Source organism: Salmo salar, chromosome 25 (assembly GCF_965601325.2).
Source record: "Salmo salar chromosome 25, fSalSal1, whole genome shotgun sequence".
Lineage (NCBI taxonomy): Eukaryota > Metazoa > Chordata > Actinopteri > Salmoniformes > Salmonidae > Salmo > Salmo salar.
Window position 1 is genome coordinate 50,122,501 of NC_138315.1, and position 122,500 is coordinate 50,245,000.

General features: G+C 42.7%; 4 protein-coding genes and 2 long non-coding RNA genes across 6 annotated transcripts; all 6 read right to left on the reverse strand.

The window, feature by feature from the left end:
• Positions 1–1,145: 1,145 nt before the first annotated feature.
• LOC123730504 (E3 ubiquitin-protein ligase TRIM69-like) lies at positions 1,146–4,467 on the reverse strand. Its single transcript, XM_082969201.1, has 8 exons — positions 4,366–4,467; positions 4,144–4,233; positions 3,183–3,320; positions 2,923–3,060; positions 2,752–2,785; positions 2,615–2,641; positions 2,474–2,500; positions 1,146–2,233 (listed from the first exon to the last, which is right to left on the reverse strand). Exons 1-8 carry the CDS (start codon positions 4,450–4,452, stop codon positions 1,701–1,703), a joined length of 1,074 nt encoding a protein of 357 aa, XP_082825327.1. The 5' UTR covers positions 4,453–4,467; the 3' UTR covers positions 1,146–1,700.
• Positions 4,468–15,114: 10,647 nt separating this feature from the next.
• On the reverse strand, positions 15,115–17,128 carry LOC145864085 (uncharacterized). The gene is made up of 3 exons (XR_014382666.1): positions 16,989–17,128; positions 16,785–16,910; positions 15,115–15,954 (listed from the first exon to the last, which is right to left on the reverse strand). It is a non-coding gene; the product is annotated as an uncharacterized LOC145864085 (long non-coding RNA).
• An 18,531-nt stretch (positions 17,129–35,659) lies between these two features.
• Positions 35,660–46,996, reverse strand: LOC106595639 (uncharacterized). The gene is made up of 9 exons (XM_045707718.2): positions 46,845–46,996; positions 46,415–46,530; positions 45,942–46,043; positions 45,680–45,841; positions 45,426–45,563; positions 41,486–41,537; positions 41,225–41,251; positions 41,098–41,124; positions 35,660–40,583 (listed from the first exon to the last, which is right to left on the reverse strand). The coding sequence occupies exons 1-9, from the start codon at positions 46,861–46,863 to the stop codon at positions 40,048–40,050; spliced, it is 1,179 nt and encodes a 392-aa protein (XP_045563674.2). The 5' UTR covers positions 46,864–46,996; the 3' UTR covers positions 35,660–40,047.
• Positions 46,997–50,411: 3,415 nt separating this feature from the next.
• LOC106598520 (uncharacterized) lies at positions 50,412–54,750 on the reverse strand. The gene is made up of 11 exons (XM_045707719.2): positions 54,509–54,750; positions 54,211–54,326; positions 53,465–53,524; positions 53,247–53,336; positions 53,039–53,155; positions 52,448–52,585; positions 52,189–52,326; positions 52,018–52,051; positions 51,881–51,907; positions 51,740–51,766; positions 50,412–51,499 (listed from the first exon to the last, which is right to left on the reverse strand). Exons 1-11 carry the CDS (start codon positions 54,525–54,527, stop codon positions 50,967–50,969), a joined length of 1,299 nt encoding a protein of 432 aa, XP_045563675.2. The 5' UTR covers positions 54,528–54,750; the 3' UTR covers positions 50,412–50,966.
• Positions 54,751–59,887: 5,137 nt separating this feature from the next.
• LOC123730536 (uncharacterized) lies at positions 59,888–61,877 on the reverse strand. The gene is made up of 3 exons (XR_006762001.2): positions 61,687–61,877; positions 61,483–61,608; positions 59,888–60,727 (listed from the first exon to the last, which is right to left on the reverse strand). It is a non-coding gene; the product is annotated as an uncharacterized LOC123730536 (long non-coding RNA).
• Positions 61,878–71,711: 9,834 nt separating this feature from the next.
• On the reverse strand, positions 71,712–100,460 carry LOC106586902 (glycerol kinase). Its single transcript, XM_045707369.2, has 19 exons — positions 100,161–100,460; positions 92,504–92,577; positions 88,053–88,159; positions 86,254–86,331; positions 85,612–85,691; positions 84,915–85,052; positions 84,521–84,630; positions 84,313–84,379; positions 81,555–81,590; positions 81,325–81,392; positions 80,149–80,191; positions 79,968–80,048; positions 77,251–77,329; positions 77,076–77,172; positions 76,783–76,867; positions 76,506–76,626; positions 76,070–76,213; positions 75,031–75,243; positions 71,712–74,633 (listed from the first exon to the last, which is right to left on the reverse strand). Exons 1-19 carry the CDS (start codon positions 100,245–100,247, stop codon positions 74,623–74,625), a joined length of 1,719 nt encoding a protein of 572 aa, XP_045563325.1. The 5' UTR covers positions 100,248–100,460; the 3' UTR covers positions 71,712–74,622.
• Between the last annotated feature and the right edge of the window lie 22,040 nt (positions 100,461–122,500).

Sequence of the window (122,500 nt, forward strand, 5' to 3'; positions counted from 1 at the left end):
TTGCTGTTGGAATGACCCAAACAAACCAGAGGTTTTCACACCAGTGGAGGCTCCTCAGAGGAGGAAGGGAAGGACATTCACACTCAATGAATTTCATCAAAATTGAAATAGTGAAAAAGTTGTCATTTTTAGATATAAGTATACTAAAATAATTATTCACATGTCACCTAATAACTGACTAGAACACACTGTTTTACAATGAAGGTCTACAGTAGCCTCAACAGCACTCTGTAGGGTAGCACCATGGTGTAGCCAGAGGAAAGCTATTTCCTGTCCTCCTCTGAGTACATTGACTTCAATACAAAACCTAGGATGCGTTAGTTGTAGTTGCTATGTTGACTATAATGTTAGCTAATGTGGTGACAACGATGTGGGCTGTGTGTTGCGGTTATGGTATGAAGGTTTGGCATTGAGCATGTTAGGGATGTTCTGGATTGACATGTATGACAGCATTTTCCAGTTCCCGCCAATATCCAGCAACTTCGCACAGCCATTGAAGAGGAGAGGGACAACATTCCACAGGCCACAATCAACAGCCTGATCAACTCTGTGTGAAGGAGATGTGTTGCGCTGCATGAGGCTACTTCTTCACAGGAGAACAGTTTGAACGTAAACATTTAATGCGGCTTTAAAAAAAAAAAAAAGTATATTTGTCACGCCCTGACCTTAGAGATCCCTTTTATTCTCTATTTAGTTAGGTCAGGGTGTGACTAGGGTGGGCAATCTATGTTTTCTATTTCTTTGTTGGCTGGGTATGGTTCCCAATCAGAGGCAGCTGTCTATCGTTGTCTCTGATTGGGGATCATACTTAGGAAGCCTTTTTTTCACCGTCAGTTTGTGGGATCTTGTTTTTGGTACTGTGCTGTGTAGACCTACTGAATGTTACATTTCGGTGTACTTTGTAGCTCGGAGTCTCTACTTTTATCCAATATAAAAAATACAATTTCAAATTTTGCTACATACTGTAAGACCGATTTGAGCCAGTCGGTTACAAATGCTCAGATGTTGACACTGGCTTCTGTATTTTGACTGAAAAGTGAAACTGAAAGCAAGCAGAAATACATTGTTTACTTCATGATCAGTTGAGCAACAGTGCAGACAGTTTAACCACTTCCTTCTGATGGTAAGCAGCAATATGATAAAGATCTTGTTCAAATCAAATCAAATTTTATTTGTAACATGCGCCGAATACAACAGGTGTAGTAGACCTTACAGTGAAATGCTTACCCATGAGCCCCTAACCAAACAATGCAGTTTAATTTAAAAAATAAAATAAATACGAATAAGAAATAAAAGTAACAAGTAATTAAAGAGCAGTAGTAAAATAACAATAGCGAGACCATATACGTGGTGGAGATCTGAAGATCCAGTTTGACTCTTTTTCCAGGCAAAGTACGACTTCTTTTTTACTACAGTAACTAATATAACATTCAGTGTCGCTAGAAAGTATTATGAGTAGATGCAATAAAACAATCTCACTGTTAAATAATTTTTATTCAATGCGAGCTGAAAATAAAAGAATTTCAGTTGCTAGAAAGACATGTACAATAAAGTGGGTGGTGGTGAGCTCTATGTAACCCTTTAACCAACTGTATGTGCATATTTACTATATATATACATAACCTTCTAGAAGGTTCTCTCTTCTCCACAGAGGAACTCTGGAACTCTGGCAGAGTGACCATAACTCTAGGAAGATGAAACTACAGAATAACCAGCTCTCTGTCTGTCTCAATGGTGTGAAAAAGGGGGTAAATCTTTTCAGATTGATCAAAGTCGACATCAAAAGTGTAAATATGCCGCCTTTTCGCTGCATCATAGAAGGAGACCTGTCCCTCCTCTATATCCAGAGAGACCCCAACCTTTGAAGGTACAGCCTGGTTCAGTTTAGTGATTGGTGCAGTTACAGCCATGAGTTGTCCAAGCTGCAGACGCAGAGTCCAGTAACCTCTCTGTGGACTCAGGTCAAAAAAGCCTTGTCGTGGTGCTGACTCTCTAACCACCCCTATCCTCCACTCTGCCTTGCCCCTGACCCCCACCTCCCAGTAATGCCTTCCTGAGTTAAAACCTTTTGTCCCCAGTACACACCACCAACCATTGTACATTTTGGGAGTCATTTCGTAGTAATCCCAGGGATTGTAGACACTCTCAATGATGGTGGCCATTTTCACTCTTTTCCTGTCAGGGGACAGTAGGAGACTTGGGTTGGCTGTTTTTTCATCCATTGTGATCTTATCTGTAAGGAGATAAATCAAATGAAGTTAGAAATTAGAAAGATAGTGGCAGGAGAAACCTTACTGTTTGTGACAAGATTGTTATTATGGTAATTAAAAAAAAAAAAGTATTTTGCATTGATAATCATCCTAGTTATACAGCCAACCAATGAAGTTTTTTGTTCATACCAGGACACTGAAACTAGTTTTTGCATGTTATCTCATTTGAATAAATATTTACGTTGGCAATGAACCATACCAACCTGATGCTTTCGAAATCCATTTCCAAACTGTAATGAAACAGACAAGACATTTAGAATCATGTTAGCAATGAAGAAATGTTTATTTATGTTTATTTATATGTTTACAAAACAACCAGACGTTAACTGTGGAATTTGACGTACCCGAGTCAGGAATGTGATTCAGAGTCACTAAGGGAAAAATATGAAGAAAAAACAAAACATGTTCGATAAATGAACTGATTAATACAATGTATATGTTGACTTCTATAATAACACACACAGTGGTAGCAGATACTAACCTCTGCTTCTGAACCACTGCTTTGCAATGGAGCCCTGTAAAATCAACAGCCTGGTTATTCTATAGTTCAACAATGGAGCCCTGTAAAATCAACAGCCATGTTAATCAAAAGTTCAACTTCATATAAATGTCACTCATAGAGACATGAAACATGTCTCTGTTTATATCTGACCTCCTGGCGCTGTTCCTGTAGCATGCTACAGATGATAAAGTCCATAACAGGGAGCATGCTGGATAGTTTCCCTCTCTTCCACTGTGTCTCCAGATCCTCCAGGACTGAACACACATCCTCTCCTGGACACACTGAGTTCTACAGAGACACAGAGACATAGAGACATGGGATGATACTGCAGGATGCTCTCCTGGTAATATGTATCATTGTAATGTTACAGATGACTTTTTGTGTTTTTTTTCTTCTTTTCTATCAATCACCTGTTCCATGCCCTTAAGTGTCCAGGCCCAGTTAGACAGTGCTTTTCTGGCTTCCTTCAGTTTCTCTTCCTTGTCTGGTCCCTGTTGATCTAGAGGTTCCTCATTTCTCCTGTCTCTTGTGAATTTCCCAGATGGTATCTAGTGAACAACAGGTCAGGTGGTTTATCACACGCTACTTCATCAAGAGCAGCTGGCAGTCAACACTGTTTGCACATGATGTGTGCTGTGTACAGTATGACTGTTGTATTTAAACCGGTGCCAGGTTTACCTTTAACATACAGTATGTGGGCGGTTTCCCCGGATACAGATAAATCTAAATCCTGGATGTCCATGGAAAATTATTTTTAGTCTAGGACTAAGTTTATTCTGTGTTCGTTTTAATCGCCCCATGGTGTATTTACCTGTCCAGTCTGTGGTAACTGCCCCATGGTGTAATTACCTGTCCAGTCTGTGGTAACTGCCCCATGGTGTATTTACCTGTCCAGTCTGTGGTGACTGCCCCATGGTGTAATTACCTGTCCAGTCTGTGGTGACTGCCCCATGGTGTATTTACCTGTCCAGTCTGTGGTGACTGCCCCATGGTGTATTTACCTGTCCAGTCTGTGGTGACTGCCCCATGGTGTATTTACCTGTCCAGTCTGTGGTGACTGCCCCATGGTGTAATTACCTGTCCAGTCTGTGGTGACTGCCCCATGGTGTAATTACCTGTCCAGTCTGTGGTGACTGCCCCATTGTGTATTTACCTGTCCAGTCTGTGGTGACTGCCCCATGGTGCATGTACCTGTCTAGTCTGTGGTGACTGCCCCGTGGTGTATTTACCTGTCCAGTCTGTGGTTAGTGATTCAGTTCCTCAGCCCACTGCAGTATGAAGTCTTGACACTGGTACAGGACAACTGATTATGACTCATGACCATGTAAGATAAGGTCACATACTTTCTTTTCACTACACAGAGGGACTTACCGGTACTACCCTGCTCAGTTCAGCAGCAAGTTCTCTGATGATTAATTTAGACTCATCAAAGGTGAAATCATCTTTCTCTTTGTCAGTCGCCTGGGGAAAGAGGGACAATGATTGTGTGTGCTGAAAGGATTCTGTGGCGGTCTACTCCCCGTCATTGTGATACTGCTGTGGTAGGTCTACTTTGTCTAAGTGTAGACATACCATGTATTTAATTCACCTTACCTTTACTTGTGCCAACAACACAACCACTTTACGCCTGAGGCGTTCCTTCACCTTTGCAAACTGTTGAATAGAACCAAGTACGGACATTACAACGACTATTTCTGGTTTGAGAATAAAAGTTAATTCATAAGAGTTTCAAAGAACATTTCGTACTGTAGATTACTGGCATTGAAAAGACTGGTTTGATCACAATCCATTCCTGTCACTGCCTGTCACAGATGTTATGGTTGCTTATCTGTATCTTGCACGTAGCCTGATTTCCTTCTTAGATTGCTTCAGAACTGTGTCTGAACTGTGGAATGATGTCCCGATACTTGAAGGAATAATCTAAGTTTTGACTAATAGAAGGAAAAGAACATTCTGCATGGTGGAGCTCCTTCACAATATATTAATGGTCATTTAAACCCAAGTTTCAGTGACCTTTAGTGGGGTTCCTGTTTTGTCAGATGAGACCATCATGACCGAAACGTTGGTTTAAGTGACCCCGTGTCAAGAAAGGTGCAGCACATATTTGTCCGTTTTAATCAAGCGTGAAATTGAAACCTCCATACTTGTTTCTGATAAGAGTTGTTTACCAAAAACTACACAGCACATAATGACAGAGTGAGGGCCTGTCTGAGCATCTAAAGCACATCAAATCTTATCTATGACACAGACTAACTTTACTCCCTCAGCTGAGAAGGAATGCACGTTCTACTGAGATGCACAGTGCATTCATAGGCAGTTACAGCTAAAATGCAACCCACTATAAGGGAATTTCTACCACAAAATTTGACTACTATATTCAGGTCCAAGATGGCGACCGGCAAGTTTGGCATGGTGGCAGCACTTTTACTTTATGTGTTTGTTTTAAATGTCACTGGAAATAATTGCATCTGCAATCTAGATGAAAGAATAGTAAATTCTCAGCAACTTCTCAGTCATGCAAACACTTTTGATGGCATCCAGTACTTCTTATTTGAAAGGAATGTTATGTACCAAACTTTCATAGCACCTTGGCACAAACCAAAACAATCATCGAAGGCCAGTCTGAAATCACAAATGAATGGTGGAGATCTTATAATAACTCTATGCCTTTTTTTTATCAGGTGGTATCCATCAATGCCCTGGACCTCACTTTACCACAAACCCCATCAAACGGCCTATGCACCCATGTTCCTCTTGCGAACGTTGGATAAAGAGTAAAAGCAAAGCTTTGGTATGTTAGGAAATGTGCGCAGTGGATTCATCTGAAATTTTGCGATTCTAGCTTTTGACATGGGGTCAATGAAGGTTACCGTTGCTGTCTGTGTGCTGTACCCACGGGGTGTGTCAGCATTGAAGGTGGAGTTGGACCAGAAGCCTTACCGAGGGTGGAGAGTGCACCGGAGGAAGGGGACCCCACAGCGGAGTGGAGGCCACCAGAGGCGAGTGACGGGGGACACGGTGGTGAGGACGATGGAGTAGCACCTGGGGAGGGGTGCTCCATGGCGGTAGAGAGGCCACCTGAGGCAGTGCAGTGGGAAGATGGCAGCGCAGTGAGAGGCGAGTTACAAGTGGATCGGGAATTCAATGAGACCTTTGGGAAGAAGGACTTATATTTTGTGCACTTAAACGTCCGAAGCCTACTACCGAAGATCGATGAGATACGCCTTTTGGTTTGCAAATCAGAGGTGGGTGGCTTATGTTTTACTGAGACATGGTTGGATTCATCTGTTTGTGACTCTGAAATTGAGATGGGTAATTACTCTGTTGTCAGGAAGGATCGGAATCGGAAAGGTGGGAAGATATGTGCGTTTGTAAGATCAGACATTACTTATAACGTCAGATCAGATTTAAGCGCTGATCTGGAGATTGTCTGGCTGGATATCTGCCTTCCCAAAACCAAGCCGAAGGCCTTTGATTCAGTTAACCACTGTTTCCTAATCTCCAAACTGGAGGCACTGGGGTTGAGCAGTATCCCTCTAGGCTGGGTAAAGTCCTATTTGTCAGGAAGGGAGCAAGTAGTAGAGGTTAATGGTTCACTGTCTCAGGCAAAACCAATGAGTTGTGGCGTTCCGCAGGGGAGCGTGCTTGGGCCTCTGTTGTTTTCATTGTATATTAACGATATGAAAGATGCTTGTTCTTGCCGTCTTTTCCTTTATGCAGATGACTCTACACTTCTGGTGTCTCACAAAGTAAAACTATGTTTAGCACAGAGCTTACTAACATTAGCAAATGCCTTGGAGATAATAAGCTATCTCTGCACTTAGGGAAAACTGAACCAATTATTTTTGGATCCAGACATAAATTGTGTAGGTTGTCTGAAATCAGAGTGGAGTTAGGGGGTGAGGTGCTGACTACTAAGACCTCTGTTAGCTACTTGGGATGTATCCTTGATGGAAGCTTAGGAGGTGTGAGCATTGCCAATAAGGTGCTAGGGAAGGTTAATGCCAGGACTAGGTTTTTGGCTAGAAAGTCCAAGCTGCTTGATAAGGACTCCATGAAAGTGCTAGCTACTGCCCTCATTCAATGCCATTTTGACTATGCTAGTACTTCCTGGTTTGGGGGCTTATCTAAACATATGAAGGGGAAGCTCCAGACAGCCCAGAATAAGCTGATCAGGGTAGTATCGAAGGTGAGTCCACGTACTCACATAGGCAGCCGCTGCTTTCAGGAACTAAACTGGCTGCATGTTGAGGCTAGGGTGTCCCAGATTAGACTAGGTTGGTTTACAGGAGTATTTATGGGCCTACGCCCAGATATCTAAGTGATTACTTTCCTCATGTTAGGGATGCACACAATCACAGCACCAGATCAAGTGTTGCTGATGTGTGCTTATACAGGTTCAGGAGTAATGCTGGGAAAGGTACTTTCTTGTATACTGGAGCCTCAGAATGGAATGAGTTGCCTCTGCCTATAAAAACAACGTCCTCTCTGGACAGCTTTAAAAGTAAAGTAAAAATATGTTTGATGTCTTCTGTGCCTATATGAATATCCCCTATGATGTAACTGGAATGATGAGATAGATGTTCTTCTACTCTGTTTTGGTTTTATTATTTCACTGCCATATTGTGTTTAACTGTGTTTGATCTTGTCTAGACATCTTGTCTCAAAAGGACCTCAATGGAAATAAGTCCCAGACTGTATTGTGTGTTATCCTCTGATTTTACTCCCATGCATGTAAAGGCTTTTTCAAGTTTTATGTGTGCTTGTTTTTTTTAAATGGTCGAATTAATAAACTATACTTAACTAAATGATGTAAACTCATTCTTGGTTTGATGAAAGGTTGTGATGAACAGGTTCTGGTATTGTTTACATTTACATTTTAGTCATTTAGCAGACGCTCTTATCGAGAGCGACTTACAGTAGTGAATTCATACATTTCATACATTTTTTTTTTCGTACTCTCTGTTCTCTTTTTGTTCTCATCTTGAAAAGATGCACTTTGAACTCATTGTTGGTCTACTTCTAGTAGCTATTTTATTAAGCAATAGCACTTCAGAAAACAACTGTTATTGTTGCTGTAAATGTGAGAAGCTAAATTTCAAAGTACCAGCTGTCTGTAAAGCCATCTTTGTCCTATAATGATGTCCTAAAACGCAGTGAGAGTATAGAATACAGAATCCTTCCTGTTGTTCATCACCATCCAGAGAATGAAGGACTTGTTTTGTTCATGGTTTGTTTAGTCTCAGAGACTCCACCCTCTAGCACTACCTCCAACCAGTCTCAGAGACTTCACCCTCTCTACACTACCTCCAACCAGTCTCAGAGACTCCACCCTCTACACTACCTCCAACCAGTCTCAGAGACTCCACCCTCTCTACACTACCTCCAACCAGTCTCAGATTCCACCCTCTACACTACCTCCAACCAGTCTCAGACTCCACCCTCTCTACACTACCTCCAACCAGTCTCAGAGACTCCACCCTCTACACTACCTCCAACCAGTCTCAGAGACTCCACCCTCTCTGCACTACCTCCAACCAGTCTCAGAGACTCCACCCTCTCTACAATACCTCCAACCAGTCTCAGAGACTCCACCCTCTACACTACCTCCAACCAGTCTCAGATTCCACCCTCTACACTACCTCCAACCAGTCTCAGACTCCACCCTCTCTACACTACCTCCAACCAGTCTCAGAGACTCCACCCTCTACACTACCTCCAACCAGTCTCAGAGACTCCACCCTCTCTACACTACCTCCAACCAGTCTCAGAGACTCCACCCTCTACACTACCTCCAACCAGTCTCAGAGACTCCACCCTCTCTGCACTACCTCCAACCAGTCTCAGAGACTCCACCCTCTCTACAATACCTCCAACCAGTCTCAGAGACTCCACCCTCTACACTACCTCCAACCAGTCTCAGATTCCACCCTCTACACTACCTCCAACCAGTCTCAGACTCCACCCTCTCTACACTACCTCCAACCAGTCTCAGAGACTCCACCCTCTACACTACCTCCAACCAGTCTCAGAGACTCCACCCTCTCTGCACTACCTCCAACCAGTCTCAGAGACTCCACCCTCTCTACAATACCTCCAACCAGTCTCAGAGACTCCACCCTCTACACTACCTCCAACCAGTATCAGAGACTCCACCCTCTACACTACCTCCAATCAGTCTCAGAGACTCCACCCTCTACACTACCTCCAACCAGTCTCCGAGACTCCACCCTCTACACTACCTCCAATCAGTCTCAGAGACTCCACCCTCTACACTACCTCCAACCAGTCTCCGAGACTCCACCCTCTACACTACCTCCAACCAGTCTCAGAGACTCCACCCTCTACACTACCTCCAACCAGTCTCAGACTCCACCCTCTACACTACCTCCAACCAGTCTCAGAGACTTCACCCTCTACACTACCTCCAACCAGTCTCAGATTCCACCCTCTACACTACCTCCAACCAGTCTCAGACTCCACCCTCTCTACACTACCTCCAACCAGTCTCAGAGACTCCACCCTCTACACTACCTCCAACCAGTCTCAGAGACTCCACCCTCTCTACACTACCTCCAACCAGTCTCAGAGACTCCACCCTCTACACTACCTCCAACCAGTCTCAGAGACTCCACCCTCTCTGCACTACCTCCAACCAGTCTCAGAGACTCCACCCTCTCTACAATACCTCCAACCAGTCTCAGAGACTCCACCCTCTACACTACCTCCAACCAGTCTCAGATTCCACCCTCTACACTACCTCCAACCAGTCTCAGACTCCACCCTCTCTACACTACCTCCAAACAGTCTCAGAGACTCCACCCTCTACACTACCTCCAACCAGTCTCAGAGACTCCACCCTCTCTGCACTACCTCCAACCAGTCTCAGAGACTCCACCCTCTCTACAATACCTCCAACCAGTCTCAGAGACTCCACCCTCTACACTACCTCCAACCAGTATCAGAGACTCCACCCTCTACACTACCTCCAATCAGTCTCAGAGACTCCACCCTCTACACTACCTCCAACCAGTCTCCGAGACTCCACCCTCTACACTACCTCCAATCAGTCTCAGAGACTCCACCCTCTACACTACCTCCAACCAGTCTCCGAGACTCCACCCTCTACACTACCTCCAACCAGTCTCAGAGACTTCACCCTCTACACTACCTCCAACCAGTCTCAGAGACTCCACCCTCTCTACACTACCTCCAACCAGTCTCAGAGACTCCACCCTCTCTACAATACCTCCAACCAGTCTCCGAGACTCCACCCTCTACACTACCTCCAACCAGTCTCAGAGACTCCACCCTCTACACTACCTCCAACCAGTCTCAGAGACTCCACCCTCTCTACACTACCTCCAACCAGTCTCAGAGACTCCACCCTCTAGCACTACCTCAAACCAGTTGTCCATTTCACAATGTTGTTTGTTTACAGTCTCAGACTCCACCCTCTCTGCACAACCTCACCTGTTTTTTGATTTTCCCTAATTATGTTCATTATTTAAACCTCTGCATTTCCTGTTTGTCTTGTCGGTGATTGTTTCCTGTTTTGTGTGGTTGGAGGTGTTTCTCCGCGATATGTATTTTTCTATGAGAAGATTTATTGAATTTTTCAAGTAAACACATATGTTTACATTGATCCCTGTGTCCTGCGCCTGACTCCTCTACTTATCTAAGAAAAACCATTACACCACCTAAACTCAGAAACTCAGAAATGTTGGGAACTCGTTGTAGAAAGATGAGCTCTGAGTCTCCCGCCTGGAAAGTATCAGAATTAACCAATAGGAAGCTCTATGCAAAAAAACATACGCACATTTTTACTAGGAGGTTTTGCGTTGTCTGGAAAGCACCAAGAATACAAACTGGAAAAATTGTTGTGAAACCAATACAAAGAAAATCAGGATGATATCAATATGTGTTGGTAGACAAAGTGGAAACTTGTATTTAGTCATTAAAGAATGGCAAATAATTCAAATACAACACGTTATATATACAGTTGAAGTCAGAAGTTTACATACACTTAAGTTAGAGTCAATAAAACTTGTTTTTCAACCACTCCACTAATTTCTTGTTAACAAACTATTGTTTTGACAAGTCGGTTAGGACATCTACTTTGTGCGTGACAAAAGTAATTTTTCCAACAATTGTTTACAGACAGATTATTTCACTGTATCACAATTCCAGTGGGTCAGAAGTTTACATACTGTAACGGTTGTCGTCGGATAAAGTGGACCAAAATGCAGCAGGAATATGTGCACTCATCTTCTTTTATTTGGTGAAGAAGGAGAACCAAAATAAACACGTACACAAAGGAAACACAACGACTATATACAGGCTGGTAAGGCTATACGCAGAACAATCTCCCACAAACCACTAAAACAAACACAACCTAAATATAGGACTCTCAGAGGCAACTTGAAAACACCTGCCTCCAATTGAGAGTCCACACCCCAATTACCTAAACATAGAAATAGACTAAACTAGACAGAACATAGAAATACATAAACATATAACAGTGACCAAGAACCCCAGAATACATAAATCAACTACCCCTCTACATAGACACACACCCCGAACCACATAAACCAAATACCCTTCTGCCACGTCCTGACCAAAATCTAATACAATTACTCCCTCTGCTGGTCATGACGTGACAGTACCCCCCCAAAGGTGCAGACCCCGGATGCACCTCAAAAGAAAAAACAAAATCCCCCAAAACAACAAAAAAAACAATTTCCCCATAAACTAAAGGGAGGGAAGGGAGGGTGGCTGCCGTCAATGACGGCACCTGTGCTACACCTCCCCCCCAACCCACCTATACTGGAGGTGGCTTAGGTTCTAGCCTACTGTCCTCCAGACTGTAGGCAGAGTCTCTTGTCTCCGGACCGTAGGCAGACTCACTCAGTTCCGGGTCGTAGGCAGACTCATTCAGTTCCGGGCTGTAAGCAGACTCACACAATTCAAAGTTATTGTAAACCTCATTCTGATCCGGACCACAGGCAGACTCACTCGGTTCCGGACATGGTGCAGACTCACTCGGTTCCGGACAGTGGGCCGTCTCACCTGGTTCCGGACACTCTGGACGAGGCACTGTTGAGGGACACTCTGGACGAGGCACTGTTGCCGGACACTCGGGCCTGGTCTGACGCACTGGAAGCCTGATGCGTGGGGTTGGTAGTGGAGGTACCAGCCTGGGGACACGCACCTCAGGGCTAATGCGGGGAGCAGGAACCGGCCGAATTGGAGTGGGCTGACGCACTGGAAGCCTGATGCGTGGTGCTGGAAGTGCCAGTTTGGGGACACGCACCTCCGGGCTAGTGCGAGGAGCGGGAACAGGCTGAGTTGGAGTGGGCTGACGCACTGGAAGCCTGATGCGTGGTGTTGGTACTGGACGTGCCAGGCTGGAGACACGCACCTCAAGGCTAGTGTGTGTAGCGGGAAACACTGGACTGTTGAGGTGCACTGGCGGTCTCGAGCGCAGGACTGGCATCACCCCTACTCGCTGGATGCCAACTTTCCCCTGGCACATGCGGGGCGCTGGTACTGCGCATACCGGCCTGAAAATACCCGGCCTCGTCACAGCACCCATCACTCCAAAGCACGGGACCTGTCCAGTCAATGGTTGTTTGGAAAAAACACGGGGATTTGGCTTGGGACTTAAACCTCGCCCAGCCAACCTACCCGTGTGCCCCCCCCCAAAAAAAATTATTGGGGTTGCCTCTCCAGCTTCCTCGCCAGCCGTGTTCCCCAGTAGCGATTTCAGTCCTCCCCAGACTTCCTCCATGGGCCCTCTCCGGCCAGAATCTCCTCCCAAGTCCACGACTCACGATATTCCACCGGTTGTTCCCTCCTCCGCTGCTTGGTCCGTGTTTGGTGGATAGTTCTGTCACGGCTGTCGTAGTGAAGAGAGGACCAAGGCGCAGCGGGTTGCGTGCTCATCATTATAATTTATTAAATAAACGTGAACACGGAAAACAAGAAAACAGAGAACGACAGACCAACAGTTTCACAGGCTAAATAAATAACAGCAGTGCGAAATACAACTACCCACAAAATACAAACAAAACCCATACCTATATATAGGACTCTCAATCAGAGGCAACTAGAAAACACCTGCCTCCAATTGAGAGTCCACACCACAATTACCTAAACATAGAAATAGACTAAACTAGACAGAACATAGAAATACATAAACATAGAACAGTGACCAAAAACCCCGGAATACATAAATCAACTACCCCTCTACATAGACACACACCCCGAACCACATAAACCAAATACCCTTCTGCCACGTCCTGACCAAAATCTAATACAATTACTCCCTCTGCTGGTCAGGACGTGACACAAACACTAAGTTGACTGTGCCTTTAAACAGCTTGAACATTTTCAGAAAGTTATGTTATGGCTTTAGAAGCTTCTGATAGGTTAATTGACATCATTTAAGTCAATTGGAGGTGTACCTGTGGTTGTATTTCAAGGCCTACCTTCAAACTCAGTGCCTCTTTGCTTGACATCATGGGACAATCAAAAGAAATCAGCCAAGACCTCAGAGAATAGAATTGTAGACCTCCACAAGTCTGATTCATCCTTAGGAGCATTTTCCAAACGCCTGAAGGTACCACGTTCATCTGTACAAACAATAGTACGCAAGTATAAACACCATGGAACCACACAGCTGTCATAACGCTCAGGAAGGAGAGATGAACGTACTTTGGTGCGAAAAGTGCAAATCAATCCCAGAACAACAGCAAAGGACCTTGTGAAGATGCTGGAGGAAACATATACAAAATGATCTATATCCACAGGTAAAAGAGTCCTATATCGACATAACCTGAATGGCCGCTCAGCAAGGAAAAAGCCACTGCTCCAAAACCTCCATAAAAAAAGCCAGACTACGGTTTGCAACTGCACATGGGGACAAAAATCGTAATTTTTGGAGAAATGTCCTCTGGTCTGATGAAACAAAAATAGAACTGTTTGGCCATAATTACCATCGTTATGTTTGGAGGAAAAAGGGGGAGGCTTGCAAGCCGAAGAACACCATCCCAACCGTGAAGCACGGGGGTGGCAGCATCATGTTGTGGGGGTGCTTTGCTGCAGGAGGGACTGGTGCACTTCACAAATAGATGGCATCATGGAGAAAGAAAATGATGTGGATATAGTCAGGAAGTTAAAGCTTGGTCGCAAGTGGGTCTTTCAAATGGACAATGACCACAAGCATACTTCCAAAGTTGTGGGTTAAGGACAACAAAGTCAAGGTATTGGAGTGGCCATCACAAAGCCCTGAATAAATACTATAGAACATTTGTGGGCAGAACTGAAAAAGTGTGTGCGATCAAGGAGGCCTAGAAACCTGACTAAGTTACACCATCTCTGTCAGGAGGAATGGGCCAACATTCACACAACTTATTGTGGGAAGCTTGTGGAAGGCTACCTGAAATATTTGACCCAAGTTAAACAATTTAAAGGCAATGCTACCAAATACTAATTGAGTGTATGTAAACTTCTGACCCACTGGGAATGTGATGAAAGAAATAAAAGCTGAAATAAATCATTCTCCCTACTATTATTCTGACATTTCACATCCTTAAAATAAAGTGGTGATCCTAACTGACCTAAGACAGGGAATTTTTTATGGGATTAAATATCAGGAATTGTGAAAAACGGAGTTTAAATGTAGTTGCCTAAGGTGTATGTAAACTTCCTTCGTCAACTGTACATAGTACTAGTCAAAAGTTTGGACACACCTACTCATTCAAGGGTTTTTCTTTCATTTTTTTATACTTTCTACATTGTAGAGTAATAGTGAAGACGTCAAAATATGAAATAGTTTGGAATGAATTCTAGGTCAGGTGAACAAAAGGACTTGAGTTCTTGTATGTTGTAACGATAACACCACGACCTGTTAATCATAAGGCATTCACGCCTGCCCTTCTCACCGGAGAGATGTTTGTTCCTGTCGGCACGATACGTGTACCGACTCTGATAACGTATCCCAAGTGAGCCACTTTAATAATAACAAATTGGATGAAATAAATGTATCATTAGTCACTTTAAACAATGCCACTTTATATAATGTTTACATACCCTACATTACTCATCTCATATGTGTATACTGTACTCTATACTATCTACTGCATTTTGCCTATACCACACGGCCATCGCTCATCCATATATTTATATGTACATATTCTTAATCATTCCTTTACACTTGTGTGTAATAAGGTAGTTGTTGTGAAATTGTTAGATTACTTGTTAGTGTAACGCTCCTCTTCGTCTGAAGATATAGAGAAATCGCTGTCGGAAAAGGTGGACCAATACGCAGCGGGTTGAGTGCTCATCATTAATTTATTAAACAACGTGAACACGAAAAAACAGGAAAATCAGAAACGCCAGGTACAGGTTAGCAGGCTAACATAAAGCAGCAGTGCTAAAGACAACAACCCACAAACCCCAGGTGAAAAACACACTCCTAATATATGACTCCCAATCAGGAACAACGACATACAGCTGTTCCTGATCGGGAGCCACACAGACTAACAAAGAAACAGAACAACTAGATAAACCATAGAAAACCAACACTAGAACAATACTCAAACCCCAGACTACATAAACCAAACACCCCTTAAATAACACACACAACCCGAACCATATGAAACAAATACCCCTCTGCCACGTCCTGACCAAATAAAATAAAATTACTCCCTCTGCTGGTCAGGACGTGACAGTTAGATATTACTGCATGGTCAGAACTAGAAGTACAAGCATTTCGCTACACTCGCATTAACATCTGCTAATCATGTGTATGTGACCAATAAAATTTGATTTGATAACACATATGGAATCATGTAGTAACCAAAAAAGTGTTAAACAAATCAAAATATATTTTATATTTGAGAATCTTCACAGTAGCCACCCTTTGCCTTGATGACAACTTTGCACACTCTTAGCATTCTCTCAGGCAGTTTCACCTGGAATGCTTGAAGGAGTTCCCACATATGCTGAGCACTTGTTGGCTGCTTTTCCTTCACTCTGCAGTCCAACTCATCCCAAACCACCTCAATTTGGTTGAGGTCGGGTGATTGTGTAGGCCAGGTCATCTGATGCAGCACTACATCCCTCTCCTTCTTGGTAAAATAGCCCTTACACAGCCTTGAGGTGTGTTGGGTCATTGTCCTGTTGAAAAACAAATGATAGTCCCACTAAGTGCAAACCAGATGGAATGGCATATCGCTGCAGAATGCTGTGGTAGCCATGCTGGTTAAGTGTGCCTTCAATTCAAAATAGATCACTGACAGTGTCACCAGCAAAGCACCCCCACACCATAACACCTCCTCCCCCATGCTTCACGGTGGGAACCACACACGCGGAGATCATCCGTTCACCTACTCTGTGTCTCACAAAGACACAGAAGTTGGAACCAAAAATCTCAAATTTGGACGCATCAGACCAGAGAACAGATTTACACTGGTCTAATGTCGATTGCCAGTGTTTCTTGGCCCAAGCAAGTCTCTTCTTTTATCCACTGTAAAAAATAACATTTCTAAATTTGCAACATCAGACTGTAACTGCCCCATGGTGTATTTACCTGTCCAGTCTGTGGTAACTGCCTGGTTGTGTATGTACCTGTGCAGTCTGTGGTGACTGCCCCATGGTGTATGTACCTGTGCAGTCTGTGGTGACTGCCCCATGGTGTAATTACCTGTCCAGTCTGTGGTGACTGCCCCATGGTGTAATTACCTGTCCAGTCTGTGGTGACTGCCCCATGGTGTATTTACCTGTCCAATCTGTGGTGACTACCCCATGGTGTATTTACCTGTCCAGTCTGTGGTGACTGCCCCATGGTGTATTTACCTGTCCAGTCTGTGGTGACTGCCCCATGGTGTATTTACCTGTCCAGTCTGTGGTGACTGCCCCATGGTGTAATTACCTGTCCAGTCTGTGGTGACTGCCCCATGGTGTATTTACCTGTCCAGTCTGTGGTGACTGCCCCATGGTGTAATTACCTGTCCAGTCTGTGGTGAGTGATTCAGTTCCTCAGCCCACTGCAGTATGACGTCTTGACGCTCCTCTTGACAAGATCCATCCTCAGTCACTCTGGTCAGGAGGGAGATGTTTCTGATCTGTGAGGACTGGTACAGGACAACTGATTATGACTCACAAAGACCATATGGTCACATTCTTTTCACTACATAGATAGACAGACTTACCTGAACTACCCTGCTCAGTTCAGGAGCAAGTTCTCTAATGACGTGAAATTGAAACCTCCATACCTGCTTCTGATAAGAGTGGTTTACCAGAAATTACACAGCACATAATGACAGGGTGAGGGCATGTCTGAGCACATCAAATCTTGGGTATCATGGTCAGCCTCTATAGAGAGAACCTGTCCTCATGAAAAGTATGCATTTAGCGGCACCTGGTGGTGAAACAAAACAAAACAATTTCTATTTGTATTTTTTCCTTTGTATTTTTTTTTCTAATGCATACATTTAACCAATAGATGGCATTGTGAGGCAATTATTGATAAGGTATCTCCTGCCAAATGGCATGGTTGGGTTCAATTCAGTTTTCAGATCAACAATGAGGATGTGGAAAGATATGACATTTTTAATTAAAGAATCCTCATAGAAAAACAACAGTGTTTTCTATTCACTTCTTGACTTTACCCCAACCAGCTTCCCTCAGCCCACAGTCTCTCCCTCAAACCTCCACACAGATCCTTACTGTAACTCAACTTAGTAAATGTCCTAAAGTTGTGTCATGTGGGAAACCAAACAGCACAAAGCCAGATTGCATAACATCATCCAGCAGCATTGTTGCAATACCATTAAATCCTCCCCCAGCTCCAGCAAGTAGTGTAGGATGTCATACCAACAGTCGTGCTTTTCATTCAAACATCAAAGATCCACCTCCATGTTTTACAGTAGGGATGAGGTATTTTCTGCCTATGAATTAGTTTTTTTCAGTGGAAAAACCCACCCCTGGTGGGCGTGGCCTAAGAGCTCTATTTTTCCTGTCATATGACCAAAGCACCGGTTCCAATCCAAGTGCCAATGCCGTTTAGCAAACTCCAGGAAGTGATATGGTGAGATGACATGAAAATAGATATTTGGCCACGTACACAAATCCTGTATTGTCTCTCATTCAAACATGACATTGCCTGTGTCTCAGTCAAGCTTATTTCTCTTCATATGACAAGGATTAAAAAGGATTTGCCAGTAGATTGTCGACTTGATGGCAACTGATGATGACTGCTAGCTAAGACTTTGAAAGTAAGATGTTGACATGATCTGTCCAATCAAAGCTTCTGTAGATATCACGTGATTTGATGTCATTCTATCTGTGGCCAATGACATTGAGCCTTCTTGGAGGGGCACGTCTAATATAACTCTATGGCAGAACCCAAAGGGCAACATTTTTCGAGCTCTAACCTTAGATATGGGGATGACGTACTGTCCCATGAGTGACAGAGAACTGAGCCAGTCATGACAGAAAACTGAGCCAATCAGGCGCAATGCTCTGTATTTTCTGCTGGCTAGCCCCACCACCACAGAAAGCACTGAGCTAGGCTGGAACACCTGCATTTTGGAGCTGCCTTACTCAAGAAAACATAAAAGAGACCATGTTTGTATTCGGCTTTATTAACTCAATGACTTTTTTTTGTGTTTTACATAGGTTTGCAAACTGATATGTGACACGTATTAATGCCAAAATTACAAGCAAAACAGGCAAGCCCACCCCAGTGTATGTATATATATATATATATATATATATATTTTTTTTTTCTTACCTAAAAGTGTGGTGCTTAAAACAGGTGCCCTGAATGACGGGTCGCCACTGATAATAAGTGATATCTGTATCGCCGTAGACTACACCACTGCTGTCATCCTTACCTCCAAGTGTTTATTCAAGTTGGATAATCATTGAATGCAGACAGCAGTCACACCATTGGAAGATATAGCTTGGACTGTAGCCTACAAAAGCCTATTCCTGCTCTTTTCCTCCGCGACCCATCAAACACATTTGTTGTGTCATCATAGTGGTCTCTGATTGGTGGTCATCATTTGGTGTGTTATCAAAGTGGTCTCTGATTGGTGGTCACATTCGCTCAGGTGGTACAAACTTAAACCTTTTTTCAATGCTGATTTGAATGTCATTGAGAAAACAGAGAATTGCCAAAGAGTTTATTTTTCTCGCAAACATCCTTTCTGAATTTTAAAATGAATCCTTGAAGTAATCGTCTAGTTTTTCAAAAGTATCTGTAATCTCATTACAATATTTTTTGCTGGTAATGTAACGGATTACAGTTACCGTTTTTTGTAATCCCTTATATGTAACGGATTACATGTAATCCGTTACTCTCCAACCCTGCACGCAGGGCTACGGGTCAGAAGGTTGAGAGTTCGCTGACCACCACAGACGAGCCCACTCTCCCCGTTTCATACACTGCAACCAGAGATAGCTGCAGACAATGATTATCTACATTTTATAATTATAATTATATAAAATATATGCAACAAATTGTCCACGGACAGGTTTCTGTGCCAATGCACCACACAATCAATAAACAAAGCATACCGTCTTCGGGCACTTCAATATCATGGTTTGCATTTTCAACACCACAATAAAAATTCTATGTAAATCTGGACAAACAGAAAATACATCCCTCCCTACCTTGTAGGACAATCTCTGAATGTCATTCAACTTTTTGGTGTTTAGTAACAGGTGTCTCTTTCCATTCACCAATTGGCCGCTGCACAGTTTGGATTGATTGTCTGTTTTTATTTCAAAGTAAAAGAAAATACATATATACACAAAGATTTTTAAAGTGACGTGGATCAGGGACTTATTTCCACTGTGGTGCCTAATTTTTACTTACAGTGCATTCGGGAAAAGTTACTTTTTCCACATTTTGTTACGTTACGGCATTATTATAAAATAGATTAAATGTTTTTTTTCCGCATTAATGTACAATATCCCATAATAACAAAGCACAAACAGAAATACCTTGTTTACATAAGTATCTATGCATAGTCACTTTAATAACTCTACCTACATGTACATATTACCTCAATTACCTTGACTAACCGGTGCCCCCGCACATTGACTCTGTACCGGTACCCCCCTGTATATAGTCTGCACATTGACTCTGTACCGGTATCCCCTGTATATAGCCTCCACATTGACTCTGTACCGGTACCCCCTGTATATAGCCTCCACATTGACTCTGTACCGGTACCTCCTGTATATAACCTCCACATTGACTCTGTACCCCCCTGTATATAGCCTCGCTATTGTTATTTTACTGCTGCTGTTTAATTATTTGTTACTTTTATTTCTTATTCATATTTTGTAAACTGCATCGTTGGTTAAGGGCTTGTAAGTAAGCATTTCACAGTAAGGTCTACACCTGTTGTATTCGGCGCATGTGACTAATAACATTTGATTTGATTTGATTTATCCAGACCCTTTGCTAAGAGATTCGAAAATGAGCTCAGGTGCATCCTGTTTCCATTGATCATCCTTGAGATGTATCTACAACTTGATTGGAGTCCACATGTGGTTAATTAATTTGATTAGACATGATTTGGAATGGCTACACCTGCCTTTATAAGGTCCCACAGTTGACAGTGCATTTCAGAGCAAAAACCAAGCCACGAGGTCGAATGAATTGTCCGTAGAGCTCCGAGACAGGATTGTGTCGAGGCACAGATCTGGCGAAGAGTAACAAAAAATATGTGCAACATTTAAGGTCCCCAAGAACACAACACATCATTCTTAAATGGAAGAAGTTTGGAACCACCAAGACTCTTCCTAGAGCTGGCCGCCTTGCCAAACTGAGCAATCAGGGGAGAAATGCCTTGGTCAGGAAGGGGACCAAGTACCCGATGGTCACTCTGACAGAGCTCTAAAGTTCCTCTGTGGAGATGGGAGAACCTTCCAGAAGAACAACCATCTCTGCAGCACTCCACCAATCAGGCCTTTATGTCAGAGTTGCCAGGCAGAAACCATTCCTGAGTAAAAGGCACACGACAGCGCGCTTGCAGTTTGCCAAAAGGCACCTAAAGGACTCAGACGATGAGAAATCAGATTCTCTGGTCTGATGAAAACAAGATTGAACTCTTTGGCCTGAAAGCCAAGCGTCACGTCTTGAGGAAACCTGGCACCATCCCTACGGTGAAGCATAGTGGTGGCAGCATAAGTCTAGTCAGGATCGATGAACGGAGAGAGATCCTTGATGAAAACCTGCTCCAGAGCGCTCAGGACCTCAGACTGGGGTGAAGGTTCACCTTCCAACAGGACAAATACCCTAAGCACACATCCAAGACAACGCAGGAGTGGCTTCGGGACAAGTCTCTGAATGTCCTTGAGTGGCCCAGCCAGAACCCGGACTTGAACCCGATCTAACATCTCTGGAGAGACCTGAAAATAGTTGTGCAGCAATGGTCCCCATCCAACCTGACAGAGCTTGAGAGGATCTGCAGAGAAGAATGAGAGAAACTCCCCAAATACAGGTGTGCCAAGCTTGTAGCGTCATACCCAAGAAGACTCGAGGCTGTAATCGCTGCCAAAGGTGCTTCAACAAAAGGCATTATTGGCCACATTCTTTAAGAAGTGTGGTGATCACAGACACATCTTTAAATATTTTGACATTAATCTGAACAATAATTGTCAGTTGGCTGTGTTTACACAGGCAGCCCAATTTTGATATTTTGCCCAGTTATTGGCAAAAGAGCTGATCTGATTGGTGAAAAGACCAATTAGTGGAAAAATAATCAGAATTGGGTTGGAGGTTAAAACGCAGGACCTGCACTTCCATTGAATCATCATCCTAACATGCGTTTTGCAGTGAAGGGTACAGGTTATTACGTTTTACAGTAGTATATTATTAGCCGCTACTGTGAAGTGATCTTGTGAAGGCATTTGACCATGGATTCATGTGCCTATTCGAAAATGTTGACAGAGAGCTTTGTGCTCCCAGAGACCATCACTGGGACTAAACACGGTCCCACCTCATAAACACGGTCCCACCTCATAAACACGGTCCCACCTCATAAGCACGGTCCCACCTCATAAGCACGGTCCTACCTCATAAACACGGTCCTACCTCATAAACACGGTCCTACCACATAAACACGGTCCTACCACATAAACACGGTCCCACCTCATAAACACGGTCCTACCTCATAAACACGGTCCTACCTCATGAAACAGGCCTACCTCAAAAACACAGTCCTACCTCATAAACACGGTCCCACCTCATAAACACGGTCCTACCACATAAACACGGTCCCACCTCATAAACACGGTCCTACCTCATAAACACGGTCCCACCACATAAACACGGTCCCACCTCATAAACACGGTCCTACCTCATGAAACAGGCCTACCTCAAAAACACAGTATTACCTCATAAACACAGGTCTACCTCATAAACACAGGCCTACCTCAAAAACACGGTCCCACCACATAAACACGGTCCCACCACATAAACACGGTCCCACCACATAAACACGGGCCTACCTCATAAACACGGTCCCACCTCATAAACACGGTCCTACCACATAAACACGGGCCTACCTCATAAACACGGTCCCACCTCATAAACACGGTCCCACCACATGAACAACGTCCCACCACATGAACACGGTCCTACCACATAAACACGGTCCCACCTCATAAACACGGTCCCACCTCATAAACACGGTCCTACCTCATGAAACAGGCCTACCTCAAAAACACAGTCCTACCTCATAAACACAGGCCTACCTCATAACCACAGGCCTACCTCAAAAAGACAGGTGTCGTGTCTTTGGGGTACCATTAAACTGAAGACATGTTTATCAATTAACTCCCTGTAATTATTATCACGCGATCAAACTGATTAATCGTTTAATTGTAATTAACTAGGAGATCGGGGCACCAAGGAAAATATTCAGATTACAAAGTTATAATTTTCCTAATATAACTTTCCTATATTATAACATTATATATTATATTCTATTATAGTATAGGCCGATTATCTTCTGGTTTAAATGGTGTATTTTACCTCGCGTCCAGTCTCATTCCAAACGTCGTAAATTGTTGTATCTGCACGAACCCAGTCTTTACTAAGAGTCATCCATACATCAATTGTCTTAAAATCATTTATTTACTAAACTAAGTAATTCACAGAAAGTATACAAACAGTAATTATCATCACAAAGAATTGGTAGAGTAATGTGCCCTAGTGGTCTAAACAGGCATGGCTGGTCTGTTAGACAATGGGTCATAAAAGGTTCAGCTGAGGAGGCACACAGAGTTCATTAATATTAACAATTGACATGCTAATCCTTTGCACATGAACGCTCACTCATTCGGGAACAATTGCAATCAATATATATTTACGCTCAGTGTGTCGTTGGGATCCTTGTTGGAGCGTCGTTCTGTTGGAGAGTTTTGTCCGCGTTCTCTCTCTCTCTCTCTCTCTCTCTCTCTCTCGGTTAGAATGGATCTTTCAAAGCGACATTCATTAATGTCGTCATAGAATGGATGTTTCGTCGGTCTTCGCGTTCAATGATATAATTTCTAGCTGCAGACTATTAATTAATATCAAAGACTTGTTCTTATTCTGTCGATATCGATAGTCTAAAAGTTAACCACGTGGTATAGTTCACTTTCAGTAGCGGAATTGGATGGTCAAACCTATAGGCCAACTCGCAATGGAGTGGAGGCCTGGTCTGAAGAAATTTAAATCAGGGTGGGGTGTTATAGTGAACATAGAACAGGCTTGTCACATGACGCCTGGTCCTGTCTGTGTCCCTGGGGGCGTGCCGATGACTGAGTTAAGCTTGGTACAGAAATACAATTCTATCACATTAACATCAGTACATAGCATCTCAATGTATTACAAATAGCTTTATCCTTATTAATACATTCTATACAACCATTTGGATGCAAGTCCCATCGCTGAGGCTATTATATAAACAGTTTTATGGTAATATGACTATATTGTCTCTTCTGAGTATCACAAAATTGTACCAAGTGGACCAGTTCGTAGCTGGATTCTTCACCAGTCTTCCATACCTTCTCCAGAACACAAATGTCGCTTGGCTCCCCAATTCTGTGAGTTGGAAGAATTTCCTGTGTCTCTCTATGGGCCATGTGGCAAGAGATTCTCCTCTTAGAGTTTTACGACCCTTTCACACAGGGCCTGGGTGGGGGGAGGTAGGTTGGGGGATGGTGCAAGGGGGGAGGGGGTCAACTGTCCTCCCTGTACTCAAAGAGGCCAACGTCATGACATACCCCCCCTGGTGGTTTGGATCTTGTTTCTCCTGCGAGTTACAAATCAACGTAAAATCATGACCACGTGATGTCCCGCTGGTAGATCATCGTGGCAGTCCCCTCTGGTGGTTGAACTGTTATAGGCTCTCTGGAAGCGGAGCAGTCCACCACAAGGATGGGCAGTTGATGTCCGGTTGGTGATCGCCGTTGGGGTCTCCTCTAGTGGTGTACCTTGGTAGGTTCCCTGGAAGCTGCAAAGTACCCCAGGAAGGGCCAGGGGATGTCCTGGTTGGTGATCGCCGTTGCGGTCCCCCCCTCTGGTGGTTTACCTTGGTAGGCTCTCTGACAGCGGGCATGCCGCCACAAGGATAGGCCGTGGGTGTCCGGATTTGGGGTCGCCGTTCCGGACCCGTCGTCCAGACTGGAAGATCTGGGCAGTAACTTAGGCAGATGTTAACAACGCACACACACTCATGAAATATATATAATTACATTCATTCCCCAATGAGCAGCGTTGTGGCACTAAGTGATGGTTGTATGGGGACTTTGTTTATGACTCTATCACTTCCTAAGTGTCAAAGGAACTGAACCGAAAAGGAATGAAAGCATAAACAAAACAAAAAAATATACAAAATATAGTTCTCACACAAAAATCATCTAATTGGACTGTATTCTATATACGTCCAATGTTCTGGCAAAATGATTATCATGGCATTGTCTCTAATGCCATATCTAGGGTTTTTCCTACTTGGTGTGTTGCTTAGGCGCTATCCTAAGTTGATAACTATATGATAAGTGTCGTGGACGAATCAGAATTAGTTGGGTAACATAGATAATTAAGATGTTTTATTAGTATAATATGCTTATTTGAGGTACTTGTCATTAGAAAGTGTCCATTGGACTCTGGTGTCTTTTCAGTTGCACGTCTACCTTAGCTGGGGCTCAGAGAGGGGAGAGGTCAGACTTGTCGTCATGGGAATGTGTCTTTACCTATGCTTAAACCATGTGAAGGGATGGCGTGATTACTGGGGAACCAATGACTTGTCTCCACAATGTCTGTGAGCAAGTCACACCCTCCTTTTCCTTATTGTGGGGAGGTTTATGGCAGTGTCTGGGACCATGGTCTCTTAGATCTCACACTTATCCTGTGATAATATATGGCCTAGAGGCTCACTCCCTCCAGTGAGCCTGTCCAGGAGTGGGGTCAAGAGGGGGTTTGCTTGAGATGGGAGTATCTAGAGTTGACAATTGATATATGCCATTGGATGAAATTGTGTTTTCGTTCTATACCGTACCAGGGAGGGACAGTTCTAAGGAGACCAGATACTGGGCTATATAATGAACCAGGTTGACAAAGCAGTTACTGTCTGATGTGTTTTATTGATATCTGTCATACAAAACTTAACATTTGTGAACTGTTACTAAGTATCTGTGGTTTGTCAATGTACGTTGAAGGGGCTGTATCGTTGCTATAAAAGATCCCTGAGCCATTCTGTAAGCACCTCATTAAATGATTCATTCGAGAGAATGCATTACTGGGGGTCAAGAACTTTTGCAAAATTATCTTAAGTATTAAAGATGTAGTTTTAACCTGTTAGGGCTAGGGGGCAGTATTGACACGGCTGGATAAAAAACATACCCGATTTAATCTGGTTACCACTCCTACCCAGTAACTAGAATATGCATATACTTATTACATATGGATAGAAAACACCCTAAATTTTCTAAAACTGTTTGAATGGTGTCTGTGAGTATAACAGAACTCAAATGGCAGGTCAAAACCTGAGAGATTCCTTTACAGGAAGTGGCCTGTCTGACCATTTCTTGAACTTCTTTTCCATCTCTATCATTTACTAAGGATCTCTGCTCTAACGTGACACTTCCCACGTCATCCATAGGCGCTCAGAGCCCGGGAAAAAACAGAATGTTGTCATTCCAGCCCCAGGCTGAAACACATTATCGCCTTTCTCAAGTGGCCGATCAAGGGACACTGGGCTTAGGCGCGTGACCCGACCGCCCCCGCCTTTGGGATTTTTTCCTCTGTTTGCCGAAAAGGAGATTCCCTGTCGGAATATTATCGCTTTTCTACGAGAAAAATGGCGTAAAAATTGATTTTAAACAGCGTTTGACATGCTTCGAAGTACGGTAATGGAATATTTAGAATTTTATTGTCACGAATTGCGCCATGCGCGCGACACTTCTTTACTATTTCGGATAGTGTCTGGAACGCACGAACAAAACGCCGCTATTCGGATATAACGATGGATTATTTTGGACCAAACCAACATTTATTATTGAAGTAGCAGTCCTGGGTGTGCATTCTGACGAAGACAACAAAAGGTAATCAAACTTTTATAATAGTAAATATGATTATGGTGAGTGCTAAACTTGCCGGGTGTCTAAATAGCGAGCCCGTGATGCCTGGGCTATGTACTTAGAATATTGCAAAATGTGCTTTCACCAAAAAGCTATTTTAAAATCGGACATATCGAGTGCATAGAGGAGGTCTGTATCTATAATTCTTAAAATAATTGTTATGCTTTTTGTGAACGTTTATCGTGAGTAATTTAGTAAAATGTTAGCGAATTCCCCGGAAGTTTACGGGGGGTATGCTAGTTCTGAACGTCACATGCTAATGTAAAAAGCTGGTTTTTGATATAAATATGAACTTGATTGAACAAAACATGCATGTATTGTATAACATAATGTCCTAGGGTTGTCATCTGATGAAGATCATCAAAGGTGAGTGCTGCATTTAGCTGTCTTCTGGGTTTTGGTGACATTATATGCTGGCTTGAAAAATGGGTGTCTGATTATTTCTGGCTTGGTACTCTGCTGACATAATTTAATGTTTTGCTTTCGTTGTAAAGCCTTTTTGAAATCGGACAGTGTGGATAGATTAACGAGAGTCTTGTCTTTAAATAGCTGTAAAATAGTCATATGTTTGAGAAATTGAAGTAATAGGATTTTTAACGTTTTGAAAATCGCGCCACAGGCTGCCAGTGGCTGTTACGTAGGTGGGACGCTAGCCCATAGAGGTTAACTCGGACTGGTGTGTTTGTAAATCCTCATTTGGTAATGCGGAAATTAGCCACCACATAAGTCTACAGCTGTAATGCACTAGTTTTGGGCAGTCTACAGGGATGACCTATGGACTTCTGGGAAGAAAACTGGTGAGTGCTGTAGAGTCAAAGGCCTAGAAGTAAATGTTAAACTTTACTAAGGCTGGTATTTTGCTTGGGCCCTTAAGTGGTCCTAGCATAAATCCTAATTGGATGTTCCGTTGTGCATGTGCGCTTATGCTTACACAAGCGCGCATGTCAAGGGAAGAAAACCAAGTATCCGGGCAGATTACAACTTGTTCAGAATGAGTCTGACGTAGTCAGGTAATTTTCAGGTCAATGCCTGGAGGTCAGTCAGAATTGGTGTCAAGGGAGTCTGTAGTGGTTTTACTACCAGTCACTGTCTTCCACTATTGTAGTGGCGATAGGTATGAAGTCTATTTCATAGCTATGTTATCCACGGAGGAGCTAACCTCACGACGGAAGTACTCTTTAAGTATTGGACCAGTCATATGTGGTGTGATCATGGTTCATGACTTCTAATAATTTTCCTCCTGAATGGAGGATCCTATTTATTAGTGACATGTGTGTTAACCTGTTATGGCTAGGGGGCAGTATTTTCACGGCTGGATAAAAAACGTACCCGATTTGATCTGGTTACTACTCCTGCCCAGTAACTAGAATATGCATATAATTATTGGCTTTGGGTAGAAAACACCCTAAAGTTTCTAAAACTGTTTGAATGGTGTCTGTGAGTATAACAGAACTCATATGGCAGGCAAAAACCTGAGAAGATTTCATGCAGGAAGTGGCCTGTCTGACAAGGTGTCGAGAGTCTTGTCTTTAAAATGCTGTAAAATAGTCATATGTTTGAAAAATTGAAGTTTTTGTATTTTTGAGGAATTTGTAATTCGCGCCACGCCTATCATTGGATATTGGAGCAGGTGTTCCGCTAGCGGAACGTCTAGATGTAAGAGGTTAACCATTGGAAGAGTGCACTGCAGATTCCCCTCCACGTGTTGCACTCTGAGTGACTCCTATGTCGCCGTTGTCAATGGTAATTTGATTGGTTAAGTCTCTAACATTCTTACTGATTGTAGCTGGACTGACTGTTGCTAGTTTTGGTACTGGTACTCAAGGGGACCAGTTATCCTACCGATTTATTCAGAAATATTATCTACCGGAACACATGATTGGAGCATATTACTAGTTGTATTGTAGTTGAACCTACACATGGCAAAGAATGGTTTATTGATGCCATTTGTTTTGGAGGTGGACAAGTCCACTGGACTTCCTTTACGACCAGTGTGGTACACCTCAGTATTATCTTAGATGTGTTCTAAGATAATCCCCGTCTAGGGGGCTGTCTGCTCCTCACTGTTCTCATAGGGGAGTTTACAACTAGATTTGATTTATGCTCTGGCGGCCTCGTACGGTGTTGTCCGTAGTCTTGACCCCCCCACCGGCCTCGATGAGGCTCATCATGGGTCTGGGCTACTATTCCCCCCCTTTGTGCCTCGGGACCCCCCCACCAGCGGGTGGTGTTGGTGTCCGATGCGCAAATGAAAAGGTCGGACCCTATGTACGAGTTGTCAGCGGCCGCGTTGTTATGAGAATGGCTGTAACCTTTCAACCAAATCTCCTGGTGTTTGTGCTTCAAAACGCTCAGTGGCTGTCGAGGCATGTCAGTCACCACCGCGTCCGCGTGTGGCAACCTCTTCATTACCTGCGAACTGAGACGAGGATATCGGTCTGTGATATCGCAAAGTGTTTCACCAGTGGGAGTCATCGGGTCAGTTGCTGGACTGACGCCATTAGTGTCATTGTAAGGGGTGACAGTGCCCAACAAAGCGGAAGGTGTATCATCGGAAGCAGAGTATACTCTGCGCATCAATGTTTTTCTTGCTGAGACGGCCGCAGTGCTTGCGGAAGTGTCCAAAGGGCAAGAGAAGTTCATCTCAACTATCGTATTGCACGACTGCAAGGAGGAGGGAAGTTGCTTATTCACAGAGACAGCTGGCTCGAAATCATGAAAAGAATGGTCAATCAGGTTGGCTGATGGAATGTGTTGAGATATCGTACTATCTCCGTGGATCGGATTCTGTACCAAGAGGTTTCTAAACGTCTTTTTCCCAAGGGGTGCTTTCGACAGATACCCCTCGTGAATGACTGCGTTGCAGCTAGCGTTAGGGGGAGACAGTGTGGTCAGTGGAGAAAGCACTGTGGCCTGTGACCATACCTGGTTGGTTTTCCAATCCATCAATGGGAGTAACCGATCCATCAAGTCTGCTCCAAGTAGCAGGGGTACAGTTTCGAGGCTGGTAACATACACAGGGTGAACGAGCGATACGTCCTGGAAGTGTAGTTTCAGCATGACTCTCAATGTGAGAGGCGAGGTAGTCTGAGTGACCCCTCGAAGTGTAGTGTCGCATCGTTCCACTTTTAACCAACGTTTAGTTGGCTTCAAAGCCCTTTTTAGATCATCAAACAATGTTTGAGAGATGAGTGATATTGTCGCACCCGAATCAATTAGCGCATGACAAGCTAAGCAGTCCTCCAGGACTGTTTCCAGGTATGGCCGTTTAGATTCGTGGTTAGTGGACATATTCCCCACAAAGTGGAGTGGTCATTCGCAACGACGTGATGTGCCATGTCTGTTCAAGATGGAAGCAGATTGACTTTTCCGATTTTGAGTGGGCTTGGCTTTAACGAAGCGTTTGACCTTTATCTTCGCAACTTTTGTATCAGAGTCTATAGACAGAGCCCGGGGGCTTGTTTCTTGATCAAGCCGGCCCTGGATAGGGTCTTAAATGAGAGCGGGAGAAATTTGAACTTTAACGTCCATGCTATGGGTGTTAATTCCTGCGGACCTGGTGTCCGGTAATTCCCCGTCTAGTCCTTGTGACTTATCTTTTACCCTTTTCTCAAATTGTTCTCGCTTAAGTTCTTCCCGTAGTGGGACTTCTGGAGAACATTGGTCTACGTTTTGATCGTCCTTCAACCCTTTGTTACCCTTGTGCTCTGACACTTTTTGTGGGCTGGGTGCAGGAACGTAGCGAACGGGTCGATTGTAGCGGTAGTCATGTTGATGGCTACGTACTTTACAGTTATTTCGACCGCGGAGGTTATTGGAACCATGGTTTTGTGATAGAAACTGTTGTTGTACGTCATCTCTCGACGTTCCAATACCTGATAATGCACCCTCTAACTGGAGTGAGTGCTCCTGGTCAAACTTCAAAACCGAGTGGTCAGGGCTCTTAGCGTTGTGAACTATTGATGCCTCAAAAGCTGTGCTTGCAAGCTCTCTGAGTTGTAAGATAGGCAAGCCAACGTGGGTGGCAGGGCCCAAGTAGGTAATGAAGGTGGGATACATGTTCGACAGAAACATTTGTATGAATGGTAACAGCTCTTCCATTCCTGTTTCTGTGAGTAGGCCAAAGTAAGCTGAACGAAGCCTATGATAGTAAGCTTGTGGGTGTTCGTTCCGAGCTTGTTTGACGGTGTTAGCCAGTGAGCTATCGTGTTTGCGAGTCGCAGAACCACTGAATTCTAATATCAAAGCTGTGGCAAGTTTAGCGTAGTCATTTAGCACGTGTTGCTGTTGTAGGCGAATGAACCTCGTCACGTGTCTATTCGACGTTCGCTTCAACAGGTAAACCCTGTCAGAACCCGTAGCGTTCGGGTAGCCATCCAACGCGTCCTCTATGTCAGCTAGGAACGTCTCAGTATCGTTTGGCTGACCTGGAACGGGGTCAAAGGTGGGGAAATTCTTGACGAGTTTGTCAAGGTATTCCGCGCCAAGCGGGCGGAGAGGTTTGGCTTCATCCTGTGGAGAAATTGGGTCTGAAAGGCCAAGAGAAGAAGCCAAGCCTTGTTGTTGTTGACCAAGAGGCGCCATATTACTCAGTGCCGAAGGGCCAAGAGGAGAAGACTGAGGGACACATGAGGGAGGCAAGGTCTGAAACCTATTGTCTTCACTCCTGTGAGTACAGGGCTCCGGTTGCTTGGATGGGTAGTCGCGCTGTAGAGCGTGACCATTCTGGATTTCCTCCAGATGGTACCTAAGGGTGGAATTCTGCTGCATTGCAGAGTCCACTTGAGCGCTTAGAGTACCGATTTTGGACACGTGAGTGTCACACCTGCTCCTTTCGGTCTCAAACTTATCTGTCATGGTTTGCAGATAGAGGTCTTGAGTACGGAGCGAGAGATTCAGTGATGAGATTTCCTCTGCTTACTTAGAAATCAATATTTCCATCCTCATCACCTTAGTTCTCTCATCATTCATTTGGTCAGCGACTTCAATAAGTTCTGCTGATTTATCATCCAACTTTGTCATTGTGTTCATTAACTGATCGTCTTTGGTCTGCAGCGCTTTGAGGAGAACCGTGTTATTTTGAGTAACATTCAACAAAACAGCATGCATATTGTCAAGTTGAGCGCTCCTGTTTGTAGATAACTCTTCAGATTTATCTAGTTTGGCGTGGACATCATCGTATTTAGTTTTGGCTAAATCGAGTTGTTCCTGTAGCATATGATTTTGTTCCTGTAGAAAACGATTTTGTTGAAGAGCTTGTGCTTGTTCATCGTCGTACGTTTTTGCAATTACATTTAATTGTTCAGTTTTCAAGCGCAGTTCCATAGCTAGCAGAATTTTTCCCTTTTCTGCATTTGTCATTGGTTTCCCGGTTCTCTCCACCTGTCCCTTTATGTCTACCGTTACCTGCTCGTGCTTCAGCTGTGCACTGCAGTATTGGACAGATGCCAATCTCGGATGGCAAGACATCAGAGCTAGACTGGAGAGAACCTTTACGAGGCCTGCGCCCGATGGTTGGCTTTGGAAAGCATTGTTGTCTGCTTTTCCACTAATGGCATAATTAGGGTTGTTATCGCTGCTGAGGTCAGAGATCAATCAATTTACGGGTGGAGGTTCACTAATTAGAGGGCGAGTGGGGACCACTCCCTCTGATAGCTTGCACATTATTAGAACATTTGAAAGAAAAAATGTTTTTCCTAATTTTCCAAAATTTGGTTTTGGAATGTGGGGAGCTGCAAAGACGATTTTAATCTATTTATAGACGTTAATGAACCATCAGTACTGTACAGTACTGTGGAAGTTGGACGTGAATGAATTTGCAAAAGCAAATTGAATTAATCAATGCCAATGATTAGTCCTACCTGGGTAGGCTATCTGGGTAATAAACTTGAATTACCTGAGAGGTTGCTTCATCCAGGTTAATATGCAAAGTTTAAGTTGTCTCATTTAATTGGAAGAACCTAGAAAGGTATGTTCGACAATTTAATTTAATAAATTGAATGAGACGATAATCCATACAATCTCCATTGATTGGATATCATAAGTGTAAACCGTAGGTCAAATGTTGGGACCCTTCACCACTAGGGTACGCTCCTCCCTGGGGCTGAAGCCACATGGGATTCACTCCCGTCAGTAATGGGTTTGACTGAATGTGCTTTGCTAAAGCAGATTTTTACTGATTAATCTATTTATGATATCTCAAACCTGTATAGGCTATCTGGGAATTAACTTTGAATTACCTGAGAGGTTGCTTCATCAAGGTTAATATGCAAAGTTTAAGTTGTCTCATTTAATTGGAAGAACCTAGAAAGGTATGTTTGACAATTTAACTAAATAAATTGAATGAGGCAATGATACCCAAGCAATTCAGATTGCGGGGTTATCATAACAGTAATGTAGTTTAAATGTTTAGGGTACATTCACCACTATACTTTCCCTTAAGGCCGAAGCCACATGGGATTCACTCCCGTCAGTAATGGGTTTTACTGAATGTGCTTTGCTAAAGCAGATTTTACTGATTAATCTATTTATGATAAATCAAACCTTTAAAGGCTATCTGGGAATTAACTTTCAATTAACCTGAGAGCTTTGCTTCATCTAAGTTAAGTTTGGAAAAAGTTAATCATGTCTCATTGTAGAAGCCCAATCAATTTTGGATATTATTTAACCTCTTACATCTAGACGTTCCGCTAGCGGAACACCTGCTCCAATATCCAATGATAGGCGTGGCGCGAATTACAAATTCCTCAAAAATACAAAAACTTCAATTTTTAAAACATATGACTATTTCACAGCATTTTAAAGACAAGACTCTCCTTTATCTAACCACACTGTCCGATTTCAAAAAGGCTTTACAGCGAAAGCAAAACATTAGATTATGTCAGCAGAGTACCAAGCCAGAAATAATCAGACACCCATTTTTCAAGCTAGCATATAATGTCACAAAAACCCAGAAGACAGCTAAATGCAGCACTAACCTTTGATGATCTTCATCAGATGACACACCTAGGACATTATGTTATACAATACATGCATGTTTTGTTCAATCAAGTTCATATTTATATCAAAAAACAGCTTTTTACATTAGCATGTGACGTTCAGAACTAGCATACCCCCCGCAAACTTCCGGAGGAATTTGCTAACAATTTACTAAATTACTCACGATAAACGTTCACAAAAAGCATAACAATTATTTTAAGAATTATAGATACAGAACTCCTCTATGCACTCGATATGTCCGATTTTAAAATAGCTTTTTGGTGAAAGCACACTTTGCAATATTCTAAGTACATAGCCCGGCAACACAGGGCTAGCTATTTAGACACCCGGCAAGTTTAGCACTCACCAATATCAGATTTACTATTATAAAAGTTTGATTACCTTTTGTTGTCTTCGTCAGAATGCACTCCCAAGACTGCTACTTCAATAACAAATGTTGGTTTGGTCCAAAATAATCCATCGTTATATCCAAATTGCGGCATTTTGTTCGTGCGTTCCAGACAGTATCTGAAAGGGTAAATAAGGGTCGTGCGCATGGCACAATTCGTGACAAAAAAAATCTAAATATTCCATTACCGTACTTCGAAGCATGTCAACCGCTGTTTAAAATCCATTTTTATGCCATTTTTCTCGTAAAAAAGCGATAATATTCCGACCGGGAATGTCCATTTAGCTAAACAGAGGAAAGTAAACAAAGCTTTTGGTCGACGCGGGCACGAGCCTGAGTCTCACAGTACTGTAACCAGCCACTACCCAAACGCGCTACTTTTTTTCAGCCAGAGCCTGCAAAGCCACGATTCAGCTTTTTACCGCCTTCTGAGACCCTATGGCAGCCGTAGGAAGTGTCACGGGACAGCTAAGATCCTCACTCTTCAATAAACAGAGACAAGAAGAACGACACCTTGTCAGACAGGCCACTTCCTGCATGAAACCTTCTCAGTTTTTTGCCTGCCAAATGAGTTCTGTTATACTCACAGACACCATTCAAACAGTTTTAGAAACGTTAGGGTGTTTTCTATCCATATGTAATAAGTATATGCATATTCTAGTTACTGGGTAGGAGTGGTAACCAGATTAAATCGGGTACGTTTTTTATCCAGCCGTGAAAATACTGCCCCCTAGCCATAACAGGTTAAAAGATCCACTTGAAAAGGTAAATCTGGCAATTTCACTTGTTAGTTAAATTGAATGAGACGTCATATCCAGTCAATTGCGATTGTCTGGATATCTTACCGTGATCCACGTTTGGATTTCCCCTAGAGATGTACTGGCGATTCTTCAACACCAGGGTATAGAATGCTGAAATTAAACGGAAGTACAAAGGTCGGACTTCCGTCGCGCTAGCGGAGGAATTTTAAACATGGTACGGGGAGGGTAAAATGTTCCCTCTCTGTTAGCTTGCAGTAATGCTAAGCTCTTCCTAACTTTTTTCAGGAGTATCACTTCCAAGCACCAAAATAGGGTCCTTTCACTATGGAAAGGGTGGGTTTTCTAGTGACGTCTCACCTTAACCCCATTCAGCATATTCTGCTAGCGTTTATGATGACCGGAGCGACACGGTACTTAAATACAGATACGCATACGGTCTGCCCACACTGTCTTAGTGCGGTAGGCAAATTATTCGGCTCGGTCACCGAGTATTCTTCTAATTTCTAACCTTACTCTAGAAGTTAATATTGACCGACAGAAATAGTACCGTTTGGCCTAACGGACTAAATCTGGAATTTATCCCTCACTGCTATCGACATAAGACCGGAGCCACTCTAAATAGCTTCTCCCAATGGAAAATACACAATCACTTTGTTTAGATAGCAGGCTGTTTGTACAATTCTGTTCGCACAATTCATATATAGAATTTCACAGCAAAGTCCAATTCTATCTTAGATTCCTCGCACGGGGGCTCCATATATGTCGTGTCTTTGGGGTACCATTAAACTGAAGACATGTTTATCAATTAATTCCCTGTAATTATTATCACGCGATCAAACTGATTAATCGTTTAATTGTAATTAACTAGGAGATCGGGGCACCAAGGAAAATATTCAGATTACAAAGTTATAATTTTCCTAATATAACTTTCCTATATTATAACATTATATATTATATTCTATTATAGTATAGGCCGATTATCTTCTGGTTTAAATGGTGTATTTTACCTCGCGTCCAGTCTCATTCCAAACGTCGTAAATTGTTGTATCTGCACGAACCCAGTCTTTACTAAGAGTCATCCATACATCAATTGTCTTAAAATCTTTTATTTACTAAACTAAGTAATTCACAGAAAGTATACAAACAGTAATTATCATCACAAAGAATTGGTAGAGTAATGTGCCCTAGTGGTCTAAACAGGCATGGCTGGTCTGTTAGACAATGGGTCATAAAAGGTTCAGCTGAGGAGGCACACAGAGTTCATTAATATTAACAATTGACATGCTAATCCTTTGCACATGAACGCTCACTCATTCGGGAACAATTGCAATCAATATATATTTACGCTCAGTGTGTCGTCGGGATCCTTGTTGGAGCGTCGTTCTGTTGGAGAGTTTTGTCCGCGTTCTCTCTCTCTCTCTCTCTCTCTCGGTTAGAATGGATCTTTCAAAGCGACATTCATTAATGTCGTCATAGAATGGATGTTTCGTCGGTCTTCGCGTTCAATGATATAATTTCTAGCTGCAGACTATTAATTAATATCAAAGACTTGTTCTTATTCTGTCGATATCGATAGTCTAAAAGTTAACCACGTGGTATAGTTCACTTTCAGTAGCGGAATTGGATGGTCAAACCTATTGGCCAACTCGCAATGGAGTGGAGGCCTGGTCTGAAGAAATGTAAATCAGGGTGGGGTGTTATAGTGAACATAGAACAGGCTTGTCACATGACGCCTGGTCCTGTCTGTGTCCCTGGGGGCGTGCCGATGACTGAGTTAAGCTTGGTACAGAAATACAATTCTATCACATTAACATCAGTACATAGCATCTCAATGTATTACAAATAGCTTTATCCTTATTAATACATTCTATACAACCATTTGGATGCAAGTCCCATCGCTGAGGCTATTATATAAACAGTTTTATGGTAATATGGCTATATTGTCTCTTCTGAATATCACAAAATTGTACCAAGTGGACCAGTTCGTAGCTGGATTCTTCACCAGTCTTCCATACCTTCTCCAGAACACAAATGTCGCTTGGCTCCCCAATTCTGTGAGTTGGAAGAATTTCCTGTGTCTCTCTATGGGCCATGTGGCAAGAGATTCTCCTCGATTCTCCTCACACAGGGCCTGGGTGGGGGGAGGTAGGTTGGGGGATGGTGCAAGGGGGGAGGGGGTCAACTGTCCTCCCTGTACTCAAAGAGGCCAACGTCATGACACAGGCCTACCTCAAAAACACAGGCCTACCTCATAAACACAGTCTTACCTCATAAACACATTCTTACATCATAAACAGAGTCTTACCTCATAAACACGGGCCTACCTCAAAAACACAAGCCTACATCAAGAACACAGGCCGACCTCATGAACACAGTCTTACCTCATAAACACATTCTTACATCATAAACAGAGTCTTACCTCATAAACACATTCTTACATCATAAACAGAGTCTTACCTCATAAACACGGGCCTACCTCAAAAACACAAGCCTACATCAAGAACACAGGCCGACCTCATGAACACAGTCTTACCTCATAAACACATTCTTACATCATAAACAGAGTCTTACCTCATAAACACAGTCCTACCTCATAAACACAGTCCTACCTAAAAAATACAGTCCTACCTAAAAAACACAGTCCTACCTAAAAAACATAGTCCGACCACATAAACACGGGTCTACCTCAAAAACACACGCCTACCTCAAAAACACAGGCCGACCTCATGAACACAGTCTTACCTCATAAACACGGTCCTACCTCAAAAACATAGGCCTACCTCAAAAACATAGGCCTACCTCAAAAACACTGTCTTACCTAATAAACACAGGCCTACCTCAAAAACACAGGCCAATCTCATGAACACAGTCTTACCTCATAAAAATGGTCCTACCTCAAAAACACAGGCCTACCTCAAAAACACAGGCCTACCTCAAAAACACAGGCCTACCTCATAAACACTGTCTTACTTAATAAACACAGGCCTACCTCATAAACACAGGCCTACCTCAAGGACACAGGCCGACCTCATGAACACAGTCTTAACTCATAAACACATTCTTACATCATAAACAGAGTCTTACCTCATAAACACAGTCCTACCTCATAATCACAGTCCTACCTAAAAAAACACAGTCCTACCTAAAAAACATAGTCCGACCACATAAACACGGGTCTACCTCAAAAACACACGCCTACCTCAAAAACACAGGCCGACCTCATGAACACAGTCTTACCTCATAAACACATTCTTACATCATAAACAGAGTCTTACCTCATAAACACGGGCCTACCTCAAAAACACAAGCCTACATCAAGAACACAGGCCGACCTCATGAACACAGTCTTACCTCATAAACACATTCTTACATCATAAACAGAGTCTTACCTCATAAACACAGTCCTACCTAAAAAACACAGTCCTACCTAAAAAACATAGTCCGACCACATAAACACGGGTCTACCTCAAAAACACTGTCTTACCTAATAAACACAGGCCTACCTCATAAACACAGGCCTACCTCATTACCTCAAAAACAGTCCTACCTCAAAAACACAGTCCGACCTCATGAACACAGGCCTACCTCATAAACACAGGCCTACCTCATAAACACAGGCCCACCTCATGAACACAGGCCTACCTCATGAACACAGTCTTACCTCATAAACATGGTCCTACCTCAAAAACACAGGCCTACCTCAAAAACACAGGCCTACCTCAAAAACACAGGCCTACCTCATAAACACTGTCTTACCTAATAAACACAGGCCTACCTCATAAACACAGGCCTACCTCATTACCTCAAAAACAGTCCTACCTCAAAAACACAGTCCGACCTCATGAACACAGGCCTACCTCATAAACACAGGCCTACCTCATAAACACAGGCCTACCTCATAAACACAGGCCTACCTCATAAACACAGGCCGACCTCATAAACACAGGCCGACCTCATAAACACAGTCCGACCTCATAAACACAGTCATACCTAAAAAACACAGGCCGACCTCATAAGCACAGTCCTACCTAAAAAACATAGTCCTGCCTCATAAACACGGGTCTACCTCAAAAACACAGGCCGACCTCATAAACACAGGCCTACCTCATAAACACAGTCTTACCTCATAAACACATTCTTACATCATAAACACAGTCCGACCTCATAAACACGGGTCTACCTCATACACGGGCCGACCTCATAAACACAGGCCGACCTTATAAACATAGGCCGACCTCATAAACACAGTCTTACCTCATAAACACAGTCTTACCTCATAAACATAGTCTTACCTCATAAACACAGTCTTACCTCATAAACAAGCTGGCTGGGGAGAGAAAAGGTGAGACTGACTGATGCTGATAGACAAATTTATCTGATTGGTTTAGACATCATCTGTGCCTATATAAACATCCTCATGAAATGTCATGAATTGAATTCTTCAAATGGTCTGTTTGAACAAAAATATAAAGGCAACATATAAAGTGTTGGTCCCATGTTTCATGAGCTGAAATAAAATATCAAACCAAGGAAGCCAAGATACTAAAATATACTTAGTTCAATCCATGCTTGAAAGAATAACATAAAGTGCAAAGTGCAAAGTGCAAAACAAAAAAATAAGCATACATTTTAGCTACTATAGCTTTGTCAGTACTGTACAAACTCATAGAGGAAGTATGAAAAATAAATATAATTACTGTAGCTAACCTCAACTGATGAAATCAAAGTAAACATCTAATGTCACATTATCATTAAATTCACAAAGTAAATCTTCCCAAGTCATAAAGGGGCAGCAGGTAGCCTGGTGTTTAGAGCATTGGACTAGTAACCAGCAAGTAACCTAGTGTTGAGAGTGTTGGACTAGTAACTGACAGATTGCAAGATCGAATCCCCGAGTTGACAAGGTAAAAATCTGTCGTTTTGCCCCTGAACAAGGCAATCATTGAAAATAAGAATTTGTTCCTAACTGACTTGCCTAGTTAAATAAGAATGATGATAAATTATCATTACATTCCCAAAGTAAAGCTTCCCAAATCATAAAGAAAGATAAATCTGGCTTCATGATGCAGACACTCTATAGAAATCACCTGTTTGCTACAGTCTAACTGGAGTAAGGATAATACATGGCCACCATTATGGATTACCATCAACCTGCTGTGCTTGGGGATGGAAGAGAACAGAACAGAAGTTACTAAATATTGTATACACCATGTCATGTATGGAATTAGCTGTGTTTTTTGCCATAATTGGTTCCATCGTGGGCAGACTAATTTCCCCAAATGTCCATGTTATAAATAGGGTAATGTCATCACTTAGAATAAATTATGGCCTGTGGTCAAGGGTGGTTCTAGGGTGATCTAGGGTGGTCTAGGTTTGTCAAGGGTGGTCTAAGGGGGGTCTAGGTTTGTCTAGTGTGGTTCTTAGACATGAGACATCCTCAATGACTTCTGTGTCTTTTCTTTTCCATTTAGCTGTGTACTACAGTATGATAAGGTCTCTGTCTGTCTCTACTGTGCCAAAGACTGGATAAACCTGTTCAGAAAACGTGTCATTGAAGGTGTAGATATGACTGCGTGCTACAACATTATAAAAGGAGAGCTGCCCCTCCTCAATGTCAAGGTAGACCCCAATCTTCTTGAGATGTTCTGGAATCTTGATATCAACAGCCGGAACCGTTAGAGCCTTCAGCCCACCGACCTGCATCCGAAGTGTCCAGTAACCTGTTGATGTGTTCAGTTCACTGAAGCCTCTTCTTGGTGCAGACTCCCTAGCTATCCCTATCCTCCAGTCTGTCTTCCTTTTCACCCCCACCTCCCAGTAGTACCTACCCTTGGTAAAGCCCTGTGTTCCCAGTGCACACCACCACCCATCATACTTGTGAGATGCGCCGTAGCGACGGTATCCATCTCTAGGATCATGTTTACTCTCTATTATTTTGCCCACTCTCACACGTTTCTGATTGTTGGACACTATGAAATCTGGATTGGCTGATTCAGGGTCCAAGAGAATGTCAACTGTAAGTACAAAAAAAAGAATGTGCAGGATAATTGATTTACATAATGTAACTTTTTCATTTGTGAATAAAACAAAAATATTAAAAACAATTCTGAATTAAGACTGCCATTGTGATGTTGTCACGATTCCTACCGACGGTGGCGCCCCCTCCTGCTCGGGTGGCGCTCGGCGGTCGTCGTCACCGGCCTATTAGCTACCACCGATTCCCTTTTTGTTTTTCCCTTTTTTTATGTTTTCTCACCTGCCCTGAGTTAGGTAATTAAGAGGGCTATTTAGTTCAACTGGCCCGCACCCTATTGTGCGGGATTGTTTTTCTGTATGTCAACTGCGTTTGTTGACTGTGCTTGTCCATTGTATTTTTCCCTGTTGTTGGGAGACCTCTTATTTTGTACGGGTGGTTCTTAATTAAAATTACCACACAGTGTTCGCTGCTTCCTGCGCTTCTTTCCGCCACACCACAGACAAGACATTACAGATGTTGAAAAATCATAATGGTTTAGTAGTTTAATTTACCTGATGCTTTTCTTATCCAGTCCCATACTGAAATAAAACAATGTTTGAAAACCTGATGAGTTTACAACCGAAAAGTAATTTGAAAAAAGTGAATTCAACTGAATTTATTTTTAATCCTACTGCTTACCTGGTTCAGGAATCACTGTGGTGAAGGCTGAGGACAAAATGAAAGCATTTTGAAGAACTGTCAATTCATGCAGGCATTTTCTTAATCAAACAGAAAGTGTTTGAGTAATGATAAAATTGGTTTTGTGCAGATTTAAAAAGTGTTTGAGAACTGAAAAAAACAGGTTTCGTGCAGGTCAAATTATATATTGAAAGTATTGTGTAGGCCTACAGTCAATGTAATACTCATGTTATCTTAGCTCATGTTAAAAATGAGATGTACCTGAGTGTTTGAACCTCTGCTTGGATTTGAGCCATAGCTCTGGGATGGAGCCCTGTATGACAAAGTGACCAATAATTAATGATGAATTATCCTATTAATCACTCGTAAATATATTCCAACATCATTTTTATTTTTTATTTTTATTTATTTCACCTTTATTTAACCAGGTAGGCAAGTTGAGAACAAGTTCTCATTTACAATTGCGACCTGGCCAAGATAAAGCAAATCAGTTCGACAACATACAAAAACACAGAGTTACACATGGAGTAAAACAACATACAATCAATGATGCAGTAGAAAAAAAAAAAAAAACAAGACTATATACAATGTGAGCAAATGATGTGAGATAAGGGAGGTAAAGGCAAAAAAATGCCATGGTGGCAAAGTAAATAAAGTATAGCAAGTAAAACACTGGAATGGTAGATTTGTAGTTTGAAGAAAGTTCAGAGAGAAAATATAAATAATATGGTGCAAAGGAGCAAAATAAATAAATACAGTAGGGGAAGAGGTAGTAGTTTGGGCTAAATTATAGATGGGCTATGTACAGGTGCAGTGATCTGTGAGCTGCTCTGACAACTGGTGCTTAAAGCTAGTGAGGGAGATAAGTGTTTCCAGTTTCAGAGATTTTTGTAGTTCGTTCCAGTCATTGGCAGCAGAGAACTGGAAGGAGAGACGACCAAAGGAGGAGTTGGCTTTAGGGGTGACCAGAGAGATATACCTGCTGGAGCACGTGCTACAGGTGGGTGCTGCTATGGTGACCAGTGAGCGGAGATAAGGGGGGACTTTACCTAGCAGGGTCTTGTAGATGACCTGGAGCCAGTGGGTTTGGCAACGAGTATGAAGCGAGGGCCAGCCAACGAGAGCGTACAGGTCGCAGTGGTGGGTAGTATATGGGGCTTTGGTGACAAAACGGATGGCACTGTGATAGACTGCATCCAGCTTGTTGAGTAGGGTATTGGAAGCTATTTTGTAAATGACATCGCCGAAGTCGAGGATTGGTAGGATGGTCAGTTTTACGAGGGTATGTTTGGCAGCATGAGTGAAGGATGCTTTGTTGCGAAATAGGAAGCCAATTCGAGATTTCACTTTGGATTGGAGATGATTGATGTGAGTCTGGAAGGAGAGTTTACAGTCTAACCAGACACCTAGGTATTTGTAGTTGTCCACAAATTCTAAGTTAGAACCGTCCAGAGAAGTGATGCTGGACAGGCGGGCAGGTGCAGGCAGCGATCGGTTGAAGAGCATGCATTTAGTTTTACTTGTGTTTAGGAGCAGTTGGAGACCACGGAAGGAGAGTTGAATGGCATTGAAGCTCGTCTGGAGGGTTGTTAACCTGTTAGGGCTAGGGGGCAGCATTGACACGGCTGGATAAAAAACATACCCGATTTAATCTGGTTACCACTCCTACTCAGTAACTAGAATATGCATATACTTATTACATATGGATAGAAAACACCCTAAATTTTCTAAAACTGTTTGAATGGTGTCTGTGAGTATAACAGAACTCAAATGGCAGGTCAAAACCTGAGAGATTCCTTTACAGGAAGTGGCCTGTCTGACCATTTGTTGAACTTCTTTTCCATCTCTATCATTTACTAAGGATCTCTGCTCTAACGTGACACTTCCCACGTCGTCCATAGGCGCTCAGAGCCCGGGAAAAAACAGAATGTCGTCATTCCAGCCCCAGGCTGAAACACATTATCGCCTTTCTCAGGTGGCCGATCAAGAGACACTAGCTTATGCGCGTGACCCCGACCGCCCCCGCCTTTGGGATTTTTTCCTCTGTTTGCCGAAAAGGAGATTCCCTGTCGGAATATTATCGCTTTTCTACGAGAAAAATTTCGTAAAAATTGATTTTAAACAGCGGTTGACATGCTTCGAAGTACGGTAATGGAACACTTAGAATTTTATTGTCACGAATTGCGCCATGCGCGTGACACTTCTTTACTATTTCGGATAGTGTCTGGAACGCACGAACAAAACGCCGCTATTCGGATATAACGATGGATTATTTTGGACCAAACCAACATTTGTTATTGAAGTAGCAGTCCTGGGTGTGTATTCTGACGAAGACAACAAAAGGTAATGAAATTTTTATAATAGTAAATATGATTATGGTGAGTGCTAAACTTGCCGGGTGTCTAAATAGCGAGCCCGTGATGCCTGGGCTATGTACTTAGAATATTGCAAAATGTGCTTTCACCAAAAAGCTATTTTAAAATCGGACATATCGAGTGCATAGAGGAGGTCTGTATCTATAATTCTTAAAATAATTGTTATGCTTTTTGTGAATGTTTATCGTGAGTAATTTAGTAAAATGTTAGCGAATTCCCCGGAAGTTTGCGGGGGGTATGCTAGTTCTGAACGTCACATGCTAATGTAAAAAGCTGGTTTTTGATATAAATATGAACTTGATTGAACAAAACATGCATGTATTGTATAACATAATGTCCTAGGGTTGTCATCTGATGAAGATCATCAAAGGTGAGTGCTGCATTTAGCTGTCTTCTGGGTTTTGGTGACATTATATGCTGGCTTGAAAAATGGGTGTCTGATTATTTCTGGCTTGGTACTCTGCTGACATAATCTAATGTTTTGCTTTCGTTGTAAAGCCTTTTTGAAATCGGACAGTGTGGTTAGATTAACGAGAGTCTTATCTTTAAATGGCTGTAAAATAGTCATATGTTTGAGAAATTGAAGTAATAGGATTTTTAAGGTTTTGAAAATCGCGCCACAGGATAGCAGTGGCTGTTACGTAGGTGGGACGAATTCGTCCCGCCTAGCCTAGAGAGGTTATTAACACAGTGTCCAAAGAAGGGCCAGAAATGTACAGAATGGTGTCGTCTGCGTAGAGGTGGATCAGAGATTCACCAGCAGCAAGAGCGACATCATTTATGTATACAGAGAAAAGAGTTGGCCCAAGAATTGAACCCTGTGGTACCCCCATAGTGACTGCCAGAGGTCCAGACAGTAGGCCCTCCGATTTGACACACTGAACTCTGTCAGAGAAGTAGTTGGTGAACCAGGCGACACAATCGTTTGAGAAACCAAGGCTACTGAGTCTGCCGATGAGGATGTGGTGATTAACAGAGTCAAAAGCTTTGGCCAGGTCAATGAATACGGCAGCACAGTATTGTTTCTTATTGATGGCGGTTACGATGTCGTTTAGGACCTTGAGCGTGGCTGAGGTGCACCCATGACCAGCTCTGAAACCAGATTGCATAGCAGAGAGGGTGCGGTGGGATTCGAAATGGTCGGTAATCTGTTTGTTGACTTGGCTTTCGAAGACCTTAGAAAGGCAGGGTAGGATGGATATAGGTCTGTAGCAATTTGGGTCAAGAGTGTCACCTCCTTTGAAGAGGGGGATGACAGCAGCTGCTTTCCAATCTATGGGAATCTCAGACGACACGAAAGAGAGGTTGAACAGGCTAGTAATAGGGGTTGCAATAATTTCGGCAGATAATTTTAGAAAGAAAGGGTCCAGATTGTCAAGCCCAGCTGATTTGTAGGGGTCCAGATTTTGCAGCTCTTTCAGAACATCAGCTGAATGGATTTGGGAGAAGGAGAAATGGGGGAGGCTTGGGCGAGTAGCTATGGGGGGTGCAGTGCTGTTGAATGCAGTAGGGGTAGTTAGGTGGAAAGCATGGCCAGCCGTAGAAAAATGCTTATTGAAATTCTCAATTATAGTGGGCTTATCGGTGGTGACAGAGTTTCCTATCCTCAGTGCAGTGGGCAATTGGGAGGAGGTGTTCTTATTCTCCATGGACTTTACAATGTCCCAGAACTTTTTAGAGTTGGAGTTGCACGAAGCAAATTTCTGTTTGAAAAAGCTAGCCTTGGCGTTTCTAACTGCCTGTGTGTATTGGTTTCTAACTTCCCTAAAAAGTTGATCATAAATTAAGAAAAAACCCTATCATACTAGGTTACTATCATGACACACCTCTTGAGGATCTTCCTGTAACACAGTCCATATGATGAAGTCCATGACAGGGAGCATGCTGGGTAGTTTCCCTCTCTTCCACTGTCTCTCCAGATCCTGCAGGACTGAATACACATCCTCTCCTGGACACACTGAGTCCTACAAAGACACAGAAAATATATGTGAGAATTTACTAACCTCAAAAAGTTGAAATGCTTTTATTTTTGTCATAATAAGCACAAGTTGTTTTAATTATTTGTTGTTAGTTGTGAGACCTGTTTTCGTGATTGTAGTCCTGCAGCCCATTCTGACACGATGCGATGAGCTTCTGCCAGTCTTCTCTCAGCCTCTTTTGGAGATGTTCTCTCCTCTACCTCATAGTCCTCCCAGCAGGTACGCGGGGGATTTGGTGAGCTCCTGCTTTGCCCCTCAGATATCTTTGAACACAGATGTTTGTCACTCATAGACAATCATGACAGGAGCATTGCATGGATTGCATTGATGTTACTGTTTTCCTGTGGTTGTTCTCAACAGTACCTTTGGTAAGATGCTCAACTCCTCCGCCCATTGTAGGATGAACTGTTGACACTCTGCCAGGCTGTAGCCATCCTCAAGGCTGGTGGTGAAATTATCTTCATACTATGGAGATAGAAAACACATATACAACTGAGATACTATGAAGATTAAAAAAGTGTATACTGAAAGGTTGTATGGAAAACACCTACATGTTCCCCTCGACCCTTCTTGCATGTGTCCTTTTACAATGCAACATCTTTATTCTTTCTCCCTATTTTTGGTATTTATTTATTCAAATGTTCCATTGTGATCTGATGTTGCTACAAATGTTTGTTACACTGAAGTTGTTTATATCCAAAAAAGAACAAGAACAAAACTGCCACCCGCCAACAGCGATTGAAAATAAAGGTCACACACACACACACACACACACACACACTCACACACACACACTCACTCACTGCGTGAATTGAGTTGTTTGTGGTTTTCCTTACCTGACAAAGGCTGAAATCAGGCTTCAAAATGTGTTGTGAACAACAATCATAGGGATGCGTTACTTTTCCACAAGACTTGCCAAAACTTCCAATGCTCTGGCTGTCTTTTAATGTTTCTGGAAATGATCATCACAACCAATGAGCATAAAGCCATTAATAACAGCAGATCTCATTTGCTGCCAAAAAAACTGCACGGTAAAAATAGACTTTCAACAGCAACAATAACAACAATAACAACAATAACAACAATAACAACAATAACAACAATAACAACATGAAAACATCTATTAGTTTATCATACTGCTTGGATCAAATTTAATTACAATATTCATTTTGAATATTTGAAAAAACACAGTGAAAGCTAAATCGACAGCTACAAAATGAATGCCTTATGTGTCTTTCTATAGTCTTACTGCAGCAATTGACTCACCTGCAGTCCAATTTTGCATTGTTTCTGAAGATTATATACACATAATGGAATTGTCTAGTCCAGAGTTAGTAGCCTAGCCTGCTTCCCATAGAGACTGAAAGGGGAAATGTTCAGTAAACAGATATAAACTGTAGCTCGACACTCCCCTCCCCCTAGGGCGCGGCGAACATACTTTTCACTTCATTCTTTCAGTCGTAGGCTACATACATGTTGTAAAGTTTGGGTTTTGTGAGAGTTGGACTTGGAAAGCACCAAAACAGGGGAATTGAAGAAATATTTTATTTACCCTGTTGGCGTAATTGATAGGAAAAGTAAACCAGTATGGGGAAAAAATGGAAGCTGTTCCAAACGACTGAATCCATGGTCAATACCATAGCTTGTTGTATAATCCGATACGGTGTACACTTCAGTTTTAATGGTGAGGTGTCACAATTTTGATTTTCGCAACAAAACACACAAACACTTCCCTATGTTTCTTTCACTCTCACAGTAAGTAAAGATGTCTAAAAACAAAACTATAACTGTTCCTCCATATCTAGGACCAGGCTGTAGATTGAGGATCTAGGACCAGGCTGTAGATTGAGGAACCAGGACCAGGCTGTAGATTAAGGAACCAGGACCAGGCTGTAGATTGAGGATCTAGGACCAGCCTTTAGATTGAGGTTTCCGAATCAAATCAAAGTTTATTTGTCACGTGCGCCGAATACATTTACGAATGTTTGGAGAATATCGTGTGAGTCCTGCTTGCTGCTGTTGTTGTTGTTGTTGTTGAAAAAATCTTTGTCTAATCCGAGGTGAGTGATCGCTGTCCTGATATCTAGAAGCTCTTTTTTTGCCGTAAAATACGGTTGCAGAAACATTATGTACAAAATAAGTTACAAATAACGCAAAAAAAACAAATTATAGCACAATTGGTTAGGAGACTGTAAAACGGTGCCATTCTTTCATGGATCTAGGACCAGGCTGTAGATTGAGGAACTAGGACCAGGCTGTAGATTGAGGATCCAGGACCAGGCTGTAGATTGAGGAACTAGGACCAGCCTGTAGATTGAGGATCTAGGACCAGGCTGTAGATTGAGGATCTAGGACCAGCCTGTAGATTGAGGATCTAGGACCAGGCTGTAGATTGAGGAACCAGGACCAGCCTGTAGATTGAGGATCTAGGACCAGGCTGTAGATTGAGGATCCAGGACCAGGCTGTAGATTGAGGATCCAGGACCAGCCTGTAGATTGAGGATCTAGGACCAGGCTGTAGATTGAGGATCCAGGACCAGGCTGTAGATTGAGGATCCAGGACCAGGCTGTAGATTGAGGATCCAGGACCAGGCTGTAGATTGAGGATCCAGGACCAGGCTGTAGATTGAGGATCCAGGACCAGGCTGTAGATTGAGGATCCAGGACCAGGCTGTAGATTGAGGATCCAGGACCAGGCTGTAGATTGAGGAACCAGGACCAGGCTGTAGATTGAGGAACTAGGACCAGGCTGTAGATTGAGGATCCAGGACCAGGCTGTAGATTGAGGATCCAGGACCAGGCTGTAGATTGAGGAACCAGGACCAGGCTGTAGATTGAGGATCTAGGACCAGCCTGTAGATTGAGGATCTAGGACCAGGCTGTAGATTGAGGATCCTGGACCAGGCTGTAGATTGAGGATCTTGGACCAGGCTGTAGATTGAGGATCTTGGACCAGCCTGTAGATTGAGGATCTAGGACCAGGCTGTAGATTGAGGAACTAGGACCAGCCTGTAGATTGAGGAACTAGGACCAGCCTGTAGATTGAGGATCCGGAACCAGGCTGTAGATTGAGGATCTAGGACCAGGCTGTAGATTGAGGATCTAGGACCAGGCTGTAGATTGAGGATCTAGGACCAGCCTGTAGATTGAGGATCTAGGACCAGGCTGTAGATTGAGGAACCAGGACCAGCCTGTAGATTGAGGAACTAGGACCAGGCTGTAGATTGAGGATCTAGGACCAGGCTGTAGATTGAGGAACTAGGACCAGGCTGTAGATTGAGGATCCAGGACCAGCCTGTAGATTGAGGATCTAGGACCAGGCTGTAGATTGAGGATCTAGGACCGGGCTGTAGATTGAGGATCTAGGACCAGCCTGTAGATTGAGGATCTAGGACCTGGCTGTAGATTGAGGAACTAGGACCAGGGTGTAGGTTGAGGATCGAGTGGAAAAGCAGCTATCCACATTTTTTTAGGATTAGGCACTCTTGAATGTCCACAATCTAATGCAAGAAGTTGTTACATTAAACTACGATCTCAACTACCCTCTAAAGCACGTATCCAAAAGGACATGTAATATGTGTAAAATATGATAAAGTAGGGAATTGTTTTCCGAACTGAAAGGAATTACAAGTGTAAATTCATATTCACATTGACGGACAGAAAAAGCTTGTCAAAACAAGAACTGTACTTGCTGTTGGAATGACCCAAACAAACCAGAGGTTTTCACACCAGTGGAGGCTCCTCAGAGGAGGAAGGGAAGGACATTCACACTCAATGAATTTCATCAAAATTGAAATAGTGAAAAAGTTGTCATTTTTAGATATAAGTATACTAAAATAATTATTCACATGTCACCTAATAACTGACTAGAACACACTGTTTTACAATGAAGGTCTACAGTAGCCTCAACAGCACTCTGTAGGGTAGCACCATGGTGTAGCCAGAGGAAAGCTATTTCCTGTCCTCCTCTGAGTACATTGACTTCAATACAAAACCTAGGATGCGTTAGTTGTAGTTGCTATGTTGACTATAATGTTAGCTAATGTGGTGACAACGATGTGGGCTGTGTGTTGCGGTTATGGTATGAAGGTTTGGCATTGAGCATGTTAGGGATGTTCTGGATTGACATGTATGACAGCATTTTCCAGTTCCCGCCAATATCCAGCAACTTCGCACAGCCATTGAAGAGGAGAGGGACAACATTCCACAGGCCACAATCAACAGCCTGATCAACTCTGTGTGAAGGAGATGTGTTGCGCTGCATGAGGCTACTTCTTCACAGGAGAACAGTTTGAACGTAAACATTTAATGCGGCTTTAAAAAAAAAAAAAAGTATATTTGTCACGCCCTGACCTTAGAGATCCCTTTTATTCTCTATTTAGTTAGGTCAGGGTGTGACTAGGGTGGGCAATCTATGTTTTCTATTTCTTTGTTGGCTGGGTATGGTTCCCAATCAGAGGCAGCTGTCTATCGTTGTCTCTGATTGGGGATCATACTTAGGAAGCCTTTTTTTCACCGTCAGTTTGTGGGATCTTGTTTTTGGTACTGTGCTGTGTAGACCTACTGAATGTTACATTTCGGTGTACTTTGTAGCTCGGAGTCTCTACTTTTATCCAATATAAAAAATACAATTTCAAATTTTGCTACATACTGTAAGACCGATTTGAGCCAGTCGGTTACAAATGCTCAGATGTTGACACTGGCTTCTGTATTTTGACTGAAAAGTGAAACTGAAAGCAAGCAGAAATACATTGTTTACTTCATGATCAGTTGAGCAACAGTGCAGACAGTTTAACCACTTCCTTCTGATGGTAAGCAGCAATATGATAAAGATCTTGTTCAAATCAAATCAAATTTTATTTGTAACATGCGCCGAATACAACAGGTGTAGTAGACCTTACAGTGAAATGCTTACCCATGAGCCCCTAACCAAACAATGCAGTTTAATTTAAAAAATAAAATAAATACGAATAAGAAATAAAAGTAACAAGTAATTAAAGAGCAGTAGTAAAATAACAATAGCGAGACCATATACGTGGTGGAGATCTGAAGATCCAGTTTGACTCTTTTTCCAGGCAAAGTACGACTTCTTTTTTACTACAGTAACTAATATAACATTCAGTGTCGCTAGAAAGTATTATGAGTAGATGCAATAAAACAATCTCACTGTTAAATAATTTTTATTCAATGCGAGCTGAAAATAAAAGAATTTCAGTTGCTAGAAAGACATGTACAATAAAGTGGGTGGTGGTGAGCTCTATGTAACCCTTTAACCAACTGTATGTGCATATTTACTATATATATACATAACCTTCTAGAAGGTTCTCTCTTCTCCACAGAGGAACTCTGGAACTCTGGCAGAGTGACCATAACTCTAGGAAGATGAAACTACAGAATAACCAGCTCTCTGTCTGTCTCAATGGTGTGAAAAAGGGGGTAAATCTTTTCAGATTGATCAAAGTCGACATCAAAAGTGTAAATATGCCGCCTTTTCGCTGCATCATAGAAGGAGACCTGTCCCTCCTCTATATCCAGAGAGACCCCAACCTTTGAAGGTACAGCCTGGTTCAGTTTAGTGATTGGTGCAGTTACAGCCATGAGTTGTCCAAGCTGCAGACGCAGAGTCCAGTAACCTCTCTGTGGACTCAGGTCAAAAAAGCCTTGTCGTGGTGCTGACTCTCTAACCACCCCTATCCTCCACTCTGCCTTGCCCCTGACCCCCACCTCCCAGTAATGCCTTCCTGAGTTAAAACCTTTTGTCCCCAGTACACACCACCAACCATTGTACATTTTGGGAGTCATTTCGTAGTAATCCCAGGGATTGTAGACACTCTCAATGATGGTGGCCATTTTCACTCTTTTCCTGTCAGGGGACAGTAGGAGACTTGGGTTGGCTGTTTTTTCATCCATTGTGATCTTATCTGTAAGGAGATAAATCAAATGAAGTTAGAAATTAGAAAGATAGTGGCAGGAGAAACCTTACTGTTTGTGACAAGATTGTTATTATGGTAATTAAAAAAAAAAAAGTATTTTGCATTGATAATCATCCTAGTTATACAGCCAACCAATGAAGTTTTTTGTTCATACCAGGACACTGAAACTAGTTTTTGCATGTTATCTCATTTGAATAAATATTTACGTTGGCAATGAACCATACCAACCTGATGCTTTCGAAATCCATTTCCAAACTGTAATGAAACAGACAAGACATTTAGAATCATGTTAGCAATGAAGAAATGTTTATTTATGTTTATTTATATGTTTACAAAAAAACCAGACGTTAACTGTGGAATTTGACGTACCCGAGTCAGGAATGTGATTCAGAGTCACTAAGGGAAAAATATGAAGAAAAAACAAAACATGTTCGATAAATGAACTGATTAATACAATGTATATGTTGACTTCTATAATAACACACACAGTGGTAGCAGATACTAACCTCTGCTTCTGAACCACTGCTTTGCAATGGAGCCCTGTAAAATCAACAGCCTGGTTATTCTATAGTTCAACAATGGAGCCCTGTAAAATCAACAGCCATGTTAATCAAAAGTTCAACTTCATATAAATGTCACTCATAGAGACATGAAACATGTCTCTGTTTATATCTGACCTCCTGGCGCTGTTCCTGTAGCATGCTACAGATGATAAAGTCCATAACAGGGAGCATGCTGGGTAGTTTCCCTCTCTTCCACTGTGTCTCCAGATCCTCCAGGACTGAACACACATCCTCTCCTGGACACACTGAGTTCTACAGAGACACAGAGACATAGAGACATGGGATGATACTGCAGGATGCTCTCCTGGTAATATGTATCATTGTAATGTTACAGATGACTTTTTGTGTTTTTTTCTTCTTTTCTATCAATCACCTGTTCCATGCCCTTAAGTGTCCAGGCCCAGTTAGACAGTGCTTTTCTGGCTTCCTTCAGTTTCTCTTCCTTGTCTGGTCCCTGTTGATCTAGAGGTTCCTCATTTCTCCTGTCTCTTGTGAATTTCCCAGATGGTATCTAGTGAACAACAGGTCAGGTGGTTTATCACACGCTACTTCATCAAGAGCAGCTGGCAGTCAACACTGTTTGCACATGATGTGTGCTGTGTACAGTATGACTGTTGTATTTAAACCGGTGCCAGGTTTACCTTTAACATACAGTATGTGGGCGGTTTCCCCGGATACAGATAAATCTAAATCCTGGATGTCCATGGAATATTATTTTTAGTCTAGGACTAAGTTTATTCTGTGTTCGTTTTAATCGCCCCATGGTGTATTTACCTGTCCAGTCTGTGGTAACTGCCCCATGGTGTAATTACCTGTCCAGTCTGTGGTAACTGCCCCATGGTGTATTTACCTGTCCAGTCTGTGGTGACTGCCCCATGGTGTAATTACCTGTCCAGTCTGTGGTGACTGCCCCATGGTGTATTTACCTGTCCAGTCTGTGGTGACTGCCCCATGGTGTAATTACCTGTCCAGTCTGTGGTGAGGGATTCAGTTCCTCAGCCCACTGCAGTATGAACTCTTGACGCTCCTCTTGACAAGATCCATCCTCAGTCACTCTGGTCAGGAGGGAGACGTTTCTGATCTGTGAGGAATGGTACAGGACAACTGATTATGACTCATGACCATGTAAGATAAGGTCTCATACTTTCTTTTCACTACACAGAGGGACTTACCTGAACTACCCTGTTCAGTTCAGCAGCAAGTTCTCTGATGATTAATTTAGACTCATCAAAGGTGAAATCATCTTTCTCTTTGTCAGTCCCCTGGGGAAGGAGGGACAGTGATTGTGGGTGCTGAAAGGATTCTGTGGCGGTCTACTCCCCGTCATTGTGATACTGCTGTGGTAGGTCTACTTTGTCTAAGCAGTAGACATACCATGTATTCACCTTACCTTTACTTGTGCCAACAACTCAAGAGCTTTACGCCTGAGGCGTTCCTTCACCTTTGCAAACTGTTGAATAGAACCAATACTGTAGATTACTGGCATTGAAAAGACTGGTTTGATCACAATCCATTCCTGTCACTGCCTGTCACAGATGTTATGGTTGCTTATCTGTATCTTGCCTGGCACGTAGCCTGATTTCCTTCTTAGATTGCTTCAGAACTGTGTCTGAACTGTGAAATGATGTCCCGATACTTGAAGGAATGATCTAAGTATTGACTAATAGAAGGAAAATAACGTTCTGCATGGTGGAGCTCCTTCACAATATATTAATGGTCATTTAAACCAACGTTATTACGAAGTTATTACGACTCAAGTTTCAGTGACCTTTCGTGGGGTTCCTGTTTTGTCAGATGAGACCATCATGACCGAAACGTTGGTTTAAGTGACCAGTGCCAAGAAAAGGTGTGACAAATATCTGTCCGTTTAATTAGACGTGAAATTGAAACCTCCATACTTGTTTCTGATAAGAGTTGTTTACCAAAACCTACACTGCACATAATGACAGAGTGAGGCTATGTCTGATCATTTAAAGCACATCAAATCTTGTCTATGGCACTTATCTATGACACAGAATAACTTTACTCCCTCAGCTGAGAAGGAATGCTCGTTCTACTGAGTGCATGCATAGGCAGTTACAACTAAAATGCAACCCACTATAAAGGAATTTCTACCACAAAATTTGACTATATTACCTGAGTTAAACTCATTATTGGTTTGATGAAAGGTTGTGATGAACAGGTTCTGGGATTGTTTTCTTTTTTGCAAATACTTCCAAAGCTGCCATAACTGCCACCAAGTCTCTCTCTCTCTGCAACAATGACAAACAAAAAACTGTGAGTCCGGTGTATCATTGTGATAAATAACATCTTGAAAATATAAACGTTGCACTCTTTGTTGGTCTACTTCTAGTAGCTATTTTATTAAGCAATAGCACTTTAGAAAACAACTGTTATTGTTGCTGTAAATGTGAGAAGCTAAATTTCAAATTACCAGCTGTCTGTGAAGCCATCTTTGTCCTATAATGATGTCCTAAAACGCAGTGAGAGTATAGAATACAGAATCCTTCCTGTTGTTCATCACCATCCAGAGAATGAAGAACTTGTTTTGTTCATGGTTTGTTTAGTCTCAGAGACTCCACCCTCTAACACTACCTCCAACCAGTCTCAGAGACTTCACCCTCTCTACACTACCTCAACCAGTCTTTGACTCCACCCTCTCTACACTACCCTCAACCAGTCTCAGAGACTCCACCCTCTCTACACTACCTCCAACCAGTCTCAGAGACTCCACCCTCTCTGCCCTACCTCCAACCAGTCTCAGAGACTCCACCCTCTCTGCACAACCTCCAACCAGTCTCAGAGACTCCACCCTCTCTACACTACCTCCAACCAGTATCAGAGACTCCACCCTCTCTACACTACCTCCAACCAGTATCAGAGACTCCACACGCTCTGCACAACCTCAACCAGTCATCCATTTCACACATTGCTTTTTAAATGAATGATACAGAGAGTGAAATGGAACACAGTAATACAGCTGTATTCGAATTACTAAGCGTCACTACAATATACAACCATCTAAAAAATATTACAATACTGTACAATTAAAACATGGTTTTGTCTCAAAAAGGTTAGTTCATGACAACACCAAATATAAATGAGAAATCATGCCACCTAAACTCAGAAACTCAGAAATGTTGGGAACTCGTTGTAGAAAGATGAGCTCTGAGTCTCCCGCCTGGAAAGTATCAGAATTAACCAATAGGAAGCTCTATGCAAAAAAACATACGCACATTTTTACTTGGAGGTTTTGCGGTGTCTTGAAAGCACCAAGAATACAAACTGGAAAAATTGTTGTGAAACCAATACAAAGAAAATCAGGATGATATCAATATGTGTTGGTAGACAAAGTGGAAACTTGTATTTAGTCATTAAAGAATGGCAAATAATTCAAATACAACACGTTATATATACAGTTGAAGTCAGAAGTTTACATAAACTTAAGTTAGAGTCAATAAAACTTGTTTTTCAACCACTCCACAAATTTCTTGTTAACAAACTATTGTTTTGACAAGTCTGTTAGAACATCTACTTTGTGCGTGACAAAAGTAATTTTTCCAACAATTGTTTACAGACAGATTATTTCACTGTATCACAATTCCAGTGGGTCAGAAGTTTACATACTGTAACGGTTGTCGTCGGATAAAGTGGACCAAAATGCAGCAGGAATATGTGCACTCATCTTCTTTTATTTGGTGAAGAAGGAGAACCAAAATAAACACGTACACAAAGGAAACACAACGACTATATACAGGCTGGTAAGGCTATACGCAGAACAATCTCCCACAAACCACTAAAACAAACAGAACCTAAATATAGGACTCTCAGAGGCAACTAGAAAACACCTGCCTCCAATTGAGAGTCCACACCCCAATTACCTAAACATAGAAATAGACAAACTAGACAGAACATAGAAATACATAAACATAGAACAGTGACCAAAAACCCCGGAATACATAAATCAACTACCCCTCTACATAGACACACACCCCGAACCACATAAACCAAATACCCTTCTGCCACGTCCTGACCAAAATCTAATACAATTACTCCCTCTGCTGGTCAGGACGTGACAGTACCCCCCCAAAGGTGCAGACCCCGGATGCACCTCAAAAGAAAAAACAAAATCCCCCAAAACAACAAAAAAAACAATTTCCCCATAAACTAAAGGGAGGGAAGGGAGGGTGGCTGCCGTCAATGACGGCACCTGTGCTACACCCCCCCTCCCCAACCCACCTATACTGGAGGTGGCTTAGGTTCTAGCCTACTGTCCTCCAGACTGTAGGCAGAGTCTCTTGTCTCCGGACCGTAGGCAGACTCACTCAGTTCCGGGTCGTAGGCAGACTCATTCAGTTCCGGGCTGTAAGCAGACTCACACAATTCAAAGTTATTATAAACCTCATTCTGATCCGGACCACAGGCAGACTCACTCGGTTCCGGACATGGTGCAGACTCACTCGGTTCCGGACAGTGGGCCGTCTCACCTGGTTCCGGACACTCTGGACGAGGCACTGTTGCCGGACACTCTGGACGAGGCACTGTTGCCGGACACTCTGGACGAGGCACTGTTGCCGGACACTCTGGACGAGGCACTGTTGCCGGACACTCGGGCCTGGTCTGACGCACTGGAAGCCTGATGCGTGGGGCTGGTAGTGGAGGTACCAGCCTGGGGACACGCACATCAGGGCTAATGCGGGGAGCAGGAACCGGCCGAATTGGAGTGGGCTGACGCACTGGAAGCCTGATGGGTGGTGGTGGAAGTGCCAGTTTGGGGACACGCACCTCCGGGCTAGTGCGGGGAGTGGGAACAGGCTGAGTTGGAGTGGGCTGACGCACTGGAAGCCTGATGCGTGGTGTTGGTACTGGACGTGCCAGCCTGGAGACACGCACCTCAAGGCTAGTGTGTGTAGCGGGAAACACTGGACTGTAGAGGCGCACTGGCGGTCTCGAGCGCAGGACTGGCATCACCCCTACTGGCTGGATGCCCACTTTCCCCTGGCACATGCGGGGCGCTGGTACTGCGCATACCGGCCTGAAAATACCCGCCCTCGAACTGCACCCATCACCCCAAAGCACGGGACCTGTCCAGTCAATGGTTGTTTGGAAAAAACACGGGGATTTGGCTTGGGACTTAATCCTCGCCCAGGCAACCTACCCGTGTGCCCCCCCCCCAAAAAAAATTATTGGGGTTGCCTCTCCGGCTTCCTCACCAGCCGTGTTCCCCAGTAGCGATTCCGGTCCTCCCCAGACTTCCTCCATGGGCCCTCTCCGGCCAGAATCTCCTCCCAAGTCCATGACTCACGATATTCCACCTGTTGTTCCCTCCTCCGCTGCTTGGTCCGTGTTTGGTGGATAGTTCTGTCACGGCTGTCGTAGTGAAGAGAGGACCAAGGCGCAGCGGGTTGCGTGCTCATCATTATAATTTATTAAATAAACGTGAACACGGAAAACGAGAAAACAGAGAACGACAGACCGACAGTTTCACAGGCTAAATAAATAACAGCAGTGCGAAATACAACTACCCACAAAATACAAACAAAACCCATACCTATATATAGCACTCTCAATCAGAGGCAACTAGAAAACACCTGCCTCCAATTGAGAGTCCACACCCCAATTACCTAAACATAGAAATAGACTAAACTAGACAGAACATAGAAATACATAAACATAGAACAGTGACCAAAAACCCCGGAATACATAAATCAACTACCCCTCTACATAGACACACACCCCGAACCACATAAACCAAATACCCTTCTGACACGTCCTGACCAAAATCTAATACAATTACTCCCTCTGCTGGTCAGGCCGTGACACAAACACTAAGTTGACTGTGCCTTTAAACAGCTTGAACATTTTCAGAAAGTTATGTTATGGCTTTAGAAGCTTCTGATAGGTTAATTGACATCATTTAAGTCAATTGGCGGTGTACCTGTGGATGTATTTCAAGGCCTACCTTTAAACTCAGTGCCTCTTTGCTTGACATCATGGGACAATCAAAAGAAATCAGCCAAGACCTCAGAGAATAGAATTGTAGACCTCCACAAGTCTGATTCATCCTTGGGAGCATTTTCCAAACGCCTGAAGGTACCACGTTCATCTGTACAAACAATAGTACGCAAGTATAAACACCATGGAACCACGCAGCTGTCATAACGCTCAGGAAGGAGAGATGAACGTACTTTGGTGCGAAAAGTGCAAATCAATCCCAGAACAACAGCAAAGGACCTTGTGAAGATGCTGGAGGAAACATATACAAAATGATCTATATCCACAGGTAAAAGAGTCCTATATCGACATAACCTGAAAGGCCGGTCAGCAAGGAAAAAGCCACTGCTCCAAAACCTCCATAAAAAAGCCAGACTACGGTTTGCAACTGCACATGGGGACAAAAATCGTAATTTTTGGAGAAATGTCCTCTGGTCTGATGAAACAAAAATAGAACTGTTTGGCCATAATTACCATCGTTATGTTTGGAGGAAAAAGGGGGATGCTTGCAAGCCGAAGAACACCATCCCAACCGTGAAGCACGGGGGTGGCAGCATCATGTTGTGGGGGTGCTTTGCTGCAGGAGGGACTGGTGCACTTCACAAATAGATGGCATCATGGAGAAAGAAAATGATGTGGATATAGTCAGGAAGTTAAAGCTTGGTCGCAAGTGGGTCTTCCAAATGGACAATGACCACAAGCATACTTCCAAAGTTGTGGCTTAAGGACAACAAAGTCAAGGTATTGGAGTGGCCATCACAAAGCCCTGAATAAATACTATAGAACATTTGTGGGCAGAACTGAAAAAGTGTGTGCGATCAAGGAGGCCTAGAAACCTGACTAAGTTACACCATCTCTGTCAGGAGGAATGGGCCAACATTCACACAACTTATTGTGGGAAGCTTGTGGAAGGCTACCTGAAATATTTGACCCAAGTTAAACAATTTAAAGGCAATGCTACCAAATACTAATTGAGTGTATGTAAACTTCTGACCCACTGGGAATGTGATGAAAGAAATAAAAGCTGAAATAAATCATTCTCCCTACTATTATTCTGACATTTCACATCCTTAAAATAAAGTGGTGATCCTAACTGACCTAAGACAGGGAATTTTTTATGGGATTAAATATCAGGAATTGTGAAAAACGGAGTTTAAATGTAGTTGCCTAAGGTGTATGTAAACTTCCTTCGTCAACTGTACATAGTACTAGTCAAAAGTTTGGACACACCTACTCATTCAAGGGTTTTTCTTTCATTTTTTTATACTTTCTACATTGTAGAGTAATAGTGAAGACGTCAAAATATGAAATAGTTTGGAATGAATTCTAGGTCAGGTGAACAAAAGGACTTGAGTTCTTGTATGTTGTAACGATAACACCACGACCTGTTAATCATAAGGCATTCACGCCTGCCCTTCTCACCGGAGAGATGTTTGTTCCTGTCGGCACGATACGTGTACCGACTCTGATAACGTATCCCAAGTGAGCCACTTTAATAATAACAAATTGGATGAAATAAATGTATCATTAGTCACTTTAAACAATGCCACTTTATATAATGTTTACATACCCTACATTACTCATCTCATATGTGTATACTGTACTCTATACTATCTACTGCATTTTGCCTATACCACACGGCCATCGCTCATCCATATATTTATATGTACATATTCTTAATCATTCCTTTACACTTGTGTGTAATAAGGTAGTTGTTGTGAAATTGTTAGATTACTTGTTAGTGTAACGCTCCTCTTCGTCTGAAGATATAGAGAAATCGCTGTCGGAAAAGGTGGACCAATACGCAGCGGGTTGAGTGCTCATCATTAATTTATTAAACAACGTGAACACGAAAAAACAGGAAAATCAGAAACGCCAGGTACAGGTTAGCAGGCTAACATAAAGCAGCAGTGCTAAAGACAACAACCCACAAACCCCAGGTGAAAAACACACTCCTAATATATGACTCCCAATCAGGAACAACGACATACAGCTGTTCCTGATCGGGAGCCACACAGACTAACAAAGAAACAGAACAACTAGATAAACCATAGAAAACCAACACTAGAACAATACTCAAACCCCAGACTACATAAACCAAACACCCCTTAAATAACACACACAACCCGAACCATATGAAACAAATACCCCTCTGCCACGTCCTGACCAAATAAAATAAAATTACTCCCTCTGCTGGTCAGGACGTGACAGTTAGATATTACTGCATGGTCAGAACTAGAAGTACAAGCATTTCGCTACACTCGCATTAACATCTGCTAATCATGTGTATTTGACCAATAAAATTTGATTTGATAACACATATGGAATCATGTAGTAACCAAAAAAGTGTTAAACAAATCAAAATATATTTTATATTTGAGAATCTTCACAGTAGCCACCCTTTGCCTTGATGACAACTTTGCACACTCTTGGCATTCTCTCAGCCAGTTTCACCTGGAATGCTTGAAGGAGTTCCCACATATGCTGAGCACTTGTTGGCTGCTTTTCCTTCACTCTGCAGTCCAACTCATCCCAAACCATCTCAATTTGGTTGAGGTCGGGTGATTGTGTAGGCTAGGTCATCTGATGCAGCACTACATCCCTCTCCTTCTTGGTAAAATAGCCCTTACACAGCCTTGAGGTGTGTTGGGTCATTGTCCTGTTGAAAAACAAATGATAGTCCCACTAAGTGCAAACCAGATGGAATGGCATATCGCTGCAGAATGCTGTGGTAGCCATGCTGGTTAAGTGTGCCTTCAATTCAAAATAGATCACTGACAGTGTCACCAGCAAAGCACCCCCACACCATAACACCTCCTCCCCCATGCTTCACGGTGGGAACCACACATGCGGAGATCATCCGTTCACCTACTCTGTGTCTCACAAAGACACAGCAGTTGGAACCAAAAATCTCAAATTTGGACGCATTAGACCAGAGAACAGATTTACACTGGTCTAATGTCGATTGCCAGTGTTTCTTGGCCCAAGCAAGTCTCTTCTTTTATCCACTGTAAAAAAATAACATTTCTAAATTTGCTACATCAGACTGTAACTGCCCCATGGTGTATTTACCTGTCCAGTCTGTGGTAACTGCCTGGTTGTGTATGTACCTGTGCAGTTTGTGGTGACTGCCCCATTGTGTATTTACCTGTCCAGTCTGTGGTGACTGCCCCATGGTGTAATTACCTGTCCAGTCTGTGGTAACTGCCCCATGGTGTAATTACCTGTCCAGTCTGTGGTGACTGCCCCATGGTGTATTTACCTGTCCAGTCTGTGGTGACTGCCCCATGGTGTAATTACCTGTCCAGTCTGTGGTAACTGCCCCATGGTGTAATTACCTGTCCAGTCTGTGGTGACTGCCCCATGGTGTAATTACCTGTCCAGTCTGTGGTGACGGCCCCATGGTGTAATTACCTGTCCAGTCTGTGGTGAGTGATTCAGTTCCTCAGCCCACTGCAGTATGACGTCTTGACGCTCCTCTTGACAAGATCCATCCTCAGTCACTCTGGTCAGGAGGGAGATGTTTCTGATCTGTGAGGACTGGTACAGGACAACTGATTATGACTCACAAAGACCATATTGACACATTATTTTCACTACATAGATAGACAGACTTACCTGAACTACCCTGCTCAGTTCAGGAGCAAGTTCTCTAATGACGTGAAATTGAAACCTCCATACCTGTTTCTGATAAGAGTTGTTTACCAGAAATTACACAGCACATAATGACAGGGTGAGGGCATGTCTGAGCACATCAAATCTTGGGTATCATGGTCAGTCTCTATAGAGAGAACCTGTCCTCATGAAAACTATGCAATTAGCGACACCTTGTGGTGAAACAAAACAATTTGTATTTGTATTTTTTCCTTTGTATTTTTTTCTAATGCATACATTTAACCACTAGATGGCATTGTGAGGTAATTATTGATAAGGTATCTCCTGCCAAATAGCATGGTTGCGTTCAATTCAGTTTTCAGATCTGCAATGAGGATGTGGATTGAAATTACATTTTTAACTTGAAGAATCCTCATAGAAAAACAACAGTGTTTTCTATTCACTTCTTGACCCCAACCAGCTTCCCCCAGCCCAAGTCTCTCCCTCAAACCTCCACACAGATCCTTACTGTAACTCAACTTAGTAAATGTCCTAAAGTTGTGTCATGTGGGAAACCAAACAGCACATAGCCAGATTGCATAACATCATCCAGCAGCATTGTTGCAATACCATTAAATCCTCCCCCAGCTCCAGCAAGTAGTGTAGGATGTCATACCAACAGTCGTGCTTTTCATTCAAACATCAAAGATCCACCTCCATGTTTTACAGTAGGGATGAGGTATTTTCTGCCTATGAATTAGTTTTTTTCAGTGGAAAAACCCACCCCTGATGGGCGTGGCCAAAGAGCTCTATTTTTCCTGTCATATGACCAAAGCACCGGTTCCAATCCAAGTGCCAATGCCGTTTAGCAAACTCCAGGAAGTGATATGGTGAGATGACATGAAAATAGATATTTGGCCACGTACACAAATCCTGTATTGTCTCTCATTCAAACATGACATTGCCTGTGTCTCAGTCAAGCTTATTTCTCTTCATATGACAAGGATTAAAAAGGATTTGCCAGTAGATTGTCGACTTGATGGCAACTGATGATGACTGCTAGCTAAGACTTTGAAAGTAAGATGTTGACATGATCTGTCCAATCAAAGCTACTGTAGATATCACGTGATTTGATGTCATTCTATCTGTGGCCAATGACCTTGAGCCTTCTTGGATGGGCACGTCTAATATAACTCTATGGCAGAACCCAAAGGGCAACATTTTTCGAGCTCTAACCTTAGATATGGGGATGACGTACTGTCCCATGAGTGACAGAGAACTGAGCCAGTCATGACAGAAAACTGAGCCAATCAGGCGCAATGCTCTGTATTTTCTGCTGGCTAGCCCCACCACCACAGAAAGCACTGAGCTAGGCTGGAACACCTGCATTTTGGAGCTGCCTTACTCAAGAAAACATAAAAGACCATGTTTGTATTCGGCTTTATTAACTCAATGACTTTTTTTTGTGTTTTACATAGGTTTGCAAACTGATATGTGACACGTATTAATGCCAAAATTACAAGCAAAACAGGCAAGCCCACCCCAGTGTATATATAAAGAAAATAATATATATATATATATATATATATATATATATATATATATATATATATATATATATATATTATTTTTTTTCTTACCTAAAAGTGTGGTGCATAAAACAGGTGCCCTGAATGACGGGTCGCCACTGATAATAAGTGATATCTGTATCGCCGTAGACTACACCACTGCTGTCATCCTTACCTCCAAGTGTTTATTCAAGTTGGATAATCGTTGAATGCAGACAGCAGTCACACCATTGGAAGATATAGCTTGGACTGTAGCCTACAAAAGCCTATTCCTGCTCTTTTCCCCCGCGACCCATCAAACACATTTGTTGTGTCGTGCCATTTACGGGCTGTCGTGCCATTTACTGAGGAGTGGCTTCTGTCTTGACTCTTCCACCTGAGCGAGTCTGACCACAAGTCAGAGACCACTCCTCAGTAAATGGCACGACAGCCCGCTTGGAGTTTGCCAAAAGGCACCTAAAGGACTCAGACCATGAGGAAACAGATTCTCTGGTCTGATGAAAACAAGACTGAACACTTTGGCCTGAATGCCAAGCGTCACGTCTTGAGGAAACCTGGCACCATCTTTACGGTGAAGCATGGTGGTGGCAGCATCATGCTGTGGGGATGTTTTTCAGTTGCAGGGACTGGGTCAGTCTAGTTAGGATTGAGGGAAAGATGAACGGAGCAAAGTAGAGAGAGATCCTTGATGAAAACCTGCTCCAAAGCGCTCAGGACCTCAGTCTGGGGTGAAGGTTTACCTTCCAGCAGGACAACAAACCTTAGCATACAGCCAAGACAACACAGGACTGGCTTTAGGATAAGTCTCTGAATGTCCTTGAGTGGCCCAGCCAGAGCCCTTGAACCTGATCGGGCATCTCTGGAGAGACCTGAAAATAGCTGTGCAGCAACGCTACCCATCCAACCTGACAGAGCATGAGAGGATTTGCAGAGAAGAATGGGAGAAACTCCCCAAATACAGGTGTGCCAAGCTTGTAGCGTTATACCCAAGAAGACTTGAGGCTGTAATCACTGCCAAAGCTGCTTCAACAAAGTACTGAATACTTACGTAAATGTGATATTTCAGTTTTTTATTTTTAATACATTTGAGAAAAAAAACAAAAAACCTTGTTATTGCTAGGTCATTATGGGGTATTGTGTGTAGAATGATGAGGGGGGGAAACGATTTAATCAATTTAAGAATAAGGCTGTAACGTAACAAAATGTGGAAAATGTCAAGGGGTCCGAATCCCTTCTGAATGCACTGTAAATACATATACAAATACAGAGATAGAGACTAACAAATGCTCAACCTCCAGGGGAGTTTAAGTACAATTCTTACAAGCTTGTTTTGGATGGTCTGTAGCTTCTTCTTCAGATGTTTGTGGCTGTTGGCGAACCACGATGTGCAGGCATAATCAAAGTGATACTGGACTAGCGCACTTGCTAGAGTCTTTAGGATGTCTATAGCTAGGTTTCCATCCAATTGGCGACAGATTTTCGTGTTACTATTCTAAAATCTTCATAAAAATAATATGCCATTTCAGAGTTTCCTTTAGGAAAAGTTGGCGCCGGACAGTGAAGAGTTTAATTTACCAGACATTGCAGAAATGTAATGGATAATCCATATGCATTTAGATCCAACCTGGTACAGGCAGCGCCATCACAATAAACAAGGGATGTTGGCCAAATGAGCCACATTTACGTGTCCTTAAAAAACAGCCTATCAAAAAAAATACAAAATGCTATTCCTTGTGTTTTAACCCCACAGTATATTCAGGTTAACCTGTTATGGCTAGGGGGCAGTATTTTCACGGCCGGATAAAAAACGTACACGATTTAATCTGATTATTACTCCTGCCCAGAAACTAGAATATGCATATAATTATTGGCTTTGGATAGAAAACACCCTAAAGTTTCTAAAACTGTTTGAATGGTGTCTGTGAGTATAACAGAACTCATATGGCAGGCAAAAACCTGAGAAGATTCCATACAGGAAGTGACCTGTCTGCACAAAGTCTTGTTCATCTTGGCTCTTTTTATTGAAGACTGAGGATCTTTGCTGTAACGTGACACTTCCTACGGCTCCCATAGGCTCTCAGAACCCGTGAAAAAGCTGAATGATATCGAGGCAGCCTCTGGCTGAAACACATTATCGCCTTTGGTAAGTGGCCGATCAGAGGACAATGGGCTTAGGCGCGTGCACGAGTCGACCCCATGCTTTATTTTCTTTCGTCTTTTTACCTAAACGCAGATTCCCGGTCGGAATATTATCACTTTTTTTACGAGAAAAATGGCATAAAAATTGATTTTAAACAGCGGTTGACATGCCTCGAAGTACGGCAATGGAATATTTAGAATTTTTTTGTCACGAAATGCGTCGTGCTCGTCACCCTTCTTTACCATTCGGATAGTGTCTTGAACGCACGAACAAAACGCCGGTATTTGGATATAACAATGGATTATTTGGGACCAAACCAACATTTGTTATTGAAGTAGAAGTCCTGGGAGTGCATTCTGCCGAAGAACAGCAAAGGTAATAACATTTTTCTTATAGTAAATCTGACTTTGGTGAGTGCTAAATTTGCTGGGTGTCTAAATAGCTAGCCCTGTGATGCCGGGCTATCTACTGAGAATATTGCAAAATGTGCTTTCACCGAAAAGCTATTTTAAAATCGGACATAGCGAGTGCATAGAGGAGTTCTGTATCTATAATTCTTAAAATAATTGTTATGTTTTTTGTGAATGTTTATCGTGAGTAATTTAGTAAATTCACCGGAAGTTTGCGGGGGGTATGCTAGTTCTGAACGTCACATGCTAATGTAAAAAGCTGTTTTTTGATATAAATATGAACTTGATTGAACAAAACATGCATGTATTGTATAACATAATGTCCTAGGGGTGTCATCTGATGAAGATCATCAAAGGTTAGTGCTGCATTTAGCTGTGGTTTGGATTTATGTGACATTATATGCTAGCTTGAAAAATGGGTGTCTGATTATTTCTGGCTGGATACTCTGCTGACATAATCTAATGTTTTGCTTTTGTTGTAAAGCCTTTTTGAAATCGGACAGTGTGGTTAGATAACGGAGAGTCTTGTCTTTAAAATGGTGTAAAATAGTCATATGTTTGAAAAATGGAAGTTTTTGGATTTTTGAGGAATTTATAATTCGCGCAACGCCCATCATTGGCTATTGGAGCAGGTGTTCCGCTAGCGGTTAACCCCACAGTATATTCAGACATCTAGACGTTCCGCTAGCGGAACACCTGCTCCAATATCCAATGATAGGCGTGGCGCGAATTACAAATTCCTCAAAAATCCAAAAACTTCCATTTTTCAAACATATGACTATTTTACACCATTTTAAAGACAAGACGCTCCTTTATCTAACCACACTGTCCGATTTCAAAAAGGCTTTACAGCAAAAGCAAAACATTAGATTATGTCAGCAGAGTACCCAGCCAGAAATAATCAGACACCCATTTTTCAAGTTAGCATATAATGTCACAAAAAACTAAACCACAGCTAAATGCAGCATTAACCTTTGATGATCTTCATCAGATGACACGCCTAGGACATTATGTTATACAATACATGCATGTTTTGTTCAATCAAGTTCATATTTATATCAAAAACCAGCTTTTTACATTAGCATGTGACGTTCAGAACTAGCATTCCCACCGAACACTTCCGGTGAATTTACTAAATTACTCACGATAAACGTTCACAAAAAACATAACAATTATTTTAAGAATTATAGATACAGAACTGGTTTAAGCAATCGAGGTGTCCGATTTTAAAATAGCTTTTCGGTGAAAGCACATTTTGCAATATTCTGAGTAGATAGCTCGCCATCACAGGCTAGCTATTTTGACACCCACCAAGTTTGAACCTCACCAAACTCAGATTTACTATAAGAAAATTGGATTACCTTTGTTGTTCTTCGTCAGAATGCACTCCCGGGACTTCTACTTCAATAACAAATGTTGGTTTGGTTCCAAATAATCCATAGTTATATCCAAATAGCGGCGTTTTGTTGTGCGTTCAAGACACTATCCGAAGGGTGACGAAGGGTTACGCGCCCGACGCGTTTCGTGACAAAAAAATTCTAAATATTCCATTACCGTACTTCGAAGCATGTCAACCGCTGTTTAAAATCAATTTTTATGCTTTTTTTCTCGTAAAAAAGCGATAATATTCCGACCGGGAGTCGTTGTTTTCGTTCAAAGACGAAAGAATAAAAACATGGTGTCGCCTCGTGCACGCGCCTCAGTCTCATTGTTCTCTGATTGACCACTATCTAAATGCGCTACTGTTTTTCAGCCAGGGCCTGCAAAGACATCATTCAGCTTTTTGCCGCCTTCTGAGAGCCTATGGGAGCCGTAGGAAGTGTCACGTTACAGCAGAGATCCTCAGTTTTCAATAAAGAGAGTGTAGAAGGCCAATAAATGGTCAGAGAGCGCACTTCCTGTAAGGAATCTTCTCAGGTTTTTGCCTGCCAAATGAGTTCTGTTATACTCACAGACACCATTCAAACAGTTTTAGAAACTTTGGAGTGTTTTCTATCCAAAGCTAATAATTATATGCATATTCTAGTTTCTGGGCAGGAGTAAAAATCAGATTAAATCGGGTACGTTTTTTATCCGGCCGTGAAAATACTGCCCCCTATCCATAACAGGTTAACCCCACAGTATCTACAGGTTAAACCCACAGTATATTCAGGTTAACCCCACAGTATCTACAGGTTAACCCTACAGTATCTACAGGTTAACCCTACAGTATATTCAGGTTAACCCCACAGTATCTACAGGTTAACCCCACAGTATATTCAGGTTAACCCCACAGTATATTCAGGTTAACCCCACAGTATATTCAGCTTAACCCCACAGTATATTCAGGTTAACCCTACAGTATCTACAGGTTAACCCCACAGTATATTCAGGTTAACCCTACAGTATCTACAGGTTAACCCCACAGTATATTGAGGTTAACCCCACAGTATCTACAGGTTAACCCCACAGTATATTCAGTTTAACCCTGCAGTATCTACAGGTTAACCCCACAGTATATTCAGGTTAACCCCACAGTATCTACAGGTTAACCCTACAGTATCTACAAGTTAACCCTACAGTATATTCAGGTTAACCCTACAGTATCTACAGGTTAACCCCACAGTATATTCAGCTTAACCCCACAGTATCTACAGGTTAACCCCACAGTATATTCAGGTTAACCCCACAGCATCTACAGGTTAACCCCACAGTATATTCAGGTTAACCCTACAGTATCTACAGGTTAACCCCACAGTATATTCAGCTTAACCCCACAGTATATGCAGGTTAACCCCACAGTATATTCAGGTTAACCCCACAGTATCTACAGGTTAACCCCACAGTATATTCAGGTTAACCCCACAGTATCTACAGGTTAACCCCACAGTATATTCAGGTTAACCCCACAGTATCTACAGGTTAACCCCACAGTATCTACAGGTTAACCCTACAGTATCTACAGGTTAACCCCACAGTATATTCAGCTTAACCCCACAGTATCTACAGGTTAACCCCACAGTATATTCAGGTTAACCCCACAGTATCTACAGGTTAACCCCACAGTATATTCAGGTTAACCCCACAGTATCTACAGGTTAACCCCACAGTATCTACAGGTTAACCCCACAGTATCTACAGGTTAACAGCAGTATCTACAGGTTAACAGCAGTATCAACAGGTTAACAGCAGTATCTACAGGTTAACAGCAGTATCTACAGGTTAACAGCAGTATCTATCTATCCCCTTGGAGGTTTGGGCTCCACCAGATCACATAGGAACATGTTAATTGGGTACCCCCTGGAGGTTGGGGCCCCCACCAGATCACATATGAGCATGTTAATTGGGTACCCCCTGGAGGTTGGGGCCCCCACCAGATCACATAGGAACATGTTAATTGGGTACCCCCTGGAGGTGTCCCCCGTCCCCCCATGACAAAACCTGTAGGGAATTAGGTTTAAAATGTCCAAGTTGGCTGGATGTAACTTGGGTGGTGGAACAGCAGACTAGTCTCTTTTAATTTTTTACTTATTTAGCTTTTATTTAACTAGGCAAATTCTTATTTACAATGACGGCACTACCCTGGCCAAACCCTAACCCAGACGATGCTGGGCCAATTGTGCACTGCCCTATGGGACTCCCAATTTTATTTATTTATTTTACAGTTGTTGATGTGTGTAGAGGGTCCCTGGTTCAAGCCCAGGTAGGGGCGAGGAGAGGGACGGAAGCTATACTGTTACATTGATGCTGTTGACCCGGATCACTGGTTGCTGCAGAAAAGGAGGAGGTCAAAAGGGGGGTGAGTGCAACCGATGTGAAATGGCTAGTTAGTTAGCGGTGGTGCGCGCTAATAGCGTTTCAATCAGTGATGTCACTCGCTCTGAGACCTTGAAGTAGTTGTTCCCTTTGCTCTGCAAGGGCCACGGCTTTTGTAGCTGGATGAGTAACGATGCCTTGCGGGTGTCAGTTGTTGATGTGTGCAGAGGGTCCCTTGTTCGAGCCCAGGTTGGGGCGAGGAGAGGGACGGAAGCAATACTGTTACACGTTCGTAAATTCACTCTGGTCATCTACTCCGATTTCAGAGCACTCTCTTCTGGGTTTGCCAGAGCGCAGAATATGTGATGAACACCTGTTGAATGTGGCTGGTGTTAGTAAACGTCTGCCATTTTTTTTGTTTTCATTAAATTGTTGCCAGCAGCACAATTACAATGGCCAACGCTCTAGACAACATGAAACAGCCTTACCAGCTCTGCTAGGGAGAGTAAAATGATCAGAGAGGTTTTCTCTCATTTGTGTCTGGAAGTATCTAGCTAGCCAACTTTAGCCAGTTAGCTTGGGCGCTTGACTGCCGCTGTGAGGTCAGAACGCTCGGATCAACCCTACTCCTCGGCCAGAGCGTCCAGTGGGCCCAGTGTGCTCTGAATTTACGAATGGATATTCTGGCAACACTCTGAATTCACAAATGGACAATCTGACAACACTCTGAATATACGAGCACTCCGAGCGCACTCTGGCAGTCCAGAGTGAATTTGCATACACACTGTCACGGCTCCTCCTCTGCAGTGCAGGGGCGGTTCCTCCTGCAGGCAGAGGAGGGTCGTTAGTGATTGGAGTCACCTGGGCTCAGGGTATTTAAACTGCTTCACTAACCTCTCTCTCTCTCTCTCTCTCCCCCTGCTCCTCCAGGTATGATCCTGTTTTGTTTGTTCCGTTGTTGGTTTATTTAGTTTCCACTCAGTCATGTTCACACACACATATTCACGCATCCATGCACCTTACATACACCCTACATTATGACATTTCCACACCTCATTCCTTTGTTTAGAATTAATAGTTTTGTTTTATAATAAAGAACTTTTTGAATTGGCCTATACCGGTTGTTGATGTCCTCTCATTTTTGCCACAGGCTATGAGCCGGCCTGTGACAACACCCAGATTATATTTAAACTAAGTCATTTTCAGCGTATCTAAGTATACCTATTCAGCTGTCTGTATCCTCCTGACTGGTGTTTATTTTTTATTATAAACTAAATATGCTTCTCTTGAATCTCTTCAAAAATCTGGGTAAAAGATTGAAAGGAATGTCTTATTCAGTACATTTTGTAATTGCTTGCTTTTTTAAAAAAAAGTCTAGCAACCATGCCAGCTAAGATAGTAAGACAAGCTACTCAAATGGAGCATTTCCACACATGATTGACCCCAGTGATTTACCCAAAAGGCTCAGACTTTTATTTGTCCATCTACGTGGGCTGGGACCCGTGCCTCACTGGGCCATAACTCCGGAGAACCTGCTCAGCTGTCATTTACATGACAATGGCTAACTGTGAACTACACCTTTTCACAAAGCAACAGTTTTGATTATGCAGAGGTTGTAGATTCAGCTCTTCACTGTCAGCCCTAAGCTATGGAAACACAATTTCCCTCAGTATAAGGGTGTATGCACTAGGTGTTACACTGGTGTTGCAGTCAAAAAGCAGCAGAACTTGATTGATAGCCTGAAATGGCTTGGTAGCTAGTTATGAGGTAAGGAGATTGCGTTTGGTAGCCAGCAAGATTGGGAACCTAACTTCAATTTTTTTGTTGCTAGGAATCAATAGGTTACATATCTTGATTAAATAACATCTACACCCACTGAAAGTCATGCCCAGCACATCAAACACTGTCTTTGCTCCATGGCGCACTTTGGAATACCCCTGATAGGGGAGGGAAATCAGTCAGTTTCTGATACAACGTGGGTTTTAAAAATGAAGTTTAGTAATTTATTTAACGTCTGAAAAAAATAAATAAAATGAATACACAGCAAATCTAAGGGGCACGTGCCCTTGTTCCCCCAATGGGCATGACACCTCTGGTCACTTTCATTGTGTGATTGATTTGCAAGCAAGACAGTTTTATTATAGCGTCAATCAATCCCTTATGGCACCTAACGGTGAAGGATTAATCCAGACCCAGTTTTTAAAAGTAAAACTTTATTGCAATGTGCATCGTCACATTCATCTTTGCACAACAGAATGGAGGCACCCAAACCCATTTTGCAAGAAAAGACAAAAACAAGGGAAAAAAAAAAAATTCTAATAAAACATTAAATCATGACAAAAAAAAATAAAATACAAATTAAATCTGGGAGTTTAAAACAACTTAGATAAGTGTTCCTTTTCTTTCCATACCCAGAATGAGGGCTTTAGATTTCATATTAGATTTTACATACGTTACATTAGTTCAAGAACACGATCATTATACATAACGAGGTCCAATACCATGCTTCTTTCTCCGTATCAAATGTCTGAAAAGCAGCCGTTTGAGAGATGAAGCACATTGGACAGATTCCTTTCCTCTTTACAACAGTCTGACCTGTAAACATTTAACAGGTTGACATTTCTCAGTAAATTAAATAACCATCTTGTACAGTTAACATTTAGATTCCTCTGTCACTTTTAGGTTATTTCTTGTCTTTACATTGATCCCCTATTCATTATCAATTGATAAATCTCTTGCAAAACAAGCATTAAAACAACCAAAAAAAAACATTTACATTAGTGCATTGTACCATGACCTCCACATGCAAATCAATCATTCTAAAGTGCAGTAAGGACAAGACAATTCATGACCAATAATGATTAGGAAGTAATATAACTTGTCCTCAACGACTGAAAAACAGGTCTTATGAAGCGTATTGTACAGTTAAAACTTCCACTTACAACTTAAGAAGAAAATGTGTTTCACAGACCTTTCATTATCCACTGATGATCCCTTTCAAAAAGCTTTATCGTTATTTAATAAAAAAATTAAAAATTAAATACACAAAAATGTCCCTTTAAAAACCAGAGCATCGTACTCATATCATGCACTCCACACGCAAATCTATAATTATAAAGTGCTGTAAGGACCCTGCGATGCTTTTCATACCGAGGTTCCTTCAAGTGGACCCACCATATAACTAGGTACATCTACGATCAGAGTCTACAAGTGGACCCACCATATAGCTAGGTACATCTACGATCAGAGTCTACAAGTGGACCCACCATATAGCTAGGTACATCTACGATCAGAGTCTACAAGTGGACCCACCATATAACTAGGTACATCTACGATCAGAGTCTACAAGTGGACCCACCATATAACTAGGTACATCTACGATCAGAGTCTACAAGTGGACCCACCATATAGCTAGGTACATCTACGATCAGAGTCTACAAGTGGACCCACCATATAACTAGGTACATCTACAATCAGAGTCTACAAGTGGACCCACCATATAGCTAGGTACATCTACGATCAGAGTCTACAAGTGGACCCACCATATAACTAGGTACATCTACGATCAGAGTCTACAAGTGGACCCACCATATAACTAGGTACATCTACGATCAGAGTCTACAAGTGGACCCACCATATAGCTAGGTACATCTACAATCAGAGTCTACAAGTGGACCCACCATATAGCTAGGTACATCTACGATCAGAGTCTACAAGTGGACCCACCATATAACTAGGTACATCTACGATCAGAGTCTACAAGTGGACCCACCATATAACTAGGTACATCTACAATCAGAGTCTGCAAGTGGACCCACCATATAACTAGGTACATCTACGATCAGAGTCTACAAGTGGACCCACCATATAACTAGGTACATCTACGATCAGAGTCTACAAGTGGACCCACCATATAACTAGGTACATCTACGATCAGAGTCTACAAGTGGACCCACCATATAACTAGGTACATCTACAATCAGAGTCTACAAGTGGACCCACCATATAACTAGGTACATCTACGATCAGAGTCTACAAGTGGACCCACCATATAGCTAGGTACATCTACGATCAGAGTCTACAAGTGGACCCACCATATAGCTAGGTACATCTACGATCAGAGTCTACAAGTGGACCCACCATATAGCTAGGTACATCTACGATCAGAGTCTACAAGTGGACCCACCATATAGCTAGGTACATCTACGATCAGAGTCTACAAGTGGACCCACCATATAACTAGGTACATCTACGATCAGAGTCTACAAGTGGACCCACCATATAACTAGGTACATCTACGATCAGAGTCTACAAGTGGACCCACCATATAACTAGGTACATCTACGATCAGAGTCTACAAGTGGACCCACCATATAACTAGGTACATCTACGATCAGAGTCTACAAGTGGACCCACCATATAACTAGGTACATCTACGATCAGAGTCTACAAGTGGACCCACCATATAACTAGGTACATCTACCATCGTCAGAGTAGCAAACCATCTCTCAGCAGGCCTTCCATTCCACATTATAGACATGTAGCCTACAACATTCTCACAACACTGGTTTAATGGTGGCGTTATTACTAACCAGTGTAATTAATTAGTCTTTTTTTTTTTTTTAAATGTACAGGAGTCACCATTTGTTAAAATGACCAAGCACAACATATGACAAACAAAAAAGATGAAAATATTAAAATATCAGCTGCTTAATAAATTAATAAAAAGCCAGACATGATAGGGATTGGGGTTTTTCCCCTTCTACAAGAGAATCAGTCTCTTCCATCACAGTTCAGTCACACAAGTAGAGTTCCATTAATTGATTCCATCTTTTGATATGTGGGCCTTTCTTCCAAGATCAAGGTTCACAGGTCCAGGGTCCTTGTCCATGGGACTAAGAGAACGGGTCTGAGTGCATGTACAGGAGGCAACAAGATGTGGACTAGGAATGCTCTCAGGGAGAAGGGAGTCCACAGCATGCCCAAACAGCCATCAGATGTAGGTGCTATGTGGCCCTATGGAGGGATCGGTGTTACATTCTATATGTCCCCCTCTCTTCAACTCCATATGTATCCTCAATGGTTCCTAGTGATGGCTCAGATCCTACTAGGGGTGTCCTGTGTGATGACAGAGAGAAGAAGAGGGTGACAGGTTTAGATGAGAGAATAAGGTAGACTGTAGTTTTATTTTAATGAAATCATCAATCTTCAACTCATTTATAGTAATGGCTGAAGAATATATGCATTAACATGGTATTAGTGGTACTTGACTTCAGTTAGGTAGCATCCCCCATGTTGGGCAGGTTACAGTTGTTGCACATGGAGGTAGAGATTCCTCATGTAAAAAACAAAAAAAAAAGGGGACTTTCTATTTAAATTCAGGGTTTCCGTGAACAAGTATTTTGGCTATGGTAGTTTTAGATTGGAGAAGAGAGACCCCAGGCTGTCACAGTCAGCCGAGAGAGCGAGAGCGACCCAGGGTATGAAATGGGTGTGCTTATTGCTCAGTGCTCACCGTTCCCATTGGTGATTGCACCGTTCCCATTGGTGATTGCACCGTTCCCATTGGTGATTGCACCGTTCCCATTGGTGATTGCACCGTTCCCATTGGTGATTGCACCGTTCCCATTGGTGATTGCACCGTTCCCATTGGTGATTGGCTCCGTGGTCTCCCAATTCATGGCCTTCTGGACGGCCTTCTTCCAGCGTGCGTACCGGAACTCACTCTCTACAGGAGAAACAGAGGGACAGACAGTTACAATGGAGGCTCCTATCCTCAAGGTAACTACAGTACATATATATAACCACTAGATGTCAGTGTGTTAAACTCACTCTACCAAATAAAATAAAAAATTGTAGAGAGCCTGTCATGTAAACCCGACCTTAGGCAACACAGTGACTAGGATCTGGTTTCAACGACGAACTCTTGGCATGGAGGAACTATGTCACATCCTCAGTCGATACGTGAGAAAATATTTTCCGGGGACTCTGCCAACAAATCACAAGGCAGACATGCCAGAACGTCACGATTCAAAACTAAAGTTATCATGCAAAACCTTGGCAGTGGTTTTTAAGTGAAGGTAGTGGATGCAAATTAGCCACATGCGAAATGCACTCACTAAAAATAACCTCCGTGATGTCCATCTTGGCAGCTACTATTTAGTGTTTTATTCAAGGTGATAAGGCCTGGGCAGTGACCTGGGCAGTGACCTAGAAAGTGACCTAAAGCCTCTATGCCAAAAGAGTCCATTAGTGAAACCAAACCCTAGACATTGTTGTCTAAGGTTGGGTTTGAGAATATAAACTGAACGGCTTTAAACATGTAAGAGACATTTAACCACCAGATAACAGTATGACACAAATATTGATATGGTATCTCAAATCATGGTCATGCCTCATGGTGACAGGGTTGGGGGTCAATTCAGTTTTCCAAATAAGTCAAGTCAAGAAGTGGATTTAAATAAAAAAAATGTATGAATTGTAAAATAAAAACAAATACATTTCAATTGACTTTGACCCCGGCTACTGATCAAGGTGTGACGCTGTTCTCTCACCCTCAGGATTAATCAGAGGTTGGTATGTGTCAGTGGGGATGGTTGTCAGGTTACCAGGGGTCAGACTCCAGACACCGACCCCCTCTGCTGCTCCTGCCGCCATGGCTGCACCCAGCGCCGTGGTCTCGGACATGGACGGCTTCACTGAGGGAACACATACAGAAATACAATACTGCGCAGTCCTCGGGAGTATGTGTATTTGGGTAAAAAAAAGTTCATGTTAGAGTGTGTACTGGTACAGCTGTGTCTGCCTGCATTAGGTGTTTGAGTTTACGGAGTACATGTGCTTGATGTTAATGTGTCTGTATATTCTTGGAAGTAGACATAAATGTGTGCGTCGTTGAGTCAAAACTTCAAATGAGAGATTACTGAGTGCATGTTCTTTACCTCAATGCAGTGTGTATGCGTTGGTGTGAGCAGTTGTGTGCGTACCTACCCACAGGGATGCAGAGTACATCAGCTTGGAGCTGCATCAATAGTCTGTTGGAGGTCATGCCTCCATCCACCTGGAGCTGGCTCAAAGGAACCCCATAATCCTGATTCATGGCCTCCAGGATCTGGACAATTATATATCTATTAGTTCATAGCAGAGTTTACTGTTTGACTTCTTTGATTTGAGTCTGAATGGAACTCAGAGCCTTACCTCTGAAAAACAGACAGCCAGAGCAGCGAAGCCCTAGGTGAGATCTGTTAGTGAACTGAGTCAGACTTACCTCTCTAGTTTGAAAACAGACGGCCTCCAGCGCAGCGAAGGCCAGGTGAGATCTGTTAGTGAACTGAGTCAGGCCACAGATGATACTGTCGAAAAGAGAGAGAGAGACATATAGATGAAATCAGGCTGGAAACAAACTGGCAGCTCTGTTGAAATGGAGGACAGAATACACGCATGTTAACTTAAAAGACCCCATCTCAAATCTATAGTGACATTTTGTCACATAAAACCCAAGTGAAATGCATGACGTCTGAAGCGCAAGGATTGTTTCACAATTAGGTGCAAGTGGCCTACCCTCGTGCACTGGGCTCCCAGTAGGGGGCGTACAGCCCGGAGAAGGCAGGAACAAAGTAACATCCATAGGACGAGCCCACATCACCTGCCAGCTTCTCTGTGAGAGGATGAGAATGGTCTTAAGTAAATATGAAAATCAACCTAAACGTACAGTGTGTTGCAGAGCAGAGCTCACCGATCTCTGCGGAGGACTGGATGATTCCCAGGTTATCTTTCAGCCAGCGTACCACCGCCCCAGCTATAGCCACCGACCCCTGGAATAGACCAATCATAGGTCAGCACCAGCATGGCGGAGCCAATCACAACCTTGACAAACATACTGCAGGGCTTTATTTCAGACAGGACTCATACAACAAGACTCGTACAACAAGACTAGTACAACAAGACTAGTACAACAAGACTAGTACAACAAGACTAGTACAACAAGACTAGTACAACAAGACTAGCACAACAAGACTAGCACAACAAGACTAGTACAACAAGACTAGTACAACAGTATAACAGCACAACAAGACTAGTACAACAGGACTCATACAACAAGACTAGCACAACAAGACTAGCACAACAAGACTAGCACAACAAGACTAGCACAGCAAGACTAGCACAACAAGACTAGCACAACAAGACTAGCACAACAGTATAACAGCACAACAAGACTCATACAACAAGACTAGTACAACAAGACTAGTTTAACAGCACAACAGGACTAGCACAACAGGACTAGTGCAGTGGCTTGCGAAGGTATTCACCCCCTTGGCATTTTTCCTATTTTGTTGCCTTACAACCTGGAATAAAAATGGATTTTTGGGGGTTTTGTATCATTTGATTTACACAACATGCCTACCACTTTGAAGATGCAAAATATTTATTGTGAAACAAACAAGAAATAAGACAGAAAAACAGAAAACTTGAGCGTGCATAACTATTCACCCCCCAAAGTCAATACTTTGTAGAGCCACCTTTTGCAGCAATTACAGCTCCAAGTCTCTTGGAGTATGTCTCTATAAACTTGGCACATCTAGCCACTGGGATTTGTGCCCATTCTTCAAGGCAAAACTGCTCCAGCTCCTTCCAGTTGGATGGGTTCGGCTGGTGTCACGCCCTGACCTGAGAGAGACGTTTTTCTCTGTTTAGTTAGATCAGGGTGTGATATGGGGGGGGGGGGGGGGGGGGGGGGCATTCTATGTATTTAATTTCTATATTTTGGCCGGGTATGGTTTCCAATCAGAGGCAGCTGTCTATCGTTGTCTCTGATTGGGAGCCGTACTTAGGCAGCCTTTTCCCACCTGCTTTTTGTGGGTAGTTATTTTCTGTTTTGTTATTCTGTGACCTGACGGAACTGTTTGGCTGTTTTCGGTTTGTTTCTTTGTTAGTGTTTTCATTGTCTAAATAAATATAATGAACACTCACCATGCTGCACTTTGGTCCCCTCCTTTTGACAGCCGTAACAGCAATCTTTAAGTCATTCCACAGATTCTCAATTGGATTGAGGTCTGGGCTTTGACTAGGCCATTCCAAGACATTTAAAATGTTTCCCCTTAACCCACTCAAGTGTTGCTTTAGCAGTATGCTTAGGGTCATTGTCCTGCTAGAAGGTGAACTTCCGTCCCAGTCTCAAATCTCTGGAGAGACAAACAGGTTTCCCTCAAGAATTTCCCTGTATTTAGTGTCATCCATCATTACTTTTTTTAATCGGCAGGGACTACCGATAAAAAACATCCCCACAGCATGATGCTGTCACCACCATGCTTCACTGTGGGGATGGTGTCCTCGGGGTGATGAGAGGTGTTGGGTTTGCACCAGACATAGCGTTTTCCTTGATGACCAAAAAGCAAATTTTTTGTTTCATCTGACCAGAGTACCTTCTTCCATATGTTTGGGGAGTCTCCCACATGCCTTTTGGCAAACACCAAATGTGTTTGCTTATTTTCTTCTTTAAGAAATTGATATTTTTCTGGCCATTCTTCTGTAAAGCCCACCTCTGTAGACTGTACAGTTTAAAGTGGTCCTATGGACAGATACTCCAATCTCTGCTGTGGACCTTTGCAGCTCCATCAGGGTTATCTTTGGTCTCTTTGTTGCCTCTCTGATTAATGCCCTCCTTGCCTGGTCTGTGAGTTTTGGTGGGCGGGCCTCTCTTGGCAGGTTAATTATGTTGCCATATTCTTTCCATTTTTTAATAATGGATTTAAAATGTTGCTCCGTGGGATGTTCAAAGTTTCTGATATTGTTTTATAACACAACCCTGATCTGTACTTCTCCACAACTTTGTCCCTGACCTGTGTGTGTGTGTGAGAGTGAGTGAGTGAGTGAGTGAGTGAGTGAGTGAGTGAGTGAGTGAGTGAGTGAGTGAGTGAGTGAGTGAGTGAGTGAGTGAGTGAGTGAGTGAGTGAGTGAGTGAGTGAGTGAGTGAGTGAGTGAGAGAGAGAGAGAGATATCATGTGACACTTAAATAAAGTCCACCTGTGTGTAGTCTAACTAATTATGTGACTTCTGAAGGTAATTGGTGGCACCAGATCTTATTTAGGGGCTTCATAGCAAAGGTGGTGAATACATACGCACACACCACTTTTCCATTTAAATTTTTTTGAAACAAGCAATTTTTTTCCCATTTCACTTCACAAATTTGGACTATTTTGTGTATGTTCATTACATGGAATCCAAATAGAAATACATTTAAATTACAGGTTGTAATGCAACAAAATATGAAAAACACCAAGGGGGATGAATACTTTTGCAAGGCGCTGTATAACAGGATAACAATACTAGGATAACAAGACAACAGGACTAGTATAACAATACTAGTATAACAGGACTAGTATACTAGGACTTGTATAACAGGATAACAATACTAGTATACCAGGACTAGTATAACAGACAGTAGACGTGTACCTCGAGAGCGTAGTAGGCTGGTGAGTCCTTCCCCAGTTTGAAGGCCAGTGTGGTCAGGAGGCCGTGATCTGACATCACTGGCTGAGACGAAAGAGAGAGAGGGTGTCATTTTAGAGCAACAGACACCATTTTGAAAAATAAAAATAAAAAAAATAAAAAACATTATTTAAATCCATTTTACCTTGATCCCTGTGTTTCTCAGCAGGAAGCAGCCAGTTCCGTACCTTTTAAATAGAAACAAGGCCCGGTTTTAAAAGGAGATGTGTCGGGCCATAAAAATACAATCTCTATGAGAAGAACAGAGGAAGACTTGGGGACATCTCTGAAAATCAAATCAAAACTTTATTTGTCACATGTGCCGAATACAACAAGTAGACCTTACCGTGAAATGCTTACTTACAAACCCTTAACCAACAATGCAATTCAAGAAAGAGTTAAAAAAATATATATATATTTACCAAATAAACTAAAGTAAAAAATAAAAATGTACACAATAAAATAACAATAATGAGGCTATATACAGGGGGTACCTGAGTCAGTGTGTGGGGGTACAGGTTAGTTGAGGTAATTTGTACATGTAGGTGGGGGTGAAGTGACTATGCATAGATAATAAACAACGAGTAGCAGCAGTGTTCAAAACAAATGGAAGGGGGGGATAAATGTAATAGTCCAGTGGCCATTTGATTAATTGTTCAGAAGGCTTATGGCTTGGGGGGGGGGGGGGGGGGGGGGGGGAGAAGCTGTTAAGGAGCTTCTACCACCCCCAACCACTTGGTGATGCGTTTACCATGTTCATATAAATCAAATCTCAAAAGTATTTTAGAAATCCCTTTTTACATCAGCAGTTGTCACAAAATGTTTTACAGACAACAACAAAAACAACAAAGAGCAAGCAATACAGAGGCAGAAGAATAGGACACACTCACTAGAAGTCAGGAACCTAGGAAGAAACCTAGAGAGGAGCCAGGCTCGTACATAACATTCTATCGACTAATATATTCTAAAAATGGCTGTGTTTCTGAGTGATGACGACCTAAACCAGCACGTCCAGTTCCACAGAGAAAGAGTATCTGCTAGGTCATATACCCAACCAAACAGCTACACCATAGCTGTGAACACAACAAGCAGGACAAAGCCAGAGATACAGAGCCGTGTGGTAGGCTCCCAAACAATGGCAGAGTCAAAGGCCCCTCTCCTCGCTTTACAACTAACTGACGGCTACACAGACAGTCTAAGGATAAAATGTTTACACACACAAGCGCCTTTAAGTGATATGGACCTCTGAATAAAATGATATGAATATCACCGTCAGTTTTTTCCAAGTAAGGAGAGAAGACCCGTCTTGAGGAGGACTTACGTGTTTTTAGCCTGTCCATCCTGGAAGCACATCTGACCAACCAGAGCAGCGGACTGGTCCCCGAGACACTGTGGCGTCAAGAACCACAACAGCGTTTAGTCATCACACACACTAACCTCTGTCAGTCATTACTGTCAAAGCTAGGACATTGATTCACTCCAACTAGGGCAAATCACACACACACTCTCTATATTGTTTTGATGCAATAACAACAAGGGAGAACTCCTTACCCCGGAGATGGGAACTCCTGCCAGAGAACCAGAGTTCTAGAATAGAATGAAATAAAAACAGACATGATGAGAGTGAAGTTACTGATCCAGGACCTGTGTCAAATCTCAACAAAGTCCATTGAAAAAACTTAAACCCTTAAAGTCCTCAAAAGAATTTAAACATTTAAAAAAAAAAAAAAAAAAAAAAAAGCCACCTTTATCAAATGATAACATAAGTAGTAGCAACAGGGTCGGGTCAACCAGGTCATAATAAAACAGAAACCATCTGTCCAAATCATCTCTACAGCCAAACCAAAAATCAGCTGTTAAGGCCATCACGAGACGCTCTAGTCCAAATAACTGGCATAGCTAGAGCCACACACTCTCCACAGTGTCGTTCTACGGACGCCACAGGAGTCACGAGCGTCTCAATGGTGTAATGGAAAGAAAAAAAGGGGGCAGCCAAAGGCCTGGCATTCTCTCCACGGACCTTACCAAACCTCCATCTGGTGGACGTGAGGGAGAAGGCTGAGGTGAGTGAGTGAGTGAGTGAGTATTTTGGGGACGACGGGCAGCCATTTTAGGTGACAGTGGCAGATAAGAACATATCAGAAGTAGGAGGAGCGACCAGCTCACTGAGTGACCTCTGGACACCAAGGCAAGGTGCACACTATGTTGACAGCAGTTCAGCAACCATGACAGTCACAGGAGATAAAACACAGACAGACACACACACACACACTTCTTGTGTACACGTTCTATTCATTAGAGAGTATGTAGTCCTAAATTTGACCCATTTAAATCTGCCCTCATTACAAAGACAACTGTCACAAGATAAGCTGCATTTCTCTGTATCAAAGTAATATACAGTGCATTCAGAAAGTATTCAGACCCCTTGACTTTTTCCACTTTGTTACGTTACAGCCTTATTCTAAAATGGATTAAAATAAATATTTCCCCCCCCTCATCAATTTACACACAATATCCCATAATGACAATGCAACGTTTACAATTTTAGCAACAACCCCCCCCCCCCCCCAAAAAACCCCCCAGAAATACCTTATTTACATAAGTATTCAGACCCTTTGCTATGAGACTGTAAATTGAGCTCAGGTGCATCCTGTTTCCATTGATTATCCTTGAGATGTTTCTACAACTTGACTGGAGTCCACCTGTGGTAAATTCAATTGATTGGACATGATTTGGAAAAACACACACCCGTCTATATAAGGTCCCACATTTGACAGTGGATGTCAGAGCAAAAACCAAGCCATGAGGTCCAAGGAATTGTCCGTAGAGCTCCGAGACAGGATTGTATCGAGGCACAGATCTGGGGAAGGGTGCCAAAAAATATTTCTGCTGCACTGAAGGTTCCCAAGAACACAGTGGCCTCCATCATTCTTAAATGGCATACGTTTGGAACCACCAAGACACTTCCTAGAGCTGGCTGCCGGCCAAACTGAGCAATCGGGGGAGAAGGGCCTTGGTCAGGGAGGTGACCAAGAACCCGATGGTCACTGACAGAGCTCCTCTGTAGAGATGGTTTTCCTTCTGGAAGGTTCTCCCATCTATGCAGCAATCCACCAATCAGGCCTTTAAGGTAGAGTGGCCAGACAGAAGCCACTCCTCAGTAAAAAGCACATGACGGGCCGCTTGGAGTTAGCCAAAAGGCGCCTAAAGGACTCAGATCATGAGAAACCAGATTCTCTGCTCTGACGAACACAAGATTGAACTCTTTGGCCTGAAAGCCAAGCGTCACGTCTGGAAGAATTCTGGCACCATCGCTATGGTGAAGCATGGTGGTGGCAGCATCAAGCTGTGGGGATGTTTTTGGGAGACTAGTCAGGATTGAGAGAAAGATGAACAGAGCAAAGTACAGAGAGACACTTGATGAAAACCTGCTCCAGAGCGCTGAGGACCTCAGACTGGGGAGAAGGGTCACCTTCCAACAGGACAACAACCCTAAGCACACAGCCAAGACAACGCAGGAGTGTCTTCGGGACAAGTCTCTGAATGTCCTTGAGTGGCCCAGCCAGAACCCAGACTTGAACATCTCTGGAGAGACCTGAAAATTGCAGTGCAGCAATGCTCCCTAGCCAACCTGACAGAGCTTGAGAGGATCTGCAGAGAAGAATGAGAGAAACTCCCCAAATACAGATGTGCCAAGCTTGTAGCGTCTTAGCCTCAAGTCTTCTTGGGTGTAATCACTGCCAAAGGTGCTTCAACAAAGTACTGAATACTTATGTAAATGTGATATTAAATTTGCAAAAATATCCGAAAACCTGTTTTTGTTTTGTCATTGTGTGTAGATTAAAAAAATTAATTCATCAATCTATTTTAGAATAAGGCTGTAATGTAAAATAATGTGGAAAAAGTCAAGAGGTCTGAAAACTTTCCAAAAAAAACGCACTGCATGTCACGTCTGATCAACAGTGTCTGAGGAACGATCCAACTAACAGTCTAACCAAGAAAACAATATTAAGCCCTGTAACCTTGACCCCAACATTACATAGTCTAATGACAGTCAACTGGAATCTTATCAGGTTTGACGTAGACGGAACTAAACACTAGTCATAAAACCAAATTACCTGCTTTGATTAGTCACTTAAATCCCATTTGATCATAAACATCTTTATGGCTACCTTTCTACTGAAAAATGATAGGACTTAACCTGGATAAGTAGGTTAATGTTTAAAACATGGTTCGCTAAGCGTTTCCAATCAAAAAACACTACACACAAACATCGACACACAAGCTAGATCCGAAGGTATCAACTCACCACTGAACCGTATATTTCTGAGGAGCTCTTCACTTGGGGTAGAATTTCCATTGGGACATCAAAATATCTACAACCGACAAAATAAATATATGTTTAAAATAATGCCGGAAATATATAGTCAAATTTTGTACAAAAAAATGTATTAACAACTCATGTAGATATGTCTATGCAAACATGTTCAAGTGTGTGTGTGTGTGTGTGTTCCTACTTGCAGAGCTCGGGGTCCCAGTCCAGGGTGTGTATATTGAAGAGCATGGTGCGACTTGCGTTGGTCACATCTGTGACGTGCACCCCGCCACTCTTTCCCCCTGTCAGACACTGGGGTGAGACCACCACACCGCCACAGAAGATAATGAATAATAAAAAATAAAAATGTTGATACAGAACCACAATGGAAATAAGCCTTGACTTTGAGTCATCCCTGACAAGTTTTAACAAAATGTAGATCCTTTGTAAAACTGTCAAATCAATCATCTGGATAATTAATAATTTAAATCACAGATAAACAATCTGAACAGGAACTGATCACCAAGCAGGTTTTTGTACCAGCCCAGTACTAAAAATCACCCAGCCTGTAGGGTTCGCTTTGGGCCCAGTCTTACCCAGATAAGCCAGGAGTCGACAGTGCCGAACATGGCTCTGTGTGTCATGACAGCCTCAGCGACCTCCTCCACGTTGTCCATGAGCCAACGCAGTTTCACAGCACTGAAGTATGTACTGATGGGCAGACCGGTCTTGTGCTGGGGAAAGATAGATGGAGAGAAAAAGAAAGCGAGATAAGAGGCTGTATCACATCCGGCATTGATTGGGTGTCCCATAGGGTGGTGCACAATTGGCCCAAATGTTAACAAGTAAAAATAAAGGGAGAGAGAAAGGGAGAGATGGTAGAGAAAGAACAAAATGTGATGACCAAGGGGGTTGATGTCACCCATCAGAGATTACGGTAAAGATGTGTCAGATTGTTCACACCTAACATCTAATCTTCTCATCCCCACAGGTGCCTTTAGGCTAGGGTCCATGGTGGGGTAGGGGCTATAAAGTAGGGTCTAGGACAGGGGTGAGTAATTCCAGTCCTCGAGGGCCTGAGTAGTGTCACAGTTTCACCCCAGGCTCCAGTTAACACACCTGACTCCAATAATCACCTAATCATGATCTTCAGTTTACAATGACATTAGTTTAATTAAATCAGCTGTGTTTGCTAGGGATGGAGGGAAAAGTGTAACACCAATCAGGCCCTGGAGGACTGGAGTTGCCCACCACTGGTTTAGGGGTTGGTTTGGGACAGGGCTCTCCTCTTACCTTCAGATGGTTCTTGTTCTTTCCCGGGGTGCTGTTGATCAGCCTCTCCACTGTGGACTGTGTACGAAGGTCCAGCCAAACTACAGGGATAACCAGCAAACAAGGACTTAAAAAAAAAAAAAAAATCACTGCTAAAAACTAAAAAACTTCAATTGAATAAAATCAACCAGAGATAATATATTATATAAACACTATCTTACAATGTTCAACAATAGACAGGCAGTGGTGGAACTGGCAGAATGAAAAGCACGACTGTTGGTATGACATCCTACACTACTTGCTGGAGCTGGGGGAGGATTTAATGCTATTGCAACAATGCTACTGGATGATGTTATGCAATCTGGCTATGTGCTGTGTGGTTTCCCACATGACACAACTTTAGGACATTTACTAAGTAGAGTTACAGTAAGGATCTGTGTGGAGGTTTGAGGGAGCGACTGGGGGCAGCTGTCTGAATCAGACTGGAAAAAGTGTGTCAAAGCCAATGAATTGGACTGGTTTCTAAAACTGCTACTGAATTAGAACTCTGATCCCCAAAAAGTGAACAGCCTGTCCCTGCCAATAGTCTTCTAATGGGGACGGTGACCCCGTACTTTCTGGCGCATACGTTTGTGACTACCAATGAGCTTTTGTAATACCCACCAATGGCATTGTAGAGCGGTTCCCCCGTCTCTTTGTCCCAAACCAGCGTAGTCTCTCTCTGATTGGTCACTCCGACAGCTGGGTAAACACAAACAAAATGGTAAACAAACACCACACCCCCTGCTGCATCCAATGGAGTCCTGAGTGCCACTGTAGGTACAGAGTATTCATACCCCTTGACTTGTTCCACATTTTGTTGTTACAGCCTAAATTCAAAATTGATTAAATAGATTATTTCTTCACACACACACTCAAAAATCCCATAACGACAAAGTGAAAACATGTTTTTAGAAATGTTTGCAATTTTTTTTGAAAATTAAATACATAAATATCTAATTCAGATAAGTATTCACATCCGTGACTCAATACATTGTAGAAGTACCTTTGGCTGTGATTACAGCTGTGAGTCTTTCTGGGTAAGTCTCTAAGAGCTTTCCACACCTGGATTGTGCAACATTTGCCCATTATTCTTTTCAAAATTCTTCAAACTCTGTCAAATTGGTAGTTGATCATTGCTAAACAGCCATTTTCAAGTCTTGCCATTGATTTTCAAGCTGATTTAAGTTAAAACTGTACCTCAGCCATTCAGGAAGATTCACTGTCTTCTTGGTAAACAACTCCAGTGTAGATTTGGCCTTGTGTTTTAGGTTATTGTCCTGTTGAAAGGGGATTTAATCTCCCAGTGGCTGGTGGAAAGCAGATGGAACCAGGTTTTCCTATTGGATTTAGCCTGTGTTGAGCTCCATTCTGTTTCTTTTAACCCTACAAAACCTCCCCAGTCCTTATCGATGACAAGCATACCCATAACATGATGCAGCCACCACAATGCTTGGAAATATGGGAGAGAGGTACTCAGTAATGTGTTGTATTTTCCCCAAACATAACACATTGCATTCATGACAAAAAGTGAATTGCTTTGCCACATTTTTTTCAGTATTACTTTTGTGCCTTGTGTCAAACAGGATGCATGTTTTGTAATATTATTTATTCTGTACTTCCTTTTTTTCCACTCTGTCATTTAGGTTATTATTGTGAAGTAACTACAATGTTGTTGATCCATCATCAGTTGTCTCCCATCACAGCCATTTAATTCTGTAATTGCTTTAAAACGTCACCAATTGGCCTGAGCGGTTTCCTTCCTTTCCGGCAACGGAGTTAGAATGGACACCGGTGTCTTTGGATGGTGTATTAATATACCCAGTCACTAAAAAGAGGAATTAATAACATCACCATGCTCAAAGGGATATTCAATGTCTGCTTTTTTTTTTTTTTAAACCAATCTACCAATAGATGCCCTTAGTTGCGAGGCATTGGAAAACCTCCCTGGTCTTTGTGGTTGAATCTGTGTTTGAAATTCACTGCTCGACTGAGTGACCTTACAGATCATTTATATGTGTGGGATACAGAGATGAGGTAGTCATTCAAACATCATGCTATAAACTATTATTGAACACAGAGTGAATCCATGCAACTTATTATGTGACTTGTTAAGCACATTTTTACTCCTGAACATATTTAGGCTCCTTACCATAACAAAAGGGGTTGAATACTTATTGACTCAATATATTTCAGCTTTTCATTTGTAATTAATATGTAAAAAAATTTTAAAATATAATTCAACTGACATTATAGGGTATTGTGTATAGCCCAATGACAAAAAAAACAATACATTTAAAATGTAACCCATTTTAAATTCAGGCTGTAACACAACAAAATGTGGACAAAGTCAAGGACTGTGAATACTTTCTGAAGGCACTGTATCTATCCACACACACACACACACACACACACAACTGTACCTTTAATGTTGGAGATGTCTATGTTGAGCTGGCCGAGCTTCTCACAGGTCCTCTCCATACACTCATAAACTGACTGAAGAATCTCCTTAGGGTCCTCTTCTACCCAGCTGACACACACACACAAAAAGGGACAGTTCAACTAAGTGTTGGAAAAGGTTTTACCCGTGTTCGAAAGCATCTGTTCAGAGAACGAACATGGTGAAATGTGGAATGACAAGTGTCATATTTCAGCTTTGTGTTGTGCGTTCTATCCCTGATGATCACTGAACCGACACTTAGTCCTTCACTCATATGTGGTCAAATTCCCCTCTTTTCCACTGTTCCTCGTCAGGGTCAATGACAATTGGTTTAAAAAAAGGTTCTGATCCAGTCAAAGAGTCTTTCCAAAAGAACCCAGGCCCATAGTGAGTAGTAATTTCCTTGCATACAGAGCATTTGGAAGGTATTCAGACCCCTTCTCCACATTACAACCTTATTCTAAAATTGATTCAATATTATTTAAAAATGTTTTTTTAAAAAAATCAATCTACACACAATGACGAAGCAAAAAGAGGTTTAGAATTTTGGCCAAATGTTTTTTTTTTTTTATATAAAATTAAAAATGAAATGCCTTATTTACATAAGTATTCAGACCTTTTGCTATGAGACTGTAAATTGAGCTCAGGTGCATCCTGTTTCCATTGATCATTCTTGAGACGTTTCTACAACTACATTGAAGTCCACCTGTGGTCAATTCAATTGATTGGACATGATTTGGAAAGGCACACACCTATCTATATAAGGTCCCACAGTTGACAGTGCATGTCAGAGTAAAAACCAAGCCAGGATTGTGACGAGGCACAGATATGGGGAAGGTTACCAACTAACAAAAAAATGTCTACAGCATTGAAAGTCCCCAATAACACAGTGGCCTCCAACATTCTTAAATGGATGAAGTTGGGAACCACCAAAACTCTAGAGCTGGCCGCCCGGCCAAGACTGAGCAATCGGGGGAGAAGGGCCTTGGTCAGGGAGGTGACCAAGAACCCGGTTGTCACTGACAGACACCCAGAGTTAGTCTGTGGAGATGGTTTTCCTTCTGGAAGGTTCTCCCATCTCTGCAGCACTCCACCAATCAGGCCTTTATGGTAGAGTGGCCAGATGGAAGCCACTTGTCAGTAAAAAGCACATGACAGCCTGCTTGGAGTTTGCCAAAAAGCACATCTGGAGGAAACTTGCAACCATACCTATGGTGAAGCATGGTGGTGGCAGCATCATGCTGTGGGGATGTTTTTCAGTGGCAGGGACTGGGAGACTAGTCAGGATTGAGGGAAAGATGAACAGATCAAAGTAGAGAGATCCTTGATGAAAACCTGCTCCAGGGCGCTCAGGACCTCAGACTGGGGTAAAGGTTCACCTTCCAACAGAACAACGAGTTTAAGCACACAGCCAAGACAACGCAGGAGTGGCTTCGGGACAAGTCTCTGAATGTCCTTGAGTGGCTCAGCCAGAGCCTGGATTTGAACCTGATCGAACATCTCTGGAGAGACCTGAAAATAGCTGTGAAGCAACGCTCCCCATCCAACTTGACAGAGGTTGAGAGGATCTGCAGAGAATAAATGGGAGAAACTCCCCAAATACAGGTGTGCCAAGCTTGTAGCGTAATACCCAAGAAGACTTGAGGCTGTAATCGCTGCCGAAGGGGCTTCAACAAAGTACTGAGTAAAGGGTCTGAATACTTATGTAAATGTAATATTATTGTTTAGTTTTTTGCAAAAATATCACAACCTGTTTTTGCTTTGTCATTATGGAGGTATTGTGTGTAGATTGATGGGGGGGGGGGACAATTTAATATATTTTTGAATAAGGCTGTAACGTAACTTTCCGAATGCACTGTAAGTTCCCCAAATAAGGCGTTAGTAGCCTACAGAACCCCGCCGCCTGCCTAGCCCACAGAACCCCGCCTAGCCCACAGAACCCCGCCGCCTGCCTAGCCCACAGAACCCCGCCGCCTGCCTAGCCCACAGAACCCCGCCGCCTGCCTAGCCCACAGAACCCCGCCGCCTGCCTAGCCCACAGAACCCCGCCGCCTGCCTAGCCCACAGAACACCGCCGCCTGCCTAGCCCACAGAACACCGCCTAGCCCACAGAACACCGCCTAGCCCACAGAACACCGCCTAGCCCACAGAACACCGCCGCCTGCCTAGCCCACAGAACCCCGCCGCCTGCCTAGCCCACAGAACCCCGCCGCCTGCCTAGCCCACAGAACCCCGCCGCCTGCCTAGCCCACAGAACCCCGCCGCCTGCCTAGCCCACAGAACCCCGCCGCCTGCCTAGCCCACAGAACCCCGCCGCCTGCCTAGCCCACAGAACACCGCCGCCTGCCTAGCCCACAGAACACCGCCGCCTGCCTAGCCCACAGAACACCGCCGCCTGCCTAGCCCACAGAACACCGCCGCCTGCGTAGCCAATAAAACACCAATGTCTGTCTAATGTAAATAAGCCCTGGACATTGGACTCTGACAGCTCATGCATTCAGCTAACGGGGGAAAAAAACCTAGGGATCTTCATTAAAGTGTAACCTCAGTTCTTAGTACTCAGTATTGACTCAACCCAGGGAGGGGATTTGGTAAATGTTGACATACTCAAAGATTCTCTTTCCAGATTTCCCTCTTTCCATTCTTCCTGTCATCACTGATCAATCCTGGATCAGAATTCACCCCAGAAGGGTGGCGGTAGGTAGCCTAGTGGTTAGAGCGTTGGACTAGTAACCGAAAGGTTGCAAGATCGAATCCCCTGAGCTGACAAGGTCTGACATCTGTCGTTCTGCCCCTGAACAAGTCAGTTAACCCACTGTTCCCCAGTAGGCCGTCATTGTAAATAAGAATATGTTCTTAACCTGTTGGGGCTCGGGGGCAGTATTGAGAAATTTTGAAAAAAATATGTGCCCATTTTTAACTGCCTCCTACACCAACTCAGAAGCTAGGATATGCATATTATTACTTACACATTCGGATAGAAAACACTCTGAATTTTCTAAAACAGTTTGAATGGTGTCTGTAAGTATAACAAAACTCATATTGCAGGCAAAAACCTGTGAAAAATAAATGTAAAAAAATTGATTTTGTGACTGTACTATTTAGTGTCATTGTTTTATAGATACCATAGTGAGAAAGGATTCATTTCGCAACACCTACGGCTTCCACTAGATGTCAACGATCTTTATAAAGTTGTTTGAAGCGTCTATGATAAACAGAGAGCAAATTAGAATGCAAGGAAGTTGACATGTCGTCACTTCATTTTTTTGCGCCTGCGCATAAATCTGAGAAGCGTGAGTTTGTCATTAATTGTTTATCAAGACATAGGATAGGTTGTGTGAAAATATTACTGATGTTTAACGTTAAAAATGGACCAAAAGATTAATGCTAAACAACGTTTGACATGTTTGAACGAACGTAAATAGATTATTTACTAGGTTTTTTTTAGCTTTTCGGCGTGATTTTACAACCCCCCCCACCACGTTTTGTGGGAGCATAATGAACGCTAACTACTTGGTGTTATTTGGACATAAATTATGAACTTTGTCAAAAGAAACCACATTTGTTCCGGACCTGGGATGCCTTCCGGACCTGGGATGCCTGCCTTCTGATGGAGATAATCAAAGGTAAGGGGATATTTACAATGTTATTATCGATATTAGATGATGCTAACTGTATAGCATAGCTTATTGTTCTTAGCATAGCACCCCGTTTATTGCAAAATGTGATTTCCCAGTAAAGTTATTTTGAGATCTGGCCATTCGGTAGCAATTACGAGATGATAATATATTATTCTTTGAATGACAATATTATAATTTACCAATGTTTTCGAATAGTAATTTTGTTATGTTCACCGGAAGCATTTCAGAGAAGAAAAAAATCTGAATTTCACGCTACTGTAAAATGCTGTTTTTGGATATAAATATGAACTTGATGGAACAAAAAATGCATGTATTGTATAACATAATGTCCTAGGAGTGTCATCTGATGGAGATTGACAAAGGTTAGTGCATAATTCTAGCTGGTTTCTGCTTTTGGTGACGCCTGACCTTGAATTGAAAATGGATGTTTGTACTTTTGTGGCTATGTACTGTCCTAACATAATCTAACTTTATGCTTTTGCCGTAAAGCCTCTTTGAAAATCGAACAATGTGGTTAGATTAAGGAGATGTTTATCTTTTAAATTGTGTAAAATAGTTGATTGTTTGAGAAATTTAAATTATTAGATTTTTGATGTTTTGAATTTCCAGCCTTGTTAGCAATCCCGACTCGGGGTTCATTGCTAACCTGTAGCCCCAACAGGGCTTACCTAGTTAAATAAAGATTCAATTTTTAAAAAAGGGGAGGAGAGTAGATGGCATGCTCATAAAAGTATTGGTACTGGGCCTTGCAAGCGGACTGTATTGCAGTGTGATACCAGGTGTGGGTACTCACCCCTCTTTAGGGAAACTCTGCTTTATCCCAACCTGGTGGTGACTAAGCAGCTCTGCCGTTTTAGAATTGAACACCTGAGGAGAGGAGAGACAGAGTTAGAGTGGTTCCTACTGTGCAAGTGATCTTAAAAATCAGATTTATACTGAACAAAAATAGTTTTAAAAGTGACCTGCAACAATTTCAAATGATATGAACTGTAAATCAGTAATAAGGAAAATCAGTCAATTAAAATAAATTCTTTAGACCCTAATCTATGGATTTCACGGGGCATGGATCAGAAAACAGTCAGTATCTGGTGTGATCACCATTTGCCTCATGCAACATGAGACATCTCCTTCACTTAAAGTTGATGAGGGCTCTTTGTGGCCTGTGGAATGTTGTCCCACTCATCTTCAATGGCTGCGCAACGTTGCTAGATATTGGAGGGAACAGGAACACGCTGTCCTACACGTCGATCCAGAGCATCCCAAAAATGCTCAATGGGTGACATGTCTTGTGTGTATGCAGGCCATGGAAGAACTGGGACATTTTCAGCTTGTAGGAATTGTGTAGAGATCCTTGCGACATGGGGCCGTGCATTATCATGCTGAAACATGAGGTGATGGAGGTGGATGAATGGCACGACAACGGGCATCAGGATCTCATCGCGGTATCTCTGTGCATTCAAATTGCTATCGATAAAATGCAATTGCATCCATTGTCCCTAGCTTATGCCTGCCCATACCATAAGCCCACTGCCACCACGGGGCACAATGTTGACGTCAGCAAACCGCTCACCCATAGAACGCCATAAAAGTGGTCTGCAGTTGTGAGGCCAGTTGGACGTACTGCCAAATTCTTGACAATGACATTGGAGGTGGCTTAGGTTCGAGAAATAAACATCAATTTTATGGCAACAGCTCTGGTGGACATTCCAGCAGTAAGCATGCCTGTGGCATTGTGTTGTGACAAAACTGCACGTTTTAAAGTGGCCTTTTATTGTCCCCAGAACAAGGTGCACCTGTGTAATCATCATGCCGTTTATTCAGCTTCTTGATATGCCACACCTGTCAGGTGGATGAATTATCTTGGCAAAAGACAAAATGATCACAAACAAGGACATAAAAAAAAAAAATTCTGTACAAAAGTTGAGATTAATAAACTTTTTGTGCGTATGGAAATTCTGGGATTTAAAAAAAAAGAACAATTCTTCTTCAGCTCATGAAACCAACACTTTACATGTTGCGTTTATGTTTTTGTTCAGTATAGGATTCATCTAGGCCCAATATGCTATATCTCAATTAAAAATAGATAAATCTAGGAGCGCCAGAATTTGTATGTTGTGCTCCTAACTTTTGCACCAGTGCTACCAACGAAAATGCTTAATTTAAATCCCTCTCCAGGACTATTCACATGTTGTTAAATGAACACTTCTCTTTCTATCAAAAAAATGTATATAAATAAAACATTTTTAAAAACAGTACTGCCACGTATGAGAAATACATTTAAGCATATATTTTCCAAGATAATCTTCGACATCATTTTCAAGAGTTCAACAAATCGGTTCTGTAACAGTTTGAAGAACACGCATCAGAACATTCCACATTCTGAAGCTAAATCAATATCCATCACATTATTAACAAAAGAGAAACTCATTATGGACTATATAAAACCGTGATGAAAGCTTTACAGACAAAGTTATGATACAAAAAAACATTATGGATGTTACATTTGGTGTGTATTACTTTAAAATAAACATTTCCCTACTTATCTCCAGCACCACCCCAACATGTGAAAACATCACATTTCTATGTTTTGTAGTGAAAAAGATAAAAGACAAGTCTTTCCAATGGCAACCAATTAGTAGGCAATTCCTGCTCATAATTGGTAAAAAAAAAAAAAATTAAACAAAAATAAAAAAGTTGTAATCACATGACGCACACCGATGATGTCATTAGAAACACTTAACATAGAAACACGTGATTTCCTCATATGCTGCTGTTGAAGAGATGCTGGAGACGATGAATATGAAGTTCAAAGACGGTGAAATTTTCCTTGAAACCCTTTACACTATGGATAGGGCTACATTGAAATGTTTCTAACAGAAGAAAGAATGTTAGCAATTTAAAAAAAAGGGAACAGTTTGGAGATTACGGCAAAAGGCGAGGATGCAACAGTTTGACAAGACACTTGATTTTACATTTACTGTACTTTTAGCCGTATTTGTTGATAATGAAATCTGAAAATACTCCGGATACATTTAGTAACATAAGCATATTCCCTGGAAAATCTAAGGTAGGGGCAACAGAAGACAAAACATATACAAGGGTTTGAATAAGAGGTCAAGCCAGGTGTTGTCCAAGGTTGCACACTTGTCCAAGGTGGCACAGTTCCTAAATAATTTCAATGCACTTTTATGACTCAAAGAAGAGTCTTCAACTATAAGGTGATTTTTTTTTTAGCTCTCCGTGCTGTTGAGAACACACCTGTAGTTGTTCAGGAAACAAAAAAAAAAAAAAAAAAGTGTGCACCTCGACATCACACAATTACTGTTGTTGTTTACGCCATCCCAAAAACAGCCATTATATAAATCACAGTCTGGATCAGGTGGACATCATTTAAAATGCTTTTTCTATTGCCAACATGAGTAGCTAAATTATTTTAAAAAATACAATCTTACAGTGTTAGGCTTTCACAAGGCAATTCAGAGAAGCAGATCGTCCTTTTTTGTGCACATTGATGGAATGCATTCAGATGTGTGGGCCGCAGCAAATATTCTTCACAATACAAACAAACATAGGCTCATTCTGTTCATGACAACATAGGGTATAAACGCCATGTTATCCTTGTAACTGTACATCAGTGATCATAAACTTTGATACTGTATATTCCATGAGATTTACTGTATATTCCATGATGTTATATGATAAAAGTACACACTTGAACACACAGGTGTTTGGCTTGCTTGTATGACCTCAAAGCGGTATTTATTATAATCCTCAACGTATCATCTTTCAAAATACATAGAGTCCTCGTAATTTACAGCATTTCCCCTCACTCAGACAACAATTTATTTTTGCAAACGTTTCCCCAAATAGCGGGAGGGATGGGGGCAACTTGTTGTTGTGCGCCGTGCTCAAGTTTAGAACGTCTGTCAGCCAAAACCAACACAGCTCTGTGAGCTCTGATGTCATATATAGCATGTTACTGTTCAGCCACTGTGTTCCCATTTAGGAGCTTATTAAAATGACAAAAATCTGCCATTTTCAACCCACATACAGGTACGAGCGTAAAGGGTTTAACAGCTCATCTTCATAAATAACACTGTGGGAAAGCTGTGAATGAAGAAACAAGCTCTGTGCGCTCGTTCAAAAAGTAATGAATATGATTGACTGGTCAGAAGTTTACATAGACTAAGTTGACTGGGCCTTTAAACAGCTTGGAAAATTCCATAAAATTATGTCATGCTTTACAACCTTCTGATAGGCTAATTGACATCATTTGAATCAACTGGAGGTGTACCCGTGGATGTATTTCAAGGCCTACCTTCAAACTCAGTGCCTCTTTGCTTGACATCATGGGAAAAATCAAAAGAAATCAGCCAAGACCCCAGAAGAAAAAAAAAGTGTAGACCTCCACAACTCTGGTTCATCCTTGGGAGCAATATCCAAATGCCTGAAGGTACCACGTTCATCTGTATAAACAATAGTACCCAAGTATAAACACCATGGGACACGCAGCGGTCAAACCGCTCGGGAAGGAGACGCATTCTGTCTCCTAGAGATGAACGTACTTTGGTGCGAAAAGTGCAAATCAATCCCAGAACAACAGCAAAGGACCTTGTGAAGATGCTGGAGGAAACAGGTACAAAAGTATCTATATCCACAGTAAAACGAGTCCTATATCGACATAACCTGAATGGCCGCTCAGCAAGGAAGAAGCCACTGCTCCAAAACTGCCATATAAAAGCCAGACTACGGTTTGCAACTGCACATGGGGACAAAGATCATACTTTTTTGAGAAATGTCCTCTGGTCTGATGAAACAAAATAGAACTGTTTGGCCATAATGACCATCGTTATGTTTGGAGGAAAAAGTGGGATGCTTGCAAGCCGAAGAACACCATCCCAACCCGTGAAGCACAGGGGTGGCAGCATCATGTTGTGGGGGTGCTTTGCTGCAGGAGGGACTGGTGCACTTCACAAAATAGATGGCATCATGAAGCAGGAAAATGATGTGGATATATTGAAGCAACATCTCTAAACATCAGTCAGGAAGTTAAAGCTTGGTCGCAAATGGGTCTTCCAAGAGGACAATGACCCCAAACATTCTTACAAAGTTGTGGCAAAATTGCTTAAGGACAACAAAGTCAAGGTATTAGAGAGGCCATCACAAAGCCCTGACCTCAATCCTGTAGAACATTTGTGGGCAGAACTGAAAAAGCGCGTGCGAGCAAGGAGGCCTACAAACCTGACTCAGTTACATCAGCTCTGTCAGGAGGAATGGGCCAAAATTCACATAACTTATTGTGGGAAGCTTGTGGAAGGCTACCTGAAACATTTGACCCAAGTTAAACAATTTAATGAGAATGCTACCAAATACTAATTCAGTGTATGTAAACTTCTGACCCACTGGGACTGTGATGAAAGAAATAAAAGCTGAAATAAAATCACTCACTACTATTAATCTGACATTTCACTGTTTTTGTTTTACTCTCATCATGCCAAGCAACAATGTTGACAGATAAACAATGTCTGCTTTGTTTGGCACGACTGGCAGGTGTTACATAACTGCAGGACATGCACTTACCTGAGAGATGGATGACTGTCCTCCAGCAGTAGATACAATGGAATTTACAGAATGAAAAAAATAGTGTGAAAAGTGATGCTCATTTGAAATAATCACTAAAGCAAATCAAATGTTATTGGTCACATACACGCGATTAGCAGATGTTATTGTGGGTGTAAACAAAATGCTTGGTGTTTCTAGCTCCGACAATGCAGTAATAATATAACAAAATTACACAACATATGTAATTTGCATTGTCTTACAGTCCGGGAAAGACAAATGCATAGTGGTTTAGATTGTCAGGTTTTCCTTCAGATACTGAAGGTGTGTTTCCTTCATCAATAATTCATTAACGTGTTACTTCATTGTTTTTACATGTTAAATAGCCAGGGACCAGCTGGACTCCTGTCCTCTATGACCATTTGAAAAAAGGAGTGCTTGACTTCTCACCCATAGGATAGTAGTTAATGTGTAGGCTACATGTTACACACACACTTTGGCGAGAGTTGGAAACATTGTCCAAAAACGGGATGTCCAGGAACTCATGTCGCTGGGAACACTGTGCATATTTACCTCACAACAGGACGAGTCAAAACAAAAAGCTAACCCCCTCTACAGAAATGGACAGCTTCTCGTTTAACCAAGACAAGTGAAACAGTAGCTCTTCACAGTTTATTCAGGTAGAGGTATAAAGTAGCGCTGCCACCAAGGTAGTGATCAATGGTGAGAGATCAGAGACATGGATTGTGTGTGTGTGCCATTTAGAGGGGGAATGGGCAAGACAAAATATTTTAAGTGCCATTGAACGAGTTAGTATAGTAGGTGTCAGGCGCACCGGTTTGAGGGTGTCAAGAACACTGCAACCAACGCTGCTGGGTTTTTCACGCTCAACAGTTTCCGTGTGTATCAAGAATGGTCCTCCACCCAAAGGACATCCAGCCAACTTGACACAACTGTGGGAAGCATTGAAGTCAACATCTCTGTAGAACGCTTGACACCTTGTACAGCCAAGTGTTTTTAATGTTTTGTACACACAGTGTATTTCCATGTCACAGTTCTTGTTTACGGAAAACAGACAGAAGAGAGCAGACTACCTGTGCTAATTAGCCATCTGCGTCTCTGAACACGTGTGTAAAAATGGAAGACAGACACCACAAACGTGCTGTCACTGAAAAATACTGGAGCCTGCAACCTACAGTAACCTGTTAAACAGTCAGCATAAGTGTGTATTTTTGCATTTGTGAAAATATTTTGGGATGCGACATGAAAAGTAGAGGGGTTTTGTTTCTAGACCCGTACTGCAATTGAGAATCGATTCACGTTTAGAGATGGAGCATTTGGCTGTTTTTTGGATTCCAGAGCCAATTTGCCATTAACAGAACATTTAAGGTCCATGGACGATAAGGAGTAACGTTAGGTTTCTATACTATTGGGCTAGGGTCGGACAGTCTTCCTGTGTAGGTTAAGACACCACGGAGCCGGAGCAAGACATGGCTCGGAAAACATACCTCAATCCAGGGATGAGAAATGTGTTGAACTCTGAATTGTCCCATTATCTCAACTGTTACACCAAGAAGATTGAACAACTGCTAGTGTTTCCCCCCAGTAAACTGCTGTGTTCGTTCTCATGCTTAGGTACCAGAAGCCACAGCAGACATTTTAGAACGGCAGTGTCAGCCAATCAGCTCCTTTGTTGTTCAACGTGACATTCCATAATGGCTGCTGTGGCTAGTGCTAGCTAGCTAGCTAGCATGAGGATGAAAACAGCAGTTTACTTTAAAAAAAAAAATACTATTAGATGTAAAGTCCCCTGTTTAGGGGACCTGTGTGGTTCTGATACCGGTTCGGACCGACATTTTCACTTATAAATTGATCTGTGGACACCGTAGAGGGAAATGGTTTGCGTTGAGCAATAGCCCTGGTTCCCACGGACACAGTAGTATATTTTTTTGCTCTTCCGACTGCCTAGCAACTCCTGGCTGAACCCTACTTCACAGCCACTGACACAGCACATGCCTGAACTCCTTATCTTAGCACAGCAGGAGAGAGTGGTTTCATCACTATAGTACAATCAGAGATCAATTTATAGCCATTAAATCAAATCGGGGAAAAGATTATTCATAGATTTTAAAACGAAAACACTTTGTTTGGACAAGATTAATATGAGATGAAAGGCGAGTTCCTAACGAGTTCAGGAAGAGCTCTGTGTGATGTCCACAGTGGTTGGGGGCAGATGTTTTGATCAAGAGATAGTCAGAAAATATACACATTTTCTATAACACTAAATATACACATTTTCTATAACACTAAATATACACATGTATTTCACAGTTGTAAGGAAAGTGAAATTTTACAGTTTGTCGTTTTACAATTTGATTATAGTATATTTTGAAAGTATACAAGTGATTTCAAGCCTTATTCATAGTGTTAAATAGGGAATATTTTTTTTGTTTAAATCATAGTTGTACTTGCACTTGTGTCCTCAAAAAGGGACTCAACAATTTATTTTAAAAAAATAACAATTTACAGAAAGGTGAGATTGTAACCTTGGAGTGTGCATTGGGGCGGCAGGTAGCCTAGCGGTTAGAGCCAGTAACCGAAAGGTTGCTGGATCGAATCCCCGAGCTGACAAGGTTTTTACCTGTCGTTCTGCCCCTGAACAAGGCCGTCAGTGTAAATAAGAATGTGTTCTTCACTGACTTAAATAAAGGTTAAATTAAAAAAAATATATACAATTTTTTTTTTTTTAAATCACTAGTTATTGTTGATGATTCTCATGATAAATAATTACTTTCGGGGATTACACGAAGTTAAAATTAAGAGTTAAAAAAAAAACAGGAGAACGTAACTCATTCATAACTCAGAGGCTTGTTGTGACTTTGCCAACTTACCAGAAACCTCGTCGAGCTTGTGCCTTGATCGATAGCTGCGACCAGGGGCTCCATCGTGATCCTCTCTGAGTAAGACGCGGTGGACATCCTTTCTGTTCGTATCCGTGGTGATCAATTTCTACAAGCGCCGGTGAACCGGTGGTCGGCTTTATATGACTCACTGCTGGCAGTCTGATGAGACCATGCGAGAATCCTTCCAGTGACGTTGATAAAATCCTATCGGTTGTGGCAAGTTTGTGTTTGACGAGCCGTCAGAAGGCGTTGGCCTGGTGCTGCCCAATCAAATCCGGGGGCACGTCCAAACAAAAAAAAACGTTCAACGAGTTTAATTCACCGGGATAAAGGCCGCATTTAAAACAGGCCATTGAAGACAACTGGGAACTCGCATAAAAATGTTTTTAAAAAACGAGTACCAATGGGAAAAATCTTTTAAATGGTCATCCAACTCGGGAATTGCAAATCGGAAACTCGGATATTTTTCTAGACTTCCGATCTGAAGATCGCTGAAGTCGTGATTTTTTTTCTCTCTTTCCGAACTCCCAGTTGTCCTAAAAGCACCAAAAAGTCACCCCCTTTTACCCACTGAGGCAGTGGGTTCATTTTACAGCAGTGATTTGGACATAAAAACGTCCAATCATCAATCACTAAAACGGATATTTGAGCTCATCTGTATCTTATCATAGGTTATAACTCCGCAAACGAACAGACAAGCGCACAACTTCATCCTACTCAACATTTATTTACAGTCTCCATCCGCTTTTCAGAAGGAGCCTTTATTCTGCAGTTGTCTATGTGGATCAGACTAACAGAACATCATCACAGATCAGACTGTAAATTCTCCTTGTGATAAGAGGACAACCAGAGCCCTAAAATAGATCACAGCTTAATATTTGGTCTGTCAGGAGTCTGCTGCCTCTCAGCTTCTGATGTGCAATGGCAACTATTTGCGATTCACTTAAAAGTCCAATGTGACTGTTTTCATCTCAATATCAAATCATTTCTGGGAAATCATGAATAAATACCTTACTGTGATTGTTTTCGATTAAAATGGTGATGTCACCAGGCAGCCCAAAACTCCATCCCACAGGCAGAAATCTTTTCAAACAGCTTTTACACTAAAAGGGTATTATCATCATTTTCAAAATGTCACCATATTATTCCAACCTCATAGTGTGGTATTATATATAAAAAAAAAATATTATTTGAAATTGATCAGAGTGGTTGAGTGTTTGAACAATCCACAGCATGCAAGGAACGCTGTTAATTGAAATTGTCATCTGAACTACTGTGATCCAGTAGGCCTATGGTCATCATGACACTCAGCGTTCTGTGGAAACGGGGAGTTTATCAGATGTACTGTAACACAATATAGCATCATGTGATGCCAGTGATAGTCTTGGTTATGTGTAATGGTCATGAGTATCTTGGATAATAATTATGTAATAAAAGAAACCAAGAGGTCAAGAGTCCAAGAGGTCCAAGGAACAACTCTCTCTCTACCAGACCACACCCCCTCTCTACCAGACCACACCCCCTCTCTACCAGACCACACCCCCTCTCTCTCTCTCTACCAGACCACACCCTCTCTCTACCAGACCACACCCCCTCTCTACCAGACCACACCCCCTCTCTACCAGACCACACCCTCTCTCTACCAGACCACACCCCCTCTCTCTCTCTCTACCAGACCACACCCTCTCTCTACCAGACCACACCCCCTCTCTACCAGACCACACCCCCTCTCTCTCTCTCTCTACCAGACCACACCCTCTCTCTACCAGACCACACCCCCTCTCTCTACCAGACCACACCCCCTCTCTCTCTCTCTACCAGACCACACCCCCTCTCTCTCTCTCTACCAGACCACACCCTCTCTCTACCAGACCACACCCCCTCTCTCTCTCTCTACCAGACCACACCCCCTCTCTCTACCAGACCACCCCCCCTCTCTACCAGACCACACCCCCTCTCTCTCTCTCTACCAGACCACACCCCCTCTCTCTCTCTCTACCAGACCACACCCTCTCTCTACCAGACCACACCTCCTCTCTCTACCAGACCACACCCTCTCTCTCTCTACCAGACCACACCCTCTCTCTCTACCAGACCACCCCCCCTCTCTACCAGACCACACCCTCTCTCTACCAGACCACACCCCCTCTCTCTACCAGACCACACCCCCTCTCTCTACCAGACCACACCCCCTCTCTACCAGACCACACCCCCTCTCTCTCTCTCTACCAGACCACACCCCCTCTCTCTCTCTCTACCAGACCACACCCTCTCTCTACCAGACCACACCTCCTCTCTCTACCAGACCACACACCCTCTCTCTCTCTACCAGACCACACCCTCTCTCTCTACCAGACCACCCCCCCTCTCTACCAGACCACACCCCCTCTATCTCTCTCTACCAGACCACACCCTCTCTCTACCAGACCACACCCTCTCTCTACCAGACCACACCCCCTCTATCTCTCTCTCTACCAGACAAAACCCCCTCTCTCTCTCTACCAGACCACACCCCCTCTCTCTCTCTACCAGACCACACCCCCTCTCTCTCTCTACCAGACCACACACCCTCTCTCTCTCTACCAGACCACACCCTCTCTCTCTACCAGACCACCCCCCCTCTCTACCAGACCACACCCCCTCTATCTCTCTCTACCAGACCACACCCTCTCTCTACCAGACCACACCCTCTCTCTACCAGACCACACCCCCTCTATCTCTCTCTCTACCAGACCACACCCCCTCTCTCTCTCTACCAGACCACACCCCCTCTCTCTCTCTCTCTACCAGACCACACCCCCTCTCTCTACCAGACCACACCCCCTCTCTCTACCAGACCACCCCTCTCTATCTCTCTCTACCAGACCACACCCCCTCTCTCTACCAGACCACCCCTCTCTCTCTACCAGACCACACCCCTCTCTCTACCAGACCACACCCCTCTCTCTACCAGACCACACACCCTCTCTCTACCAGACCACACCCCCTCTCTCTCTCTCTCTACCAGACCACACCCCCTCTATCTCTCTCTACCAGACCACACCCCCTCTCTCTGCCAGACCACACCCTCTCTCTCTACCAGACCACACCCCCTCTCTCTACCAGACCACACCCCCTCTATCTCTCTCTCTACCAGACCACACCCCCTCTATCTCTCTCTCTACCAGACCACACCCCCTCTCTCTACCAGACCACACCCCCTCTCTCTCTCTACCAGACCACACCCCCTCTCTCTCTACCAGACCACACCCCCTCTCTCTACCAGACCACACCCCCTCTCTCTACCAGACCACACCCCCTCTCTCTCTACCAGACCACACCCCCTCTCTCTACCAGACCACACCCTCTCTCTACCAGACCACACCCCCTCTATCTATCTCTCTCTCTACCAGACCACACCCCCTCTCTCTACCAGACCACAACCCCTCTCTCTACCAGACCACACCCCCTCTCTCTACCAGACCACACCCCTCTCTCTACCAGACCACACCCCCTCTCTCTACCAGACCACACCCCTCTCTCTCTCTACCAAACTTCACCCCCTCTCTCTACCAGACCACACCCCCTCTCTCTACCAGACCACACCCCCCCTCTCTCTCTACCAGACCACACCCCCTCTCTCTACCAGACCACACCCCCTCTCTCTACCAGACCACCCCCCCCTCTCTCTCTACCAGACCACACCCCTTCTCTCTACCAGACCACACCCCTCTCTCTACCAGACCACACACCCCCTCTCTCTACCAGACCACACCCCCTCTCTACCAGACCACACCCCCTCTCTACCAGACCAATGAGAAGGAGTGGTGTTTGTATATTACATTCTTATCTCCTTCTCTATGAATTGGACAACACTTGGGCTTATTTACAACAAATCCCCAAATAACCAAAAGAGATCTGGATGAAAGACAGAGCGAGGAAGACGGAGGGCCATCACAGAGCCTACAAACTCAAAACACATGTCTCGTTCACAACTTGGGGACATTTGGGGTTTCAAATTAAATTGTATTGGCTGCGTACATATATTTTGCAGCAAAGCAGTTCGACACATACAACAACACAGAGTTACACATGGAGTAAAACAAACATACAGTCAATAACACAGTAAAAAAACAAGTCTATATACAATGTGAGCAAATGAGGTGAGATAAGGGAGGTGAAGTTAAAAAAGGCCATGGTGGCAAAGTACATACAATATAGCAAGTAAAACACTGGAATGGTAGATTTGCAGTGGAAGAAAGTAAAAAGTAGAAATAGAAATAATGGGGTGCAAAGGAGCAAAATAAATAAATAAATAAATACAGTAGTGGAAGAGGTAGTTGTTTGGGCTAAATTATAGATGGGCTATGTACAGGTGCAGTGATCTGAGAGCTGCTCTGACAGCTGGTGCTTAAAGCTAGTGAGGGAGATAAGTGTTTCCAGTTTCAGAGATTTTTGTGGTTCGTTCCAGTCATTGGCAGCGGAGAACTGGAAGGAGAGGCGGCCGAAGGAGGAATTGGCTTTGGGGGTGACCAGTGAGATATACCTGCTGGAGCGCGTGCTACAGGTGGGTGCTGCGATGGTGACCAGCGAGCTGAGATAAGGGGGGACTTTACCGAGCAGGGTCTTGTAGATGACCTGGAGCCAGTGGGTTTGGCGATGAGTATGAAGCGAGGGCCAGCCAACGAGAGCGTACAGGTCGCAGTGGTGGGTAGTATATGGGGCTTTGGTGACAAAACGGATGGCACTGTGATAGACTGCATCCAATTTATTGAGTAGGGTATTGGAGGCTATTTTGTAAATGACATCGCCAAAGTTGAGGATCGGTAGGATGGTCAGTTTTATGAGGGTATGTTTGGCAGCATGAGTGAAGGATGCTTTGTTGCAAAATAGGAAGCCAATTCTAGATTTAACTTTGGATTGAAGATGTTTGATGTGAGTCTGGAAGGAGAGTTTACAGGGCATCAAGCTTAGATTGTAGGATGGCTGGGGTGTTACGCATGTCCCAGTTTAGTTCACCTAGCAGCACAAGCTCTGAAGATAGATGGGGGGCAATCAGTTCACATATGGTGTCCAGAGCACAGCTGGTGGCAGAGGGTGGTCTATAGCAGGCGGCAATGGTGAGAGACTTGTTTTTAGAGAGGTGGATTTTTAAAAGTAGATGTTCAAATTGTTTGGGTACAGACCTGGATAGTCGGACAGAACTCTGCAGGCTATCTCTGCAGTAGATTGCAACACCGCCCCTTTTTGGCCGTTCTATCTTGTCTGAAAATGTTGTAGTTAGGGATGGAGATTTCAGAGTTTTTGATGGTCTTCCTAAGCCAGGATTCAGACATGGCAAGGACATCCGGTTTGGCAGAGTGTGCTAAAGCATTGAATAAAACAAACTTAGGGAGGAGGCTTCTAATGTTAACATGCATGAAACCAAGGCTATTACGGTTACAAAAGTCGTCAAAAGAGAGCGCCTGGGGAATAGGAGTGGAGCTAGGCACTGCAGGGCCTGGATTCACCTCTACATCGCCAGAGGAACAGAGGAGGAGTAGGATAAGGGTACGGCTAAAAGCTATGAGAATTGGTCGTCTAGGACGTCCGGAACAGAGAGTAAAAGGAGCAGGTTTCTGGGGGCGATAAAATAGCTTCAAGGTATAATGTACAGACAAAGATATGGTAGGATGTGAATACAGTGGAGGTAAACCTAGGCATTGAGTGATGATGAGAGAGATATTGTCTCTAGAAACATCATTGAAGCCAGGTGATGTCATCGCATGTGTGGGTGGTGGAACTGAGAGGTTGGATAAGGTATAATGAGCAGGGCTAGAGGCTCTACAGTGAAATAAGCCAATAAACACTAACCAGAACAGCAATGGACAAGGCATATTGACATTAAGGAGAGGCATGCTTAGCCGAGTGATCATAAGGGTCCAGTGAGTAGTGAGGTTGATTGGGGTCACGGCAATTCAGACAGCTAGCTAGGCCATGGGTAGCAAGTTGGCAGAAGATGGTCTGTTTTTAGCCACCTCATGCGTTTTCATCGGTAGATTAGTGGGGTTCCGTGTGGTAGAGGGGACCAATCCAATTGGCAAAATAGTTATAGTTATAGTGGCCCAAGAAAATTGTCCGATAGACCTATTCAGATAGTAGCCGATAAGACAGCTAACGATTAGCGGGCCGCCAGATGGACGTTCAGGTTACGTCGCGACGGAGGGGCCAGCTGGATAACTCCCTCGGGCAGATAACGTCAGTAGTCCAGTCGTGAAGGCCCAGTGGGGCTCCGCATCGGCAGTAAAACGGGTCCGGATAGGTGATTGTAGCCCAGGAGTGGCTGATGGAACTCTTCAGCTGGCTAGCTCCGGAATAATTGATGTTTGCTCCGGATATATATATATAAATATATATATACATGTATAGGATGGTGTGTATAGACAGTATAGACAGTAGTTATATAGGATGGTGTGTATAGACAGTAGTTATATAGGATGGTGTGTATAGACAGTAGTTATATAGGATGGTGTGTATAGACAGTAGTTATATAGGATGGTGTGTATAGACTGTAGTTATATAGGATCGTGTGTATAGACAGTATAGACAGTAGTTATACAGGATGGTGTGTATGGACAGTAGTTATATAGGATGGTGTGTATAGACAGTAGTTATACAGGATGGTGTGTATAGACAGTAGTTATACAGGATGGTGTGTATAGACAGTAGTTATATAGGATGGTGTGTATAGACAGTAGTTATAAGTAGAGTGATGTAGGGTCAGAAAGAGAGGGGAAGGGAGAAAGGTATTTATGGGGGGGTCATAAACCTTACCCACAGGCCAACTTCATGACATATGTTTTCCAGTTTCTTGAAATACTTTGCAAATGCAATTTATTTCTATGTGAAAACTGAAATGGTCTATTCATTCCTTTTCCCTAGACACTCTTGTCCAGAGCAACTTACAGTAGAGTGTACTCATTTTCATACTGGAATCGAACCCACAACCTTTGCATTGCAAGTGACTGTTCCTCTCCCCCACCCGCCGACCCAGCCAGGACACTGCTCCTCACCCCCACCCACCGACCCAGCCATGACTCTGTCCGCAGCGGACACATTTGGCCGGTGGCCTGCCTCCTACAGGTCAGGCGCAACTCGTCCCACTCCTGGACCCTGCATCTGCCCCAAACCCACAGCAGGTCCAGCCAGGCCTCCTAGACCTCCCTGCCCCTGGCCTGTGAGGAAGAGAAGGAGATGGAGGCTGGCTCTAAAGCCAGGTGGACTGGTCGAACATGCTCCGTTTTCCCTGCCCAGTCTGGCAGGGTTTGGTGGCTCTCGCTCCCGCTCTGCCTGCTCTTCCCCTGGGACATCCCCAAGCCCCGCCCACCACGGAAGACACTCCCACTCCCTCAGCTCCTCCCTGATCCCGCCTTTTCGCCTCAATGTGGACGCTCTGATTGGTGCAGAGGAGACAGACGTGGACACAGGGATAAAGATAGATATGGGAAGCTGACGAAGACAGCTTGGCTGTCGAAACGTTGGATATTAAATTTTTGCATCTGAGCTCCTAGAGTGTTTTCAAGTTTTCTACTCCGTTAGCCAGCACCTCGCCTTAATAGGTGTGCGTTTCTTTTTCTTCTAGATGAAGCAGTATTGTGGACCTGTCGGTAGTGTCTGCGTACTCAAGGAGCTGCAGACCCTCGCCACCCCGCTAACGTCAGGCCCAAGGTGTCCACGTTAGGCCCCCTGTTCCCATGAGAACCAACAGCCTAACCTCCTCCCATAGCATGACTTACACCCTGCAGTGGCCACGTCCCAACAGCGCTAGCCTGCCCCTGAGTGGTCCCGGGCCAATTGGACAGCTCTAACAGCATTAATGAGGTGGTGACTCCGTCAAGGGGGTTGGACGGGGGAGGAGGACCAGGAGTTGTACATCTAAACCTGCTGGTGGCGCAAGAGACAAACACACAGGGACAGGGACAGGGACAGGGGTAGGGACAGGGCCAGGGCCAGGGACAGGGCCAGGGACAGGGGTAGGGACAGGGGTAGGGACAGGGACAGGGATAGGGACAGGGACAGGGCCAGGGGTAGGGACAGGGGTAGGGACAGGGACAGGGGTAGGGACAGGGGTAGGGGAAGGGACAGGGGTAGGGACAGGGACAGGGGAAGGGACAGGGACAGGGGTAGGGACAGGGACAGGGGTAGGGACCGGGGTAGGGACAGGGGTAGGGACAGGGACAGGGGTAGGGACAGTGGTAGGGACAGGGACAGGGACAGTGGTAGGGACAGGGGTAGGGGTAGGGACAGGGACAGGGGTAGGGACAGGGGTAGGGACAGGGACAGGGGTAGGGACAGGGGCAGGGACAGGGACAGGGACAGTGACAGGGACAGGGGTAGGGACAGGGACAGGGGTAGGGACAGTGACAGGGACAGGGACAGGGGTAGGGACAGAGACAGGGGTAGGGACAGGGGTAGGGACAGAGACAGGGGTAGGGACAGGGGTAGGGACAGGGACAGAGGTAGGGACAGGGGTAGAGACAGGGGTAGGGACAGGGACAGGGGTAGGGACAGGGACAGGGGTAGGGGCAGGGACAGGGGCAGAGACAGGGACAGGGGTAGGGACAAGGGTATGGACAGGGGCAGGGGCAGGGACAAGGACAGGGGCAGCGACAGGGACAGGGGTAGGGACAGGGGGAGGTACAGGGGTAAGGGACAGGGACAGGGGTAGGGGCAGGGACAGGGACAGGGGTAGGGACAGGGACAGGGGAAGGGACAGGGACAGGGGTAGGGACAGGGACAGGGGTAGGGACCGGGGTAGGGACAGGGACAGGGGTAGGGACAGGGACAGTGGTAGGGACAGGGGTAGGGGTAGGGACAGGGACAGGGACAGGGGTAGGGACAGGGACAGGGACAGGGACAGGGGTAGGGACAGGGGTAGGGGCAGGGACAGGGACAGGGACAGGGGTAGGGACAGGGGTAGGGACAGTGACAGGGACAGGGACAGGGGTAGGGACAGGGACAGGGGTAGGGACAGGGACAGGGGTAGGGACAGGGGTAGGGACAGAGACAGGGGTAGGGACAGGGACAGAGGTAGGGACAGGGGTAGAGACAGGGGTAGGGACAGGGGTAGGGACAGGGACAGGGGTAGGGGCAGGGACAGGGGCAGAGACAGGGACAGGGGTGGGGACAAGGGTATGGACAGGGGCAGGGGCAGGGACAAGGACAGGGGCAGCGACAGGGACAGGGGTAGGGACAGGGGGAGGTACAGGGGTAAGGGACAGGAACAGGGACATTGAATGACAACACAGCTCTGCTATGCCACCTGACGGCTAGTGAAGTCAGTTCAGAGGACTACGGCAGTACAGTGGGTGGGAGGCAGATGCTTCATTCAGCTTGTTCATTACATCCTGAAATGTCTATATATTTTGTAACTAGATGTTTACGGTGTACGGTTTAGAACATGTGCTATTTGTTATTTAATCAAGTAGTGGTAGAAATGTGTAGCGCTTACTGAGATTCCTTAAAAACCCATTGCAGAGTCATGCGACTCATATATTGAGTGTACAAAACATTAGGAACACCTTCCTAATATTGAGTTGCACTCCCTTTTGCCCTCAGAACAGTGTCAATTCGTCAGGACATGGACTCTACAAATTGTGTCGAAAGCATTCCACAGGGATGTTGGTCCATGTTGACTCCAATGCGTCCCACTGTTGTGTCAAGTTGGCTGGATGTCCTTTGGATTGTGAACCATTCTTGATACACACGGGAAACTCTTGAGTGTGAAAAAGCCAGCAACGTTGCAGTTCTTGACACACTCACACTGTCACCTACTACCATACCCCGTTCAAAGGCACTTAAATCTTTTGTCTAGCTAATTCACCCTCTGAATGGCACATATACACAGTCCATGTCTCAATTGTCTCAAGGCTTAGAAATATTTTTTGAACCTGTCTCTTCCGCTTCATCTACATCAATAAGGGACCATAGCTTTCACCTGCATTCACCTGGTCAATCTATGTCATGGAAATTGAAGGTGTTCCTAATGTTTAGTACAGTTATTGTAGATCCGAGTCTTGAGCTGAAAAGGTTCAAACTTCAGGATTGGTGGGTCCCCTACGGGACAGTTGAGCTAACGTAGGCTAATGCGATTAGCATGAGGTTGTAAGTAACAATAATATTTCCCAGGACATAGACATATCTGATATTGGCAGAAAGCTTAAATTCTTGTTAATCTAACTGCACTGTTCAATTTACAGTAGCTATTACAGTGAAATAATACCATGCTATTGTTTGAGGAGAGTGCACAGTTTTGAACATGGAAAGTGATTAATAAACAAATTAGGCACATTTGGGCAGTCTTGATACAAAATTGATACAGAAGTGCAATGGTTCACTGGATCAGTCTGAAACGTTGCTCATACACTGCTGCCATCTAGTGGCCAAAATCTAAAATGCACCTGGGCTGGAATAATACATTGGCCTTTCTCTTGCATTTCAAAGATGATGTTTTTTTTCTTTGTGTTATCTTTTACCAGATCTAATGTGTGCTTTTCTCCTACATTCCTTTCACATTTCCACAAACTTCAAAGTGTTTCCTTTCAAATGGTACCAAGAATATGCATATCCTTGCTTCAGGTCCTGAGCTACAGGCAGTTTGATTTGGGTATGTCATTTTAGGCAAAAAATGACAAAAAAGGTCTGGTCCTTATTAAATGACAGTGGAGTCAGAGGTCCCAAATGAACCACTAGACCCTAGATCCTATGGAGATTATTTAGATTTGTGTAAGCAATATGGTGAAACTTCCATCAACCCTATCAGAGGGCAATGGGTGGGAGCTATTACAATAGTGATTGGACCTGTCAAATAGTCTCAGATCTTCACCTGTTCATAGGTTCCCCAACTGGAGGCCCGAGGTTTTATTTGGTATACCAAGTCTTCTGAGCGAAACAAATTGAAAATGTTATATTTTCTTTTGGGGGGGGGGGTGGCATAAGACTAAAAACACCAATAAATCAGCTCTAATTCATTTTAATTTTGGATATCTGCTCCCAAGTATTCCCACGTATAACAGAGATTGGTGATGGTTGTGAACACGTGGTGATTTGAAACGATTACGTTTTAGTCAAATATTATATATCTGTTCGGGTTTCTTTCTGCGGTCAATTTTCAGTCTACAAATTGTTTGTAATTATGTTCTGGCCTGCCGATTATCCACTCAAGACAATAAAAAAATCGGCCTGCTGCTGAATCTAGTTAATGATCCATGGAGTAGGGTTTAGATTTAGGGGAAGAATTGAGATTGGGTCTTTGACTCAGGACACTTTTGGTGCAGTGGCTCCCTCTAGTGGTAATTTTTTTATATTGACATCTAAACTAAATCTGGTTTTAAGAAGTCTAAAATAGGATGTTTTAACTTTTACTGATAATTTCTATGTTCACTAAACTCTCTAATCTTGATTGAAAATCAGATTACGTATGAATTAATAACACAGTTAAACCTCTGAAGTACCAAGGGAATGAGAACACGGACTGACTTGTCTCATTACGGTGATAAAACACTGATGCACACCAACTGTAAAGGAACAACACACCTGGTCTGTACTGTGTTAGGGTAAAGGAACAACACACCTGGTCTGTACTGTGTTAGGGTAAAGGAGCAATAACACACCTGGTCTGTACTGTGTTAGGGTAAAGGAGCAATAACACACCTGGTCTGTACTGTGTTAGGGTAAAGGAGCAATAACACACCTGGTCTGTACTGTGTTAGGGTAAAGGAACAACACACCTGGTCTGTACTGTGTTAGGGTAAAGGAACAACACACCTGGTCTGTACTGTGTTAGGGTAAAGGAACAACACACCTGGTCTGTACTGTGTTAGGGTAAAGGAACAACACACCTGGTCTGTACTGTGTTAGGGTAAAGGAACAACACACCTGGTCTGTACTGTGTTAGGGTAAAGGAACAACAACACACCTGGTCTGTACTGTGTTAGGGTAAAGGAGCAACACACCTAGTCTGTACTGTGTTAGGGTAAAGGAACAACACACCTGGTCTGTACTGTGTTAGGGTAAAGGAACAACAACACACATGGTCTGTACTGTGTTAGGGTAAAGGAGCAACACACCTAGTCTGTACTGTGTTAGGGTAAAGGAGCAACACACCTAGTCTGTACTGTGTTAGGGTAAAGGAACAACACACCTGGTCTGTACTGTGTTAGGGTAAAGGAACAACAACACACATGGTCTGTACTGTGTTAGGGTAAAGGAGCAACACACCTAGTCTGTACTGTGTTAGGGTAAAGGCTGTACTGTGTTAGGGTAAAGGAGCAACACACCTAGTCTGTACTGTGTTAGGGTAAAGGAGCAACACACCTGGTCTGTACTGTGTTAGGGTAAAGGAACAACAACACACCTGGTCTGTACTGTGTTAGGGTAAAGGAACAACAACACACCTGGTCTGTACTGTGTTAGGGTAAAGGACAACACACCTGGTCTGTACTGTGTTAGGGTAAAGGAGCAACACACCTGGTCTGTACTGTGTTAGGGTAAAGGAACAACAACACACCTGGTCTGTACTGTGTTAGGGTAAAGGAACAACACACCTGGTCTGTACTGTGTTAGGGTAAAGGAACAACACATCTGGTCTGTACTGTGTTAGGGTAAAGGAGCAACAACACACCTGGTCTGTACTGTGTTAGGGTAAAGGAACAACAACACACCTGGTCTGTACTGTGTTAGGGTAAAGGAACAACACACCTGGTCTGTACTGTGTTAGGGTAAAGGAACAACAACACACCTGGTCTGTACTGTGTTAGGGTAAAGGAACAACACACCTGGTCTGTACTGTGTTAGGGTAAAGGAGCAACACACCTGGTCTGTACTGTGTTAGGGTAAAGGAACAACACACCTGGTCTGTACTGTGTTAGGGTAAAGGAACAACAACACACCTGGTCTGTACTGTGTTAGGGTAAAGGAACAACAACACACCTGGTCTGTACTGTGTTAGGGTAAAGGAACAACACACCTGGTCTGTACTGTGTTAGGGTAAAGGAACAACACACCTGGTCTGTACTGTGTTAGGGTAAAGGAACAACAACACACCTGGTCTGTACTGTGTTAGGGTAAAGGAACAACACACCTGGTCTGTACTGTGTTAGGGTAAAGGAACAACACACCTGGTCTGTACTGTGTTAGGGTAAAGGAACAACAACACACCTGGTCTGTACTGTGTTAGGGTAAAGGAACAACACACCTGGTCTGTACTGTGTTAGGGTAAAGGAACAACAACACACCTGGTCTGTACTGTGTTAGGGTAAAGGAACAACACACCTGGTCTGTACTGTGTTAGGGTAAAGGAGCAACACACCTGGTCTGTACTGTGTTAGGGTAAAGGAACAACACACCTGGTCTGTACTGTGTTAGGGTAAAGGAACAACAACACACCTGGTCTGTACTGTGTTAGGGTAAAGGAACAACAACACACCTGGTCTGTACTGTGTTAGGGTAAAGGAACAACACACCTGGTCTGTACTGTGTTAGGGTAAAGGATGGTTTTACATTCACTGTGACCTAAAGACAAAGGCTTGTTTTAGCAGGAATACCATTGGGTTTCACCCTTGGCTGTTCACTCTCTGTCTTCACTAGGTGTGTCTCTCCTTGAGAGGCATCAGAGCCTGAAGAGAGGAAATCCCATAATGCCTCTCTTCATATGAGGCCGATGTCATCACTGGCCAATCAGAAAACAGAGTCTAATCCATTGTTCCACGGTGGTGGTTATTCAGGGTGAAGCTCAAATTCAGTGTGTGTGTGCGTGTGTTTGTGTGTGTGTGTGTGTGTGTGTGTGTGTGTGTGTGTGTGTGTGTGTGTGTGTGTGTGTGTGTGTGTGTGTGTGTGTGTGTGTGTGTGTGTGTGTGTGTATTTGTACAATCATCACCTGTGGCTGTTGCAATCAAGACGCACAGTGATTCAATAATAATGTTCTATAAGTCTTATTGTCTTCTGATGAAGAACACTCCCATCATATTCAATCAGCCACTGAACTCATCCAAAAAGTACAAAAAATCTGATAGATGAAAGGACTTGATTAAGATCAGCAGATTGAACTCCACGCCATGGTGAAGGAAGTTTATGATGAACTTCACCAACGGTGTAGCACCGAGCCGAGACATATTCAGTATATTTAGTATATCAATATATTCAGTATATCAATATATTCAGTATATCAATATATTCAATATATTCAGTATATTCAGTATATCAATATATTCAGTATATTCAGTATATTCAGTATATCAATATATTCAATATATTCAGTATATTCAGTATATCAATATATTCAGTATATTCAGTATATTCAGTATATCAATATATTCAGTATATTCAGTATATTCAGTATATTCAGCATATCAATATATTCAGTATATTCAGTATATCAATATATTCAGTATATTCAGCATATTCAGTATATCAATATATTCAGTATATCAATATATTCAGTATATTCAGTATATCAATATATTCAGTATATCAATATATTCAGTATATTCAGTATATTCAGTATATCAATATATTCAGTATATTCAGTATATTCAGTATATCAATATATTCAATATATTCAGTATATTCAGTATATCAATATATTCAGTATATTCAGTATATTCAGTATATCAATATATTCAATATATTCAGTATATTCAGTATATCAATATATTCAGTATATTCAGTATATTCAGTATATCAATATATTCAGTATATTCAGTATATTCAGTATATTCAGCATATCAATATATTCAGTATATTCAGTATATCAATATATTCAGTATATTCAGCATATTCAGTATATCAATATATTCAGTATATCAATATATTCAGTATATTCAGTATATCAATATATTCAGTATATCAATATATTCAGTATATTCAGTATATTCAGTATATCAATATATTCAGTATATTCAGTATATTCAGTATATCAATATATTCAGTATATTCAGTATATCAATATATTCAGTATATTCAGCATATTCAGTATATCAATATATTCAGTATATCAATATATTCAGTATATTCAGTGTATCAATATATTCGATATATCAATATATTCAGTATATTCAATATATTCAGTATATTCAGTATATTCAATATATTCAGTATATTCAATAAATTCAGTATATTCAGTAAATCAATAAATTCAGTATATTCAATATATCAATACATTCAGTATATCAATATATTCAGTATATTCAGTATATTCAGTATATCAATATATTCAGTATATCAATATATTCAGTATATTCAGTATATTCAGTATATCAATATATTCAGTATATTCAGTATATCATTATATTCAGTATATTCAGTATATCAATATATTCCGTATATTCAGTATATCAATATATTCAGTATATTCAGTATATTCAGTATATCAATATATTCAGTATATTCAGTACATCAATATATTCAGTATATTCAGCATATTCAGTATATCAATATATTCAGTATATTCAGTATATCAATATATTCAGTATATTCAGTATATCAGTATATTCAGTATATTCAGTATATCAATATATTCAGTATATTCAGTATATTCAGTGTATCAATATATTCGATATATCAATATATTCAGTATATTCAATATATTCAATATATTCAGAATATCCAGTATATTCAGTATATTCAATATATTCAGTATATTCAGTATATCAATATATTCAGTATATTCAATATATCCAGTATATTCAATATATTCAGTATATCAATATATTCAGTATATCAATATATTCAATATATTCAGTATATTCAATATATTCAGTTTATTCAATATATTCAGTATATCAATATATTCAGTATATCAATATATTCAGTATATCAATATATTCAATATATTCAGTATATTCAGTATATTCAATATATCAAAATATTCAGTATATTCAATATATTCAGTATATTCAGCATATCAATATATTCAGTACATTCAATATATTCAGTATTTTCAGTATATTCAATATATTCATTATATTCAATATATTCGGTATATTCAGGATATTCATTATATTCAGTATATTTAATATATTCAGTATATTCAGTATATCAATATATTCAGTATATTCAGTATATCATTATATTCAGTATATTCAGTATAGCAATATATTCCGTATATTCAGTATATCAATATATTCAGTATATTCAGTATATTCAGTATATCAATATATTCAGTATATTCAGTACATCAATATATTCAGTATATTCAGCATATTCAGTATATCAATATTTTCAGTATATTCAGTATATCAATATATTCAGTATATTCAGTATATCAGTATATTCAGTATATCAATATATTCAGTATATTCAGTATATTAAGTATATTCAATATATCAAAATATTCAGTATATTCAGTATATCAATATATTCAGTATATTCAGTATATCAATATATTCAGTATATCAATATATTCAGTATATTCAGTATATCAATATATTCAATATATTCAGTATATTCAGTATATCAATATATTCAGTATATTCAGTATATTCAGTATATCAACATATTCAGTATATCAATATATTCAGTATATTCAGCATATTCAGTATATCAATATATTCAGTATATCAATATATTCAGTATATTCAGTATATTCAGTATATCAATATATTCAGTATATTCAGTATATCATTATATTCAGTATATTCAGTATATCAATATATTCCGTATATTCAGTGTATCAATATATTCAGTATATTCAGTATATTCAGTATATCAATATATTCAGTATATTCAGTACATCAATATATTCAGTATATTCAGCATATTCAGTATATCAATATATTCAGTATATTCAGTATATCAGTATATTCAGTATATTCAGTATATCAATATATTCAGTATATTCAGTATATTCAGTGTATCAATATATTCGATATATCAATATATTCAGTATATTCAATATATTCAGTATATTCAGTATATTCAATATATTCAATATATTCAGTATATTCAGTATATTCAGTATATTCAATAAATTCAGTATATTCAGTAAATCAATAAATTCAGTACATTCAATATATCAATATATTCAGTATATTCAATATATTCAATATATTCAGAATATCCAGTATATTCAGTATATTCAATATATTCAGTATATTCAGTATATCAATATATTCAGTATATTCAATATATCCAGTATATTCAATATATTCAGTATATCAATATATTCAGTATATCAATATATTCAATATATTCAGTATATTCAATATATTCAGTTTATTCAATATATTCAGTATATCAATATATTCAGTATATCAATATATTCAGTATATCAATATATTCAATATATTCAGTATATTCAGTATATTCAATATATCAAAATATCCAGTATATTCAATATATTCAGTATATCAATATATTCAGTATATCAATATATTCAATATATTCAGTATATTCAATATATTCAGTTTATTCAATATATTCAGTATATCAATATATTCAGTATATCAATATATTCAATATATTCAGTATATTCAGTATATTCAATATATCAAAATATTCAGTATATTCAATATATTCAGTATATTCAGCATATCAATATATTCAGTACATTCAATATATTCAGTATTTTCAGTATATTCAATATATTCATTATATTCAATATATTCGGTATATTCAGGATATTCATTATATTCAGTATATTTAATATATTCAGTATATTCAGTATGTCAATATATTCAGTATATCAATATATTCAGAATATTCAATATATTCAGTATATTCAGTATATTCATTATATTCAGTATATTCAGTTTATCAATATATTCAGTATATTCTCAGTGGAGGAGTCAGTCAGTCAGTCAGTCAGTCAGTCAGTCAGTCAGGCAGTGAGTTAATGTTGACACCCAGCAGTGTGACTCAGTAAGAGAAGTCAGTCAGTTCATGACAGCCCAGCAGTAGGGGGCATCAAAAGGCCATTCTTCCTGGCAGACAGACAGCCGACCACAGCATGACGGCAGTACAACCATCCTCCTGTAGGGGGCTTCAACCCTGCTGAAACCCCAAGTCAAGCCCAGCTAGGTTGTCACTAGTTACCACATCCACAAAGTCGTAAACCCTGCCTATTTCTACAATTTATCATCTTTTAAAAATCAGATTTTATACCTAAACCCTAACCACCCTACTAACCTTATACCTAACCTTAAATAAAGACAATAAAATCTCAAAATCTTTGTTTTCATTCATTTGAATGATATGTGTCTGTGATGACTAGTGGAAACCTCCCAGCTGCCACGGCTAGCCTCTGACAGAACAGGAGTGGCCAACCCTACTCCTGGGGAGATACCCTTCTGCTTGTTTTAGCCTATCTCTAACACACCTGATTATATTAAACTCTCTGGGACCTTGACTAGCTGAATCAAATGTCTTATAGGAAGGACTAGAGTAAAAACGTGCGTACTCAACGGTGGCTGCAGGCTACCCCTTGGTCTACAAATGTAATACCCACTACCTTCACTATTCTCTATCTGGTCTAAATATATATTACACATCTATTACAAAATACATACATTACATATCTAGATGGGAGACACCCTCTTACCGCACTGGCCTGTGTCCCTCCCTGTGTCCCTCCCTGTGTCTCTCCCTGTGTTCCTCCCTGTGTCCCTCCCTGTGTCTCTCCCTGTGTCCCTCCCTGTGTCCCTCCCTGTGTCTCTCCCTGTGTCCCTCCCTGTGTCTCTCCCTGTGTCTCTCCCTGTGTCCCTCCCTGTGTCTCTCCCTGTGTCTCTCCCTGTGTCCCTCCCTGTGTCTCTCCCTGTGTCCCTCCCTGTGTCTCTCCCTGTGTCACTCCCTGTGTCCCTCCCTATGTCTCTCCCTATGTCCCTCCCTGTGTCCCTCCCTGTGTCTCTCCCTGTGTCCCTCCCTGTGTCTCTCCCTGTGTCTCTCCCTGTGTCCCTCCCTGTGTCTCTCCCTGTGTCTCTCCCTGTGTCCTTCCCTGTGTCTCTCCCTGTGTCCCTCCCTGTGTCCCTCCCTGTGTCCCTCCCTGTGTCTCTCCCTGTGTCTCTCCCTGTGTCCCTCCCTGTGTCTCTCCCTGTGTCCCTCCCTGTGTCTCTCCCTGTGTCTCTCCCTGTGTCCTTCCCTGTGTCTCTCCCTGTGTCCCTCCCTGTGTCCCTCCCTGTGTCCCTCCCTGTGTCTCTCCCTGTGTCTCTCCCTGTGTCCCTCCCTGTGTCTCTCCCTGTGTCTCTCCCTGTGTCCTTCCCTGTGTCTCTCCCTGTGTCCCTCCCTGTGTCCCTCCCTGTGTCCCTCCCTGTGTCTCTGTGTGGGGTGACCGTTGGCTGACGGGGAATTTATTTAAAAAAGTAAAAAAAAAAAAAAATTGTAATTATTTAATTCGACAAGTCAGTTAAGAACAAATTCTTATTTACAATGACAGCCTACCCCCCTGGCCAAACCCAGATGACGCTGGGCCAATTGTGCGCCGCGCCCTATGGGACTCCCAATCACGGCCAGATGTGATACAGCCTGGATTCAAACCAGGGTCTGTAGTGACACCTCTTGTACTGAGACGCAGTGCCTTAGACCACCGCGCCACTCGGGAGCCCTAAGTATGCACTGTGTGGGATGCGTCCCCTCACGTTCCCTCTCTCAGTGCCAGCGCCTCTGGGCTCTAATCCCTGTGGCGTACCTGGCAGATCACTACGGCGACACCGGCTCACAGCGCTGCCTCACTCCGGCCCACCACGGCACCACCATGCAGATAATCTGTCCCCAAGTCACCCGGAGCCATGGAAATTAGCCACAGGAGGGGAGTAATAACAAGTCACTCAGACACAGGAGGGGAGTAATAACAAGTCACTCAGACACAGGAGGGGAGTTTTAACAAGTCACTCAGACACAGGAGGGTTGTTTTAACAAGTCACTCAGACACAGGAGGGGAGTAATAACAAGTCACTCAGACACAGGAGGGGAGTAATAACAAGTCACTCAGACACAGGAGGGGGGTCATAACAAGTCACTCAGACACAGGAGGGGAGTTTTCACAAGTCACTCAGACACAGGAGGGGGGTCATAACAAGTCACTCAGACACAGGAGGGGAGTTTTCACAAGTCACTCAGACACAGGAGGGGAGTTTTAACAAGTCACTCAGACACAGGAGGGGGGTCATAACAAGTCACTCAGACACAGGAGGGGAGTAATAACAAGTCACTCAGACACAGGAGGGGAGTTTTAACAAGTCACTCAGACACAGGAGGGGGGTCATAACAAGTCACTCAGACACAGGAGGGGAGTTTTCACAAGTCACTCAGACACAGGAGGGGAGTAATAACAAGTCACTCAAACACAGGAGGGGGGTCATAACAAGTCACTCAGACACAGGAGGGTTGTTTTAACAAGTCACTCAGACACAGGAGGGGAGTAATAACAAGTCACTCAGACACAGGAGGGGGGTCATAACAAGTCACTCAGACACAGGAGGGGAGTTTTAACAAGTCACTCAGACACAGGAGGGGGGTCATAACAAGTCACTCAGACACAGGAGGGGGGTCATAACAAGTCACTCAGACACAGGAGGGGGGTCATAACAAGTCACTCAGACACAGGAGGGGGGTCATAACAAGTCACTCAGACACAGGAGGGGGGTCATAACAAGTCACTCAAACACAGGAGGGGAGTCATAACAAGTCACTCAGACACAGGAGGGGAGTCATAACAAGTCACTCAGACACAGGAGGGGGGTCATAACAAGTCACTCAGACACAGGAGGGGAGTTTTCACAAGTCACTCAGACACAGGAGGGGGGTCATAACAAGTCACTCAGACACAGGAGGGGAGTTTTCACAAGTCACTCAGACACAGGAGGGGGGTCATAACAAGTCACTCAGACACAGGAGGGGAGTTTTCACAAGTCACTCAGACACAGGAGGGGAGTTTTAACAAGTCACTCAGACACAGGAGGGGAGTTTTAACAAGTCACTCAGACACAGGAGGGGTGTCATAACAAGTCACTCAGACACAGGAGGGGAGTCATAACAAGTCACTCAGACACAGGAGGGGGGTCATAACAAGTCACTCAGACACAGGAGGGGGGTCATAACAAGTCACTCAGACACAGGAGGGGAGTTTTCACAAGTCACTCAGACACAGGAGGGGGGTCATAACAAGTCACTCAGACACAGGAGGGGAGTAATAACAAGTCACTCAGACACAAGAGGGGAGTTTTAACAAGTCACTCAGACACAAGAGGGGGGTCATAACAAGTCACTCAGACACAGGAGGGGAGTTTTAACAAGTCACTCAGACACAGCGGACTGCTCTGCTCTCACTCCTTCAGTCTGTGTTTTCTGTCTTTAGTCTGTGTAGGCTATGGTGGATGTTTTGTTTGGTAATGTGTGTCTGTGTTTTGGTCAGTGAAATAATATTGGCATGTTTTTTTATGCGAGTGTGTATTTTTGAAATATTTGAAGATTCACATTCATTGCAATGGCCACAAGCACATAGATGTGTGCCCATTGCTGTTACTACTCTCTATCTCACTCTTAGTTCACAGGGCATCAGAAGGAATCATTTTAGCAGATGTCTTTCTGGAGAGTGGCCTGAGAACCACTCAGGAACAGAGAGAGAGGAACACAGGCGTGAACCACCAAGATAATCACATGTAGTCTTGTTGTTTCTCTCTGGTGGGAACCAACATTCTCCTCTTCCTCTCCTTCTCCTCCTCCTCCTTTTCCTGTGGGCCCACTGGCCCAGTGAGGCTAGAGGCAGGAATGGGAGAGGGGGGGGGGGGGGGGGGGGCAGGGGGTTGGAATGGAGAATGACACCACTAGTTGGGATTCAATTACTCAGAGGGGAGCCACACACACACACACACACACACACACACACACACACTCAAACCTCATTCCTAACACGTACAAAAACAGACACACATGTAACCAAAGGCTTTATACTGCGTTCATAACAAGTGAGAAACTCTGAAAATACTACTGTAAACTGGGAGAAACCAGTTGTGTGCATTCACGTGCTTGAAACTCGTTAACAACGCCTGTTGGCTAATGCTAAGCAAACTGCATCAACACTTGCTAACGACGCCTATTGGCTAATGCTAAGCAAACTGCATCGACCATAAACTAAAAGTTTTAACTGCTAGCTGGCATGGCCCTATGTGGAGAGTTACTATAGCCTGCTAGCTGGCATGGCCCTGTGTGGAGAGTTACTATAGCCTGCTAGCTGGCATGGCCCTGTATGGAGAGTTACTATAGCCTGCTAGCTAGCATGGCCCTGTGTGGAGAGATACTATAGCCTGCTAGCTGGCATGGCCCTGTGTGGAGAGTTACTATAGCCTGCTAGCTGGCATGGCCCTGTGTGGAGAGTTACT

What these genes read in the sequence shown, in the direction of transcription:
- LOC106598520 (XM_045707719.2), bottom strand. An exon ending in AACTGAACAGGGTAGTTCAG is followed by an intron (nt 53,156 to 53,246) that starts GTAAGTCCCTCT and finishes CATTCCTCACAG; the next exon opens with ATCAGAAACGTCTCCCTCCT. An exon ending in CCTCACCACAGACTGGACAG is followed by an intron (nt 52,586 to 53,038) that starts GTAATTACACCA and finishes GTTGTTCACTAG; the next exon opens with ATACCATCTGGGAAATTCAC.
- LOC123730504 (XM_082969201.1), bottom strand. Translation starts at nt 4,452, where the DNA reads ATGTCCGTACTTGGTTCTATTCAACAGTTTGCAAAGGTGAAGGAACGC. An exon ending in TACAGGAACAGCGCCAGGAG is followed by an intron (nt 2,786 to 2,922) that starts GTCAGATATAAA and finishes TTGATTTTACAG; the next exon opens with GGCTCCATTGCAAAGCAGTG. An exon ending in GAATCACATTCCTGACTCGG is followed by an intron (nt 2,501 to 2,614) that starts GTACGTCAAATT and finishes GTTTCATTACAG; the next exon opens with TTTGGAAATGGATTTCGAAA.
- LOC106595639 (XM_045707718.2), bottom strand. An exon ending in GACTACAATCACGAAAACAG is followed by an intron (nt 45,564 to 45,679) that starts GTCTCACAACTA and finishes GTGTCTTTGTAG; the next exon opens with GACTCAGTGTGTCCAGGAGA. An exon ending in CTGGATAAGAAAAGCATCAG is followed by an intron (nt 40,584 to 41,097) that starts GTAAATTAAACT and finishes TTGTACTTACAG; the next exon opens with TTGACATTCTCTTGGACCCT.
- LOC106586902 (XM_045707369.2), bottom strand. Translation starts at nt 100,247, where the DNA reads ATGTCCACCGCGTCTTACTCAGAGAGGATCACGATGGAGCCCCTGGTC. An exon ending in CAAGCTCGACGAGGTTTCTG is followed by an intron (nt 92,578 to 100,160) that starts GTAAGTTGGCAA and finishes TCCTCTCCTCAG; the next exon opens with GTGTTCAATTCTAAAACGGC. An exon ending in TGTACTCTGCATCCCTGTGG is followed by an intron (nt 76,214 to 76,505) that starts GTAGGTACGCAC and finishes GTGTTCCCTCAG; the next exon opens with TGAAGCCGTCCATGTCCGAG.